This window comes from Oncorhynchus mykiss, chromosome 11 (genome assembly GCF_057628025.1).
Source record: "Oncorhynchus mykiss isolate SJ-2025 chromosome 11, ASM5762802v1, whole genome shotgun sequence".
Lineage (NCBI taxonomy): Eukaryota > Metazoa > Chordata > Actinopteri > Salmoniformes > Salmonidae > Oncorhynchus > Oncorhynchus mykiss.
The window spans coordinates 19,490,117-19,634,295 of NC_143032.1; the positions used below are offsets into that span (position 1 = coordinate 19,490,117).

Below are 144,179 nucleotides of genomic sequence, written 5' to 3' on the forward strand. Positions count from 1 at the left end.
ACAGAGATACAGGGCTGTAGCCACTATACACTGACAGGTTGGACAGAGATACAGGGCTGTAGCCACTATACACTGACAGATTGGACAGAGATACAGGGCTGTAGCCACTATACACTGACAGGTTGGACAGAGATACAGGTCTGTAGCCACTATACTGACAGGTTGGACAGAGATACAGGACTATAGCCACTATACTGACAGGTTGGACAGAGATACAGGGCTGTAGCCACTATACTGACAGGTTTGACAGAGATACAGGGCTGTAGCCACTATACTGACAGGTTGGACAGAGATACAGGGCTGTAGCTACTATACTGACAGGTTGGACAGAGACACAGGGCTGTAGCCACTGTACTGACAGGTTGGACAGAGATACAGGACTATAGCCACTATACTGACAGGTTGGTCAGAGATACAGGGCGGTAGCCACTATACACTGAGAGGTTGGACAGAGATACAGGTCTGTAGCCACTATACTGACAGGTTGGACAGAGATACAGGACTATAGCCACTATACTGACAGGTTGGACAGAGATACAGGGCTGTAGCCACTATACACTGACAGGTTGGACAGAGATACAGGGCTGTAGCCACTATACACTGACAGATTGGACAGAGATACAGGGCTGTAGCCACTATACTGACAGGTTGGTCAGAGATACAGGTCTGTAGCCACTATACACTGACAGGTTGGACAGAGATACAGGTCTGTAGCCACTATACTGACAGGTTGGACAGAGATACAGGACTATAGCCACTATACTGACAGGTTGGACAGAGATACAGGGCTGTAGCCACTATACACTGACAGGTTGGACAGAGATACAGGGCTGTAGCCACTATACACTGACAGATTGGACAGAGATACAGGGCTGTAGCCACTATACTGACAGGTTGGACAGAGATACAGGGCTGTAGCCACTACACTGACAGGTTGGACAGAGATATAGGGCTGTAGCCACTATACTGACAGGTTGGACAGAGATACAGGGCTGTAGCCACTATACACTGACAGGTTGGACAGAGATACAGGGCTGTAGCCACTATACTGACAGGTTGGACAGAGACACAGGGCTGTAGCCACTATACTGACAGTTTGGACAGAGATACAGGGCTGTAGCCACTATACTGACAGGTTGGACAGAGATACAGGGCTGTAGCCACTATACTGACAGGTTGGACAGAGATACAGGGCTGTAGCCACTATACACTGAGAGATTGGACAGAGATATAGGGCTGTAGCCACTATACTGACAGGTTAGACAGTGGCAGCACACACTAGGCCTAATTGGCCCAAACATCAGTGAGAATGGAATAGGATGGACCACAATGCAGAGGTCAACAACACAGCCTAAAGGCCATATACTGTCCAGTAAAGCAACTGAAATAATCATTGGCTATTCAATATGGCTGTGTCTGTCACGCCCTGACCTTAGAGAGACTTTTTTATTCTCTATTTGGTTAGGTCAGGGTGGGACCTGGGTGGGCAAATCTATGTTTCTATTTCTTTGTTGGCCTAGTGTGGTTCCCAATCAGAGGCAGTTGTTTATCGTTGTCTCTGATTGGGGATCATACTTAGGCAGCCCTTTTTCCCACCGTCAGTTGTGGGATCTTGATTTTGTTAGTTGCTGTATAGCCTGCAGAACTTTACTTTTGTTTATCTTTTGTTTTTTTTGGTGTTCATCAAAATAAAGAAAGATATTTGCTTACCACGCTGCACCTTGGTCTAATTCATATAACGACAGACAGTATCCATCTCGTTTTGAGGTCTTAATGCACATGGCTGAAAAAGGTGGATATGGATCTCAGTCCTGGCCTTTGGTCTCCCCTCAAATACACTCCCATCACCAGGATTGAATAGAAAGGAAATGGTAGATAAACCCGAGAGTGGGGAAAAAAATCATATTCTAACAGGTGTGTATCACAGATGCCACACACTGACACCTGCATACAAGGACAATCAAAACAGGTGCATTCAATATCGTTTCTCACACATGATTTCCCACTTGACCAGTCAAAGGGATAATACCATGGTACTGCTTCTCAGACATAAACACACACATACACACACACACACACAGCCACAGTCAATACATCTCTTCACTGCTAAAAACATGTCATTACGTTGCTATCCACTCAGGCATGTTTATGCATGTTGTGTCAGTTTATAAAAGAACAGGCGACTGTAACCAACCGCGCGCCAGTCGACTAGCTGTATGGGTGTGTATATTCTTTCTGCTGTGGTGCACACACAGATGATATTGTGTTTAGACGCCGGACACTTACAATACATCAATGTCATGTGTGTAGACTCTATACAACCATTGAATTATATGATGCTAGAGAGGGGAAAATGCAGACCATATCATGTAGTGCACAGGCAGAAAAATGAACCAGACAAAGCTAGAAATGTGTGTCCAACATGAGATAACAGCTATTGTCCCTACTCCCTACTCCCTCACCTCATACACACACTCACAGACTATCACACACATACACAAAAACACAATCTCACACATACACACTCTGATACACACACTCTGAAACGCACATCCCTTCCACCTCCTCACCCCTACGTGAGGGATAACTCTGGGATAGATTATTCACGACTGGGGAAATCATGATGATCGTTGCGCAACAGGCATGGCTTCACTTTGATGCTCAATTAGCCTTGGGAGACCTGGCTAGCCCAACCAATTACCAATTTACTGCGTCGGGGAGTGCGACAGGAAGGCACAAACAGTGTGCATGCGGTGCGGTCACCACAGACGTATCGCTATCACTGGGCCTTTGCTTGTATGCTAATGCTCCTTTCATTTGGTTAAAAAGACACCATTGGAATAATTGATGATAAATATAGCACTGTACATCATGTTGTGATTTCTCCCCCTTTCTCTCTTTCATTCTCTCACAATTTTACTTTGCCTTTCTGTGTCTCCCTCTCTCTCTCAAGCATCAACTCTATCACGGTCTCTCAGTTTTTCTCTTTGTCTCTCTCTGCCTCCCTCTACCCCTCTCCCTCTATCTCTCTTCCTCCAGAATGGAGGGATATGTGAGGGAGGAGGAAAAGACGGAGACCCATCGCAGAGTGGCTCATTAGGAGACAGAAAGAGGGACTACTGTCTAGCTGGCCACTGGCTACATCCCAAATATTTCTCAACAGCACCCTGCCCTGCTCTTTTCTTGTACCCACTCTTTGTTTCCTCTCCTTTTTTCCTTTCCCTGGTCCTTAGTCTCCTTTCTTAGGACCTTTCCAATTCTCTTGTCCTTGTTCTTGCTAAGGTTGTGTGTCATTAATAGTCTCCTTTCTTAGGACCTTTCCAATTCTCTTGTCCTTGTTCTTGCTAAGGTTGTGTGTCATTAATAAATGTATCCTCCTGGCATTCCCTTACAGGCTGCCTGCCTTCTATTGTTGTTTTGCATGAGACTATTCTCAACACAGCCCTGGTCTACAACACCATACCTCCTGGACCACCAGGTCTACAACACCACACCTCCTGGACCCACCAGGTCTACAACACCACACCTCCTGGACCACCAGGTCTACAACACTACACCTCCTGGACCACCAGGTCTACAACACCATACCTCCTGGACCACCAGGTCTACAACACCATACCTCCTGGACCACCAGGTCTACAACACCACAGCTCCTGGACCACCAGGTCTACAACACCACACCTCCTGGACCACCAGGTCTACAACACCATACCTCCTGGACCACCAGGTCTACAACACCATACCTCCTGGACCACCAGGTCTACAACACCACAGCTCCTGGACCACCAGGTCTACAACACCATACCTCCTGGACCACCAGATCTACAACACCACAGCTCCTGGACCACCAGGTCTACAACACCACACCTCCTGGACCACCAGATCTACAACACCATACCTCATGGATCATCAGAGTAAGCCTATAGACAAGCACAGGAGTATGACAGAGCTGATGTACAGCACCAGTCAAAAGTTTGGACACACATACTTATTAAAGTATTTTTCTTTATTTGTACTATTTTCTACATTGTAGAATAGTGAACACATCAGAACTACAAAAGAACACAAATGGAATCATGTAGTAACCAAAAAAGTGTCATCTGATGCAGCGCTCCATCACTCTCCTTCTTGGTCAAATAGCCCTTACACAGCCTGTAAGTGTGTTGGGTCATTATCCTGTTGAAAAACAAATGACAGTCCCACTAAGCACAAACCAGATGGGATGGTGTATCACTGCAGAATGCTGCGGTGGTTAAGTGTGCCTTGAATTATAAATAAATCACAGACGGTGTCACCAGCAAAGCATCACCACACCATCACACCTCCTCCTCCATGTTTCACGGTGGGAACCACACACGCAGAGATCATCCGTTCACCTACTCTGCATCTCACAAAGACACAGCGGTTGGACTCATCAGACCAAAAGACAGATTTCCAACGGTCTAAAGTCCATTGCTCGTGTTTCTTGGCCTAAGCAAGTCTCTTATTATTATTGGTGTCCTTCAGTAGTGGTTTATTTGCAGCAATTTGACCGTGAAGGCCTGATTCATGCAGTCTCCTCTGAACAGCTAATGTTGAGATGTGTCTGTTACTTGAAATCAGAGGTGCAGTTAACTCTAATGAACTTATCCTCTGCAGAAGAGGTAACTCTGGGTCGTCCTTTCCTGTGGTGGTCCTCATGAGAGCCAGTTTCATCATAGCGCTTGATGGTTTTTGCGACTGCACTTGAAGAAACTTTCAAAGTTCTTGACATTTTCCAGATTGACTGACCTTCATGTCTTAAAGTAATCATGGACTGTCGTTTCTCTTTGCTTATTTGAGCTGCTCTTGCCATAATATGGACTTGGTCTTTTACCAAATAGGGCTATCTTCTGTATACAACCCCTACCTTGTCACAACACAACTGATTGACTCAAACGCATTAAGAAGGAAAGAAATTACACAAATTAACTTATAAGGCACACCTGTTAATTGAATTCCTTTCCAGGTGACTATCTCATGAAGCTGGTTGAGATAATGTCAAGAGTGTGCAAAGCTGCCATAAAGGAAAAGGGTGGCTACTTTGAAAAATCTCAAATATATAATAAATGTTGATTTGTCTAACACTTCTTTGGTTACTACATGATTCCATTTGTGTTATTTCATAGTCTTGATGTCTTCACTACAATGTAGAAAATACTAAAAATAAAGAAAAACCCTTGAATGAGTAGGTGTATCCAAACGTTTGGCTGGGTACTGTATATATAATCTGTCCGTGTGTGATAAGCCCTTTCTTCTATGGAGGTCTATGAGAAAGTGTGGAATTATGTGAAGCTTATTTGATCGGATAGAACTGTTGTAATGTTAATGGCTGTTACAAATGTACTGATATAAGTGGATGTACATGGCATTCCAGTAACTTTGAGAAAAACTACTTAGTTGTGCCTGTTGTTCACACGTGTATCTGCCCTCTCATTGGCTATAATGATTCCACCTGATCTGGCCTCCTCCCGCCTGCCTTCCATCATTGAGGACACGTATTTCCATTGTTAGAGTGGTCATTCGACTATCTTGTCAATATAACAGATCATATTTGGTTTAATGGCGCATGGCATGTATCTTCCTTCTCTACATGGCCAGGGAAATGGAGATAATTGTATCGGCATTCAGCAGTAGCATGTTCATGCCTGTATGTCATTATCATTACGCAAGCTCATACTGTATATACATCCTATCATGAATACTAGAGCCGACTGAACTGATATAAATATGGAACAATCAACAAATGTCAAAGGTCATTCATAGATGTGTGGAATGACAGTCTTAAACCACACATAGAAAAGATCATTCAGCCTCTCTATCGCTTCATCATTTGACATGCACACACACACGTGCACACACATTCAAAGAGAACACTAACTCGCAGGCAAACGTTCTGGAACAGTGTCAGCATTCTGTCATGTGATGGGTTGCCAATGAACTGGGCCGGCAGATCAATAGACCAACCGACAGGTTCTTCAACACAAAACACCTTCACTCCCGTTGCAGAGAGATAGAAAGGATATATTCACCTCACTGTGCATTCATCTGCTCACATAATGAAGGACAAGGTGCCTCATGCCCACTGCACATAAAGAGGCTAATATTTAGGAAATAGCTAGAGGGAGAGAGAGAGACAGAGACAGAGAGATTCAGCACCATGGATAGTAGCCTCAACGCTTGCATTTGAAGAGATTGTGTGTGTGTGTGTGTGTGTGTGTGTGTGTGTGTGTGTGTGTGTGTGTGTGTGTGTGTGCATGCGCGTGTGTGTGTGTGCGCGTGTGTGTTTCTGTGCATGCATGCGTGTAAGATGACTCGACATTGAGTTGATGGATCCCCTTAAGGTTCCTTAAGGAGATTTGTCAATGGTGCCCAATTTGTTATTGATGTTGAGGCCCAAATAATCCACTTACAGAAACTCTATTTTATTTACATTGGTTAAGCAGAAGGGCCTTGATAATAGTGGTGATGATGCTCCTGGGTATGCACTCTGCTCCAACCCAGCTGATCTATGTATAGATGGAAATGCCCTGACAATCTGAAGGCATGCCAAACATCACCCCCACCCTACTTTCTTCTTCCCCCTTCCTCCACCTCTTCTCCATCCCCAAGTCAAAATACTGCGCTGTGCCAAACAGCCGATGCAAAACCCTCCCTCCCGCCACAGCTATCGATTAAACCAAGACAGTGGTGAGAAACGGAGACCTCTCATTTCTCCCTGCTTTTATCATTACCCCAAACACCATCCATCTCTTTCCTTCTGTTTCTCGCGCCTGTCTTTGCAGGTGCATCGTTCCGTTTTAGATTTACATTAATCTCCAATGGACGCTAGTCTATTTAAGCAGTATTCCATGTAGAACAATATCAAAAGAGTATACAGCTACTGTATGTATGAATTTCTTTTAGTTAACATTTCCATGCTCTCTCTCTCTCTGTTCTCTCTCTCTCTCTAAATCTCTCACGCGCTGCCGACGGTTAGCTAAATTTGGGTCAGTCGGTGTAGTGAACTCAAGCCAAATCCTCACGCGCAGAACCGCCTCGGGTGAGCGAGCTCAGCTCTGTCAGAATTGAACGGATTTCCCCATCACCACGGTTCCTTCCTAATCATATCTACATGAAGCCTACATAACGGGCTATAAACCTATTATCAAGTTAGCGTTTATGCATCTTTAAGCTACTTCACATAACCGCTTCAACTGCGAACACAATTCTGCAACCGCAAAACGACAAGCATCAACAACATCCCGGTTCACATTCGTCCTCTCCCGGGGTAGGCTAGAACACCTATTCTCCCAACCTTCACTATGACAAGGTGGAAGAGTAAGAACATGAGGAGGAGGAGGAAATTAAGCTTAGAATAAACACAGTAAAGCGGGATGACTTTGCACTTACCGGAAAAAAAAATCCTCGGTTACGTCAACAACGACACTTATTATCCACGTCTTCCCTTGGCAGCTTTCAATAGTATGCTGTGTGCTCAGAACGGAACCGCTCTCTCACTGTTCCCTGCAGGGGGTCTGGGGGTGGACCGAACATTCGCTGGATGCTTGCCGGGACAGGCATAGGCGGGGAGAGGAGAAAAAGAGGAGGCGGCGAAGCGGTGGTAGGCTACAAAGCAAAAGACTGGAGCGAAGTACTGCTGCGCACTGGAACAAGAGACAAGAACGCTGGAGAGGCAGGCTAGGCAGCTCCCCCGGTCTGTAGCTAACACACATACTACACGCACACACGCACCGCAGCACCCAGATTGAGGCTCACGTGTAGAAAGAGTGCCATCTTCAGGTTGTGAGAGAAGCATCTCTTCTAACTAGAATTAATGGGGAGTAATATATGCGTGATGGTGTGCGTGCGTGCGAGATTACTGGACATTGAGTTGATGGATCGTCTAAAGGTTCCTCAATGAGCTTCAGTGAAATTCGTTATTGATGTTGGTCCCCAAATAATACACTAACAAACACATTTTTTTTTTTACACTGGTTAAGCAGAAGGGCTTCCCCCCACCCTACTTTCTTCTTCCCCCTCCTCCACCTTCTTTCCCCTCCTCTCCATCCCCAAATCAAAGTACTGTGCTGTGCCAAATAGCCGATGCAAAACCCTCCCTAACCCTCGCCACAGCTATCGATTGAACCAAAACAGGGGAGAAAGGGAGACTTCTCATTTCTCCCTGCATCTTCGGGTTTGAGAGAAGCATCTCTTCTAACTGGAGTTAATGGTGAGAAATATTAAACATTATTATTGTGTAACATTCAGAAAGCCAAAGTGCATAATGTTTAAGGAGGAAAACATCAATAGTTGACTTGGGGCTTGGTTGAAACTACGGTTTTAGTGACTCATCATACTTTAAAACAAGTTGATAATTTGTTCATGGAGATTGGTGGAAGTCTCACATTGATAAACTTGCACAAGTACAAACACACACAAAGGACTCCCAACACCAGTGGTCAAATCAAATCAAATTTTATTGGTCACATACACATATTTAGCAGATGTTATTGTGGGTTTAGCGAAATGCTTGTGTTCCTTGCTCAAACAGTGCAGTAATATCTAACAATTCACAACAATACACACAAATCTAAAAGTAAAATAATGGAATTAAGAAATATATAAATATTAGGACAAGCAATGTCAGAGTGGCATTGACTAAAATACAGTAGAATAGAATACAGTAAAATAGTATATACACATGAAATTAGTAAAGCAGTATGCAAACATTATTAAAGTGACCAGTGTTCCATTATTAATGTGACCAGTGATTCCATGTCTATGTATATAGGGAAGCAGGATGAGTCACCGGGTGGCAATGGGATAAAGTACTTACACTACCGTTCAAAAGTTTGGGGTCACTTAGAAGTGTCCTTGTTTTTGAAAGAAAAGCACATTTTATGTCCATTAAATTGATCAGAAATACAGTGGAGATATTGTTAATTTTGTAAATGACTATTGTAGCTGGAAACAGCTGATTTTTTTATGGAATATCTACATAGGCGTACAGGGGCCCTTTATCAGCAACCATCACTCCTGTGTTCCAATGGCACGTTGTGTTAGCTAATCCAAGTTTATAATTTTAAAAGGCTAATTGATCATTAGAAAACCCTTTTGCAATGATGTTAGCACAGCTGAAAACTTGTGCTGATTAAAGAAGCAACAAAACTGCCAAGAAACTGAAGATCTCGTACAACGCTGTGTACTACTCCCTTCACAGAACAACGCAAACTGTCTCTAACCAGAATAGAAAGAGGAGTGGGAGGCCCCGGTGCACAACTGAGCAAGAGGACAAGAACATTAGTGTCTAATTTGAGAAACAGACGCCTCACAAGTCCTCAACTGGCAGCTTCATTAAATAGTACCTGCAAAACACCAGTCTCAATGTCAACAGTGAAGAGGCAGAGTTCCTCTACCAAATGTCTGTGTTCTTTTGGCCACCTTAACCTCTTGAAACTAGGGGGAAAACGACTACATTGCGTAAGTGTACGGCTGAGGGCTCTCAATTCTTGTGTAATAGACAGAGGTAGCTATTTTTCCTCCCGGTCTTACTGAAAAGACAGCTGTCCCGGTTGATATATTATCGAATAGATATTTGAAAAAAACCTTGAGGATTGATTATAAACAATGTTTGCCATGTTTCTGTCGATATTATGGAGCTAATTTGGAATATTTTTCGGCGTTGTCATGACAGCAATTTCTGGTCGAATTCTCAGCCAAACTTGAAGAACTAAAGGAGTTATTTCGGCTACAAAAATAATATATTTGGAAGAAAGGAACATTTGCTGTCTAACTGAGAGTCTCATGAGTGAAAACATTCAAAGCTCATCAAAGGTAAACGATTTAACCTCTTGAACCTCTGGGGGCAGTATTTCATTTTTGGATGAAAAACGTTCCCATTTTAATAAGTTATGGATGATGCGAATTTTCGCAGCTTTTTGTAAAAAATCGCGCAACATTTCAAAGTCCTGCTACTCATGCCAGGAATATAGTATATGCATATGATAAGTATGTGTGGATAGAAAACACTCTGAAGTGTCCAAAACTGGTTAAATTGGGTCTGTGGCTATAACAGAACGTGTTTAGGAGTAAAAATCCCTGGTAAAACTGTTCACCAAAAACAAAAACAAAATATTCATCCGCCATTCAATCAATTGTTTAAGGGAAAATATATGCAAACCCCCTGTAAACGCCTACAGCTTCCACACGATGTCACCATTGCTATCAATATCAGAATCATTTATCCCTGGTTGCAACACAAATAGACCCCTCCCTTCTTCTGACGCACCACAGGATGTTGTGAAACGGAAAAAATGGACGATGTTTTCCAGACTTGCTGCTATCGAATACAGATCGCCCCGTGATCAATTTGATACATCATTAACGTTTATTAATACCTAAAGTTGGTTTAGAAACGTCGTTTGAAGTGATTTGTAAAAGTTTATAGGCGACTTTTGTAATTTTAAAAAGTGACGTTGCGTCTTGTAAATTGACTTTTTGCAGCATCAGACTGGCCTTCAGCAAATGACATTTTGGGTATACAATGACGGATTTAATCGGGAAAAAGACCCAATTGTGATGTTTATGGGACATATAGGAGTGCCAACCAAGAAGCTTGTCCAAGGTAATGAATGTTTTATATTTTATTTCTGCGTTTTGGGTAGCGCCGGCTACCGCAAAATCTGTTGTTTACGTGTCGTGCTGGTATTTTGGGGGGTGCATGCTATCAGATAATAGCTTCTCATGCTTTCACCGAAAAGCATTTTACAAATCTGACTCGGTGGCTAGATTCACAACGAGTGTAGCTTTAATTCAGTACCTGGCATGTGTATTTTAATGAAAGTTTGAGATTTAACGAGTACTAAGTAAAGTACTATAGGTGGAAATTCCGCTGAGCGGTCCCTCTGCAGGGATCACCTCCATAAGAAGTTTTAAGCGCAATATTTTGTCACGAAAAGATGCTCGACTATGCATATAATTGACAGCTTTGGAAAGAAAACACTCTGACGTTTCCAAATCTGCAAAGATATTGTCTGTGAGTGCCCCAGAACTGATGCTACAGCCGAAACCAAGATGAAACTTCAAACAGGAAATGAGCAAAATTTCTGAGGCGCTGTTTTCCATTGTCTCCTTATATGGCTGTGAATGCGACAGGAATGAGCTTACACTTTCTGCCGTTTCCCCAAGGTGTCGGCAGCATTGTGACGTATTTGTAGGCATATCATTGGAAGATTGACCATAAGAGACTACATTGACCAGGTGTCCAGGCCTGGTGTCCTGCCAACTTCCACGAACGTTATATCATCAAAGAGATATGTGAAAAACACCTTGAGGATTGATTCTAAACAACGTTTGCCATGTTTCAGTCGATATTATGGAGTTAATTTGGAAAAAAGTTTGGCGTTTTGATGACTGAATTTTCGTTTTTTTTTGGTAGCCAAACGTGATGTACAAAACGGAGCGATTTCTAATACACAAATAATATTTTTGGGAAAACTGAACATTTGCTATCTAACTGAGTGTCCTCATTGAAAACATCCGAAGATCTTCAAAGGTAAATGATTTTATTTGAATGCTTTTCTTGTTTTTGTGAAAATGTTGCACGCTGAATGCTACGCTAAATGCTACGCTAAATGCTACGCTAGCTATCAATACTGTAACACAAATGCTTGTTTTGCTATGGTTGAAAAGCATATTTTGAAAATCTGAGATGACAGTGTTGTTAACAAAAGGCTAAGCTTGAGAGCTAGCATATTTATTTAATTTCATTTGCGATTTTCATGAATAGTTAACGTTGCGTTATGGTAATGAGCTTGAGGCTATAAATAGGATCCCGGATCCGGGTTTGCTCGTCGCAACTGGTTAATCTCTTTTTTGGGGGGGCCAGTCTGAGATATGGCTTTTCCTTTGCAACTCTGTCTAGAAGGCCAGCACTCCGGAATCGCCTCTTCACTGTTGATGTTGAGACTGGTGTTTTGCAGGTACTATTTAATGAAGCTGCCAGTTGAGGACTTGTGAGGCATTGCCATGCAGCCATGGGTGAACAGGGAGTACAGGAGGGGGCTGAGCCCGCACCCTTGTGGGGCCCCTGTGTTGAGGAACAGCAAACTGGAGGTGTTGTTTCTCACCTTCACCACCTGGGGGTGGCCCGTCAGGAAGTCCAGGACCCAGTTGCACAGGGCGTGGTTCAGACCCAAGGCTGAGCTATAGTCAATGAACAGCTTTCTTACATAGGTATTCCTCTTTTCCAGATGGGATAGGGCAGTGCCATGGTGATTGCATCATCCCTTGATCTGTTGGGGCTGTATGCAAATTGAAGTGGGTCTAGTGTGTCAGGTAAGGTAGAGGTGATATGATCCTTAACTAGCCTCTCAAAGCACTTCATGATGACAGAAGTGAGTGCTATGGGGCGATAGTCACTTAGTTCAGTTACCTTTGCTTTCTTGGGTACAGAAACAATGGTGGACATCTTCAAGCAAGTGGGAGCAGAAAACTGGGATAGGGAGAGTTTGAATATGTCCTTAAACACTACAGCCAGCTGGTCTGTGCATGTTCTGAAGATACGGCTAGTGTTGCCGTCTGGGCCGGCAGTCTTGCGAGGGTTAACACGCTAAATGTCTTACTCACTTGCCACGGAGAATGAGAGCCCACAGTCCTTGGGAGCGGGCCATGTCGGTGACACTGTGTTATCCTCAAAGTGGGCAAAGAACGTGTTTAGCTCGTCCGGGAGCAAGACGTCGGTGTCTGCAACATGGCTGTTTTTTCCTTTGTATTCTATGATTGTTTGTAGACCCTACCACATACGTCTCGTGCCTGAGCCGTTGAATTGCGACTCCACTTTGTCTCTGTACTGATGTTTTGCCTGTTTGATTGCCTTACAGAGGGAATAACTACACTGTTTGTATTCGACCACATTTCCAGTCACCTTGCTATGGATAAATGCAGTGGTTCTCGCTTTCAGTTTTGCGCAAATGCTGACGTTTATCCACGGTTTCTGGTTTAGGTAGGTTTTAATAGTTACAGTGGGTACAACGTCCCCTATACATTTCCTGATTAACTCAGTCACGTGTCCGAGTATACATCAATGTTATTCTCAGAGGCTACCCGGAACATATCCCAGTCCGCATGATGAAAACTATCTTGAACCATGGATTCCGATTGGTCAGACCAGCGTTGAATAGACCTTAGCACGGGTATTTCCTGTTTGAGTTTCTGCCTATAGGAAGGGAGGAGCAAAATGGAGCCGTGATCTGATTTGCCAAAGGGAGAGCGGGGGAGGACCTTGTAGGCATCCCGGAAGGGGGAGTAGCAGTGATTGAGTGTTTTAACAGTGCAAGTACTACAGTCAATGTGTTGATAGTACTTTGTTAGCGTTTTCCTCAAATTTGTTTTGTTAAAATCCCCAGCTACAATAAATCCGGCCTCAGGATATGTGGTTTCCAGTTTGCGCAAAATCCAGTGTAGTTCCTTGAGGGTTGTCGTGGTATCGGCTTGAGGGGGAATATACACGGCTGTGACTATAACCGAAGAGAATTCTCTTGGGAGGGAATACGGTCAGCATTTGATTGTGAGGTATTCTAGGTGGGGTGAACAAAATGACTTGAGTTTCTGTACGATATCACAATTACACCATGAGTAGTTAATCATGAAACATACACCACCACCTTTCTTCTTCCCAGAAAGTTTTTTATTACTCTCTGACCGATGTACTGAGAGCCCAGATGGCTGTATGGACAGGGACAGTATATCTTGAAAGAGCCTTGAGTCAGAGAAACAGAGTATATTACAGTCCCAGATGTCTCTCTGGTAGGAAATCCTTGCCCTGAGCTTGTCTACTTTATTGTCCAAGGACTGAACATTAGCAAGTAATGTACTCGGAAGCGGTGGATGGCGTGCACGCTTCCTGAGTCGGACTAGAAGTCCTCTCCGAATACCTCTTCTCTGCCGGCGGCAGATAAGTTGCCCTGGGGGGTACGAACAAAGGATCCAATTCGGGAAAGTCGTATTCCTGATCGTAATGCTGGTGAGTTACCGCCCCTCTGATATCTAAAAGTTATTTCCGGCTGTTTGTAATAACACAAAAAAAAAACGTTCTGGGCTATTAATGTAAGAAATAACACACACAAAAAACAATATACTGCAAAGTTGCTTAGGAGCTAGAAGCAGAGCTGCCATGTCTGCCATCTTGCTAGTATCTATATATTTGGTCCAAGGTCGTTCAGTGCTGCAGATAATGGAGTAGTATGCTAGCAGTAGTTCACATGGTGCTGAGCTGGTCATGGTCTCTCTCATGAGGTAGATTTTTGATGATAGTTCTATTTTTTCCCCCGTTTTTTCTCAGTCTGTCTTTCCAGCCTGGTAGCAACTGTTAAACGTCAGTCTGGTACGCTTTTTCTAAAAGATAGTGAGGCATAAGTCAATACATAGCATTTAAGGCAAAAAAGTTGATTGTGATAAATCTGCGAAGGGAAAATTTGTGAAAGACTCAGACATACATGTCTCGGTCTATCCCTCCTCTCTCTCTTTTATCTCTAACTCCTCTCTCCCTCCTCTCCCTCGCTCTCTCTTACCCTTCCTCTTCTGTCTTCCCTCCTTCACCCTCTCTCTCTCCTGTCTCTCCCTCACTCTCCCCTTCTCTTCCCCCCCCTTCCATTCTCTCTCCCTCCTCTCTCCCACCTCTACCTCTCTCCCACCTCCACAGACAGGATATTAATGCACAGATAGTCTGTATGTCTATTTGTTGACTCTCTCTCTCCCTCTCTCCTTTACCCTTCTCTCTGTCTCCCTCCTCCACCCTCCATTCTCTCTTCCTCTTTCTTGATCTCCCTTCCCTTCCTTTCATCTCTCTCCCATCTCTCTCTCTCTCTCCCCCTCCTCTCTCCCACCTCCACAGATGGCTGTCTGTCTGAGTCTTTCACCAATTTACCCTTTGCAGCTTTATCACCAATTTGTTTTGCCTTGAAAGCAATGTACACCTCATGTGTACTCCTCATGTATGCCTCATGATGAATATCTTTTTGCAAAAGCATACCAGACTGACACTTAACAATGATATCATGTTGGCAGGGCAGTGTGGAGACCTTTCAAGGGGCAGGTGCTCAAAATTAACATTTAAAAAAGTGTACGCACCCATTTAACGTTTTTAAGCATAGGCCTATTTATTTCTGCAACAACACACTCACTCATCACAAATGTTAAGTTACAGTGACTCCTAAAGACATGATTGGCATCGGGGAAAAGAGGTACATTGTTTCAGCCGATCATTGATATTGATGTTAATCTGCTAGTTAGCTAGCTCAATTATTTGTTTTGCTCATTATGATTTATCTTTAATGCTCTTAAATAATAACTTCATAATATAATATTCTGAATCTTTTAACTCATGATATATGGCAAGCTCGCTAGTGGCTTGTGTGACTATTGTAGTATATGGTGGTTAGCTAGAGTCTAGACTAGCTGTGTTGCTGCTGCCCTGACACACCCGTTGGGTTGGAGGGTTGTACAGCCACTCCTCTCTATGTCTTTTGGCCTCTCTCTGCTGCGCGTTGGCTATCAACCAACCAGACCGAATACTGATATTGATGTAAATCAAGTGTTATCAAGTGTTGATCAAATGTTATGCTGTTGTGGCAGTACTGTTGATTTTTAAACTAGGTAGCTATATTTAAAATAATATATACAGTACCAGTCAAAAGTTGACACACCTACTCATTCCAGGGTTTAGCTTTATTTTTACTATTTTCTACATTGTAGAATAATAGTGAAGATATCAAAACTATGAAATAACACATATGGAATCATGTAGTAACCAAAAAAGTGTTCAAAAAATATATTTTATATTTGAGATTGTTCAAAGTAGCTAACATTTGCCTTGATGACAGCTTTGCACACTCTTGGCATGGAGGCCTGATCAGCTAACCAACGCTTGAGAATCTGTAGAGCCAGCTGAGGCATGGAAGCCTGACGAGCTAGCTGAGGCATCCCCGGTAGCTGAGGCAATGGAAGCCTGACGAGCCAACCGAGGCTTGAGAACCTGTCGGGCCAGCTGAGGCATGGAAGCCTGATGAGCTAGCTGAGGCATCCCCGGTAGCTTCGGCAATGGAAGCCTGACGAGACAACCGAGGCTTGAGAACCTGTTGGGCCAGCTGAGGCATGGAAGCCTGACGAGACAACCAAGGCTTGTAAACCTATCGAGCCGGCTGAGGCATAGAAGCCTAACGAGCCAGCTGCCCTTGGACCCAATTTCACCAAAAATACTATTGCTTCCCTTTGGCAAGGCGTTAAACTGTAAAGTCTGAGGAAAGAACCAAAGGGAATGACAGATATAGGGGAGGTAATCAGGAAAGTGATGTAGTCCGGGTTAGTCTCATGAGGCACAGGTGCGCGTAACGATGGTGACAGGAGTGCATAATAATGAGTAAACTGGCAACAACGAGCGCCAGAAAGGGGGAGCGGGAGTAGACGTGACACCTTAAGACAATTGAGACATGGATTGTGTATGTGTGCCATTCAGAGGGTGAATGGGCAAGACAACAGATTTAAGTGCCTTTGAACTAGGTATGTTAGTAGGTGCCAGGTGCACCGGTTTGAGTGTGTCAAGAACTGAAAAGCTGCTGAGTTTTTCACGCTCAACAGTTTCCCGTGTGTATCAAGAATGATCCACCACCCAAAGGACATCCAGCCAACTTAACACAAATGTGTGAAGCTTTGGAGTCAACATGAGCCAGCATCCCTGTGGAATGCTTTTGACACTTTGTAGAGTCCATGCCCCGACGAATGGAGGCTGTTCTGAGGGCAAAAGGGGGTGCAACTCAATATTAGGATTGTGTTCCTAAAATGTTGTACACTCAGTGTATATAGTGTGTATCACAGGGGGTTAGTGGCACCTTAATTGGGGAGAACTGGCTTGGTTGGAAGGGAATAAGTAGAATGGTACCAAATACATCAAACATGGTTTCCAAGTGTTTGATACCATTCCATTTTCTCTGTTCATAATATGAGCTGTTCTCCCCTAAGCAGCCTCCACTGGTGTGTATATATAGTCTAGTGAGTGTGTGTAGGGTCAGTGCAAGATAAAGTCAGTGCAGATAGTTTGGGTAACCATTAATTGACTATTTAGCAGTCCTATGGCTTGGGGGTAGAAGCTGTCTCGGAATCAGAAAGTCAATGTTTCGGTAACGTTTGCCAGATGTTAGCAGAGTGAACAGTCTATGGCTTGGTTGGCTGGAGTCTTAGGCAATTTTTCGGGCTTTCCTCTGGCACTGCCTGATATAGAGGTCCCGGATGGCAGGGAGCTCGGCCCCAGTGATTTACTGGGCTGTCCGCACCACCCTCTGTAGTGCTTTGGGGTCCAGGGCGGTGTATTTGACATACCAACCGGTGATGCAGCTAGTCAATGCTCTCTATGGTACAGCTGTAGAACTTTTTAAGGATCCGAGGGCCCATGCCAAACATTTTCAGCCTCTTGCGAGGGAAGAGGTGCTACCGTACCCTCTTCACGACTGTGCGTGTGTGTGTGGACCATGATAAGTCCTTAGTGATGTGGACACCAAGGAACTTGAAGCTCTTGACCTTCTCCACTACAGCCCTATCAGGTGTGCTCTCCCCTCTTTCTCGTATAGTCCACAATCAGCTCCTTGGTCTTACTGAGGTTGAGGGAGAGGTTGTTGTCCTGCACGACACTGCTAAGTCTCTGGGCTCCTCCCTGTAGGCTGTCTCATCCCGCTGGTGATCAGGCCTACCCCATCATGCCGTCAGAAAACTTGATGATGGTGTTGGAGTCGTGCGTGGCCACGGAGTTGTGGGTGAACAGGGAGTACAGGAGGGGACTAAGCACACACCGCTGAGGGGCCCCGTGTTGAGAGTCAGCATGGCGGAGGTGTGTGTGTGTGTGTTTTCTATATTTCTGTGTGCCTTTGTGTCTATCTTATTTTTCCTTTGAGGGTAAATTCTAATATTGTATAATCAAATGAAATTGATTACCCTACTCATGGACTTGAACATGGTGGCTGAATATAACTTGTCTATTTGTTGTTTATCTGCCTGTTTCTGATATGGTTTAGAATCATTGATCATTGAGGCTACTGTATAACATTTATATTTACAACAAACAGGTAATAGACAATCAATGGTCAATTTGTTTTAGCATTTAACAATATTACAATTTACTCATTACTGACTCACTACAACTCAGTAGGAAACAGACATACAGATGGAAGTTACCTATAGCCTACATTTATTCAGAAATTCGGTCTCAAGTATTGTTTAGCTCAGTCTAACAAACATTTCATACTCACGGTACTTACTGGTTCTGATCAGCTGTGGTATTTGGTATTTGTATGTAGCTATGTAATTATCTTGAAAAGTTTATTCAGCTAAGATTTGTATGTAAGTCTATTTCCTTATTGGGATTTGTAGCCTACATGTAACATGTTGCTTTCGCCATCAATTCACTAAACATATGGACATCCAGCACTTGCACATGTAATTAAACCATTCTGCACTTGAAGACCTTTTTTTGCAAGCATGCCTTCCTGTCACCTCCTTTGTCCATAAGGGTAAATTATTTTACACCCACAATGACACAGTCTTGTACAGCTAACCTTGTGGGGACACACAATTCAGTCCCATTCAAAACCCTAAACCTAACCCTAACCCATACTCTTACTCTAACCCTAACCCTAGCTCCTAACCCTAAACCTAATTCTAACCCTAGCCCCCCTTTGAAATAGCATTTGACTTTGTGGGGACCAACAAAATGTCCTCAGTTGGTCAAATTACGTTTGTTTTCTCAGAAGAATAGTTAAACACGTCCACACACACGCACACACACACACACACAGGAATTCAGTCTTCACAGTTCAGTTTAACATATAATCAGTTTTTGTTGAAAGCAAAACATTGATTTAATCATTGTAAAATGATGACAGTGTGCATTGACACCAATCAACCCAGTAAAACCAACACCCAAATATCAAATAGCAGATTTATGTCGCTCTTGCTAAAAGTAATGAACTATATGGGGAATAGGGTGCAAATCAATGAGATGGCTGGAGACTCGACCAGTGAGATGAATAGATATGCTAGTTCCCTTAATGGCAATGAACTTGACTCTTGCTCTGAGGACATGATAAGGGAAAAGACACCTTTTAAGATGAGAAGCACATTTTTACTTCCCGAAATAAATCCCTCTCTTGAACCATACTACCTTCTAGTTGAGAAAGATGTATATCATTTCCTGGCTAAGAAACGAGAATACATGGTATTCCACAATATATCCAAAGCAGAAAATTGATCCCTTATGGCAGTGGTTCCCAACCTTTTCGGTTACTGTACCACCAACTGAATATTGCTCAGCCTGGAGTACCCCTGAAGTACCTCCTTATGTGCATTTTACCAGTAGACCTATGCTTCCATGAGTCTTCTCAAATACCTCCTGTGGATAGGCCAAGTACCCCCAGGGGTCCTACTACCCATGGTTGTGAACCACTGCCTATAAAACCTGCTGACAAAGGAGGTGCAAAAGTGATGCAAAATGCTGCAGACTATGAAAAGGAAATTCTGCGACAACTCAGTGATGATGAATTTTACAATACTCCCTAGGGATCCTTCTAATCATTTCATGCATACACTGTCTGCGTTTTTTAATGAAGGGGAAATTACAGAAACAGAATATGGGTGTATGAAAGTTGACTGCCCAACCACACCTGTCATATACACCCTTCCCAAAAATCCACAAGAGCATGACGTCACCTGTACCAGGCAGGACCATTGTGAGTGGTAACAGATCTCTGACAAAATAACCTTTTGTAGACCATTTTTGAACCGTGGGCAAGCTCTCTACCCACATAAATCAGAGATTCAATTGATTTTGATCAATCTCCTGAAATCTGTGGACCACATACCAGAACATTATATTCTGTGTACTTTTGTTACCAATCTACTGTATATACTAACATCCCCCACCAGGGCAGCTTAGAGGCCCTCAAGTTCTACCTTATTGAACGTCCCCCTAATGCTCTTCCCAGCACCAATTGTATTGTGTGCTTGGCTGAACTGGTACTAACCTCCAACTATTTTCTCTTCAGAGGAGACTTTTTCTGACAGAAAAAGAGGCGAGGTTATGAGATATCAGGTATCTGTGTCTGTAGCATCAGTGTGTCTGTATGTTTACTCAAGCTTCTTCTCATGGGAACACTGTAGCCTGATCTCTCTGGGGTCAACTTTCACCACAATATATTATAGGACAGAGACTGGCTGTGTGTGTGTGTGTGTGTGTGTGTGTGTGTGTGTGTGTGTGTGTGTGTGTGTGTGTGTGTGTGTGTGTGTGTGTGTGTGTGTGTGTGTGTGTGTGTGTGTTTGTGCGCGTGGAAATGGCCAATAGGTGGTGCAATTGAACCTGAAAACTCACTGCATCTGTCAAATACTTTCAAATCCTTGAGCTGCCCTTGACTTAAGTACAGTGGAACCAATGGAATAGTCCCAAAAGGGGAAGTATTTTACATATTTGACCCAGGTCTGGTATAAATATCTGATTGAATAGGACAAGTAGTACAAACTCTTATATCAATCGATATTCCATAGATGTTCAGGTTACAGTTCGCTTTATTTCACAGACCACTACATAACAGAAATTACACTTGATTTGGTCTTATGTAGCAAAATGTTAATTTGTGTTTTTTACATTGGATAAAAGTAGAGACTCAGAAATAGAAAATGGTGCATCATACATTGCAGTTGAGGAACAATGGGAAAGTAATTCTGCATTGAAAGTTGATAAACTTGTAATGCCACTTTTGAGAAAATGGCCCTTGAATATTTTGGTACACCTACTGGAGAGCTCTTCTTTGTCTACGCCTATTCAGAATTGTTCACAGCCTCTTAAGCCTTAGCCCCACCCATCTCTTTAAGGATTTACATTTGAGGCCATGTGCTAAACAGAGTAAGGTAGTGTAGTAAACAACCGTTTTCAAGACTAAAAGTGGTTTAAGTAGTAGCCCACAATAAGGAAACACTCTAGGTAAAAATGCATTTTATCTAGTCCTTGGCCTATATCCTAATCTGACTTTGAAAGTGTGTTCACCCTGGGCCGTGTATTCATTATTTTGTGAAGTGGAGTCTTTTGTTTAGACTTCCAGCAAGCTAGCTAGCTACCTAAACAATTAACCAAAATCCCAACCCATAGCTACAGTACAGATGGACTGTCATAGCTAGCCACCATACAGTGCTAGAGTATGAATCTGCAGGAAACTAAAGCTAACCAACAAGGTTCAATGTTAGCTAGCTAGCTAACATTATGCTTTAACTAGCCATGCAAATGGATTTCTGAGATATAAATAATATTACTACACAGATCATACACGTAATATTTGGTAGCTAGCCAGCAAGCTAACGTTCACTAGCTAGCAAACAGTACGCTTTAACTTGCAATGAAAACTACTTTATGACCAAATTAGAAATGTATAATATCTGAAAATGTATCTAGACTCTTACCCATATATGGATGAATGCTTCATGGCAGTGTGTCTTTACCGTTTGGTTTGTAGCTAGCTACAGCTTGTTTGGCCCATTGTTGTGTGAAGTCACTCTGGTTCACACTGACTGTGTGCAGAAAGTCACTTTTTCCCACTGATCTTTGTCGATTGCACCGGCTAAATGTTGCGGCTAAGTGGTGGCAGGTAGCCTAGTGGTTAGAGTGTTGGGACAGTAACTGAAAGGTTGCTAGATCAAATCCCCGAGCTGACAAGGTAAATATCTCTCCTTCTGCCCCTGAACAAGGCAGTTAACCCACTGTTCCTAAGCCGGCATTGTAAATAAGAATTTGTTCTTCACTAACTTGAATAGTTAAATAAAGTTTTTATAAAATAAAATTAAAAAATCAATTCTGGGCAGCAATGTTGTTGAGAGCAGTAGCAACACTTTTGCATTTTTCCATGGCTAACGTTTTATCTTTCAAAAAATCTGCGGTAGCAAGGATTTTCTACACATTTTTAAAATGTATTTTTTATTTTTTATTTCACCTTTATTTAACCAGGTAGGCCAGTTGAGAACAAGCTCTCATTTACAACTAAGATAAGATAAAGATAAAGCAAAGCAATGCGACACAAACAACAACACAGAGTTACACATGGAATAAACAAACTTACAATCAATAACACAATAGAAACGTCTATATACAGTGTGTGCAAATGAAGTAAGATTAGGGAGGTAAGGCAATAAATTGGCAAAATAGGATATAGGCCAAGAGGCAAAATAATTACAATTTAGCAAATTAACACTGGAGTGATAGATGTGCAGAAGAGGAATGTGCAAGTAGAGATACTGGGGTGCAAAGGAGCAAAATCAAATAAATAACAATATGGGGATGAGGTAGTTGGATGGGCTATTTACAGATGGGCTAAGTACAGGTGCAATGATCTGTAAGCTGCTCTGATAGCTGATGCCTAAAGCTAGTGAGGGAGGTATGAGTCTCCAGCTTCAGTGATTTTTGCAATTCGTTCCAGTCATTGGCAGCAGAGAACTGGAAGTTAAGGCGGCCAAATGAAGAGTTGGCTTTGGGGGTGACCAATGAAATACACCTGCTGAAGCACGTGCTACGGGTGGGTGCTGCAATGGCGACCAGTGAGCTGAGATAAGGTGGGACTTTACCAAGCAAAGACTTATAGATGACCTGGAGTCTGGGTTTGGCGATGAATATGAAACGAGGGCCAGCCAACGAGAGCTGGGTAGTGGGTAGTATATGGGGCTTTGGTGACGAAACGGATGGCACTGTGATAGACTGCATACAATTTGCTGAGTAGAGTGTTGGAGGCTATTTTGTCAATTTCATCGCCAAATCGAAGTCAACGATCGGTAGGATAGTCAGTTTTACGAGGGTATGTTTGGCAGCATGAGTGAAGGAGACTTTTTTGCGAAATAGGAAGCCGATTCTAGATTTAATTTTGGATTGGAGAGGATTAATATGAGTCTGGAAGGAGAGTTTACAGTCTAACCAGACACCTAGGTATTTGTAGTTGTCCACATATTCTAAGAACCGTCCAGAGTAGTGATGCTGGACGGGTGGGTAGGTGTGGGTGAGATTGAGGGCAACTAGCTTAGATTGTAGGATGGCCGGGGTGTTAAGCATATCCCAGTTTAGGTCACCTAACAGTACAAACTCTGAAGATAAATGGGGGGCAATTAATTCACATTTGGTGTCCAGGGCACAGCTGGGGGTTGAGGAGGGTCTATAACAAGCGGCAACAGTGAGAGACTTATTTGTGGTGGATTTTTAAAAGTAGAAGCTCGAACTGTTTGGGCACAGACCTGGATAGCATAACAGAACTCTGCAGGCTGTCTCTGCAGTGGATTGCAACTCCACGCCTTTTGGCAGTTCTATCTTGGCAGAAAATGTTGTAGTTGGAGGTAGAAATTTCAGAATTTCTGGTGGCCTTCCTAAGCCAGGATTCAGACACGGCTAGGACATCAGGGTTGGCTGAGTGTGCTAAAGCAGTGAAAAAAACAAACTTGGCCTCCCGGGTGGCGCAGTGGTTAAGGGCGCTGTATGGCAGCGCCAGCTGTGCCACCAGAGACTCTGGGTTTGCGCCCAGGCTCTGTCGTAACCGGCCGCGACCAGGAGGTCCGTGGGGCGACGCACAATTGGCCTAGCGTCGTCCGGGTTAGGGAGGATTTGGCCGGTAGGGAAATCCTTGTCTCATCGCGCACCAGCAACTCATGTGGCGGGCCGGGAGCAGTGCGCACTAACCAAGGTTGCCAGGTGCACGGTGTTTCCTCCGACACATTGGTGCGGCTGGCTTCCGGGTTGGATGCGCGCTATGTTAAGAAGCAGTGCGGCTTGGTTGGGTTGTGTATCGGAGGACGCATTACTTTCAACCTTCGTCTCTCCCGAGCCCGTATGGAAGGTGTAGCGATGAGACAAGATAGTAGCTACTAAACAATTGAATACCACAAAATTGGGGAGAAAACGGGGTAAAATTCAACAACAAAAAAAAAACTTAGGGAGGAGACTTCTGTTGTAAACATGCATGAAACCATGGCTTTTACGGATACAGAAGTCAACAAATAATAGCGCCTGGGGAAGGGTGGAACTGAGCAGCTCATGTTATAGTCAGAAGCGAGCTACATGGCAGACCAATAGAAACACATCTCTCGGCATGTCCAGCCCATCCATTATATCAGCCAATCACAGCTAGCGGGAAGGTACCTGTCTTTTTCTGTGAATAAACCAACTAAGTTGTAATTTAACAATTTTACTCGTTTTTACAGATGGCATACAAGTTTGTATTAAGGCACATGAAAGTTCATATGTTCCAGAAGGCATTTCGCCCCCCCCCCAAAAAAAGTTCAAATGACTAACTTCTTGAAATGGTTCACAAATGGTAGTTAGATCAAATTGCATCAAACTCAATACTGTGTTACAGTAAAGCAATGATGTGAGTTAGGATTAGGGCTTTTAACGGCACACTGGCAGTCACGAGTGATGGAGTCAAATTTCACGTGACCATTTAGTCACTACTCCAAGCTCTGCTGTTTCTGATGGTCATTAGTAGCCTACCAAACGTGCTAACTGCCTGACACTTAGCACTCTATTGTCCCTCTAACCACTCTGACATCAATGTAAATATAATCGAAAATCTAATCAAACACTTCATGAGAGCTCTTGACTGTGTCATGGGACCTGCACCTACGCTTGGCACACTCCATTGAAGCAGAATCAGCTCTCACAACTCCTCTCTGATTGCTTCCAATGTCACCAAAGTGCTGTCAAGCCACAATTTGTCCATCACATTTCATAGCAGTAGCTCGCTCTCTCATTGAACGTGGATACTACCATACTGGCTGCTGCGTCAATGTGGCTTTTGCCCACAAAGACAGTTTTGGGGCATCGCAACCATATTACAGAGTTTAGACATTAATTTGCATTCTGGGTTCCTCCGTGCAACATTCTTTTGAGGATGTTATCATTTGACATCCTATGATATACAGATACAAGTTTCTGTGCAACCTCTCTATTGTGACTGGGTGGATCTTCACTATTTTCTAAGGCTCGCTGGTACCAGCACCAATGCACACACCTATCCCGTTGTTGGAAGTGAATCCTCTCTTGTGCCAAGTGCCATCGAAGGATACATGAATGTCTATGATGACATCCTCATCCTCCTTCAGCATCTCTGCTATGCTCTTATCTTTGCAGCACTTTCCATTCACTGTAGCCCTCTGAATCTCTTCAACTAAAGTGGGGGGAAAATGTACTTATTATGTCTGTCGACATTACAGTCATAACTGCATATCAGCATGTATTTACTTTCTGTAAAGCTAATATCTCAGTAATCACAGTAGGCTACAGCCCTATGACACTGTAGGCCTATGTGACAAGTCTTATTGTACAGTTATGTTTTCCTGTTACTCTGTTTTATTCACTTTGAATACATTTGCTGGAGCAAGAAATTAAATATTATTTATACACAGCAAGTCACCTGAGAATAATGTGCTACTCTCCCTTTTAATTTACCTGTTACTTTCCTGTCATGTCTCTGATATGAGCTGAGAAGCACGGATATGAGCTGCATGACCAAGTCCAAGTTTGTGGGCTCAAAGAACCCTCCTCACATTTATATCAAATGCCACATCTCCCCTGGAGATGTCACGCCCTGACCATAGTTTGCTTTGTATGTTTCTATGTTTTCTTTGGTCAGGGTGTGATCTGAGTGGGCATTCTATGTTGGATGCCTAGTTTGTCTGTTTCTGTGTTTGGCCTGATATGGTTCTCAATCAGAGGCAGGTGTTAGTCGTTGTCTCTGATTGGGAACCATATTTAGGTAGCCTGTTTTGTCATTGTGGGTTGTGGGTGATTGTCTATGTTATGTTGCTTGTTAGCACAGTGTTTGATTAGCGTCACGGTTGTCACTTTGTTGTTTTGTAGTGTTCAGTTTTTCCCATTAAAATGACGAACACTTACCAAGCCGCATCTTGGTCCTCCTCTCTATCTCCAGACGACATCCGTGACAGAATCACCCACCAACCAAGGACTAAGCGGCGTGATAACGGGCAGCAGCAGCAGCAGTAGCAGCAGCAGGAGAATCAACGATACTTGGAGAGATGGACTTGGGAGGAGATTCTGGACGGCAAAGGACCCTGGACTCAGCCAGGGGAATATTGCCATCCCAAAGCAGAGCTGGAGGCGGCGAAACCAGAGAGGCGCCGGTATGAGGAGGCAGCACGGCGGCGCGTTTGGAAGCCCGAGAGTCAGCCCCAAAAATGTATTGGGGGGGCGCACGGGGAGTGTGGCTAAGCCAGGTAGGAGACCTGCGCCAACTTCCCGTGCTTACCGGAGAGCGAGAGTGACCGGGCAGGCACCGTGTTATGCTGTGGAGCGCACGGTGTCCCCGGTGCGGGTGCATAGCCCGGTGCGGTACATTCCAGCTCCTCGTATCGGCCGGGCTAGAGTGGGCATCGAGCCAGGTGCCAGGAAGCCGGTTCTACGCATCTGGTCTCCAGTGCGTCTCCTTGGGCCAGCGTACATGGCACCAGCCTTACGCATGGTGTCTCCGGTTTGCCAGCACAGCCCAGTGCGGGCTATTCCACCTCGCCGCACTGGCCTGGCTACCGGGAGCATGCAACCAGGTAAGGTTGGGCAGGCTCGGTGCTCAAGAGCTCCAGTGTGCCTGCACGGTCCGGTCTATCCAGTGCCACCTCCACGCACCAGCCCTCCGGTGGCAGCCCCCCGCACCAGGCTGTCTCTCCGTCTTCTGCCTACAGGTGCTTCCTCCTCTCCAGTGCTGCCTGAGTCTCCCGTCTGTCCTGAGCCGCCAGAGTCTCCCGTCTGTCCTGAGCCGCCAGTCTGTCCTGAGCCGCCAGCCAGCCAGGAGCCGCCAGAGCCACCAGCCAGCCAGGAGCCGCCAGAGCCACCAGCCAGCCAGGAGCGGCCAGAGCCGTCAGCCAGCCAGGAGCGGCCAGAACCGTCAGCCAGCCAGAAGCGGCCAGAGCCCTCAGCCAGCCAGGAGCTGCCAGAGCCGTCAGCCAGCCAGGAGCTGCCAGAGCCGTCAGCCAGCCAGAAGCTGCCAGAGCCGCCAGCCAGCCAGGAGCCTCCAGAGCCGTCAGTCAGTCCGGAGCTGCCCTTCAGTCCGGAGCTGCCCTTCAGTCCGGAGCTGCCCCTCAGTCCGGAGCTGCCCCTCAGTCCGGAGCTGCCCCTCAGTCCTGAGCTGCCCCTCAGTCCAGTGGGGCCCTTTGGCAGGGTTGCCAGTCCTAGGTCGGCGACGAGGGTTGCCGCTCAAAGGACGCAACTAAGGTGGACTAAGACTATGGTGGAGTGGGGGCCACGGCCAGCGCCAGAGCCGCCACCGCAGACTAATGCCCACCCAGACCCTCCCCTATAGGTTCAGGTTTTGCGGCCGGAGTCCGCATCTTGGGGGTGGGGGGTACTGTCACGCCCTAACCATAGTTTGCTTTGTATGTTTCTATGTTGTCTGGTCAGGGTGTGATCTGAGTGGGCATTCTATGTTGGATGTCTAGTTTGTCCGTTTCTGTGTTTGGCCTGATATGGTTCTCAATCAGAGGCAGGTGTTAGTCGTTGTCTCTGATTGGGAACCATATTTAGGGAGCCTGTTTTGTCAGTGTGGGTTGTGGGTGATTGTCTATGTGTAGCATGATTGTTCATTAGCTTCACGGTTGTCACGTTGTTGTTTTGTAATAAACATATCCAGGTGTTAGAATGGCCAAGTCAAAGTCCAGACCTGAATCCAATCGAGAATCTGTGGAAAGAACTGAAAACTGCTGTTCACAAATGCTCTCCATCCAACCTCACTGAGCTCGAGCTGTTTTGCAAGGAGGAATGGGAAAAAATGTAAGTCTCTCGATGTGCAAAACTGATAGAGACATACCCCAAGCGACTTACAGCTGTAATCGCAGCAAAAGGTGGCGCTACAAAGTATTAACTTAAGGGGGCTGAATAATTTTGCACGCCCAATTTTTCAGTTTTTGATTTGTTAAAAAAGTTTGAAATATCCAATAAATGTTGTTCAACTTCATGATTGTGTCCCACTTGTTGTTGATTCTTCACAAAAAAATACAGTTTTATATCTTTCTGTTTGAAGCCTGAAATGTGGCAAAAGGTCGCAATACTTTCGCAAGGCACTGTAAATGTGTTGGTTAATTAACGGTCAATTACCGTGAGACCGACAGTTATTTGCTTGACCGGCTGATGAAATTTTGTGACCTCCACAGGACGTGTTGGAATGATGACCCATGTGTGTTGGAATGTTTCACACAAAGGGGAGAGGAACTGTTTTTCTCTAGCTCTAGACTTCCTGGAACTGATGGGCCAATGAAGTATGAGGAAATCTCATCACACACACACAGTCAATCTTGTTTCAAAGACGCATAGAAATGGTCAGCGCTTTCTACGGCGATGATTAATTCAAAGCATTTAAGACACTATATGTAGAACACTATACACATATTAGAGCCTATGTATATGCATAGGCCTATATTTTATCTTTATGTAACTAGGAATGCCAGTTAAGAACAAATTCTTATTTACAATGACGTCTTAGGAACAGTGGATTAACTGCCTTGTTCAGGGGCAGAACAACAGATTTTTACCTTGTCAGCTCGGGGATTCGATCTTGCAACCTTTCGGGTTACTAGTCCAACGCTCTAACCACTAGGCTACCTGCCGCCCCAGTATGAGTATGAGCCCAAATAAAATTGAATTAAAATAGTCATAGCCTACTGAATATTACGCACAGCAGAAAAACAGCTGATTTAAGATGTCTTTGAAACATCATTGGTCTAGCCTACACTCCAAAATTAAACAAACTGTAATAATTGCCTTTGAGTGTGGACTGTATCATAATGCTTTTGAGTGGCGCTGCGGTCTAAGGCACTGCATCTCAGTGCTAGAGGTGTCACTACAGACAACTGTAGTGTTAACTACAGTTAACTGGCTTGCCTAGTTAAATAAAGATTAAATCAAAATAAAAAAACACAAATCAAATGCATCCTAGAAGGACTGGTTATCTTATGCTACGCTCCAAACTTTCTATCCTTTAGTCTGGGAACATATATGCCTAAGTGATGCTTTTGGTTCGTTGATTGTGCAGGGCAGCTTACAGAGTATAGTCGGCCAGCAAAAGTAGTGAATTTGTATTTGATTTTGAATAGCCTAGTAATAGGACTTTTTTCATAATTAATAGGATGACAAATTACCTTTTGCAACAGAATATCTCACCACTGTGAGTTTCCAACTCCGCCCCTCTCTCCTCCATTCCTTTCCCCTCCCCCTCTCATTATCAGGACAGAGAAACCAGAAACATGCTCATTGCTCACATAGAGCACTCCAAACAAAAGACAATGAAAACATTGACAAATCGAGTAAATTATGGTTATGAAACAGTGGTGGTCAGTGCGGTTTATGGTGAGGGAGGATAATGAAAAGAATATATGAGCCACAGGGAGAACAGACTGGTGGTAATGACTGGAGCAGAATAAGTGGAATGGTATCAAATACATCAAACACATGGTTTCCATATGTTTGATGCCATTCCATTTGTTCTGTTCTAGACATTATTATGAGTCGTCCTCCCCTCAGCAGCCTCCACTGGTATGAGCATGGCCTTATTCCTATTACAGCATATTGGATGACTGTCATTCATATTCCACTCACCCTGCTCAGTGTAACATTGATAGGTTTAGGCTACTACATGACTACTATACTCTAGATTTCCCTTTACCTATGCCCATCATGAGGTTGCTACAACCTAGCCTATGAATGAAACGTACGTGCAAATGTCCAGAGAATTTTGATTAATCAAGGTGACAGACAGTGACACATTCAATACCGCATTGCACACTCTTGCCAGCATCTAGCTCATCTAGGGTCCATTAGTCCAACAGTTGCAAATTAGAGTTTCTATTGGAGAAATTCAGGTATGTTTATCCCCGTTTCGTTCCTTTGCTTCCATTTATGAAACGTTTTTCAACAGAATCGGCAGAATGAATACACCCCTGATCACACTCAAACACAATTCACTTTCATAGCAGCCACAAAAAACAGCATGATCACTTTGCTCGTTGTATATATTATATGTATATATATAACAAATTACCCCAGCTTGGAGTCGGCTAGAGACACTGCTGACAGTGTGCTTGCAAGATGCTGGGAAAAAAAGGCTATTTAAAAGCGTCCCGTGACTCCTGCCGTGTCTACAGACATACCCCAAACAAAGAAAAAAAGATTATCTGAGAATGAGTGCATAACTGGTAGTCTCTTATATGTCAGTCAGGTGGCTAGCTGCTGGTAGAGACTTCTATTGCAGTAACGTTGAAGGGCTGTAGTATCTATTAGCCAGCTATAAGGATGAAGTAAGAAGCTAATGTTAAACGGAGCCTACCTCAGCAGGAGTAAAATATACACTACTAAGTTCTCATAACTTTGCTTTACGGAGAGCATGCTACTGAGACAGACAGTGATGTGGCCCTCAGTGGTGAGGCTGAGGCAGGCTGCAATACATGCAGGAGGAAGCAGACAAGACAGAGAGAGAGAGAAAGCAAGCAGAGAGAGTGGTTAGTAGAGTGGTTCCCAAACTTGGGGTCGGGCCCCATGTTGGTCCCCTGAGAAAGAATATATGTTTTAATATGACCATCTCCACATGGCCCATCTTCCCTATAGGCCTACATTAAAATGCTATCAACATGCAAACAATACAGTTTTAAAATGTCATACGTCTCCTTTAATATCTGCCGTTTCTCTTATCTCGATCGCTCAATGGAGTTTAGAATTTATCCATTGCCCACTTTTTTTTACCAATACATCACGGATATTAATACAGAATTGTAAGTAATATTTAATAAATCATGTGAATGTAATAATATGACCATCTGTGTGTGTCACGCCCTGACCATAGAGAGCTGTTTATTCTCTGTTGGTTGGGGCGTGATAGTGACTAGGGTGGGTCATCTAGGTGATTAATGGTTTATGTTTGCCTGGTTTGGTTCCCAATCAGAGACAGCTGTTTATCATTGTCTCTGATTGGGGATCATATTTAGGCAGCCATTTCCTCATTGTGCTTTGTGGGATCTTGTCTACGGATAGTTGCCTGTGTGCACACCAGTAGCGTCACAATTTGTTTGTGCTTGTTTGGTGAGTTTCGATTCATTAAAATATGTGGAACTCTACGCGTCTTGGTCCAATCATTATGACGAACGTGACAGTGTGCTCCATTGATGTCTGTTTGTTCAATGCTTGATTAGTAATGCCTAGGAATACGAATGTGAACACTGTCATTTGAGAAAATAGATATCTATGTCAAATCAAATCAAGGAGTATTGGTCATGTACACAGTTTAGCATATGTTATAGCGGTGCAGCGAAATGCTTCCGTTACTAGCTCCTAACGATGCAGTCAAATGTCAAAACAATTCAAATGTAAAGAAAAATCAAGAAATCAAAAATGTCAGAAATCCAATTAACCCAAATAGCACTTTAACAGTAATCCAAATGCAATCTATAAGTATCTACACCAGATAAATTTACACAAGAAACTAAGAATGATATGTACAGCAGTAGATATTAGTGAGCAAAGTCAAGAATCCAGTATATAAATATGTGGTGTCTAAAAACGGTGTGAAATACAACATGCAGTAGTATAAATATTAAAATGATCTATGTCAGTGAGTGTTCATCACCTGGTAGTTAAGACGTGAAGTGGTGGCTGTTCAACAGTCTGATGGCCTGGTAATAGAAGCTGTTCAACCGTCGTATGCCTTACATTGCGTTGCAGTGCGTTCTGAGTAGTCCAGACGCTGGCTTTATCCAACGTATCCGTCAAACTGTATGTGTAGAAGGCTTTACAGAAATGGCAGCAAAAGGTGAATGTTGAACTTTTGTTGCACACATCCAGATGATGCTGCGTCCCATTTTGCGCAATGACACTAGGTGTGATGGAGGCATTAGCCCTGTCCACTGCTGCCGCTCTGCAGTGAGGTATTCTTGGGGGCAAGGCCTGCAGGTAACTTGGACTTGGTTGCGCTCTCTTGCTCAGACGTTGCATGCATCAACCAATGGTTGTGTGCCAGGTCATGGACTCTGGCATCAACTGACATATTGTTATATATGTGGTTAGCTGATACTTAAAATACCTATTCAGGCGCTGTAATATCTGGCAGGTGTCAGAAACCCCTGGGCAGAGGAATGCACCCCTTATTTGACCGGAGAGGTGCCAGCGGGAGCACACTGTATGTCCCAATAATATCTAATTTACCCTGAAGTGTAGGCCTAACCTCGTTCACTAACCTACTTTCCACAAATCTAAAAGCATTGGAATGGTGGAGGCGTGGGCAAGTAGCAGTTTCCACCATATTTCCTATACCATACATTTCCTTTCAAATCAGTGAACAAGTGCACACATTGTGAGGAATGACATACTTCGGACATAGACCCTAGGTAGCGAGTCCATTAGGCTATTACAGCGCTTTCTGTAATAGACGGGACTGGAAAGTGAAAGCTATTGGAGTCAGTGACGGAAGTTAAGTATATTGTCATGCTGGCCAAGCAGGGAGATTGATAGATAAACAAGCCCGGCTAGTTATTATAGGCTTATTATAGCTAGAAAATAAAGGGATTTATTTCAGTAAGAAACACTACAACGCATGAACATTTTACTGCTGTATGGAAAACGCAACAACGCAGCCAGAGTGGTGGGAGTGGCACCTTTTTGTGAATATGAACCAAGAATGGTAGCCTACATACAAATGGTAGGTAACATAATAGGCTACTGTATAGTCTAGCCGAAGTTCAGTTGACTCACAGAATTATAAATACCATAACTCACTGGGAACTGACTTCAATTCAACGAAGTAAAACACATATTTCAGATATGGAAATATCTGAAAGTTAACCTACCACCATCAATTTGTTTTCAGTTTGGACATTGGTTTGATATTCGGAGTTTGCTTGTCAATGTCCTTGGATGGTTAGTGATTTGCCTCGAATCTGATGATAATAGAGTAAGGTACAGCCTTTGTTTTGTCCGTTCCGTTTTAAAAAGTGACTTTAGATTGGGCCATATTATGCACACGCAGCTAAGGGACCGTCTTAAAAGTTCAATTAGCAGAACCTGGTGTTAACAGAAAATACTTTTTTTGCCGCAGTTAAATAATATTGAGATCTCAAGCCACCTTTGTTTTTTCCACACAACAATTACATTTTTAAATTGTATGTTTATTTTTCATGAATTGCAAAAATGAGAGTTCCAAAAATATAAATAGAACTATGATCGTTCTCTCGAACGCAGCCTACGCAGCCTACTTGCATAACCTACAGAGCTAAAATCACTTGTAGCAAAATCCCTTTCATAAAAGAGGTAAAGGAATCACTGAATCTTTAAAAGTGGTTAACACCGCACGCCTGTAGATCTGTAGCTCAAATAGAAAGGAAGGTATTAAAAAAGTTTGAACTATCACAAGAAATATGCCTATAAAATCAGGGAAGAGGTGAACTGTAAATATCATTAATGTAACATGGATGAGGGGAGTCAGTCACTTCACATTGTGGTTTTCCATCTCCATTTCACCTGGATAGGATGCTTTTGAAAAGTATCCCTGTAAATGGGTCAAATATAGCACTAGAGTTAACTAATAAAAATGTTGGGCCCTTCAGCAACTGAGGGCCCAATGCAGTGTGTGCAGGGCCATTACCAGAGTTTGAGTTTTAGTGAGGTCAGGAAAGTTGAAGCTCATTTACTGCATTTCTATACAACAACAAAAAAACTGCTGTAGGTTCATTCCCCTTAGTGGAACTACAAACACACAGCCTATTAGCTATACAATTATAATGATATACACCTGAAAGGACGGAAATATAATACATTATTAACTCTGACATGTAGCATCAGCGACGAAACTAAGACGTATGACATTTTTAAACGGTATTGTTTGTATGTTGATAGCATGTTAATGTTGGCCTATAGGGAAGATAGGCCATGTGGGATGTTCATATTGAAACATATCTTATTTAAGTTCCTAACTATTGCAGAAACGTTAAAGGGGTCTGTCTAGTATTACTTAGCCAGCTAGAAAGATAAAGTAAGATGCCAGGAGAATGCTACCTGCCCAAATGCATAGTGTCAACTAAAGTTTGGTGAAGGAGGAATAATGGTCTGGGGCTGTGTTTCTGGGTTCAGGCTAGGCCCCTTAGTTTCAGTGAAGGGTAATCTTAACGCTACAGCATACAATGACATTGTAGACGATTCTGTGCTTTCAACTTTGTGGCAAGTTTGGGGAAGGTCCTTTCATCTTTCAGCATGATAATGCCCTGGTGCTCAAAGCGAGGTCCATACAGAAATGGTTTGTTGAGATCACTGTGGAAGAACTTGACTGGCCTGCACAGAGCCCTGACCTCAACCCCATTGAACACCTTTGGGATGAATTGGAACACCGACTGCGAGCCAGGCCTAATCGCCAAACATCAGTGCCTGACCTCACTAATGCTCTTGTGTCTGAATGGAAGCAAGTCCTCACAGCAATGTTCCAACATCTAGTGGAAAGTCTTCCCAGAAGAGAGGAGGCTGTTATAGCAGAAAAGGGGGGACCAACTCCTTATTAATGCCCATGATTTTGGAATGAGATGTTCGACGAGCAGGTGCCCACATACTTTTGGTCATTTGGTGTATGTGTGTAGGTGTAAGTGTGTGTGTGTGTGTGTGTGTGTGTGTGTGTGTGTGTGTGTGTGTGTGTGTGTGTGTGTGTGTGTGTGTGTGTTGCTGCTGCTAACTGAATTGTATGCTTTAGTCAGAGTTTAATTTTAGAAATTACGGGGGTGTAAATTGGAGCCATCAATCAAAGCAGACATTTATATGTACAGGACTTCTGAGCGCAATGTTGGCAAGCAAAATACACTTCTCAAAATCAAGACACCAGGCTGATTGGATATTGAAATGGACTCTGGAAATTACCGATTATTTCTTTCAAACTTAATCTAATTTTAATGACATCATGGTGTGACACACACACACATCTACAGAATGGAGTGGACTTGAGTCGGTCATGATCATGTGATGAGGTAGCCCCGCCTGCGAACTTCAAAACCAGTGTCTGCCTTCATCCTAAAAGGGAATTACCTATTGGTCTAACAGTCTAGGATGTTGGTTGCTCCTGTAGGAGATCTAGGTTCATATCCTGTGTTACACGTACAATGTATTCTGAAAATATTCAGACCCATTTACTTTTTCCACATTTTGTTACGTTAGTTTTATTCTAAAATTGACAAAATTGTTTTTTCCCCTCGTCAATCTACACACAATACCCCATGATGACAAAGCAAAAACAGGTTTGTAGACATTTTTGCAAATGTATGAAATAAACTGAAATATCACATTTACAGTACTCCCTTTACTCAGTACTTTTTTGAAGCACCTTTGGCAGTGATTACAGCCTCGAGTCTTCTTGGGTATGTCGCTACAAGCTTGACAGACCTGTATTTAGGGAGTTTCTGATATTCTTCTCTGCAGGTCTCTCTCTGTTCTTATCGGGTTCAAGTCCAGGCTCTGGCTGGGCCACTCAAGGACATTCAGAGACTTTTCCCGAAGCCACTCCTGCGTAGTCTTGGCTGTGTGCTTGGGGTTGTTGTCCTTTTGGAAGGTGAACCGTCACCCCAGTCTGGGGTCCTGAGCACTCTGGAGCAGGTTTTCATCAAGGATTTCTCTTCTTTGCCCCGTTCATCTTTCCCTCGATCCTGACTAGTCTCCCAGTCCCTGCAGCTGAAAAACATCCCCACAGCATGATGCTACCACCACCATGCTTCATCATAGGGATGGTGCCAGGTTTCCTCCAGACGTGACGCTTGGCATTCAAGCCAAAGAGTTCAATATTGGTTCCATCAGATCAAATAATCTTTTTTCTCATGTTCTGAGAGCCTTTAGGTGCCTTTTGGCAAACTCTAAGCAAGCTGTCATGTGCCTTTTACTGAGGAGTAAAAGGCCTGATTGGTGGAGTGCTGCAGAGATGGTTGTCATTCTGGAAGGTTCTCCCGTCTCCACAGAGGAACTCTAGAGCTTTGTCAGTGTGACCATTGGGTCACCTCCCTGACCAAGGCCCTTCTCCCCCGATTGCTCAGTTTGGCCGGGTGGCCAGCTCTAGGAAGAGTCTTGGTGGTTCCAAACTTCTTCCATTTAAGAATGATGGAGGCCACTGTGTTCTCGGGGACCTTCAATGCTGCAGAAATGTTTTGGTACTCTTCCCCTCTTCGACACAATCCTGTCTCGGAGCTCTACAGACAATTCCTTCAACCTCATGGTTTGGATTCTGCTCTGACATGCACTGTCAGCTGTGAGATTTGATATAGACAGGTGTGTCTTTCCAAATCATGTCCAATCATTTGAATTTACCACAGGTGTACTCCAATCAAGTTGTAGAAACATCTCAAGGATGATCAATGGAAACAGAATGAGCTCAATTTTGAGTCTCAGCAAAGGGTCTGAATACTGATGTAAATTAGTTTTTTCTGTTTGAAAGAATTAATACATCTTCTAAAATTTCAAAAAAACTTTTTTAACTTTGTCATTATGGAGTATTGTGTGTAGATTGATTGGAATATGTTTCCATTTAATCCATTTTAGAATAAGGCTGTAACATAACAAGATGTGGAAAAAGTCCAGGGGTATGAATACTTTCCGAATTCACTGTATATTCACATGTTTATAATATAAAACCTAATTCAATTGCTTCATGTAAATGACTTCAGTGATATTTTTACAAGCAAGGACTTGATAAGCTACTGAAACATTTTAGCAGTCTTTGAAACCATATTGGTTTAATGGCCATCAGAATGAGTAAGAAAATCGGATTTAATGAACAGAATCGCATGAATCAATTAATAATGTGCAATTTCACAGTTGAAGGACATAACTGCCTCTGAAGCCACGCTGGCAAATATATTAAGTCAATATAAGCAGCTGTGTGTGTTTGTGTGTGTGTGTGTGTGTGTGTGTGTGTGTGTGTGTGTGTTTGCACGTTTGGCTCTCATCTGTCTGTATGCCTCGCATGGTTCCAAACCAAAAATGTAATTATTAGAACGATGGCTCATGTAATCAGAAGAGTCAAATATTTCTGAATACCCACAGCTGGTGGAATCATTTTTATAAACATTTGTCTTTGAAATTTGATAGTGTAATACTCTCTTACGGACCAAATGAGCCAAGTGAAGGAGACAGAAAATGAAGCTTTAGCGAGTCTGTAGTCTTTCTTATGAAGTTTATTTATTTGCCATTCCTCCCCTCTCTCGGTGTCTGATCCTCTTGAATACACTAGCTGTGTGTTGACCATGGCTGTGTGCCAGGGCAGAATAGAATGTTCTCTCCATCCAGTCCTTGGTTACAATAGCTTCTCAGGAATAATTGCCTCTCGGAATCCATCACCTTCCCGTTAGAAAACAAAAGTTTGGAACTGTGGAGTTTTTTTTGCAACATTTCTGTTTTATCCTCATTTATCAATATGAAATGACATGATTTTGACCTTAAACTTCCATGAAAATGGTTTGCCATCCACTTTCCCCTCTCCATTCCCTAGGTGACTAGTGTCAGTTTCCCCCAGGTTGGAACATCTTATTGCAGGTCTGAAGTTTTTTTTTGCTGAGATCATCAGTGTGACAGGGGCACACTGTTTAAAATCAGCTGTGTGGGTGTCTGTGGGCTCTCTTCTCTGTCCAAGACCATTTTACCTTTTTGAGGGTGTGTTTGTGCATGCAGTGGCACACTGTCAGTGGTGGAAAAAGTACCCAATTGTCATACTTGAGTAAAAGTAAAGATGTCTCATTAGAAAATGACTCAAGGAGGTCTCTCGAGTGGTACAGGGTTTGATCCCAGGCTGTGTGATTACCGGCTGTGGCTGGGAGTCCCATAAGGCGGCGCACAATTGGCCCAGTGTCATCCGGGTTAGGGGAGGGTTGCAGGGGGGGGGCTTTACTTGGCTCATCATGCTCTAGCGACTCCTTGTGGCAGACCGGGCGCCTCCAGGCTGACTTCAGTCATCAGTTGAACGTGTAACCTCCGACACATTGGTGCAGCTAGCTTCCCGGTTAATCGAGCAGGTGTTAAGAAGCACCACTTGGCGGGTCATGTTTCGGAGGATGCATGACTCAACCTTCGCCTCTCCCGAGCCAGTTGGGGAGTTGCAGCGATGAGACAAGATTATAATCACGAAATTGGGGAGTAAGAAAAAAAAGAAATATATATATATATATATATATATATATATATATATATATATATACACAAAAAGTGGGTAAGAAATGATATATATATATATATATATATATATATATATACACAATACAAAAGTTTGGACACACATTTTTTCCCCTTCATTTGACCATTTTCTACATTGTAGAATAATAGTGAATACATCAACACTATGTAATAATACATATGGAATCATGTAGTAACCAAAAAAGTGTTAAACAAATCAAAATATATATTATATTTAAGATTCTTCAAAGTAGCCACTTGATGACAGCTTTGCACACTTGGCATTCTCTTGGCATTCTCTCCACCAGCTTCATGATGTAGTCACCTGGAATGCTTTTCCAACAGTCTTGAAGTTATTTATACATATGCTGAGCACTTGTCGGCTGCATTTCCTTCATTCTGTGGTCCAACTCATCCCAAACCATCTCAATTGGGTTGAGATCGGGTGATTGTGGAGGACAGGTCAACTGATGCAGCACTCCATCACTCTCTTTCTTGGTCAAATAGCCCTTACACAGCCTGGAGGTGTGTTTTGGGTCGTTGTATTGTTGAAAAACAAATAACAGTTCCACTAAGTGCAAACCAGATGGGGTGGTGTATTGCTGCAGAATGCTGTGGTAGCCATGCTGGTTAAGTGTGCCTAAATCACCAACAGTGTCACCAGCAAAGCAGCCCCACACATCACACCTCCTCCTCCATGCTTCACGGCGGGAACCACACATGCGGAGATCATCCATTCACCTACTCTGCGTCTCACAAAGACATGCCGGTTCGAACCAAAAATCTCAAATTTTCGGACCACAGTACAGATTTCCACTGATTTCTTGTGTTTCTTGGCCAAAGCAAGTCTCTTCTTATTATTGGATTCCTTTAGTAATGGTTTCTTTGCAGCAATTCGGCCATGAAGGCCTGATTCACGCAGTCTCCTCTGAACAGTTGATGTTGAGATGTATCTGTTACTTGAACTCTGTGAAGCATTTATTTGGGCTGTAAGCTGATGTGCAGTTAATTGCCAATGTCTGAGACTGGTAACTCTAAAGAACGTATCCTCTGCAGTAGAGGTAACCCTCGGTCTTCCATTCCTGTGACGGACCTCATGAGAGCCAGTTTCTTCATAGCGCTTGATGGTTTTTGTGACTGCACTTGAGGAAACTTTAAAAGTTCTTAAAATGTCTTAAAGTAATGATGGACTGTCGTTTCTCTTTGCTTATTTGAGCTGTTCTTGCCATAATATAGACTTGGTCTTTTACCAAATAGGGCTATCTTCTGTATACCAACCCTACCTTGTCACAACGCAACTGATTGGCTCAAATGGATTAAGAAGGAAAGAAATTCCATAAATTAACTTTTAACAAGGCACACCTGTTAATTGAAATGCATTCCAGGTGACCTCCTCATGAAGCTGGTTGAGAGAATGCCAAGAGTGTGCAAAGCTGTCATCAAGGCAAAAGGTGTGGTATGTGGTATTATTCCATATGTGTTATTTCATAGTTTTGATGTCTTCACTATTGTAGAATATTTGTGGAAAAAAGTACAAATAAACAAAAATCATGGAATGAGTAGGTGTGTCCAAACATTTGACTGGTACTGTATATAAAATGTTTTTTTTAGAAGGATTCAGGAGCCTGTGCTCAGTGAGTGTAGACTGCCTGCTGCCACTCTGCCAATCGTCAGATGGGCCCCCTACCTCCTCTCCTCCCCCATGGGGGTAACTGGGGGGCCCTGCTTTGTTTGGGTAACTGATTAATAATAAATTAAACTGCATAATAAATAAATGTAACTGGCCAATTGTGTGAGTCAGTGGCTGGGCTAAAACCCATAGGGGCCCAATAGTTTATTACTGTTTTTTTTTATCTAACCACAGGAGCCAACTCGCAATGTTCAAAATACACCAGAGAGAATAATATATATATATATTTAAAACTAAGCCCAAGGCCTATGATTTCTTAATCCGGTCCGGAACACGGTATAATCGGTCTGTATTTTCGCTGTTGACTACTGCCAGACCAGAGGTCCGAGATGTCTCGCAATGGCACTCACCTGGATCGGTAAAGTATGAGTAGATCAAGATAAATTAGCCATGTGTCTGTAACTACTGTGGATAATGCTAAGACTGTTGTATACTTACACCTCTCTCTTTCCCTCTCTCTGTCTGTCTTTCTCTCTCACACACACAGAATATTCTTGGCATCTCTGTTTTTTCTCTCATGCTGCTACCTCTGGTGTTGTCTTGTGACAGCAACAGGACTATGAGAGAGATCGCTGAGGACTACGAGACTGTCATCTACCCGCTTCTTCAGAACCTTGTAAGTACCATGACGGACAAGGGGTTTTCCTGTTGCCATGGAGATCTCAGAATTGACTTTAAAATGGAGCTCTCTGCTTTCACTCATAGGAGAACAACATCACGGAATCGTTAAAAGTGGTTAATAAAACCTGCACGGAGAAGGAAATCGCTGAATGTGAGAAGGATAAAGTGAGTATTTACAATATATTGAACAAACTTCTTTCCAGTGGTGTAAAGTACTTAAGTAAAAATACTTTAAAGCACTACTTAAGTAGTTTTCTGGAGTACCTGTACTTTACTATTTCTATTTTGGACTACTTCTACTTTACTATATTCTTTAAGAAAATATTGTAATTTTTACTCCATACATTTTCCTTGACACCCAAAAGTACTAGACACATTTTGAATGCTTAGCAGGACAGGAGAATTGTCCAATTCACACAATAATCAACAGAACATTCCTGGTCATCCCTACTGCCTCTGATCTGGTGGACTTACTAAATACACATGCATCCTTTGTAAATTATGTCTGAATGTTGGCATGTGCCCCTGGCTATCCATAAATTTAAAAAACAAGAATGTAATGATGTACACTGAGAGTCGGGAAGCAAGTTCAGGGAGTGCTTCAATAAATAAATTAAACAAACACGTAACACAAACAACAGACCCAGGAACAGAAACATTGACAACTGGGGAAGAAGTCAAAGGGAGTGACTTATAAAGGGCAGGTAATCAAGGAGGTTATGGAGTCCAGGTGAGTGTCATTATGCGCAGATGCGGGTAACGATGGTGACAGGTGTGAGATATAACAAGCAGCCTGGTGACCTAGAGGCCGGAGAGGGAGCACACATGACAAAGAAATTGGTGCGTCTGGTTTGCTTAATATAAGGAATTTTGAAATTATTTATACTTTTGGTGCTTAAGTATATTTTAGCAATTAAATTTACTTCTGATATTTAAGTATGTTTTAAACCAAATACTTGTAGACTTTTACTGGGTGAATTTCACTTTTACTGGAGTCATTTTCTATTAAAGTATCTTCATTTTTTCACCACTGCTTCCTTCCATCTTTTCATCCCTCGCTCCTTTTCTCATCTCTCACCTGTCCAAAGATCAACCCCAGGGCAATGGTCCTGCTATTTTAGATTAGGAACTGCATCACCAGAGTAGACAACCAACACAGAACGTTGACTTGAATGGGAATGTCCACTGTAGTCCATCTAATTCTCCAGATGACTCTGATCATTGTTTTGTAGGAGAGACAGTTCATCCACAACATGCTGTGTAGCCATACCAGACTCATCAGGCTCTATAAGCTAGAGAGGCTCAAGAGAGACATCCTGTGCTCACTGGGCCGCCACTGTCCTAGAAAACAGGTGAGATCCATTCATTAGTAGTTAGCCAACTACACTACATGTACAGTACGTCTTTCTTACAAATGTTGAGATACTCTTTTTATACCTTATCGCTGTATTATTACTGCCCATAGATATTGACTGACCATATTATTATTATTATTGAGTTGTCAATGTTCCCTTTTCTCAACATCCAGAGGAGTTCACAAGGACAGAGCGCACACCATCAGAATAGAAAGAAGTCAGGAGGAGAAAGGGAGGAGGAAAACAAGAAAACTGAGGAGAACAGAGGGACCACGGAGGAAGGAGGGGAGAGGGTGGACAGTGGGAAACAGCAGAGACCAGATAAATGGGAGGGAAGGAGGAGCACAGAGGCGATGGAGCGGAGGAGGAGACGGTGTGGACAGAAGGTGTTTGTGGACAGCTTGAACGGGTGCTACATGTCCCTGGCTGAAAGATATGGAGGCCTGACATGAGAGGAGAGACGTGGCCCAGAGCTAACCGCACAAAGAACCAATAAACTTACTGTAAAGTGTATAGTTACTGTAAAGAAAACAATGATACCATACGTCCTGTAAAGTAGTATCGTCTTGCCAGACACTTACTTAGAATAAAAGTGTCTGCTAAATATTAATCCTATTATAATAGACAAAGGCGAAAATCTCTGTGGTACCTAACAAAGTGTGAGGTGTTCTATGGCGATGATGAAACTAGTGTCGTAATGATAAGTCTGTGGCACAGTGCAATTATGCTAAAGCAAACAAACAAAGATGATTGATTGCTTGTGTACAAATGAAGTGCACTTTTGAGTAGAGAGACTTGTAGCTCATGATGTCCCTCTTTCTGCTGCAGTGAGTGGTATTGGGCAGTGAGCCTGGCCTCAGGTGTGTGACAGCGTTGCGTTATTATTATAGAATGGCAGTTTGAAAGCCTATTACGCCAAGGATGTTTGCTTTCAAGTCGGTGTCTTAACTGAAATCCACATAGGGCTACTAAAAACCTTCCCCAAAAGCTTCCTGTGAAATTCAACCAACGCCTTTCGCACAAGCCCTTATTTGATGAATGAAACTCATCTTGACCTGATTTCAATCTTTGTAGAGTAGTTTTCCAAGCATAAGGCACCATGATATCCTATGTTGTCTTATTGTAACTGTAGCATTGGTTTTAGTACTATTTATTTATATTCTGAAATCATATTGACTCAAGTGTTAACTGTACCCCTGTAATCATTTTATTGTGTAGCACTTAAATTATCCCCTTCATGTGTCAGTGCAAAATAAGAAGTTTTGATGTTGATGTGATCCTTAGGCCACTATAACTCTACATTAATAGAGTTTAAACTGCCATTGTGGTTTTGCCTGGGTGCCAGTCTGTTTCTGCTGTTGCCATATAACACTTTCAAAGCCTGGGGAAGAAGGAGAATATGTGCATTAATTACTCTGATCCTTATAATGTGACAAAGTGGTAGTTGTACATGCTAGCATGATTAATTATGCATTTATATTGTAACATTTTATTTTGTTTAGTGTTTTGTTGCTCAAGTATTTGATGAATAGTGTCTTATGTTGCATTCATAACCAAGTGGGAAGGTGGTAATTACCTGTTGTGAAGTCGTATTGAGTTGGATGCATTCACATGCTTTGAACTCGTTGAGAAAGCTGCGTCAAACCAGAAACTGAAAGTATAGCTATCATGCTTAAACAAATGATAGTCTTCAAAAACAATACGAATAGATTGCTTTTCATAAATAATGTTTCTTGTTGCATTTAACTGTTGAAAATGCCGTTAGCGGTCATTTCCTTAATAGGTGAATTCAGCATGTGGGAGAAGTGGTAGCTCAGGGATCATAGACGAGTTTCCCACTAGTAATTGCGAGTTGGAAGGGCATTCCAGGGGATTTTTCCCAGTCGTATAGTCCTATGTACGAATTTATGAGGTCTTATATAAAGAGCTTCAAAATAAAAAACAAAACAACCAATACATCATGAGTAGCTTAGCTAAAGTAAAGGTCAACTAATAGAGGTCAAGTCTTTGAGTGCATGTATCCTCCAAAGATGGAGAGGGGCTACTCTAGAGGGCTACTCTGGGAAACAGCCTAAGTCATGTAGCTACTGGACTTCTCCCTCACAATGTATGGCACCCACTTGGGTGAACCCCCAGCAGGTCTAGGCATCAGTCGTCCTCATTATGAGCCCTTTGCCTCAGCACTCCAATTCCTCTCAAGTGTGAGGTGACTCTTCAATTGATGTTTTCAAACTCCAAAGATCAGGAACCAGCAGCCAGGTGAAACAAAGAAGCTGGTACAATGTCTAGATGCATCATTCAAACAAAAACAATGTGCCAGCTAACTAGCTAGCCAAGCCAAAAAGAGTGGACCTGCCAGTCCATCTTCAAATCTGTGGGTTAAAACCCCCATGGATATGCAATAAAACTCAATGTTATAAAAAAAACAGCTGATAAAAAAATATATATTTAAAACACTTACAAATGATGAAATATGTTCATATTTACAGGATCTCTCTGCTTAGGTTGCTACTGGGGCGCTATGGAAACTATAGAACTAATAATAAGCCCATTTGGGCTGGTCACCAAATGGTGTATGACATGGAAAACAAAAAGAAAACAAACAGATATCAGGCTGATTGTGTTATCCATGTGCTGTATGCTATGTGTTATACTCTACCAAGGACTGTAAATATATTTTTATATTCAACTGCAAATATATTTTATATTCAACTGCAAATACCTTTTATGGTGTATTCCTTCTTTAAAGACCAACTAACCTGCAACTTAAGGGACACCTACAACCAGTCTGCTGTTTTTCCCTAGCTAAAGATGACAACACACACACGTTGAATGACTAATACACAGAAGATTCTTTAGAAATGTTTATTGTTAAATGTTCAGGACGGAAGTCCGACAGTCAATTTCCAGCATAGGAATGCCCTATCCAGTCAGGTAAGCATTGCATATCATCTAAATAATGCTTGCATCAGGGTGCATTTTCAGTCATTGCAAGTTCTTTAAAATGACACAAATGAAGATGTTTCGATACAGCTCAATATAAAGATGACTACAATAACATGAATGATATGTATGAAATTAGATGAGATGAGCTTATAGTGTAAAATTATTATTTACCCATATCATGAGTTGGGTAGATGTCTTTACAGTCTTACTGGTGGGCAGCAGTGTGTGCAGGCTTTTGTTCCTGCCCAACACTAACACACTGATTCAGCTAAATGAACCACCATGAGCCTCATCAAGAACAGTAGAAACAGGTGTGTTAGTGCCGGGCTGGGTCAAAAGCCTGCGCAGCCTGTGGGTTCCAGGACCATGTTTGAAGATCATTGATGTGGTCTGGGCAACTGGATGAATGTGACCTGCAGGGACAGTGTTTGTGAGGACTGGTCAATGTTGGTGAGGACTGGTCAGTGCATGTACCAGCCCGTACCATAAATCCCAGATTATCCCATTCAATAGTGATTCAAAATTAACACAGAGTACGTTTACATGCACAGTAAGAATTTGAAATTAAAACAGACTATAGCAGTTGGCAGACTATGCAGTAGTAATGCAAACACCTTACTCTGATGTTAAATCGGCGTACGGTCAAAATCTAAGTAAGCATACGGTTTTCTGAGTAATCTTTCAAATTAGGACATGTAAACACCTTAATCTGTGTTCCAGCCGTGTATTTGATCAGCACGTGTGTTGGGCACCAGCTAAGCGAGCCTCCCACTTTAATGTGAGTGAAGTGAGTTTGAGTGTCTTAGAAGTGGTTTTCACATACAAACGTTATATGTCTGAACTCAGAATCAAATATGCTTCCCAAAACTAACATGGTCACTGTGATAGAACATAGATATTTTAATTGGCGATTTTCTGCATTTATCAGAGTGCCGTCAGGTAATCTGACTATCCACAATAGTCGCATTACTGTGTGCACGTAATCGTACTCACTGAAGGAAACACAGAACACATGTAGGTAGATACAGAAAACATCTTTCACAAAACCATGAAAAAAATACATTTTGATTTCTTAGTTAAAACAAACACAGAGCGATGAAATAAATGAACCCATTTCCTTGTATACAGTATGTGGAAATAGCAGTATATGAATGATGGTCAATTTTAACACCTTGTATCGTATATACTGTGTATTGAAACTGCTGCCTTTAAAATCTTTTAAAAACCCTGACCTGTAGCACAACTATTTAAACAGCAATGGCCTCTTATGCTGCATGTTAGTGGAGGGTTTTTCTTCATAAATGTTGTTCTGGAGGCAGCTCTGCAGTCATACAATCTGATTTTAAACGTAACCCTTAACCTCACCATAACCACACCGCTAAACCTAATGCCTAACCCTAAATGAAGACCAAAAAACTCATTCTTGTTTTCATGAATTTTTACAATATAGACAATTTTGACATTGCAATCTGTCCTAAGGGGAAATCACTCGGGCCGTGTCTAGACTTGACAGTTCATGCAGCTTTAGTATTCTGATCAGGTCATGTGCCTACACTTAAATGTGTCTACCGTGTCCACAGTGTGTCCGGATTCCCTTTTTTTCACACCATATTCGAATGACAGTATGCATTCTACAAACGGTGGTATAGGCAAAATATGATAATAACTACTGTAGCTAACTAGCTAGCTAACCTCTGTAGCTAGCCAGCAAGATAGTGAACAACACTAAAGGGATTGCAAACGGGATAACGCTAGCCAAACAAAAATGTTTTTCTAAATATTAGCTAGTTGGCTACCATTTGAGGCCAGAAAACACGTTCCTCTCACACTAAGAACGTATTCCCTCCAACGTTATAATGAAAAGGTGCCTCTCTGTCCCAAAACACACGTTTTCTGGGGATTTGGTGGAGGAGTGCAGATGATGTTGCCCACTGTTTGCGCTTTCTGTAGCCTGATTGCGTCCAGACTGAGGAGAAATCCACACACAATGCATCCCTGACCACTTCAGATGTGAACACAATCAGACCACAAAGCGACTTTTGTGCGTCTACACCCGTCTTTTCAATGCGATCTTCGTATTCTGACAGCAGAAGTCGCATGAAATTGTCAAGTGTAGACACAACCTCAGTTCTGCCTCCAGGACAAGAGTCATAACAATAAAAGGCCAACCTGCTCTTACACTGGTCCCTGTAAAACCCATGTGTATTATTCTACTCATGACTCAATGAAAAGAATGAGTCCACTTTGCCACATCACACATTCCATTCATCTTCAAGAATGAAACTCCTTTTTTAAAATCAGTAGTCAATCATATTGCACTTCAATAGTAATATATTGAATATGTGAGTCAGGAGAGAAATGGGTGGGAGGGAGTAGATGGGATGAGTGTTTTTCTACCTAGGGTTATACTGGAGAGGGCTTGTAGATCGTGGTACATAGGCAGTGGTTGGGATAAGAATGGGTTAGGGTGGACACTTGGGGTAATTATGTGCTCGAGTCTTCTGTAGTAAAGCCTACATAACACTGTCATAATAGTGACATTAACAGTCATGAGAGCTGATATCAAACACGACACTCCTGCTTGCCGTGTACTATTTTAACTAGGTAAGTGTCATAACAGCATCATGGCCCAGGGTTCCAGTGAACTGCCCTTCTTTAATTTAAATTTCCTATTTCCCTCCTCTCCACTTATCTTTCCCCCTTTTCTCTATCCTCCTACTCCTTTCTCTCTCTCGCTTCTCCTCCTCCTCTATCCCTCACCTCTATCCCTCACTCTCCTCCTTTAAATACACATCCTACGGACCCCACACTCACAGCAGAACTTGGCCCAGTCTACAGGGTACTGTGTTCCACACTCGTGGCAGAACTTTGTCATCATTCCCCCATTATCCACGTTTTCACTTTTGCCATCGCTCCTGAAGTGGAGAAAGACAGGGAAGGGGGAAAAAGTAGAGAGTGAGATATAAAACACACACACACAAAGAAAGAGGGGGTGAGAGAGAGTGGGGAAAGAGCGAGGTAGGAAATTAATGCATTAGTAATGACATCATTACATCTGACGTCAGTGAGAGAGAGAAAGAGAGAGAGAGCAGAAGGATGTTTGAGTTGAGTCATCCGTAAAAGCGACTAGAAGACATATTGAGTATGATGTCACCATGTAAATATGGACAGCAGGACAACACTATAGGTAAATCTTAATTGCATACTCCTTCCGTCCTCTCTCCTTGCCTCCTTCTCAAAACCCACTGGAGGAGAAGGTCAGAGGGGAGGGTCCTTTGAGCGATACCAACACCAACCACAAGAGGGCGGTGTTTATTGTCTGGACTTCTATTTTGTCTAACACTTCAACTACAAGTAAAGCATCATACAATCTCCCAGTCACACTCATACAGGCCTTTTCCTACCTGGAGTTGTATTTGTCTGTGTTGTAGGCTTTCCTGTTGTTGAGTCCCCCTGCTGTCTGAGAGATTTTCACAGAGCCATAGGAACCTACTGCACGGGGCTTACCTCCAACACTGGGAGAAGGAGAGGAGGAAGAAGAAGAGGAGAAAGAAGGGAAGAGTTTTTACTGGTGGTCTTAAACGTACAGTGGGGCAAAAAAGTATTTAGTCAGCCACCAATTGTGCAAGTTCATGAGGCGCAAGCACTTCGTCCAGACAAAAACTCGAAAAGTTCCGTTACAGGTCGTAGAAACAAGTCAAACGATGTATGGAATCAATCTTTAGGATGTTTTTAACATAAATCATCAATACACTGTGTATTCGGTAGGCCAAGGTTTGAAAAACTACAAACCTCAGATCTCCCACTTCCTGGTTGGATTTTTCTCAGGTTTTTGCCTGCCATATGAGTTCTGTTATACTCACAGACATCATTCAAACTGTTTTAGAAATTGAGCATGGTGTGTATGTGTGTTAGTGTTGTCAGCATGGTGTGTGTGTGTACTAACCCTGAAGGTGGACTAGTGAGGCCAGAAGTGGCGCTGCGGTTAGGAGAGTAACCAGACGGAGCGCTCCTCACTGATCCTGCAGAGGGAACCTTACTGGATGAAATCCCTATAGGGACAAGAGGAGAGGAGAGGAGAGGAACACAGGGTGTAGACTTAAAAACATCTCAGTCCTATCTCTCCAACAAAATGGCTTAAATTCAGTGACATTGTATCTGAATGGCCGATGTGCCCAGCCAAAGAGGTTTTGTTGATTCAGCTTCAGTCAGTGTGGCCTAGCACAGAAGAGACAGGGTCTACTTGGAGTTGTCCTCTGTAAGACAGAGGGACAGTGTTCTTAAAGAGACTGAGCAGAAATAGAGACAAGCATGTGAAATAACCCCTGGGTTACACCAATATCTGCACCATCATCTGACTTGAGACACCGTGTGTGAATTACCGGAGGGCTGGCCCAGGACAGATCTCTGGGGTAAACGGGAGGAAGAGGGCACAGCGGACACAGCAGGAGAGTTAGCCTTCTTCACAGGAGCAGGAGGCTTGAACTGTGGAGCGCACACACACACACACACACACACACACACACACACACACACACACACAGACACACACACTTTTGTTTTATGCTATGCAACACTCACTGCGCACTTTACTGTCAGTGTATGGCTCACACACTTAAAGAAATGTTAAACAACCACACACACATCAGTGCTGTCCTACCTGTGTGCGTGCAGGTGTTTTCTTGGCGTCCACAACCCCGGGTACCTTGGCCTTATTCTGCATGCGAGCGTGCTGCTCCTTACAGAATTTCATGTGTCTGTCTGCTGCATTCTCACTGAACCGCCGCTCGCAGAATGGACACTGGATATAATCTGGAACAACACAATCACTGGATATAATCTGGAACAACACAATCACTGGATATAATCTGGAACACAATAACTGGATACAATCTGGAACAACACAACCACGGGATACAATCTGGAACAACACAATCACTGGATATAATCTGGAACAACACAATCACTGGATATAATCTGGAACAACACAATCACTGGATATAATCTGGAACAACACAATCATGGGATACAATCTGGAACAACACAATCACTGGATATAATCTGGAACAACACAATCACTGGATATAATCTGGAACACAATAACTGGATACAATCTGGAACAACACAACCACGGGATACAATCTGGAACAACACAATCACTGGATATAATCTGGAACAACACAATCACTGGATATAATCTGGAACAACACAATCACTGGATATAATCTGGAACAACACAATCACGGGATACAATCTGGAACAACACAATCACTGGATATAATCTGGAACAACACAATCACTGGATATAATCTGGAACACAGCCACGGGATACAATCTGGAACAAACAAAATAACACAACCACTGGATACAATCTGGAACAACACAACCACGGGATACAATCTGGAACAACACAACCACCGGATACAATCTGGAACAACACAATCACTAGATACAATCTGGAACAAACACAATAACGCAGTCACCGGATATAATCTGGAACAAACACAATAACACAGTCACCGGATATAATCTGGAACAAACACAATAACAGTCACCGGATATAATCTGGAACAAGCACAATAACACAGTCAACGGATATAATCTGGAACAAACACAATAACAGTCACCGGATATAATCTGGAACAAACACAATAACACAGTCACCGGATATAATCTGGAACAAACACAATAACACAGTCACCGGATATAATCTGGAACAAACACAATAACACAGTCACCGGATATAATCTGGAACCACATGAAGATATTATGTATTTGTGTCATGGTGTGAATAGTACGAATGTGTCACTACCAAAGTCTAATGGTTTTAAATGACTGTTTTGTATTGTCTGGAAACTCACTTGTAGAATTCGCTTGCAGTAGGTCTCTTAAAAAAGAGGAGTCATGCAAGGGTATTAAACAGAGGTGCCTAGTTATTTTTATTTTGTTGATATCAGGTAACGTGCAACCTAACCCTGGCCCTGATATGCAATGTCTCCAAACCCCCTCTGATTTTAAATCAAGATCTGGTTTTGGTATTTTCCATTTAAATGTACGCAGCCTGTTGTCAAAAATTGATGGGGTTAGGATTTGGGCTAAATCAACTGATGCTGATGTAATTGTGTTTTCTGAAACCTGGCTCAGCAAGTCTGTTTCTGATAAGGATATTTGTATAAGTGGTTACAATGTTTACCGCACTGATCAAGTTAAGAAAGGTGGGGGTGTGGCTATATATGTAAAAACTTTTTAAAAAATATATATTTCACGCACCTTATGTCTAAACTTCTTTACAGTGAAATGATCTTGATTGGTGACCTCAACTGGTGTTGGTTAAAGCCGGTGTCTGATGATTTAAAAATGTTTTGTAATTCTATGAATCTTACCCAGTTGATTAACTCACCCACACTCGCCCAAATCTTTAATGCCCAGATAAATCTACCCTGATTGGTTTGATATTGACAAATGTTCCACATAAATATTCTGAGGTTGGTGTTTTTTGTAATGATTTAAGTGACCATTGTGCTGTTAGAAATACTAAGGTTCCTAAGACAAACCCACGTTTTATTCGTAAGAGAAATTTGAAGTGTTTTAATGAGCAGGCTTTCTTTCATGATTTGTTTTATTTGACTGGAGCAGATTGAGCTTATTCCTGATGTGGAAACTGCCTGGAAATTCTTTCCTGATGGTTTTTCTCAAATAGTAAACAAAAATGCCCCATTCCGCAGGTTCGGGGTTAAAGGGCGGGATAATCCATGGTTTTCTTCTGAGCTGTCTTGTATTATTCACGACCGTAATCTAGCTTGGGCTAAAGCAAGGAAATCATGGTCTGATGCTGATTGGCTTATTTTTAGGCAGTTACGAAACAAGTGTTATTTTCTTCTCAGGAAGACCAAGTCTGAATATTTTATGTCTGTTACCTCTGATAACCTGAATGACCCTAGAAAGTTTTGGAAGGCTATTAAGTATATGTCTGGTAACAGTAATGTTAATCAATTACCATCATGTGTTTTGAAGGACTCTGTTGCTATATATGACAAAACTGAAATGCTGAATTGTTTCAATGAGCACTTTGTATCATCTGGTAGGCTGTTTGATTCAGTGTCCTCTGTCTCCGTACAACCCTGTGTGGATGAACCAGTGAGAGCTGGACAAACGTTGAGCTTTTTGCCATTCTCAGTGCAGGTGTTACATAAAGCCCTGAAATCCTTAGATCAGAGAAAGCCTGCAGGTCCTGATCTTTTGGATCCCTGCTTTTTAAATCTGGCAGCTAATTTCATAGCTGAACCACTTACATATCTGTTCAATCTAACCCTGGAAGGTAATGAAATTCCCAAAATCTGGAAATCAGCATTTGTCCTACCACTTTTAAAAGGGGGAGATCCAACTATTTTAAATAATTATAGGCCAATCTCAAAGCTGTCAGCCCTGGTGAAAATACTTGAAACCCTAGTGAGTGAACAGCTAAAAGAGTTTTTATTTACTAACTCTATTTTATCAATGTACCAATCGGACTTCAGGAAGAAGCATAGCACAATTACAGCAGCCATGAAGGTTTTAAATGATATCACTGAAGCCATTGACAAAAAACAGCACTGTGTCTCACTTTTTATTGATCTCTCGGCTTTTGATATAGTTGATCATGCTATACTAAGGCAGATATTGTCGAGTGTAGGTCTTTCAGAGCATGCAGTTGCATGGTTTGCTAACTATCTGTCTGATAGAACTCAGTGCACTCAATTTGATGGGCTTATGTCTGCTAAATTGTCTGTCTTTAATGGTGTGCCCCAAGGCTCTGTATTTGGTCCTCTCTTATTCACTATTTATATAAATGATTTAGACAAAAATGTCCAAAATGCGCAACTTCATTTTTATGCTGATGATACTGTTATTTACTGTTGTGCCTCGTCTCTTACAAAAGCTTTCCAGAACTTGCAAACTGCTTTTTATACTGTTCAACATACCTTGTGTCAATTGAAGCTTATCCTCAATACTGACTAAACTAATGGTGTTTTCTAAAGAAAGAAATAGACCTCTGAACCTTTCACCTATTACTATCCGTCAGGGCAAGGAGATTGAGGTTGTAACTTCAGAAATATCTTGGAATTTTAATTGATGATGGCCTCTCTTTTAAATTGCATATTCAACAACTTACAAAAAAATGTAAGCTTCAATTGGGATTTTATTTTAGGAATAAGGCCTGTTTTCCTTTTGAAGCCAGAAGGAGGCTTGTATGCCTTTACTAGACTATGGGGAGATTTTATTTTTCAATGCTTCCGCTCAGTGTTTGAGATCAATTGACACCCTTTACCATGGCACTTAGAGATTTATTTTAAACTGCAAAACCCTTGCGCACCACTGCACTTTGTATACCAGGGTTGGCTGGCCTTCTCTAGTCACTCGTAGGCTCTGGTACTGGTATACTTTTATTTACAAAGCCATTTTGGGTTTACTACCTTTTTATTTGGGCATTTTTATTTTTCAGAAATGCGGTGGGTACTCCCTTCGTTCGCTGGACTTTATCCTGCTAACTGTTCTAAATTTCAGAACTGAATTTGGTTAAAAAAAAGGGCTTTTATGTACTCTGCGTCATCGTCTTGGAACGCCTTACAAAATACTTTTAAACTGGAAGAACTTGTCCCGATTGGTGTTTTTAAATCACTGATGAATGATCTTGAGACTGATTCCCTGACCTGTCAATGTTTTTAATTTGCTGTTTTTGATTTTGTTATACTCTTGTGAATTCTATGGTTTTTACTAGATTACTTGTAGTTTTTCATGTTGTTTGTCTGTCATTTTTGTAATGACTTGATGCTGCCTATCTTGGCCAGGATGCTCTTGAAAAAGAGATTTTAAAACTCAATGAGCTGGTTCCTGGTTAAATAAAGGTAAAAAATATATGTTGTTCAGTGACCTCAATCTCCAATTTTATGTTTCAGACAGGTAATCTCTAAACAAAAAATGACCTGCGTAAAGTTGTTGTTACCTGGGTCGTACTGAGGGGGGAGTAAGGGTGTTTTGTTACCGGGGTAAGGGTGTTGTTACCTGGGTCGTACTGAGGGGGGAGTAAGGGTGTTTTGTTACCTGGGTAAGGGTGTTGTTACCTGGGTCGTACTGAGGGGGGAGTAAGGGTGTTTTGTTACCTGGGTAAGGGTGTTGTTACCTGGGTCATAGGAGGGGGCTAGAGGAGGGGGTAAGGATATTGTTACCTGGGTCGTACTGAGGGGGGAGTAAGGGTGTTTTGTTACCTGGGTAAGGGTGTTGTTACCAGGGTCATAGGAGGGGGCTAGAGGAGGGGGTAAGGATATTGTTACCTGGGTCGTAGGAGGGGGTAAAGATTGTGTTACCTGGGTCGTAGGACGGGGTAAGGATTTTGTTACCTGGGTTGTAAGAGGGGGGTGGAGGAGGGGGTAAGGGTGTTGTTACCTGGGTCGTAGGAGGGTGGTGGAGGAGGGGGTAAGGGTCCCCCATCCTTCATGACCTGAGTGATGCCCTTGGCAGCTCTGATGGTGGCAATGAAGTCCTCGTGTTTCCTGCGCCAGTTAGACTGCTTCTTAGGAGGCTCCGGCTGGAACAAACGAACACGCACACACACACACACACACACACACACACACACACACACACTTCAGTAACCCATCCGCCTGGAATGATGAAGGGAAACTGGATCCAAAGTGGTGCCTTTTAATGACTTTAGAATAGAGAAAGAAACCTCACAGCAACATCTCTCACTTGCTTCTAATACCTTATTCACACAGGATTTACGGTATGTTACCTGTTTGTTTTTTTACAATGCTTATATGCTACCCTTTCAAACAGTCCCATTCTTACCACATTATTGCTGGCATAAGCCTTTTATATCTCCTGTGCGCATGCCGGCACCTGTGACGAGTGGGAGTAGGGGTGTGGGAGTGTGGCTGGCCTATTTTAATAAGTCCATTGAATATAAACCATCACAAAGAAATGCATTATTCATTTGTTTAGGCAGGTCCTAAGAGACTAATATAATGGCATATTTTGAGTTGAATTATGTTACTGGTCTGTACTGTCCATAGGCTGCTACATGGCTGTGCCATGCAAATTAAATCAATAGTTCATGATTTTGTTCATTAAAACAGACAAAAAAAACACATACATTCCCTGCCCTGACCACAGTCAACACACATATATTTTATATACTGAACAAAACTATAAAAAACACAACATGTAAAGTGTTGGTCCCATGTTTCGAGCTGAAATAGAAGATCTCAGAAATGTTCCATACGCACAAAAAAGTGTAATACTTTCAAATTTTGTGCACAAATTTGTTTACATTCCTGTTAGGGGGATTTCTCTATTGCCAAGATAATCCATCCACCTGACAGGTGTGGTATATCAAGAAGCTGATTAAACAGCATGATCATTACACAGGTGCACCTTGTGCTGGAGACAATAAAAAGGCCACTGTAAAATGTGCAGTTTTGTTAAACAACACAATGCCACAGATGTCTCAAGTTTTGAGGGAGTGTGCAATTGGCATGCTGACTGCATGACTATCCACCAGAGCAGTTGCCCAAGAATGTTAATTTCTCTACCATAAACCACTTCCAACGTATTTTAGAGAATTTGGCAGTACATCCAACCGGCCTAACAACCGCAGACCACGTGTAACCACGCCAGCCCTCCACATCCGGCTTCTTCACCTGCGGGATCGTCTTGAGACCAGCCACTGGCACGCTGGAGAAGTGTGCTCTTCTCGGATGAATCCCGGTTTCAACTGTACCGGGCAGATGGCAGACAACGTATACAGTGTTGTGTGAGCAAACACAATTGCATTTTATCGATGGCAATTTGAATGCACAGAGATACTGTGATGAGATCCTGTGGACAATTGTCGTGCCATTCATCCGCCATCACCTCATGTTTCAGCATGATAACACAATTCTTGAAAGTTGAAAAAGTCCCAGTTCTTCCATGACCTGCATACTCACCAGACATGTCACCCATTGAGCATGTGTGGGACGCTCTGGATTGACATGTGTGACAGCATGTTCCAGTTCCCAACAATATCCAGCAACTTCACACAGCCATTGAAGAGGAGTGGGACAACATTCCACAGGCCACAATCAACTCTATACGAAGGAGATACGTCACGTTGCATGAGGGAAATGGTGGTCAAACTAGATACGGACTGGTTTTCTGAGCCACGCCAAGGTATCTGTGACCAACAATTGACTGATTTCCTTATATGAACTGTAACTCAGTAAAATCGTAGAAATTGTTGCACGTTGCGTTTATATTTTTGTTCGGTGTAGTAAGACTATAACTAATAATATAAATAACAATAACTTGTGTCACTGGAATATGTGGAACTGCTGTTATATAACAAACAAGGGATATGCCCCCATTTTATTTGAGTTTGTATGTGCTTTAGAAACCTTCGAATCTACTCTTTCAGCAAGAAATACAACATCTGACCTTGATGAACATTTTGTTCCATGTCTCCATGTTGTGACTCCAGGGGCCGGTTAAAAATAAATAAATTGGGGGATCAGAATGAGCCGGATTCTGTAATCCTCTTTTTTTCTATCCAGGATCAGATCGATCTGACTGTTTGTGCCAGTTTTTCGGAAAATTATCGGATATAAATCATTTGTATCACATACCACAATATCAAGAAAAAAATAATACAGATTTTCAGTGCATTGAACAGGCCTACACCTCGCCATCTACTGGACAGGTTGAGGTACTACTTATCCACTGTCATAGGGAAACATGAGTAAACTACATGAATAAAAGGTACCTTGAGTAAAAATTCTAGAGCCTGCATATCACTTATAAATAAGTAGATGCATTTATTTGACAGTTCTCAATATAACAACATACCTATACTGCAGTCAATTTAACATAATGAACTTTTGGTTTTCAGATGTAAGAAAACCATTTTTACTTTCTCACCTTTCTTGGTTGTAGAGCCTTTCACCTTTCTAAACACACCCTGAATCCACCCTTCCAGTGGGATAAAGCTAATCCAGATTTTGGGGATTTAAAAAAAACTATCGTAATCACTACCTTTGAGATTTGAAAAACACAAAAACTACACACAAAAGGTAAAATTGGATTACTAAATCGTTATCCCTATGAGGAAGATCAGAAACAAATGTTCCAGTTTTGAAAAACTTAATGCTAACATTTAATCCTATCCGATTTGCCAAAAACCAATAAGATACCTTTAAAAAAAACTGGCACATGATGAACTACATGACGATAGCCAAGACAAAATAGCTTGCATGTCACTTGTAAGCTAATTTATTTGCATAACTTTTAATATAACACTTTCAAAAAAGTTCCAATATTTTTCGACTAAATTTGCCATCTCACCAGAAGTCTTCATCATCTGAAAACGCAACCCCAGCATCTTTCAAGCGTGCTTGAAATAAGAAATGCACAGTTGTCTCTTTTTGTTGGAGCACTATCAACTTGATCTGTTCTTCAGCAAGAAAAGTCAGTTTTTCTGCCCTCTCCGTTTCCTGCTTTACAAGATTTCTATAGGCATCATCATTGGTGTCTTTCTCAAGATGCCTTCTGTCCTAATCACTACCCTTTAAGTGTAGAAAAACGCAAAAACAACATTTAATCCTGATTAAAAGGTGAGATTGGATTACCAAATCCTTATCCCTAGCCATAAGATCAGAATCTAATTTTTCCGTTATGAAAAACACAATTCTAACATGTAATCCTATCTAATTGGGGAAATCCTAGCAGATTACTTTTGAAAAACTGGGAGAAAACCCAGGAGAAAAGGAATAGAGGAGAGGCTTGTGTAATTGCGAAAGGGCTCATCTGGAAAAGAAAGGTTATGTGTAGCTGAAGAAGCTCATTCATATTAACCCATCATTCGTTGGCTAAATATTAGGCCTAATACTGCAGTAAATGTATCATCACCAGCCAATGTGATCACACCATCACATGCTTTCTCTCCTTTCAAACTCCCCACCTATTAGGCTATTTTGTCTGAAGACAGATTGCCTACTAGTGATCAGTAGTTAGTTATAAAGATACGCATATTTTTAACCCATAACTTATTAGCTAAATATAAGGGTGTTTAAAACATTTAACTGTCAAAGTCAAGTAAAAGGATGAAATGGCATATGCTGTGTGTTCCCCGGGCTGAATGTCAAAGCATGTGTGACAATAGACAAGTACAGCTCAGAGCAACATTATTTAAATGGGGAGAATTAATGCATTACAAGCACTTCTGTGAAGCTTTGTGATTGACATGCGTGCCAAAGCTGTTGAAATAACAGAATCGAAGCAGACCAAACTCTTTGGTCATTTAAAAAATGTGCTGTATGTAGAATATTGTTTGCTATAGCTTGGAAAATAAATAAACGTGACTTTGAATGACAACATAATGTTTAGGGCTGTTTTCCTACAGAAGTTAAATAAGCTTTGTGTTTTGTTTCCTTGCCACGATACTAACGAGTATCGTGATACTGGTATCATCCAGGCCCTAATGTAAAGCCCTCTATACCGGTGCTTTAGGTCTTCACGGGATCTGAGACTGACCACTAGTGACAGAAGTGGTTCAGCGTCATACCACTTCACGGTTGTCCACATGACAATCCCAGTGACCTCATATCAGCCCTATCTGGTTACAGCTTAGATCAGATGCTTGTTTCCCTCATCTGTGATTAAACTGTGTTTTATACAGAGTACACTGCAAGTGCACGTCCAATACGCGTAATCTCCATTTAAGTGCAGTGCAATTCACCAGTCCCAACTCAAAGGGATTATTTATCCTCCAGATATCTGCATGCTCTGGTTTAGTGCACTAATTTAGGACAGTCCCAAGCCATTGCATTTACCATGATGTTTAAGTGCCGAAAGAATACATATTTTCAAGCCCTGGAGAATAGTGCCATTAGTGTCTATTAGAATCCTAAATAGAAATGAATGTTATAAAGTACGTACCAAACTAACCACAGTATATACCTGGGATTTGGTTTATCCCATGGAAACGACACTACTGGAGAACACACCTAGGTTCCCTCCCAAAAGTAGTGCACTATATAGGAAATAGAGTACCATTTAGGACACACAATCGCCAATTATTATTCTGGTAGCCAGCAGGGAGGGAACAGCTGTTCAGGACATAATACAGTGTTGTTTTCCTTTTCCGTTCCCATTAAAATGCATGTCAGGCAGCGCGGCTAGCTGTCAGAAGCAGTAGAGTATAGGACGGAGCCTAAGCATCTAGCTACTCCTCTTAAATCAGACTACTGTTATCACCTAGATTTAGACTACACAACCAGCAATAATAGAGCTAGAGTTCAATAGAGTTGAGCTGAAGCACATACAGACAGATATGGGACCAGTCTAGGAGTGTATAGCTCTGGTTTGGATGGCCCAAGCACATACAGACAGATATGGGACCAGTCTAGGAGTGTATAGCTCTGGTTTGGATGGCCCAAGCACATACAGACAGATATGGGACCAGTCTAGGAGTGTATAGCTCTGGTTTGGATGGCCCAAGCACATACAGACAGATATGGGACCAGTCTAGGAGTGTATAGCTCTGGTTTGGATGGCCCAAGCACATACAGACAGATATGGGACCAGTCTAGGAGTGTATAGCTCTGGTTTGGATGGCCCAAGCACATACAGACAGATATGGGACCAGTCTAGGAGTGTATAGCTCTGGTTTGGATGGCCCAAGCACATACAGACAGATATGGGACCAGTCTAGGAGTGTATAGCTCTGGTTTGGATGGCCCAAGCACATACAGACAGATATGGGACCAGTCTAGGAGTGTATAGCTCTGGTTTGGATGGCCCAAGCACATACAGACAGATATGGGACCAGTCTAGGAGTGTATAGCTCTGGTTTGGATGGCCCAAGCACATACAGACAGATATGGGACCAGTCTAGGAGTGTATAGCTCTGGTTTGGATGGCCCAAGCACATACAGCTTAGTTCTGAATGCAGGGGAGCTTTTAGTATTTATTACCTTTCTAGTTTAGAAAATGAATTGTATGAAAACAAGATCATTTAAAAACTGTCTGTTAAAGAATAGGGAAAGAGTGGAAGGGGATTAGTGCATGCAGTTGTTAAATGACAGTATTGGATTGGTCGATATTCTGACCAGACTACTGACCAGCCTACTGTTTCAAATAGAGCTTCTGACAAAATAGAGCAAGTTACAGTGTAAAAGGATCAATACATTTTTGAATACCTTATACACACAGCAATGTTGTGTTACAACAACACACAAACGTAAAATAAAGACTATTCAACTTACTTTCACAGTCTTAGCAGTGGTGGTAGAAGTGTGTGACTGAAATACATAAGTGGTTTAAGGTGTATAACAAATGATCAGGAAACAGAAATGGTGATGGTCACAGCTAGCTAACAAATGTGGACTTGTTTCACAGTAGAGTGGATCCTTGTCTTAAACCCATCACTAGGTCCCTTCAACAGCCTCTTTCACTGTGGTCTGAGGCACGTTTTGGCATGTCTGTGGCCTAACAGTTATTGGAGCTGTGTGTGTGTGTGTGTGTGTGTGTGTGTGTGTGTGTGTGTGTGTGTGTGTGTGTTTGTGTGTTGTTATGTTGTCTCACCTTAGATTTGATAGGTTTGATAGTGGAGATCTCCGTTCCCTCAGCTCTCTGCCTGCCAGAGTCAAACACCTTCCTCTTCTTAGCTGCTGCTTTCTGACAGATTGGGGTATGTTTCTTCTACAGGGCGAGAAGGAAAGGGACAGGGAGGTTTAAACCTCAAAATACACGTACAGTGTGTGTGTGTGTGTGTGTGTGTCTTACCAGGACTTTAGTGAAGAAGCTCCTTCCACAGATTTTACAGGGGATCAGCTCTTCGTTGGAGGGCGGAGCCTCTTCCACATCTGTACAGAAGTTAATGGATGCAGAGAAGATGAAGAGCTGTCATAGCCTTGGCTAGGATACACCACCAGGGGCATAAGAGTACTTGACAGAAATATGCTTAGGCCTAATGGGTAACAGAATATATGGCAAGCAGGAATATAGCAACGCTATTTGTTTGTTTGTGTGAAATGTATTGTAATGAAACAGCAGGGTGCAGGTCTCGAACCCTCGACCTTCGAGCCTGAGGTCCGGCGCGCTATCGACTGTGCCGCAAAAGCATGCTCGTGCGATAGAGTCGATTTCCGCGTTTATAAACCCAGGGTCGTTACAGTATTTTACCAAATTCTGTTCTATTTTAAATGATCAGGTAGGCACCCAGGCAGCCTGAAACATAACAGCATTTGACATTAATATGAAGCGAGAGGTGCCAGGTTTAAGCAAAATGTATTCAAGTAACAAACACTATTATGCACTGGTTCAAAATAGCATCAATAATTGCATAAAATAGTAGCGTTAGACAATTAGTCAGAATGGCTAAGTAATATAAATGCTTCATTCTAGCAATGCATCAAGGCTGTTGGTGATGGTTTCAGTGGCTTTACTGTCTGAGAAGCATTTTAGATGTAGCTAGCTAGGTTGTGCCATGCCCGTTTTTAGGCTATTGTTTAGGCTATGAGATCAAATAAATATTGATCTAGGCTATTCTATCAATATTAGCTAGCCGGTTAGCATGAGGCTGCCAAGCCTGCCATTCCAAGCAAACAACATGTCCTTTCTTCAAGCGTTGTGGCCTATGAAAGGCTATCAAATAGCTTTAGAGCTATCAAATAGTAATCAGCTATTCAACTATTAAAAACAAGGTAAAAGCATGCATTACGAACAACCAGTGCTACCAATACTGGGATAACGCCCTAACCATAGCGTCATACTCCGCCCTGTTTTGGCCAGACACCGCAAAGAAAGAGGTCGGTAAACGACAATAGTGCAGTTCTGCGGCACTGAAAAATCCCCGAAAATCAACACACCAAAATAAGAAATCGCATTGAAAACCTAGGATTTATTCAACAGTAAAATAGATAACTGTTTATCTCCTTAATGTATTATTTACTTAACGTCTTACCTTCAAAGTCCTCCATCTCTCTTGTCTGTGTCGGTCGCTGATGCTGCTGTAGCAACTAACTTGTCTAGGAGACGGCACCACATCCCAACATCCGAGGATATCATTGGCCATTCCTTTGCTGTTAGCAAGACAGGAACGGGTGCATTGTTTATTTTGAACGGCAGGTGGGGCGTGGGAGGCGACCCTTTCCCTCTGTCTCTGTCTCTGTCTCTGTCTCTGTCTCTGTCTCTGTCTCTGTCTCTGTCTCTGTCTCTGTCTCTGTCTCTGTCTCTGTCTCTGTCTCTGTCTCTGTCTCTGTCTCTGTCTCTGTCTCTGTCTCTGTCTCTGTCTCTGTCTCTGTCTCTGTCTCTGTCTCTGTCTCTGTCTGTCTCTCTCAATTCAATTCAATTCAATTCAAGGGCTTTATTGGCATGGGAAACATGTGTTAACATTGCCAAAGCAAGTGAGGTAGATAATATATAAAGTGAATATATAAAGTGAAAAAAAAATAAATAAATAACAGTAAACATTACACATACAGAAGTTTCAAAAAAATAAAGACATTACAAATGTCATATTATATATATACAGTGTTTTAACAATGTACAAATGGTTAAAGGACACAAGATAAAATAAATAAGCATAAATATGGGTTGTATTTACAATGGTGTTTGTTCTTCACTGGTTGCCCTTTCTCGTGGCAACAGGTCACAAATCTTGCAGCTGTGATGGTACACTGTGAAATTTCACCCAGTCTGTCTCTGTCTCTCTCTCTCTAAGTTTCACGTTTTAATGTCACGTGCACAAGTACAATGAGTAAAATTCACCCAATGGGAAGAAAGCTCATTCCATAGGCCTACTTGGACAAGTTTTATTTTTCATTTGCTAACATCAGCACATATATTTTACTGTTTACTGTTTTAGCCTATAAGAACATAGCATAATGTAATATTTTGTCAGGGCAAAGATAGCATGGCCTATAATTTAAACAAATAAAACTAACAACAAGTCACCTGAGTGTTGGTAAAACTGCAGTATAATCATTTAGCCTTGAATTGGGCCTTTATGTCAATAAACTTGAGCAGCCAGACTTCTGTATTGGACACATAAGTTGAGTTTGAATGGGATCTTTCACACGCTGCCACAATAAACCACATTCTTAGGCCTCAATATGTTTTTCTTCTTGGCTGTGCGGGTCAGTATCTCACACACTGACTGCTCAGTACTCTCTCTCTCTCTCTCTCTAGCTCTCTCTCGCTTTCTCCCGCTCTCTCTCTCTCTCTCTCTCTCTACACTCTCAATTCAATTACATTTAAAGTGCTTTATTGGAATGGCAAACATATGTTTATATGTGAAATACATAATAAACAAAAGTTAAATAAACCATAAAAAGTGAACAGTAAACATTACACTCACAAAGGTTTCAAAGGAATAGAGGCGTTTCAAATGTCATATTATGGCTATGTACAGTGTTGTAACAATGTGAAAATAGTTCAAGTACAAAAGGGAAAATAAATAAACATAAATATGAGTGCTATTTACAATGGTGTTTGTTCTTCACTGGTTGCCTGATTTCTTGTGGCAACAGGTCACAAATGTTGCTGCTGTGATGGCACACTGTGGTGTTTCACCCAGTAGATACACTGAAATAAAAATATAAAACACAACAAGTGTTGGTCCCATGTTTCATGAGGTGAAAGAAAAGATCCCAGAAATGTTCCATATGCACAAAAGCCTATTTCTCTCCAATGTTGTGCACACATTCCTGTGTACATTCCTGTTAGTGAGCATTTCTCCTTGCCAAGATAATCCATCCACCTAACCGGTGTGGCATTTCAAGAATCTGATTAAACAGCCTGATCACTACACAGGTGCACCTTGTCCTGGGGACAATAAAAGGCCACTCTAAAATGTGCAGTTTTGTTACACAACACAATGCCACAGATGTCTCAAGTTTTGAAGGAGTGTGCAATTGTCATGCTGACAGCAGGAATGTCCACCAGAGCTGTTGCCAGAGAATTGAATGTTCATTTCTCTACGATAAGCCAACCTCCAACGTAATTTTAGAGAATTTGGCAGTACATCCAACTGGCCTCACAACCGCAGACCAGGTGTAAACACTGCAGCCCAGGCTTCTTCACCTTTGAGATCGCCTGAGAACAGCAACCCAGACAGCTGATGAAACTGAGCATTTCTGTGTGTAATAAAGCCCTTTTGTGGGGAAAACTCAGTCTGATTGGTTGGGCCTGGCTCCCCAGATGGTGGGCCTATGCCCTCCCAGGCCCACCCATGGCTGCGCCCCTGCCCAATCATGGAAATTCCTAGAATAGAGCCTAATTTATGTATTTCAATTTAGTGATTTCCTTAAACGAACAGAAACTCAGTAAAATCGCTGACATTTTTGCATGTTGTGTTTATATTTTTGTTCAGTATATATTGAATTATATTATTGAGTTAGTGTAATAATTAATTTTTGTTAGGCCTAAGAAATAATACGAATAGCGTTATACAATGTAAATAGGTCTACATCTTGCACTACAGTAGTCTAATTGCACAGACGAGCCAGTGCACGATCAGTGACCAACCACCGAACCATTGTGCCCAGCGCTCAAACGTCATGCCCTACGTGCGGCCACTGCGCCCGCCGTGCAGCAAGAAAGGTCCGGTTGCATCTGTAGACGCGAGTCGCGACGTAAATCACAGACGACAGTCGACTTCCTCATGTCGCTGTGTGATTGACCGTGCATAGCAGCTTCTGTTTGGAAGTCCTCAGCACACACAGGTAAGATTTTAATGAGATTTCAAGCTTCGATTTCGGTTTGTGTTACCTGTTTAAATGGTGCCGCTTTCGCTCTGCCTCACAGGTTGTCAAGCTACAGCTTTTAGAGAAGTCTTTGTCAATAGCTCAGCGATATTTTCTGCTGTTTTGATTTAGCCTGGTTGTGCAAATGCAACATCGCCACACAATTGATTACAGTGTTGCCAAACAGCCGGATGTTTGCTATTACAGGGTTGACACATTGTAACAACAAATTGCACGCACTGTCGCGCTCTTTAATGTACATTCGTTTGAAATGAATTAACATAGGCTAGATACATATCATAATGACCATGCAATGATTCCCCAAAGCCTTATAATTAATACTGAGAATGGATGGTTTTGTCAGAGATGACTGGACTATATGTAGGCCTATTGCATCTTGGAGCATCCTTCAGTCTGGAGTACCCAACTACAGGTCTGTCATCATATGTAAATGAAATGTGAGCGAGAGGGGAGGGGAGGTTTTTTTTTTTACAGAGGAGAGATTTCCAAGCCTTACATTTCTATTTAGCTAGATTTGGCCGTAAATACATTATTTAATGCCATGTATCCAATTTGTTCCTTCAGATTGCGTCAGACCTATGAAAAACCAGATTCAATGCTGCATGGTAAATAGCCTGTGTTCATCAGTAATGGTCATTAAGATATGAATACTGAAGGATGTGTGTGGCTGTCTGTACACATTTCACTTGTTGAATTATTCAGCTGAAGGCAGTTTGTCTGAAGGCTATTTTAGGAAGGCTGTTGCCCTTATTTCTACAGGGACATGCTCTGGCATCTTGCAAATGGCATGTTCCTTGGTAATGACTACACTTTTGTCAATCATTGAACAGGAAAACACACACACACCGAGCTCATAGTCTATGCTGATCTTAGCTCCTCGGGTGTATTGTTGTGTGTAAATTATGTAAAACATGAATATTTCAGAGTACAGATTGCCAGGTACATCCCAGTCCCACCACTAAAACCAGTCCTGTAGACTACACGCCACATTGAACTCTCACAGCAAAGGAATGTACAGTATGACTCTAAGATACTGTACTTCAAGCCTCAAATCTTAGCATAAAGTGTTTTCCACACCAGCGATGATGAGTATTGATAATGCCAGCTATCCCAGTTACAGTAATAGGTACTGTATATCAGTCGTCCTTCTCAGTCCCCCTCCAATTCCTGATCTTGTACTTCTGACACAAATATGCAAGACCAGGATCACAAGGACATTAAGACATATCAATAAGATGCTGTCTTTATACCTTAAACACTCAAATAAATACTTGACGCAAATACTCTGTTTTAGTATCAATTGTTTATTTCCCCTGCAAGTTAACCTTATTCTCAAATAAGTATTGTTGATATAACAACCAATCGAAAGGAACCCCAGTGTATGACCAGTGTGGGGTGACTGGGTTCCTCATTAGTAGTGAGTGACCCAGTGTTTACTAGTCCAACAGCTGTTCACCATCGCTGCCACGGTGACACCATTTTGAGCATCACAGCTGAGTGCCAAGCAGCTGAGAGGAGAATAGAGGCCTAAAATAGCACCCGGCGGTCACGGTTTGGCACTGCATTCTGGGTACAACCTCTCTCTAATAGGGTGTTATCATGTCAGCAGTGGGGCTTAACCTCAATCTCCCTGGCAATGGTTACTGTTATTGAAATCATGTTGTTTAAGGATTTGGATTTTGTCCAATGCATGCTAATACTAAACAATAGTGTTTCCTTCATTGGGCAAATAATTGTAGAATATTGAGAAATGAAGTTGCTTTTGAATTCAGAGGTGTTAAACTGTTCATAAGGGAAGGTCATGTCAGTGATGGCAATGCCACTGACTAAGTGTGTGTTTGTAGTGCAAGGGTGAAATTGGTGAAAATATTGACTTTATAAAACACATTTCCTGCAATTCTGTGTCGTTTGACATTACTTATTATGCCTCTATTGAGGGGTATTTTGAAAACACAATATAGAGGATGATGCCTCCTGAGGAGGATGAGATGGCCAAACAGCAGTCTACTTGCATGAATATTTTTTTAATGAACGGTATACGCCCACACCATTCTGTTGTTGGGGTATGCCCACACCATTCTGTTGTTGGGGTATGCCCACACCATTCTGCTGTTGGGGTATGCCCACACCATTCTGTTGTTGGGGTATGCCCACACCATTCTGTTGTTGGGGTATGCCCACACCATTCTGTTGTTGGGGTATGCCCACACCATTCTATTGTTGGGGTATGCCCACACCATTCTGTTGTTGGGGTATGCCCACACCCTTCTGTTGCTGGGGTATGCCCACACCCTTCTGTTGCTGGGGTATGCCCACACCATTCTGTTGTTGGGGTATGCCCACACCATTCTGTTGTTGGGGTATGCCCACACCATTCTGTTGCTGAGGTATGCCCACACCATTCTGTTGCTGGGGTATGCCCACACCATTCTGTTGCTGGGGTATGCCCACACCATTCTGTTGCTGGAGTATGCCCACAGCATTCTGTTGCTGGGGTATGCCCACACCATTCTGTTGCTGGGGTATGCCCACACCATTCTGTTGCTGGGGTATGCCCACACCATTCTGTTGCTGGGGTATGCCCACACCATTCTGTTGTTGGGGTATGCCCACACCATTCTGTTGTTGGGGTATGCCCACACCATTCTGTTGTTGGGGTATGCCCACACCATTCTGTTGTTGGGGTATGCCCACACCATTCTGTTGCTGGGGTATGCCCACACCATTCTGTTGTTGGGGTATGCCCACACCATTCTGTTGCTGGGGTATGCCCACACCATTCTGTTGCTGGGGTATGCCCACACCATTCTGTTGCTGGGGTATGCCCACACCATTCTGTTGCTGGGGTATGCCCACACCATTCTGTTGTTGGGGTATGCCCACACCATTCTGTTGTTGGGGTATGCCCACACCATTCTGTTGTTGGGGTATGCCCACACCATTCTGTTGTTGGGGTATGCCCACACCATTCTGTTGCTGGGGTATGCCCACACCATTCTGTTGCTGAGGTATGCCCACACCATTCTGTTGTTGGGGTATGCCCACACCATTATGTTGTTGGGGTATGCCCACACCTTTCCAACACAGAAAAGCTGCATTTTAACATAATAACAAAACTAAGTAATTATTTCACTTATTGTAATTCATTATAGGTCAAATTTATAGAAATCTGTAAATACTGGACAGCTACTTTAAAGCTAATTTCCTGCTATTTTTTTATTTATTATTTTAAATAAATTACATGTCCCCCTAACCCCCATGGCAATATCACTTATGTTGTAGGGACTGGGTGCACTGGGTGTTAACTAAAAAAAACACCAAGGCTTTCCCTCTGGCTCCGCTCAGCAGATGGCTGGTTTATGGCACAGGGTAATCCCTCCACCGCCCTGGGAGACTGCAAGTGTGTTTACATTGTGTGTGTGTGTGTGTGTGTTCCCCTGTCTCCCAGGCCCTGCTATGTTGAGGTGTATCAGCTATGACTGATGTGGAGGCGACATATGAAGACTTCATCGCTTCACAGCGGACCGGCCGACGGAACGCCGTACACGACATCCCACAATCCCCTGAGGCACAGGGACCCAGCGACCTATCACACGACCTGGCTCAGCTCAACATCAACAAATCCGGTGAGAGCGTTGGACAAACACTCTGTTTCAAAACTTGGCTAGCATAATTCACCTGTTGGTCAGGAAGCTAATGAAAGAGGCATTTGGTGTTTCAACTTGAGACAAAATCCAGACTTGCCAGGACCTGTGTTTTATAAATTGATCTATATTATCTCTTCATCTCTTTCTGTAGCGGGGCGATGTGTTGTTAATGCCAATTTGGCCAACGCAGGAAGTTGAAACCGACAGGTGGCCAGACGAGCCATGTTTTTCCCTTGATAACTCATAGGGAGAATCTCAATTGCATATTCCTCACCCCTCTCTCCTGACCTTCTTTTCAAAACCCATTGGATGAGAAAGCCAGAGGACCCTCCCCTCTGATCTTCTCCTCCAGTGGGTTTTGAGAAGGAGGCAAGGAGAGAGGATGGAAGGAGTATGCAATTAAGATTCACCAATAGTGTTGTCCATATTTACATGGTGACATCATAGTCAATGTGTCTTATAGTCAGTCGCTTTAGTGGATTACTCAACTCAAACACCCTTCTGCTCTCTTTCTCTCTCTCACTGACGTCAGATGTAATGATGTCATTTAGACTCATTATTAATGCATGAATTGCCTTCCCCTCTCTCTTTCTCTTAGGTGAAGGAGAGGATGCTGAAAAGAGCCAGGCCCCGTCAGATTCTTCATCCCAACGAGGGGAGGGGGGTAAAGAGTAGGAGGGCTAGCAGACGATCAGTGGTCATCAGTGGACAAACTGCTGCTCTTTTTCCAAACTTCTAATCTGTGAACTGATCTTTCACCCTACTATTGTCTAGTAGTCCCTCCCCAACTTCTCTCAAAACTCTGCCCTGAGCCAATAATATGAATTGTTGGGTTTACTTAGGCAGCCGCAGCACACTGAGCCCTCTGTGCTGGTCCGCATCCCAACAGTCTTAAAAAGCTCCCTTTCCTTACCTACTTTCCTTCTAAACCACTGAAGCTGAAATTAGACAAGACCCCAGTTCCGATTCTCCCCTCTCTCCTTGAAGTGTGTACACTTCAGGGAAAGAGGAAGAAACGGAATGAATGGGAAGGAACAGAATTGGAGTAATATGGTACGACAGATGAAAACAATGTGGTGGAATCTTACCCATTGACTTTTCGGTGGTCCTTCCTAAAGGAAAGGAAGCCATTTAATGTGTTTGGGACGTAGCAGAAGATGTTTTCAATAGAGGAAGTTGAACTTGCCTAACCCGCCTTGGGGATTCTCTATGGTTACCACTCTAAACACAGAACTAAACTGTAACATTGAACAGTGATTGGACACTGACTCCAGCTCTTTCCTCTCTGCCCTGATGCCATTGGCCCAGGCCCCCTGTCAATCATGTGGACATCCTTACAGTAACAACAACCTCCTTTCACTCTCTAAATGATTGAACCTTCATTTATCCAAGTGATCTCCTGAGCTTGAGAACCTCTTTTACCAGAGACTTGACAAGGCACTGGGGTTGGAAACTAAAATGTCATATACATTGTCATGACGTGATAATTGGACACACTGACACTAAAAGATGGCCGTTAATTTCGCTGCACTGTTTTGCTTGTCTCCAACAGGTTTGCTATGTAAGCGTACACTGCTAGCTGATGTCCCCTCCATAGCGTGTGGCTGATCAGTGTGTTTACTGGTCATGTCCTGTCTCACCCACTGTACCAGGAATTGAGCTGTGACTTACTCTTTTGTTTTGTTTTTTGTCTGTATTTCATAAAACAAGTTATTAATCCAAATTCATAGGCTACAATTTCCGTAATGGATTATTTAATCAGTTTGGATTAGTAACTCGTTACGAGAAGAACACTAGTTTTGAAGGTGAGACTGACATCTATGCTCGACGCCATTGTTGAGTTGTTTGTTTGGATGTACAAATAAAGATCATTCATCATTGATAGGAGACGAGTGAATTTATTGCCAGTGGCTCCCTCTTGTGGTCAACATTGTTTTTTTTGGCATTGCAGTTCAGACTTGGTGACAGCCATGTCTCTCAGCTCAGTCCAGATGTTAAGGGTCATCTGGATAGCTTCAAAGTCTTCAACACCAGTAGAGCTATACAGCCAGCCCCTGGTTACAACAGGTTTGATAAGACCTAGCAATGTGCTGTTAGCTCAACTTTTATCAGGATGTGTCTATGTCACCCCTATTATCATTAGGAATGGGAACATTGGCTCGCCCATACGTTTGATATATTAATGAAGGACCAGCCCACTATTATGAGGGCTCTCCTGGCTTGCCCCGGGTGATCAATGTGTAAATCAACCCCTGACAGTACGTAATATAATGACAGTATGGACAGATGATCGCAGTGCCAGACCACGTGTAACAACACCTGCACAGGATTGGTACATCTGAACATCACACCTGCGGGACAGGTACAGCATGGCAACAACAACTGGCCGAGTTACACCAGGAACGCACAATCCCTCCATCAGTGCTCAGACTGTCCGCAATAGGCTGAGAGAGGCCAGACTGAGGGCTTGTAGGCCTGTTGTAAGGCAGGTCATCACCAGACATCACCGGCAACAACGTCGCCTATGGGCACAAACCCACCGTCGCTGGACCAGACAGTCGCAGTTTGGTTTCACCAGGGGTGATGGTCGGAATCGCGTTTATTGTCAAAGAAATGAGCGTTACACCGAGGCCTGTACTCTGGATCGATTTGGAGGTGGAGGGTCCATCATGGTCTGGCGTAGTGTGTCACAGCATCATCGGACTGAGCTTGTTGTCATTGCAGGTAGTCTCAACGCTGTGTGTTACAGGGACGACATCCTCCTTCCTCATGTGGTACCCTTCCTGCAGGCTTATCCTGACCTGACCCTCTAGCATGATAATGCCAACAGCCATACTGCTTGTTCTGTGCGTGATTTCCTGCAAGACAGGAATGTCAGTGTTCTGCCATGGCCAGCAATCAATCCCAACTCAATCCCATTGAGCATGTCTGGGACCTGTTGGATCGGAGGGTGAGGGCTAGGGCCATTCCCCCCAGAAATGTCCGGGAACTTGCAGGTGCCTTGGTGGAAGAGTGGGGGTAACATCTCACAGCAAGGACTGGCAACTCTGGTGCAGTCCATGAGGAGGAGATGCACTGCAGTACTTAATGCAGCTGGTGGCCACACAGACTGTTACTTTTGATTTTGACCCCCCTTTTGTTCAGGGACACATTATTCCATGTTTGTGGAACTTGTTCAGTTTATGTCTCAGTTGTTGAATCTTGTTATGTTCATACAAATATTACACGTCTGGGAACTTTTTTGCTGAGTTTACAATTATTAACTTCCACAAATGTAATAACTGTAGTTGGATTGTAGGCTGTGCCGATGTTGTTGTAGACTAGGGTGGTTTCAGTAGGGACCCACATATCTTCCATTCATCAAAGCAGTATAAAAGGCCACCTTTGGTCTGTCTGTGAGCACAGGAGATCGAACACACTGCTGGATGACTGCAGCATTCAACATTTTGAATGATGAACATTCCAACCTGATATTTATTTCAAATACGTATAGGAAGATAAATTATTGACTGTTCATACACTGACTATTCCAGAAGACGACATTAAAGTAGTGTATCACTAGTAATGAATGCTTCTCTACTTTTAAATTGGAGTATTAAGCAGGACTGACGGGGCAGGGATCAATGTTTTCTGGATGGTTACTTTGCTAAACTTGAAAGTCTCATTAACACTATTATCCCAGAAACCCTAGACCCACTCCAATTTGCATACCGCCCAAACAGATCCACAGATGATGCAATCTCTATTGCACTCCACACTGCCCTTTCCCACCTGGACAAAATGAACACCTACATGAGAATGCTATTCATTGACTACAGCTCAGCGTTCAATACCACAGTGCCCTCAAAGCTCATCACTAATCTAAGCATCCTGGGATTAAACCTCTCCCTCTGCAACTGGATCCTGGACTTCCTGACGGGCCGCCCCCAGGTGGTGAGGGTAGGTAGCAACACATCTGCCACGTTGATCCTCAACACTGGAGCCCCTCAGGGGTACTTGCTCAGTCCCCTCCTGTACTCCCTGTTCACCCAAGATTACTTGGCAAGGCACGACTTCGACACTATCGTTAAGTTTGCAGACGACACAACAGTGGTAGGCCTGATCCCCAACAATGACGAGATAGCCTATAGGGAGGAGGTCAGAGACCTGGCCGGGTGGTGCCAGAATAACAACCTATACCTCAATGTAATCAAGACAAAGGAGATGATTGTGGACTACAGGAAAAGGACAACCGAGCACACCCACATTCTCATCAACAGGGCTGTAGTGTTGCAGGTTGAGAGCTTCAAGTTCCTTGGTGTCCATAAGACTCCTGAACAGGTAATCGAATGGCTATCCGGACTATTTGCATTGTGTCCCGCCAACCCCTCTTTTACGCTGCTGCTACTCTCTGTTTATCATCTATGCACAGTCACTTTAACTCTACATTCATGTACATATTACCTCAATTAGCCCGACTAACCGGTGCCCCCACATATTGGCTACCCGGACTATTTGCATTGTGTCCCAAAACTCCCCACCTGCCAACCCCCTCTTTTACTCTGCTGCTACTCTCTGTTTATCACCTATGCATAGTCACTTTAACTACATGTACATATTACCTGAATTAGTCCAACTAACCAGAGCCCCCTCATATTGACTCTGTACTGGTACCACCTGTATATAGCCTAGTTACTGTTATTTTCACTGTCATTTTACTGTTTTGTTTTTATTTCTTTACTTATCTATTGTTTACCTAATATTTACTGAAAAATTGCGCTGTTGGTTAGGGCTTGTTAGTAAGCATTTCACTGTACAGTCTACACCTGTTATATTTGGCGCACGTGACAAATAAACTTTGATTTGATTTGAGTCTTCTTGGGTATGACGCTACAAGCTTGGCAGACCTGTATTTGGGGAGTTTCTCCCGTTCTTCTCTGCAGATCCTCTCAAGCTCTGTCAGGTTGGATGGGGAGCGTCACTGCACAGCCATTTTCAGGTCTCTCCAGAGATGTGAGATCGGGTTCAAGTCCAGGCTCTGGCTGGGCCACTCAAGTACATTCAGAGACTTGTCTCAAAGCTACTTCTGCTTTGTCTTGGCTTTGTGCTTAGGGTCGTTGTCCTGTTGGAAGGTGAACCTTCACCCCAGTCTGAGGTCCTAAGCATTCTGCAGCAGGTTTTCATTAAGGATCTCTCTGTACTTTGATCCATTCATCTTTCCCTTTTACGTGCTTTTACAAAGGAGAAAATCATGTAGGCTATGAGGATTATACGTTTCTATTCATAGCTACAGCCATTGTAACATGAAATAGGTGACAATGGTCAACCCGTATTGTTTTTCAAACCACTTTGACTGATTGGTGGTGCAGTCTGTTAAAACAGTTGACTCATTGTTGAATGTTTGTGAGTTATAATCAATCAATCAAACACTTTTATAAAGGCCCTTTTTACATCAGCAGTTGTCACAACGTGCTTATAAGAAACCAAGCCTAAAACCCCAGAGAGCAAGCAATGCGATGTAGAAGCACAGTGGCTAGGAGAATCTCCCTAGAAAGGCTGGAACATTGGAAGAAACCTAGAGAGGAACCAGGCTCGGAGGGGTGGCCTGTCCTCTTCTGGCTAATGGAGCAGATTTTCTTCAATTCCTTTATTTTCAATATTCATCCTGTGTCCACACAATTCTAATTCTTAAAGTGAAATCATGCCTGTGAGAGGGGTCGCCCTGATAGTAGTTGTTGGTTTTTATACTGTACCCAAGCCCAATCCATGAGTTAATTTGACTATTGGAAAAATACATACTGCGTAACTACTTCAATGCGGGTTGGATTTAATTGAGCCACTAATCTTCATTTTCAATTAATGAGAATTTACATTTCTACGTTTTTTTTGCGCGCCATGGGCATTCGAACTTACACTGCAAGTGGCAATAGTTACTCGGCGCTTTACCAATATGAACAAACTGTACAGAACCATCTTTTTTTGCGAGTGCCAGTGGACTTCTGGTAAGTATGATTTAGTGAGAACGCGTTGAGATCAGGTACAACTACGTTTACCCAATGGTGTAAAGTACTTTTAAGCATGAATACTTTAAAGTACTACTTGAGTCGTTTTGGGGGGTATCTGTACTTTACTATTTATATTTTTGACAACATTTTTCCTGACACCCAAAAGTACTCGTTACATTTTGAATGCTTAGCGGGAGAGAAAATTGTTAAATTCACACACTTATCGAGAGAACATCCCTCGTCATCCCTACTGCGTCTGATCTGGTGGACTCAAATGCTTTGTTTGTAAGTGATGTCTGAGTGTTGGAGTGTGCCCCAGGCAATCCATACATTTAAAAAACGAGAAAATTGTGACATTTGGTTTGCTTAATACAAGGAATTTTGTATTATTTGTACTTTTACTTTTGATACTTAAGTATATTTTAGCAATTACATTTACTTTTGATACTTCTGTATATTTAAAACCCAAAACTTTTAGACTTTTACTCAAGAAGAATTTTACTGGATTACTTTCACTTTTACTTGAGTCATTTTCTATTAAGGTATCTTTACTTTTACTCAAGTATGACAACTAGGAACTTTTTCCACCATTGCGTTTACCTACCCCCAAAATGTATATTTATGACTGGTTATAAGAGGTCCCTACCAGATTTCAATTTTTTTCAATTTCAATTTTTTCAACTTAATTTAACTAGGCACGTCAGTAAAGAACACATTCTTATTTACAATGGAGGCCTAATGTATGGAGTAAAAAGTACATTATTTTCTTTAGGAATGTAGTGAAGTAAAAGTCAAAAATACAAATAGTCAAGTAAAGTACATACACCCCCAAAAAAGACTTAAGTAGTACTTGAAAGTATTTTTACCTAAGTACTTTACACCACTGGGTAATAGTTGCACCCGACCCCAACGCTTTTCTGGGCTGACCGTGCACGTTCATCCAACTGCAACATATTTCCAGCCTCCAAACAGTGGTGCATGGAAAGAGACATCTGTTACACAAAATAGCATAATGGCATTTCGCGATTGTCATTAGGCCCGAAATTATGAGACCAGTGCTGTCAGCGCTCGTCTGTGAAATCGGCCACACGTCTCTGCATTGGCAAAATGTCAGTGTTTTCGTGGAACCACATCGCATTTAGTATAGGTAGGCTATACCATCCGTATTCAAGTCCATTCGCTCCATTTTCATCCCTCTGACATGTGGAATATTTTTTTTTACAAGTGGTGTAATAGCCTAGTTTTCTTGACATTGTGTTATTGTGATAGGCTCATGCTTTACTGGTACAGTTCCCCCACTATTTATTTTGCCGTGATGCGTTACCAGACCGTACCGTTTACTTTCACCCGTTTATTAGCAATTTCCCCCACCCACAACTTCTCACCTGAATACATTTTTTTATATTTTATTTGAAGGGCTTAGGCAATTGCTAAAATTGGGATTTGAGTGTTACTATTTATTTAATAGAACACTTATTTGGCCACTTTATTGTTATTTCTGGCTAAAACTCATACTCTGAAACGGGGACTTTTCCTTCCCGCTTTAGTTTTTCTTCTGAGGCTGAAGATAATCATGTGAATCCTGGTCACCTGCTGACCGCAAGGAACGCCCTGTTCAAATAGCGTGAATTACATTCGTTCTTACCCAGTCTGAAGTTCATTCCCAAAAAATTGAACGATTTAAAAAGCGCTTTTTGAGTGTAGAAAATACAAACGTGTAATAATCATTCAAGTCGCATCAACCTGTTTCAGCTGGGACACTTCCGAACTGTATTCATTTACCGTCTCAAAAAGGCACTGCTGAGATTCGAACTCAGGATCTCCTGTTTACTAGACAGGCGCTTTAACCAACTAAGCCACAGCGCCAGTGATGTAATTGGTATGACATAAGTTACTCATACTTGACCTTTGGTAATGTGAGGATTTGTAAGGTTTACTGTGTGCAGTTACCACATTACATTCCGGTATGAACTGTAAAGACCAGAACGGTGTAAAGTGGTGGATCAGACATCAATCTAAAGGAAAATGGTATTCAGTCACATATTGGAATGATGCAGTAACAGCTAAATACCTCAGGGTGTCACTATCTACACGTGTCAGAAAACACAAGCCCCACGTAACATTACGTGACCAAATCCAAAAGCTGCCACCGCGGCCAGAAAGCGGCGCACACTGTCGCAAGGCATCAATGTTGTGACGGGTCAAAGAGATCTAGCTAGGTACCTAATCGTCGCCTTGATCGTGTTGAATTTACAAGTAAAAGGTAGCTAGCTATGCTTGCTATTGATCTCCGTTTGACAACCGCTACCGGTCGAACATACATCGGCTTGCAGTGAAAAGGAACCTCGATCGTGTTCTGACTGCGCGTGTCACGAAACAAGTCAAGACTGTGATTCTAGTGTCTATCAAAGTGGACACCATTTTATCAAGGATAGCTAGCTAGCTAGTCTATTCCAAATCCGCTAAAAACACTGGCCTTCGCGTTGTGAATGGGTTTGCGATAGCAAACTACTGCTACAGAGAGGGGAGCGCGTCATCCAGTAAAATGGAAACGGCAGATGAAGGTAAATGTCATTTTACAGTCAGTCTAACGTTACTTGTAACGTCAGCTGATTTACACTACTATTAGAGACCACATGTTTGAGACTGTGGGTAACGTTAGTTTACCTTGCCAACGTCAGCTGCAAACACATTTTTCTTCGGCAGACACCCAAACAGTGACATGAGCCTTCGATAATAAAATAAGGTGTTTCTCTGAACAAATGAACTAATATCTTCATCCTTTGTCTGTTTGTAGCAGATATATGTCGTGTGTGTCGTTCGGAGGGGACCCCAGACAAGCCCCTGTACCACCCCTGTGTATGCACCGGCAGTATCAAATTCATTCATCAGGAATGGTGAGTGGCTATTTGTCTGACTTGATCACACTGTGAGTATGCAGTCGTCAGGAGCAATTACAAAGAATGTCATTGAATTGGGACCTCAAGATTGTTTTACCTATCAGGAGTCCACTGTATGTAGCCCCCCCCCCCCCCCCCCCCCCCCCCCCACACACACACACACCAGCCCCAAGTATTAGCAATAGAGACATAATGGACATAGAATAACATTTGAGTCAGTAGGAGGGACTAACATTAATGTTGATATACAGCTATAGCATAGGTCCTAGCTTTCACCTAAGACTGTCCTGAGGTGATGGTTTTGGCCTGCGTCCAAGTGGCCACCCTACATTTGTCTGCTTTCCCAGCTGGTTTCTCTGCAGTGTGGGTCTAACAAAGGAAAAACAATTAGCTGGGTGTGCTGAAATAACGCAAAGGATAGCAGCCAGTAATTGAGACTATTTTAGACTGAGGTCTAAAATAACTATGTGTTTTTCCATTGAGTGAGAATGATAGGCTTAGCCTCCAGGCCTGCTAGTGTAACTCTACATTACACACACACACACACAGTGTGGCAACAGCTAGGACACAATCATTGACTTACATAACCCAGTAGTTCATTGTTCAGAGCTGGGTAGTTAATGCCATGCTGCTGGTACATTTATTGGGTAGTGTGTGCGTGCTGGTTCGGGATACAGAAGTAGAGGAATAACAATACTGTCACTATCTCACTTTCCAACCAAGGGTGGCATAACAGAGGAGCAAACTGAAGATTAGAAAAACATTCAGGCCTAGCTACACTTTTTGGATGACAATTAGTTGCTTCTAAAATAGCATACATTGTTATTCAAATTAGAACCTGGGGTACTGAGGAAAGTTGTTGATTTGTCATTTAGGATATTAGCTACAGATTATTGATGATAAGCAGTAGAGGTCGACCGATTAATCTGAATGGCCGATTTATTTAGGGCCAATTTCAGGTTTTCATAACAATCGGAAATCTGTATTTTTTTATTCCATTTGCCTTTTTTTTTATTTATTTTTTACACACCTTTTATTTAATCTTTATTTAACTTGGCAAGTCAGTTAAGAACACATTCTTATTTTCAATGACGGCCTAGGAACGGTGGGTTAACTGCCTCGTTCAGGGACAGAACGACAGATTTTCACATTGTCAGCTCGGGGGATCCAATCTTGCAACCTTACAGTTAACTAGTCCAACGCAATAACGACCTGCCTCGCTCTCGTTGTACTCCACAAGGAGACTGCCTGTTACGCAAATGCAGTAAGCCAAGTTAAGTTGCTAGCTAGCATTAAACTTATAAAAAAACAATCAATCATAATCACTAGTTAACTACACATGGTTAATGATATTACTAGATATTATCTAGCGTGTCCTGCGTTGCATATAATCTGACTGAGCATACAAGTATCTAAGTATTTGACTGAGCGGTGGTAGGCAGAAGCAGGCGCGTAAACATTCATTCAAACAGCACTTTCGTGCGTTTTGCCAGCAGCTCTTCGTTGTGCGTCAAGCATTGCGCTGTTTATGACTTCAAGCCTATCAACTCCCGAGATGAGGCTGGTGTAACCAAAGTGAAATGGCTGGCTAGTTAGCGCGCGCTACTCGCCCTGAGCCTTGGAGTGGTTGTTCCCTTGCTCTGCATGGGTAACGCTGCTTCGATGTGGTGGCTGTTGTCATTGTGTTGCTGGTTCGAGCCCAGGGAGGAGAGGGACGGAAGCTATACTGTTACACTGGCAATGCTAAAGTGACTATAAGAACATCCAATAGTCAACGGTTAATTAAATACAAATGGTATAGAGGGAAATAGTCCTATAATTCCTATAATAACTACAACCTAAAACTTCTTACCTGTGAATATTGAAGACTCATGTTAAAAGGAACCACCAGCTTTCATATGTTCTCATGTTCTGAGCAAGGAACTGAAACGTTAGCTTTCCTACATAGCACTTTTACTTTCTTCTCCAACATTTTGTTTTTGCATTATTTAAACCAAATTGAACATGTTTCATTATTTATTTGAGGCTAAATTGGTTTTACTGATGTTTTATATTAAGTTAAAATAAGTGTTCATTCAGTATTGTTGTAATTGTCATTATTACAAATACATTTTTTTTTTAAATTGAAAAAGCTGATAAGCAGCCTCCTGAACTACGGTTTACTGCTGCAGGCCCAGGTTTTGAAATGTGATGAGGTGATGTCACAAACACACTCTGCTTCTCTGGGTACAGAAGTACTGTGTCATTGACAATATGAGAATATTTTAACTTTATTTAACTATGCAAGTCAGCTAAGAACAAATTCCTATTTTCAATGACAATAGGTAGGTTAACTGCCAGGGGGCAGAATGACAGATTTTTACCTTGTCAGCTCGGGGATTCGATCTTGCAACCTTTCGGTTACAAGTCCAATGCTCTTACCACTAGGCTACCTGCCGCCACAATATCTCCTCTGTTATTATGTCACTGATCTCTAATAGCCCCTGTTGCGTCAGAATACTGGTCACTCACACACTATTCATTAAGCTGGACATATAGATACCATGTTACCTAGGCTTAGTTAGTTACACTTAGAATTCATGGTGTTATTAACATGTAGGCCTAACTGGGCACTAGCTGTTTGTGTGTGTCGTAATATTTTATTCACATTACAGTGCCAATTAGTTCCACAGAATCACAAATACCAGACAGCTCAGGGTTACAGTAGCAAGCGTTATACTCAGTCTTATAGAAGGCATTATAGGATGGTGGGCTTATGAATGAATGGACTGAGGTGTATGTATGAAAGTGTCTTGTGGACGGTTCAGTGTGGGCTGTTCTCTGTCTCACTCGCATTCACACGCACCACACCCCACATACCACCCACACATCGCCCCATGTGAGTTAAACTGAATTGCCCTGCTTGAGTGAGGAAGCCAGTATTCCATGCCTGCACTTGCACATGTTAGTTCCTCCCCTACAACACACCTCTTTTACTATTGTTGTTGTTTACAGTTTGGTCCAGTGGCTGAAGCACAGCAGAAAGGAGTACTGTGAATTATGCAAGCACAGATTTGCTTTCACACCAAGTAAGTACCCGTCCGTGGCATTGACCTGTCAGTTTAAAAACGTGCTCCGTTACAAGGGGATGACTTCAGACTGGGAAGCTCTGCCATTGAGTACAGTCTTAGAAACCTGTTTTCTAATTGGAGCCCAAAAGGGTTATTCAAAGGGTCATCCTATTGGGACAGACCCAAAAAACCTTTTAGGTTCTACACACTTTTTGTTATTTTTAAGTCATTTCTCAACCTTATTATTCTGTCTAAGTTTGTAACTTTGAACATGGAGTGTCTCATCCCTCTCTCTCTGTCCCTGCTGTCTGTGCTCCAGTTTACTCCCCAGACATGCCCCCCCGCCTGCCCATCCAGGACATCTGTGCTGGCCTGCTGACCAGTGTGGGCACGGCCATACGATACTGGTTTCACTACACACTGGTGGCCTTCGCATGGCTGGGGGTGGTCCCCCTCACTGCATGTGAGTAGACTGACATACGCGGACACATACACACACCAATGCGTCAACACTTTACTCTTAAGTACTGTATCACTCACATAAGAACCTGTACACACACACACACACACTAAGTAAAGTTTCAGTGTGTTATGGTTTTACAGGATCAGGAGAATTAGAAGTGGACCAGCGTTGTATTACAGTCTGTCATTTCCCAGTTCGGTAAATCCCACTGGTGTGTTTCATTATTTGTACTAGGCTTGTCACGATGCTAACATTTTACAAACGATACGATACCAGGCCAAGTATCACGATTCCGTGGAGAATAACGATACCACGGTGGTAAAAAAATCAGTGGCCTAGCATTCTGTTTGCTCCGTCCATAGGACGCTTGTTCAAGTTTTCTAAATGTTCTCCAAAAACCTGTAATTGAAATGCACACCTCTACTCAATAAAACACATTGAATTTAACTGACCACTGTTCATTATAAAATAGAACACTGAGGGTTATTCAAAGGGAATTTAAATGACCACTGTTCAGTATATAATAGAACACTGCATAGAATGACTGATTTGCTCATATTTGGTGCCGTGTGGTGCCAGTATAACAACCTTTCCCTCAACGTTATCAAGACAAAGGAGTTGATTGTGGACTACAGGAAAAGGAGGACGAAGCACGCCCCCATTCTCATCGACGGGGCTGTAGTGGAGCAGGTTGAGAGCTTCGAATTCCTTGTTGTCCACATCACCGACAAACTATCATGGTCCAAGCACACCAAAGGCAGTCGTGAAGAGGCCACGACAAAACCTATTACCCCCCAGGAGACTGAAAAGATTTGGCATGGGTCCTCAGATCCTCAAAGTTCTACAGCTGTACCGTGGAGAGCACTGGTTGCATCACTGCCTGGTACGGCAACTGCTTGGCCTCCGACCGCAAGGCACTACAGAGAGTAGTGCTTACAGCCCAGTACATCACTGGGGCAAAGCTGCCTGCCATCCAGGACCTCTATACCAGGTGGTGTCAGAGGAAGGCCCTAAAAATTGTCAAACACCACCCCAGTCATAGACTGTTCTCTCTGCTACCGCACAGCAAGCGGTAACGGAGTGCCAAGTCTAGGTCCAAGAGGCTTCTAAACAGCTTCTACCAAGCCATAAGACACCTGAACAGCTAATCAAATGGCTACCAAGACTATTTGCATTGCAACCCCCCCCCCCCCCCCCGTACCGGTACCCCCTGTATATATAGCCTCAATACTGTTCATTTACTGCTGCTCTTTAATTATTTTGTTACTTTTATTTGAATTTTTTTACTTATCACAATCAATCACATTTATTTATAAAGCCCTTCTTACATGAGCTGATGTCACAAAGTGCTGTACGGAAACCCAGCCTAAAACCCCAAACGGCAAGCAATGCAGGTGTAGAAGCACGGTGGTTAGGAAAAACTCCCTAGAAAGGCCGGAACCTAGGAAGAAACCTAGAGAGGAACCAGGCTTTGAGGGGTGGCAGTGCCGGGTGGAGATTATAACAGTACATGGCCACAGTGTTCATAGATGACCAGCATGATCAAATAATAATAATCACTGTGATTGTACAGGGTGCAACGGGTCAGCACCTCAGGAGTAAATGTCAGTTGGCTTTTAATAGCTGATCATTCAGAGTATCTCTACCGCTTCTGCTGTCTCTAGAGAGTTGAAACAGCAGGTCTGGGACAGGTAGCACGTCCAGTGAACAGGTCAGGGTTCCATAGTAGCAGGCAGAACAACCAGGTGGACTGGGGACAGTGAGGAGTCATCAGGTCAGGTAGTCCTGAGGGGTAGGGAAGGGGAGGGAGAGAGAGAGAACTTAAATCCACACTGGATAAGAGAGGAGAAATACTCCAGATATAACTGACTGACCCTAGCCCCCCGACACAAACTATTGCAGCATAAATACTGGAGGCTGAGACAGGAGGGGTCGGGAAACGGTGTGGCCCTGTCTGATAATACCCCCGGACAGGGCCAAATAGGCAGGATATAACCCCATCCACTTTGCCAAAGCACAGCTCCCACACCACTAGAGGGATATCTTCAATCACCAACTTAATATCCTGAGACGAGGCCGAGTATATCCCACGAAGATCTCCCCCACGGCACGCAACCAAGGGGGGGCGCCAACCCGGACAGGAAGATCACATTAGTGACTCAACTCACTCAAGTGACACACCCCTCCCAGGCACTGCATGGAAAAGCACCTGTGACTCAGCCCCTGTAATAGGTGTTGAGGCAGAGAATCCCAGTGGAGAGAGGGGAACCGGCCAGGCAGAGACAGCAAGGCCGGGTCGTTGCTCCAGTGCCTTTCCGTTCACCTTCACACTCCTGGGCCAGACTATCAAATTAATTTATATATCCCTTCTTACATCAGCTGATATCTCAAAGTGCTGTACAGCAACCCAGCCTAAAACCCCAAACAGCAAGCAATGCAGGTGTAGAAGCACGGTGGCTAGGAAAAACTCCCTAGAACGGCCAAAACCTAGGAAGAAACCTAGAGAGGAACCAGGCTATGAGGGGTGGCCAGTCCTCTTCTGGTTGTGCCGGGTGGAGATTATAACAGAACATGGCCAAGATGTTCAAATGTTCATAAATGACCAGCATGGTCAAATAATAGTAATCACAGTGAACAGGTCAGGGATCCATAGCCGCAGGCAGAACAGTTGAAACTGGAGCAGCAGCACGGCCAGGTGGACTGGGGACAACAAGGAGTCATCATGCCAGGTAGTCCTGAGGCATGGTCCTAGGTTTCAGGTCCTCCGAGAGAGAGAGAGAGAGAAGGAAGGAAAGAGAGAATTATAGAGAGCATACTTAAATTCACACAGGACACCGGATAAATACTATGGCCTCATCCGATGATACCCTCGGACAGGGCCAAACAGGCAGGATATAACCGCACCCACTTTGCCAAAGCACAGCCCCCACACCACTAGAGGGATATCTTCAACCACCAACCTACTATCCTGAGACAAGGCCGAGTATAGCCCACAAAGATCTCTGCCACGGCACAACCCAAGGGGGGGCGTCAACCCAGACAGGAAGACCACGTCAGTGACTGTATATTGTCTTCAGGAAGGCAGTGAGTTGCTGCGCAACAGCTTTTTCAATTTTTTTTGAGAGGAATGTGAGATTCGATATAGGCCGATAGTTTATATTTTCTGGGTCAAGGTTTGGCTTTTGTCAAGAGGCTTTATTACTGCCACTTTTAGTAAGTTTGGTACACATCCGGTGGTTAGAAAGCCGTTATTATGTTCAACATAGGAGGGCCACGCACAGGAAACAGCTCTTTCAGTAGTTTAGTTGGAATAGGGTCAAGTAAGCAGCTTGACGGTTTAGAGGCCATGATTATTTTCATCAATGTGTCGAGACATAATACTAAAAAACTTTAGTGTCTCCCTCGATCCTATGTCCTGGCAGTGTTTTGCAGACTCAGGACAACTGAGCTTTGGAGGAATACGCAGATTTAAAGAGGAGTCCGTAGTTTGCTTTCTAATGACCATGATCTTTTCGTCAAAGTTCATGAATTTATCACTGCTGAAGTGAAAGCCATCCTCTCTTGGGGAATGCTGCTTTTCAGTTAGCTTTGCAACAGTATCAAAAGTACATTTTAGATTTCTTATTTTCTTATTTTCCTCATTAAGGTGGAGAAATAGGATGATCGAGCAGCAGTGAGGGCTCTTCGATACTGCACAGTACTGTCTTTCCAAACTAGTCGGAAGACTTCAAGTTTGGTTTTGCGCCATTTCTGTTCCAATTTTCTGGAAGCTTGCTTCAGAGCTCGGGTATTTTCTGTATACCAGGGAGCTAGTTTCTTATGACAAATGTTTTTTGTTTTTAGGGGTGCGACTGCATCTAGGGTATTATGCAAGGTTAAGTTGAGTTCCTCAGTTAGGTGGTTAATTAACTGATCTTTGTACTCTGACATCCTTGGGTTGGTGGAGGGAGTCTGGAAGGGCATCTAGGAATCTTTGGGTTGTCTCAGAATTTATAGCACAGCTTTTGATGATCCTTGGTTGGGGTCTGAGCAGATTATTTGTTGCGATTGCAAACGTAACAAAATGGTGGTCCGATTGTCCAGGATTATGAAGAAAAACATTAAGATTCACAAAATGTATTCAACAGGACAAAACTAGGTCCAGAGTATGACTGTGTCAGTGAGTAGGTCCGGAGACATTTTGGACAAAACCCACTGAGTCGATGATGGCTCCGATAGCCTTTTGGAGTGGGTCTGTGGACTTTTCCATATGAATATAGGTCCGATAGGAACTCAGTGAGGAACACTGTGTCTGGCTCAGGAGGCCTGTAAACAGTAGCTATATAAAGTGATTGAGTGGGCTGCATAGATTTCATGACTATAAGCTCAAAAGACAAACTCAGTCGTTTCTTTTTTTGTAAATTGAAATTTGCTATCGTAAATGTTAGCAACACCTCCGGCCTTTGCGGGATATGCGGGGGATATGGTCACTAGTGTAACCAGGAAAATTCATCAGGTTTAAGCCATGTTTCAGTCAGGCCAATCACATCAAGATTATGATCAGTGATTAGTTTATTGACTATAACTGCCTTGGAAGTGAGGGATCTAACATTAAGTAGCCCTGTTTTGAGATGTGAGATATCACAATCTCTTGCAATAAGAACAGGAATGGAGGAGGTCTTTATTCTAGTGAGATTGCTAAGGCAAACACCGCCATGTTTAGTTTTGCCCAACCTAGATCGAGGCACAGACACGGTCTCAATGGGGATAGCTGAGCTGACTACACTGACTGTGCTAGTGGCAGACTCCACTAAGCTGGCTAACCGCCTGCTGCCTGGCCTGCACCCAATCTCATTGTGGAGCTAGGAGAGTAAGAGCCCTGTCTATGTCCGTAGATAAGATGAGAGCACCCCTCCAGCTAGGATGGAGTCCGTCACTCCTCAGCAGGCCAGGCTTGGTACTGTTTGTAGTTGACTCCCAGAAAGAGAGCCAATTATCTACAAATTCTATCTTTTGGGAGGGGTAGAAAACAGTTTGAGCTGTGAGACTCTGCTGTAGAGCTCATCACTCCCCCTAACTGGGAGGGGGCCAGAGACAGTTACTCGACAGTTACTCTTTCTAGCTGATTTACACGCTGAAGCTATGTTGCGCTTGGTGACCTCTGACTGTTTCATCCTAAAATCATTGGTGCCGATGTGGATAACAATATCCCTATACTCTACACTCGCCAGTTTTAGCCTTAGCCAGCACCATCTTCAGATTAGCCTTAACGTCCATAGCCCTGCCCCCTGGTAAACAGTGTATGGTTATTTTGAAGTGTAATACTACGGGTAATGGAGTCGCTAATGACCAGGGTGTTCAATTTGTCAGAGCTAATGGTGGGAGTCTTCTGCGTCTCAGACCCCATAACGGGAGGAGTTGAGACCAGAGAAGGCTCTGACTCCAACTCGCTGCTTAATGGGGAGAACCGATTGAACGTTTCTCAGCTGAATGAGCGACACCGGTTGAGCATTCCTACAGCATTTCCATCCAGAAGCCATGAGAAAATTGTCCGTCTGCGGGGACTGTGCGAGGGGATTTATACTATTATCTGTACAGCACAGATGCTGTTTCATCCTTTCTGACACTTAAATTACCCTTGCCTAACGATTGCGTCTGAAGCTGGGCTTGCAGCACAGCAACCTCGCCATAAGGCAATCATTCTCCTGTATATTGTGAGTACAGCAACTCCAATTAGAAGGCATAATGTTAATGTTACTACTTAGCTTCGGCTGTTGGAGGTCCTGATGAACCACGTCGAGATAAAGCGTCCAGGGTGAAAAAGTTGAGCGAGCAAAAATATAAAACGGTCATTAAAAAGTAAAAATGGTGAAGTTGGCAGGTAGCAAAGTAAGGTTAGCAACAAACCGCATGTTCTCATCAATCTACACACACCACCCCATAATGACAAAGCAAAAACGTTTTTTTTTTTTTTTTTTCATAGGTATTCAGACCCTTTACTCAGTACTTTGTTGAAGCACCTTTGGCAGCGATTACAGCCTTCTTGGGTATGACGCTACAAACTTGGCACACCTGTATTTGGGGAGTTCCTCCCATTCTTCTCTGCAGATCCTCTCAAGCTCTATCAGGTTGAATAGGGCGCGTCGCTGCATAGCTATTTTCAGGTCTCTCCGGAGATGTTAGATCGGGTTTAAGTCCTTGCTTAAGTCCTTGCAAGCCACGTTTGGGGGGAGGGCAGCACCATTTTTATTTTTTCAATCCGGTTGGATAAACACTCCAAACAGCCTACTCAACCACTGAGGCGTCTGCATGGTCATAAAGCACACCATTGTTAAAAAGATGGGCCGACAGACATGGCAGCTCTGCTTCTAGCTCCTAAGCTACTTTGCTGTATTTTTGTGTTATTTCTTGTTGTTGTGTGTTATTTCTTACATTATTAGCCCAGGATGTTTTTTGTGTTATTACATACAGCCAGAAATAACTTTTGGATATAAGAGCAGTAACTCTTATCGTAATGTTGGTAAATTGACGTCACTCTTATATCCAATAGTTCTTCCCGGCTGTATGTAATTAGACCTAAAACTTCCTGGGGTAACAATGTAAGAAATAATACATTAAAAAAGACGAAATACTGCGTAGTTTCCTAAGGAAGTGAGACGACCATATCTGTCGGCGCCATCTTACTGTAGTTTGTACACTATCCACTCTATTAGGACTGTGAGGAAAACATTCAGGATTACAATTGTTAAAGGAATTTAACAATTCCTATATGTGTTCATTAACCAATTCAATTTAAATCACTTTAAATCATTTATTCTCGAGAGCGCTGATCATGTACATCAGTTTATATATTACATATGATGTCATAGGTTTTAAAATGTCCCTCCTCCTTTCCGACCAGGACAAAGCAGCTTCAAAAGTTTATTCCAACTCACTAGCACACATACATGACACACAATATATCTGGATTATCTCCTGAAGTCTCACCACAGTTTAATACCACTTAGCAGACAGTCCCAGTCCCCCCCAGATACGGAAAACCTGGAGGGGCTCTCGCTGTCTTATTTTATATCCACAGAGTTCTTGCCGGGTCGGTTCAAACATAGGTTAAGGAACCTCTTTGTTTTCGTTAGGCACAAACATGCATTCCTCTCTTCCCCCCCTCCAACCTAGTTGGAGCTATGTTTATTATTTTTAATTACTCCTTGTTCATGCTACATAACCTCTAACCCCTAATGGTTAAGTTTCTGGGTAGAATTTATTTAATCATTTATCTTAAACCTTGATAAAATATCTTAACAACAAGGGTTTCTCATACAATTACTTAGGCTGCCCCCACCTAAACACATTTGGCTTCAGTTGTCAGTTAATGTTTTAGGTGTTCAATTGATTCTAAGAGGGAGCTGTGCTCCTAACCAAGACTGGATTGTGGTACTTTATATACATCTTTCTTCAGTGTTTCCTCCAATGGTGAGATGACGCCCATAGCTCCTCTCGGTCTCCCTCTTCTCTTCAGGTCGAATCTACAAGTGTCTGTTTACCGGCTCCGTGAGCTCGCTCCTGACACTGCCATTGGACATGCTTTCCACGTGAGTTCTGATGTCGTATCCTCCTCATTCGCCAATCAGACTCTGTAACTCCTCACCCCCTCCTCATATGAGATGTTTTCTCCATTTCCAGTACTGTAGGTAATCATAAAAAAGAGAAACCCTCGCACTGCTCTTGCTGGCATCACTTGTTTAAGCTCTCAGAGCTTTTTGATATTGTTGCATTATTCCTACCAACCTACAACAAGAACTCAGATGTGAATGCCTTTTTGAATCACAGTGTTGTAGAACATTCATCTGTCTTTCTCTCCTCCCCCTCCTGGTAGAGAGAACCTGCTGGCGGACTGTCTACAGGGCTGTTTCGTGGTGACGTGTTCGCTGTGTGCTTTCATCAGCCTGGTGTGGTTAAGAGAGCAGATTGTCCATGGTGGTCCCCCACTGTGGCTGGAGCACCACCAGCAGCCCCAGCCCAACGCAGCCGGACAACAGCCCAACGAGGTAACACACGCACACAAAGTAACACGTACATGCGCACACAAGATCTCACACACACTTACAGCCCCTCCATCCACATTCCTCCCACAGGCTGCAGGTGCAGGTCAGGGAGCAGCTGATGACCCCCCTGCAGCCCCCCCTGCCCCCGCCGCCCCTCCAGCTCACAACGAGGCAGAACCAGAGCCCCCAGACGGCCTCCCAGAACAGGGGGAGGAGCCAGAACTAGACAATGAGGAAGAGGGGGCGGCGGCTGAAGATGCGGACGCCAACAATGGAGCTCAAGGTAGGAGACTAGGGCCAGCCCTCAGCTGACGGGTAACATAGGACAACGGCAATACTAAGTTATATAATATGTCTTTCTCTCCATCTCTTTCTCGCTCTATCAATCTCTATCTTTATCTCTCTCACTTTCTCTCTTTCTACATCTCTCTGTTTCTGTCTCTCTGTCTATGTGTAGATGATATGAACTGGAATGCTCTAGAATGGGACAGAGCAGCAGAGGAGCTCACCTGGGAGAGGGTAAGACTGGTTTAGTTTCAGCAATCTTCAACACATCTGTCATGACTCAACTTCATGACACAACACTATCCATGACTACATCGATCACCTCGTAATGTCTCTCTCTACCTCTCAGATGCTTGGACTGGATGGCTCCTTGGTGTTCTTAGTAAGTATTTTACACACCTGGTATAGAGTAATATTTACACACCTGGTATAGAGTAATATTTACACACCTGGTATAGAGTAATATTTACACACCTGGTATAGAGTAATATTTACACACCTGGTATAGAGTAATATTTACACACCTGGTATAGAGTAATATTTACACACCAGGTATAGAGTAATATTTACACACCAGGTATAGAGTAATATTTACACACCTGGTATGGGGTATGATTAACACACCTGGTATGGGGTATGATTAACACACCTGGTATGGGGTATGATTAACACACCTGGTATAGAGTAATGATTAACACACCCGGTATGGGGTATGATTAACACACCCGGTATAGAGTCATATTTACACACCCGGAATAGAGTCATATTTACACACCCGGTATAGAGTCATATTTACACACCCGGTATAGTCATATTTACACACCCGGTATAGAGTCATATTTACACACCCGGTATAGAGTCATATTTACACACCCGGTATAGAGTCATATTTACACACCCGGTATAGAGTCATATTTACACACCTGGTATAGAGTCATATTTACACACCTGGTATAGAGTCATATTTACACACCTGGTATAGAGTCATATTTACACACCTGGTATAGAGTCATATTTACACACCTGGTATAGAGTCATATTTACACACCTGGTATAGAGTCATATTTACACACCTGGTATAGAGTATGATTAGCAGACTTAATATGGGATGTTATTGCAGTGAAGGAAGGGGTTGTCTTGTTTTCTAAGCAGTAGCACAAGAAAGTAGTGACGTGACATTTTGCGTTGTCTCGTCTTCCAGGAGCATGTGTTCTGGGTTGTGTCTCTGAACACTCTCTTCATCCTGGTGTTCGGTAAGTACTCGAACACAAACTCTCTCTAGCGTAATACCCTTCTTAAAACCAACTAGCCTGGTACGGTGGTAGGGCTCAGTATAAGCCTGGGAGCTTTGATATATCTTCTTGTTCTCTCTTCCAGCGTTCTGTCCATACCACATTGGTCACTTCTCTGTCGTGGGACTTGGCTTTGAGGAATATGTAAGGAGCCGTTTGTGTCATACCTCTCCTGCCTTTCTGAGCAAAACTTAGAGGTATAATGATATGGCATTTTTGTGGAAAATTTGATCCAAAGATTAAGACAGTGACTATTTTAATGATGTAATAGAACAATCTTTAATCAATCAGCTGCAGGGGAGATCTATCTCTGATTTCACAGGGAAGAACTCGAAGAGTAAATGGTTCCATGTCCCTTATTTAGTGGGAGGTAATAATACTATCATATTGTTTACACAACAGTTCTTTATACAAGCAACCATTCCCAGAGCGCAATGGCCTTGTGTTAGGTTGCAGACATACCAGGAGTCTATGAAAGGCATGACATCACAGTCCAACACAGAACATATCCCTGGAGAAGTTACAACAGCTCACCCCAAATTCTGCCACCACAGAATGATATTGAATATGTGTGTCTTCTCTAGGTTCAAGCTTCCCATTTCGAGGGCCTGATCACGACCATCGTGGGGTACATCCTGCTGGCCATGACGCTCATCCTCTGTCACGTATCCTTCCGCCTACTGATGGGGATCACTTCCTGTGACCATGCAGTGTTACCTTGGAGACCTGGGTGCGCAGTGTTCAAGAAATGAAAGAGAGAATTGTTAGCCATCTACTTTTCCGTGCCTGTCCAGATGACAAAGCCCTATTATAACGTTTTAAATAGTGATTTGAAGACTGAATAAGGTGTCATAATGTTGGGAGGAGGATCAAGGATGGGAAGAAAAAAACAATTCAAAACTATATTTCCTTCTATAACTGCTTATAACACAAAATAACTTCACTGAAAATAATTACTGTACTGCCCGTTCCTGTGGACTGTTGATCCTGTCCTGAACTTGACTCTAGAATTTCACTCTTGTTCTCGTGTCAACCTGTGTTTGTTCTTAACTGGTGTCTCTCAGGGGTTTGCGGCTCTGGTCAGGTTCCAGAGGTCCCGCCGTCTACTAGGGGTCTGCTATATTGTTGTCAAGGTAACATTTCAGTTTTAAATCTAGGCTTTAAATCTATTACTGTAAATCTATTACTGTAAATCTATTACTGTAAATCTTAATAAAATTAAACACTGAGCGTACAAAACATTAGGAACGCACTTTCTCTTTCCATGACACAGACTATGATTCCTTATTGATGTGACCTGTTAAATCCACTTCAATCAGTGTAGATGAAGGGGAGGAGACGGGTAAAAGAAGAATGTTTAAGCTTTGAGACATAGATTGTGCATGTTTACCATTCAGAGGGTGAAAAGAAAAGTGCCTTTTGAAAGGGGTGCCAGGCGCACCGCCTAGTGTCAAGAACAGCAACACTGCTGTTTTGTTTCCCATGTTTATCAAGATTTTATTTTTTTACCGTTATTTAACTAGCTCTACCGCTCAGTTAAGAACAAATTCTTATTTTAAATGACGGCTAACTGCGGGTTAACTTAAGGACAGTGGAACTATGGACCTTCAGGCCTAAAGGCCCTAACTCCCTATCCAGGAACAGGCCTCGACATCTGCTCTTTAGTACAGACATACCTCTGTGGGTTAACTGCCTTGTTCAGGGGCAGAACTACAGATTTGTACCTTGTCAGCTCGGGATTCGATCTTGCAACCTTTCGGTTACTAACTAGTCCAACGCTCTAACCACTAGGCTACGCTGCCGCCCCAAAGAATGGTCCACCAGCCAACTTGACACAACTGTGTCACAACATTGGAGTCAACTGGGCCAGCATCCCTGTGGAATGCTTTCAACACCTTGTAGAATTCATGTCCCAACAAATTCAGGCTGTTTTTGAGGGCAAAAAGGGGTGCAACTCAATATTAGGAAGGTGTTCTTAATGTTTTGTTCACTCTAAATCTTCCTATGACATCAATGAATGATTTATGAATTGTCTGTGTTTTCCTGCATAGTCCCTGTTGTCATGTGTGTGTTTAACATGGTGTGTGTGTGTTCCAGGTCTCTTTGCTGGTCGTCGTGGAGATAGGAGTTTTCCCCCTCATCTGTGGCTGGTGGCTCGACATCTGCTCTTTAGTACAGACATACCTCTTCTTCCTTCCTAATCCGTCTCTCTTCTTGCTCTCTCTACCTCTCTCCCCCCTGTCTCTCTCTACCTCTCTCCCCCCTGTCTCTCTACCGCTCTCCCCCCTGTCTCTCTCTACCTCTCTCCCCCCTGTCTCTCTCTACCGCTCTCCCCCCCTGTCTCGCTCTACCGCTCTCCCCCCTGTCTCTCTCTACCTCTCTCCCCCCTGTCTCTCTCTACCTCTCTCCCCCTGTCTCTCTCTACCTCTCTCCCCCTGTCTCTCTCTACCTCTCTCCCCCTGTCTCTCTCTACCTCTCTCCCCGTCTCTCTCTACCGCTCTCTCCCCCCTGTCTCTCTCTACCGCTCTCCCCCCCTGTCTCTCTCTACCGCTCTCCCCCCGTCTCTCTCTACCGCTCTCCCCCCCTGTCTCTCTCTACCGCTCTCCCCCCCTGTCTCTCTCTACCTCTCTCCCCCTGTCTCTCTCTACCTCTCTCCCCCTGTCTCTCTCTACCTCTCTCCCCCTGTCTCTCTCTACCGCTCTCTCCCCCCTGTCTCTCTCTACCGCTCTCTCCCCCCTGTCTCTCTCTACCGCTCTCCCCCCCTGTCTCTCTCTACCGCTCCCCCCCCTGTCTCTCTCTACCTCTCTCCCCCTCTGTCTCTCTCTACCTCTCTCCCCCTCTGTCTCTCTCTACCGCTCCCCCCCCCTGTCTCTCTCTACCTCTCTCCCCCTCTCTCTCTCTACCTCTCTCCCCCTCTGTCTCTCTCTACCTCTCTCCTCCTCTGTCTCTCTCTACCTCTCTCCCCCTCTGTCTCTCTCTACCTCTCTCCCCCTCTGTCTCTCTCTACCTCTCTCCCCCCCTGTCTCTCTCTACCTCTCTCCCCCCCTGTCTCTCTCTACCTCTCTCCCCCCCTGTCTCTCTCTACCTCTCTCCCCCCCTGTCTCTCTCTACCTCTCTCCCCCCCTGTCTCTCTCTACCTCTCTCCCCCCCTGTCTCTCTCTACCTCTCTCCCCCCCTGTCTCTCTCTACCTCTCGCCCCCCCTGTCTCTCTCTACCTCTCGCCCCCCCTGTCTCTCTCTACCTCTCTCCCCCCCTGTCTCTCTCTACCTCTCTCCCCCCCTGTCTCCCTCTACCTCTCTCCCCCCCTGTCTCTCTCTACCTCTATCCCCCCCTGTCTCTCTCTACCTCTCTTCCCCCCTGTCTCTCTCTACCTCTCTCTCCCCCCCATGTCTCTCTCTACCTCTTTCCCTTTTTATCATCAAACATTGCTCTATCTCTCCTCCCTGCTTTCTTAAATAAAAACACATTTCTCTTCCATCTGTTCTGCAGGAGATGTTTGATGCGTCTCTAAAGGACAGAGAGCTGAGTTTTAAATCTGCTCCAGGCACCACCATGTTCCTCCACTGGCTGGTGGGAATGGTCTACGTCTTCTACTTCGCATCCTTCATCCTCCTACTGAGAGAGGTAGGGGACAGGGCTCACACTTATGCTGAGACCCAAATGACACCCTTTCCCCTTTCATAGTGTGGTACTTTTGACCAGGGCCCATAGGGTTAGTTCTGTGGACCGTACAGCCTAGTGCTAACAGATTCAGGCATTGGTTGGAATCCGAGTCTTGCCCTTCTGACTCGCAAACTCTCCTAACTTTCCTGTCTCCTCGTCACTATCCTATCTTAATAAAATACATAAAACCCCTTAAAACATTTATTATTATAAAAATAAAGTAGTGCACTATATAGGGTGACATTGGAGACCTTCTCATTGACTGCATTGTTAGTGTGTTGATGAGCTGCTGTGTTGGGTCAGGTGCTGAGGCCTGGGGTCCTGTGGTTTCTGAGAAACCTGAACGATCCAGACTTCAACCCAGTCCAGGAGATGATCCACCTACCTATCTACAGACACATCCGCAGGTTCATCCTGTCTGTGGTACGTACATCTACAGACACATCCGCAGGTTCATCCTGTCTGTGGTACGTACATCTACAGACACATCCGCAGGTTCATCATGTCTGTGGTACGTACATCTACAGACACATCCGCAGGTTCATCCTGTCTGTGGTACGTACATCTACAGACACATCCGCAGGTTCATCATGTCTGTGGTACGTACATCTACAGACACATCCGCAGGTTCATCATGTCTGTGGTATGTACATCTACAGACACATCCGCAGGTTCATCATGTCTGTGGTATGTACATCTACAGACACATCCGCAGGTTCATCATGTCTGTGGTATGTACATCTACAGACACATCCGCAGGTTCATCGTGTCTGTGGTACGTACATCTACAGACACATCCGCAGGTTCATCGTGTCTGTGGTACGTACATCTACAGACACATCCGCAGGTTCATCCTGTCTGTGGTACGTACATCTACAGACACATCCGCAGGTTCATCATGTCTGTGGTACGTACATCTACAGACACATCCGCAGGTTCATCCTGTCTGTGGTACGTACATCTACAGACACATCCGCAGGTTCATCCTGTCTGTGGTACGTACATCTACAGACACATCCGCAGGTTCATCCTGTCTGTGGTACGTACATCTACAGACACATCCGCAGGTTCATCCTGTCTGTGGTACGTACATCTACAGACACATCCGCAGGTTCATCCTGTCTGTGGTACGTACATCTACAGACACATCCGCAGGTTCATCATGTCTGTGGTACGTACATCTACAGACACATCCGCAGGTTCATCCTGTCTGTGGTACGTACATCTACAGACACATCCGCAGGTTCATCATGTCTGTGGTATGTACATCTACAGACACATCCGCAGGTTCATCATGTCTGTGGTATGTACATCTACAGACACATCCGCAGGTTCATCCTGTCTGTGGTACGTACATCTACAGACACATCCGCAGGTTCATCATGTCTGTGGTACGTACATCTACAGACACATCCGCAGGTTCATCCTGTCTGTGGTACGTACATCTACAGACACATCCGCAGGTTCATCATGTCTGTGGTACGTACATCTACAGACACATCCGCAGGTTCATCCTGTCTGTGGTACGTACATCTACAGACACATCCGCAGGTTCATCATGTCTGTGGTACGTACATCTACAGACACATCCGCAGGTTCATCCTGTCTGTGGTACGTACATCTACAGACACATCCGCAGGTTCATCATGTCTGTGGTATGTACATCTACAGACACATCCGCAGGTTCATCCTGTCTGTGGTACGTACATCTACAGACACATCCGCAGGTTCATCCTGTCTGTGGTACGTACATCTACAGACACATCCGCAGGTTCATCATGTCTGTGGTACGTACATCTACAGACACATCCGCAGGTTCATCCTGTCTGTGGTACGTACATCTACAGACACATCCGCAGGTTCATCATGTCTGTGGTACGTACATCTACAGACACATCCGCAGGTTCATCATGTCTGTGGTACGTACATCTACAGACACATCCGCAGGTTCATCCTGTCTGTGGTACGTACATCTACAGACACATCCGCAGGTTCATCATGTCTGTGATACAATACATTGAGATCAGCACTTGGTGAACACTACATTTCAGACCTACATTGTTCCTAGCGAGTAGTTCCATGCCAGCTCTGGCTCTGCTTTGATTATGTGCCGATCATTAAAGGTGTGTTTAATCTCTCCTCTTGTCCCCCTAGGTGGTGTTTGGTTCTATCGTCCTCCTAATGCTGTGGCTGCCCATCAGGATGATAAAGGTCTTACTCCCTGCCTTCCTCCCCTACAACGTCCTCCTCTACAGGTACACTCCTTCCTCCCCTACAACGCCCTCCTCTACAGGTACACTCCTTCCTCCCCTACAACGCCCTCCTCTACAGGTACACTCCTTCCTCCCCTACAACGCCCTCCTCTACAGGTACACTCCTTCCTCCCCTACAACGTCCTCCTCTACAGGTACACTCCTTCCTCCCCTACAATGTCCTCCTCTACAGGTACACTCCTTCCTCCCCTACAACGTCCTCCTCTACAGGTACACTCCTCCCTCCCCTACAACGCCCTCCTCTACAGGTACACCTACGTGGCTCAACTGTGGCCAGTAGTGGTTGCCACCCCTGGACCTGGAGAGCTGCAGTGTGTATAAGTGTTGAATTTGGATGCAAGTGTTTCCTAACACCCTCCCGTCTCCTTCCTCTATCCTCCTCTCCTTTCTCTCCCCCCTCCTCTGTCCTCTCTCTCTCTCGCGCTCTCGCGCTCCAGTGATGCCCCAGTCAGTGAGCTCTCTCTCTCTCTCTCTCTCTCTCTCTCTCTCTCTCCAGTGATGCCCCAGTCAGTGAGCTCTTTCTCTCTCTCTCTCTCTCTCTCTCCAGTGATGCCCCAGTCAGTGAGCTCTTTCTCTCTCTCTCTCTCCAGTGATGCCCCAGTCAGTGAGCTCTTTCTCTCTCTCTCTCTCTCTCTCTCTCTCTCCAGTGATGCCCCAGTCAGTGAGCTCTTTCTCTCTCTCTCTCTCTCTCTCTCTCCAGTGATGCCCCAGTCAGTGAGCTCTTTCTCTCTCTCTCTCTCTCTCTCCAGTGATGCCCCAGTCAGTGAGCTCTTTCTCTCTCTCTCTCTCTCCAGTGATGCCCCAGTCAGTGAGCTCTCTCTCTCTCTCTCTCCAGTGATGCCCCAGTCAGTGAGCTCTCTCTCTCTCTCTCTCTCTCTCTCCAGTGATGCCCCAGTCAGTGAGCTCTCTCCAGTGATGCCCCAGTCAGTGAGCTCTCTCTCTCTCTCTCTCTCTCCAGTGATGCCCCAGTCAGTGAGCGCTCTCTCTCTCTCTCTCTCTCTCTCCAGTGATGCCCCAGTCAGTGAGCTCTCTCTCTCTCTCTCTCTCTCTCTCCAGTGATGCCCCAGTCAGTGAGCGCTCTCTCTCTCTCTCTCTCTCTCCAGTGATGCCCCAGTCAGTGAGCTCTCTCTCTCTCTCTCTCTCTCTCTCCAGTGATGCCCCAGTCAGTGAGCTCTCTCTCTCTCTCTCTCTCTCTCTCTCCAGTGATGCCCCAGTCAGTGAGCTCTCTCTCTCTCTCTCTCTCCAGTGATGCCCCAGTCAGTGAGCTCTCTCTCTCTCTCTCTCTCTCTCTCCAGTGATGCCCCAGTCAGTGAGCTCTCTCCAGTGATGCCCCAGTCAGTGAGCTCTCTCTCTCTCTCTCTCTCTCCAGTGATGCCCCAGTCAGTGAGCGCTCTCTCTCTCTCTCTCTCTCTCCAGTGATGCCCCAGTCAGTGAGCTCTCTCTAGAGCTGTTGCTGCTGCAGGTGGTTCTGCCAGCTCTCCTAGAACAGGGTCACACACGGCAGTGGCTCAAAGGTCTGGTCAGGACCTGGACTGTTAGTGCTGGATACCTACTGTAAGTCTATACACACTTAGACACTACTTCAGGCTACCTACTGTAAGTCTATACACACTTAGACACTACTTCAGGGTACCTACTGTAATTCTATACATACTTCTATAGACACTTAGACACTACTTCAGGGTACCTACTGTAATTCTATACATACTTCTATAGACACTTAGACACTACTTCAGGGTATCCCAACTGGCAGTGATTTTATATAATTGCAAAAATATATTGTTGGACATTGAAGAATGTAAAATACCAGGAAATTGGTTCCAAAGTATTCCCACACGTAATAGAGAGATATACTGTGCCTTCGGAAAGTATTCAGACCCCTTGACTTTTTCCACATTTGTTACGTTACAGCCTTATTCTGGATGACATTTTTTTAATCCTAAACAATCGAAACACAATACCTCATAATGACAAAGTGAAAACAGATTTTTCAAAATAAAAAATATATTATTCACTTAAGTATTCAGACTCTTTGCTATGAGACTCAATTGAGCTCAGGTGCATCCTGTTTCCATTGATCATCCTTGAGAGATGTTTCTACAACTTGATTGTATTCCACCTGTGGTAACATCAATTGATTGGACATGATTTGGAAAGGCACACACCTGTCTATATAAGGTCCCACAGTTGACAGTGCATGTCAGAGCAAAAACCAAACCATGAGGTCGAAGGAATTGTCCGTAGAGCTCCGGGACAGGATTGTGTCGAGGCACAGATCTGGGGAAGGGTACCAAAACATTTCTGCAGCATTGAAGGTCCCCAAGAACACAGTGGCCTCCCTCATTCTTAAGTGGAAGAAGTTTAGAACCACCAAGACTCTTCCTAGAGCTGACCGCCTCGGCCAAACTGAGCAATCTGGGGAGAAGGGCCTTGGTCAGGGAGGCGACCAAGAACCTGATGGTCACTCTGACAGAGCTCTAGAGTTCCTCTGTGGAGATGGGAGAACTTTCCAGAACCCAATTTTTACTAAGTACTTTAGTAAAAAATAAAGTACTACTTAAGTAGTTTTTTGGGATATCTGTACTTTACTTTACTATTAATATTTTGGACAACTTTTACTTTTACTCTACTACATTCCTAATGAAAATTATATACTTTTTACTCCATACATTTTCCCTGATACCCAAAAGTACTCGTTACATTTTTAATGCTCAGCAGGACAGGAAAATTGTCCAATTCACACACTTATCAAGAGAACATTCCTGGTCATCCCTACTGCCTCTGATCTGACACACTAAACACATGCTTTGTTTGTAAATTATGTCTGAGTGTTGGAGTGTGCCTCTGGCTATCTGTAAATAAAATAAAAGATTGTGCCTACTGGTTTGCTTAATATAAGGAATTTAAGAAATTATTCATACTTTTACTTTTGATACTTAATTATATTTAAAACCAAATACTTTTAGAATTTTACTCAAGTAGTATTTTACTGGGTGACTTTCTATTAAGGTATCTTTACTTTTACTCAAGTATGTCATAATTGTGTACTTTTTACACCACTGCCCGATGGTCACTCTGACAGATCTCTAGGGTTCCTCTGTGGAGATGGGAGAACCTTCAAGAAGGACAACCATCTCTGCAGCACTCCACCAATCAGACCTTTATGGTAGAGTGGCCAGACTGAAGCCACTCCTCAGTAACAGGCACATGACAGCCCGCTTGGAGTTTGCCAAAAGGAACCTAAAGACTCTCAGAACATGAGAAACAAGATTCTCTGGTCTGATAAAATCAAGATTGAACTTGTTGGCCTGCCGATGGTTTGTATGTATGAAAACAAATTTCTGCCAAAGGTGCTTCAATAAAGTACTGTGTAAAGGGTCTGAATACTTATGTTAAAGTGATATTTCTGTTTTTTTATTTGACTAATTAGCAAAAATGCCTAAACCGGTTTTGCTTTGTCATTATGGGGTATCGTGTGTAGATTGATGCGGACATTTAAAATAATAATAATACATTTTAGAATATGGCTGTAACAAAATGTGGAAAAAGTCAATGGGTCTGAATACTTTCCGAAGGCACCGTGACCATTTACAAATGTAAGGTTTGAAATAATGTTTTAGTAAAATATTTTGTCTGTTTGGGCGTCTTGTGGTCAATTTGCAGTATACATGTTCTGGCACCCTGACCATCCGCTCAAGAAAGAATCGGCCAGCGGCGGAATCTAGTTGATGATCCCTGCACTGCATAAATACACACACTCCCAAACAGTATAGTATATATTTATTAACTCTCTCTACCCCCCCCCCCCCACTCCTACCCCTCTCCTCATTTCCCTCTCTTGTCCTCCTCCCTCCCCCCTTCAAGAGACCTCCACTCTTACCTGCTGGGTGAACAGGAAGACAATGAGGCCAACCAGCCTGTCAACAACAACAACAACCCTGCTCCAGGTCACCATAACAACAACCCCGCCCATGTTGTAGGGGAGGGGCTTCATGCAGCCCATCAGGCCATATTACAGCAGGGTGGACCTATAGGCTTCCAACCCTACCAACGCCCTCTACGCTTCCCCTTTAGGGTGAGTTACACTACACATTACAGCAGGTGGACCTAGAGGCTTCCAGCCCTACCACTTCAGGAAAAGTCCTCCCCCCCCTATAATTTGTCTCTTTCCTCCTGTCTGTAGATCGTCTTGCTGATAGGCTTTATGTGTGTCACTCTGCTGGTGGCCAGCCTGGTGTGTCTGACGTTACCAGGTGAGACATGGTCATGAACACACTCCATTATTTATTGATTCATTTTTAGCAGAAGCTCTTATCCAAAGCGACTTACAGGAGCAATTAGGGATAAGTGCCTTGCTCAGGGGCACATAGACATATTATTCACCTAGTCAGCTCGGGGATTCGAACCAGCAACCTTTCGGTTACTGGCCCAACGCTCCTAACCACTAGGCTAGCTGCCACACTTGACATGTTTCTTAATTTAAATAAAATTAGTATAATTGATTAATCTCGAGCTAGGAAATGTATTGTATACCTTTTTTCTACCCTGAATGTCTAGAACATTTTGTTACATTACAGCCTTATTCTAAAATGTATTAAAACATTTTCCTCCCCATCAATCTACACACACTACCCCATAATGAGAAAGCAAAAACAGTTTTTTAGAAATGTTAGCGATTGTATTACAAATGGAAAAAAAGATACCTTATTTACATAAGTATTCAGACCCTTTGCTATGAGACTCGAAATTGAGCTTAGGTGCATCCTGTTTCCATGGATCATCCTTGAGATGTTTCTACAACTTGATTAGAGTCCACCTGTGGTAAATTTAAATTGATTGGACATGATTTGGAAAAGCACACACCTGTCTATAAGGTCCCACAGTTGACAGTGCATGTCAGAGCAAAAACCAAGCTATGAGGTCGAAGGAATTGTCCGTAGACCTCCAAGACAGGATTGTGTCGAGGCACAGATCTGGGGAAGCGTACCAAAACATTTCTGCAACATTGAAGAACACCAAGACTTTGTAGAGCTGGCTGCCCAGCCAAAGTGAACAATCGAGGGAGAAGGGCCTTGGTCAGGGAGGTGACCAAGAACCCGATGGTCACTCTGACAGAGCTCTAGAGTTCCTCTGTGGAGATGGTTGTCCTCCTGGAAAGTTCTCCCATCTCTGCAGCATGCTACCAATCAGGCATTTATGGTAGAGTGGCCAGACTGAAGCCACTCCTCAGTAAAAGGCACATGACAGCCCGCTTGGAGTTTTGCCAAAAACCACCTAAAGATTCTCAGACCATGAGAAACAAGATTCTCTGTTCTGATGAAACCAATATTGAACTCTTTGGCCTGAATGCCAAGCGTCACCTCTGGAGGAAACCTGACACCATCCCTACGGTGAAGCATGGTGGTGGCAGCATCGTGCTGTGGGGATGTTTTTCAGTGGCAGAGACTGGAAGACTAGTGAGGATCAAGACAAAGATGAACGGAGCAAAGTACAGAGAGATCCTTGATGAAAACCTCCTCCAGAGCACTCAGGACCTCAGACTGGGGCGAAGGTTCACCTTCCAACAGGACAACGACCCTAAGCACACAGCCAAGACAGCGCAGGAGTGTCTTCGGGACAAGTCTCTGAATGTCCTTGAGTGGCCTAGCCAGAGCCCAGACTTGAACCCAATTGAACATCTCTGGAGAGACCTGAAAATAGCTGTGCAGCGACGTTCCCCATCCAACCTGACAGAGCTTGAGAGGATCTGCAGAGAAGAATGGGAGAAACTCCTCATACAGCTGTACCAAGCTTGTAGCATCATACCCAAGAAGACTCGAGGCTGTAATCGCTGCCAAAGGTACTTCAACAAAGTACTGAGTATTGCGTGTAGATTGATGAGGGAAAAAAACACATTTATACCATTTTAGAATAAGGCTGTAACGTAACAAAATGTGAAAAGTCAAGGGGTCTGAATACTTTCCGAATGCACTGTATATCTGAAGCCTATCTGTGTACTGTAGTTTTTGCGGGCCGTTGGCTGATGTCGTTCTGGACGGGTATCTCTAAGATCCATGAGCTGTATACAGCAGCGTGTGGTCTGTACGTGTGCTGGCTGTCCATCCGCGGTGCCACCGTGCTGTTGGCCTGGATGCCCCAGGGACGCACCATCATCATGATCAAAGTCCAGGAGTGGACTCTCATGGTAAGACCTACTCTCTGCTGGAACTGTATGTGGACAAAGATATGGTAGGCTGTACTCATTATGAAGGTGGCTGGATGGATACCTTTATGTGGCTGTGTGTCCAAGGCCGAGATGTCCATGCCAAGATACTTTATGTAATATTTCAACATCCGATCATCTTGTGTGGGTTTGTGTAGATTCTGAAGACCCTGGTAGTAGCATTGCTGGTGGCAGGTGTTATTCCTCTACTGCTGGGCCTGCTGTTTGAGCTAGTCATCGTTGCTCCGCTACGCGTTCCTCTGGACCAGACACCCCTCTTCTACCCCTGGCAGGTACTGAGTGTGTTAAGAGAGCTAGAATGTAATAGTAGTGATCAGTGTATTTTAAACCGTAAAACTCATTGTACTTTGTGTGTGTGTGTGTGTAGGACTGGGCTCTGGGGGTGCTCCATGCCAAAATCATCGCTGCCATCACCCTCATGGGTCCCCAGTGGTGGCTGAAGTCTGTCATAGAACAGGTGTGTTACCTTACACCACGTCATTATTCCTTAACCCTGGCGTTCCTTCCAGCATTGGGGAACATCCCGTGCCACATCTATTTCTATGGGCACAAGCACTGTTCATGACTTAAAACTGTTCACACCGCTCTTGTTGGCAGAGAGAAAAAGCTTATTTTCTGCAATTCTAAACAGTTTGTCATGGGGTGCAGAGAACATTTTGCTGTTTTAAAGCTAATTTTCTTCCAGTTCTATACATCTTGACATGTCTAATGTCTATTCATATGATATTTGAGTGACTCAAACATTAGAACAAAATCTATGGGCTAAAAACCATTAGCTGACATGGTCTCGTTGATCTGGGCATTTCTGACAAGTTATAAATAGCTCTAAGGTAGACTGACATGACAAGGAAAACTGTTGATGCACAACCCAATTTAAAAATGACATTCTACCATTTACAATTTAAGAGTAATCTGAAAGCCAGACTGAGTTCCTAAAAAAGACAACACTGCCTTAACCTAATAGAATTAGAATTCTCAATCTCACACTGTTTACCCAGCTTACATTGTGACTGTAATTGAACCTGTGGAAACCAATGAGACATGTCCACTCCCTCTACATGATCAATATAGCTTTTAACCTTTTGATACTGTGTAAAGTGACCAGTGAGGGGTAACATTGCCACCTCTCCTCCTGTCAGGTGTATGCTAACGGCATCAGGAACATCGACCTCCATTTCATTATCCGTAAGCTGGCTGCCCCTGTCATCTCAGTGCTGCTGCTGTCCCTGTGTGTCCCCTACATCATAGCAGCTGGCGTTGTACCTACCGTAGGTCAGTCGTGTTTGCGTGTGTGTGTGTGTGTGTGCGTGCGTGCGTGTGTGCGTTCGTGCTTGCTAATAACACTGGACCCCTCCTGGTGTATCAGGTGTGACTCCAGAGATGCAGATTCTGATACAGAGGAGGATCTACCCGTTCCTCCTGATGGTGGTGTCCATCATTGGCATCCTCTCCTTCCAGATACGACAGTTCAAACGCCTTTACGAACACATCAAGAACGACAAGTAACCACCCACCCTTATCTCCATATCTGGCCTGTTCATTCAGTGATAGTACAACCCTGGTCCTGGGGAGCTTCAGCGTATGCAGGGTTTTGTTTCGGCCAAGCACTACCACACCTGATTTAACTATTCAAGGTCTTTATCAGCTGCTGACACACAAACTTTGAAGTGACATGACTCTTATCTCCCCTGTTCCCTCTCTGCCTTTCCTGCAGGTACCTGGTTGGCCAGCGGCTTGTCAACTATGAACGCAAGGCGAGGGGAGCCAGCTCTGTCCCGCCCCCTAACCCTATCCCAGAGTAGTCATGTTTGTGTGAGGTCAAGGCTTTTGGAAATGACCCTTCTCGTGTTCTCCCTCCCTCTCTCGTTCTCTCAGTGGTGTTCATGCCTTGCTTTGGTTAAGTGCAACCTGAGAACTGTACATGTGTAAATACTTTGGACGCACTCTGTTGTCTGAAATGTAAAAGACTTGAATTAATGCAGTGACCATTGTACATCTTAAAGTGTATTTATGAAATCAAACTGACAGTTTGTGTCCTGTTGATTGTCATGTTATAAAATTGTACATTAAAACGTTTTTACATAATGGAGGTGGTACGATAGCTTCTTCTTTTGGGATAAGTGGAGATTCCAGCAAATTTCCAAACTTCTCCTTTAGTATGTCAGGTATCTCATCTGTCAGCTCTCTGGTAGTTTTAGTTACGTTCCATCCTTCCTCTGAGGGGAACTGGGTGGTGATGAGTCTGGCCCATGTAGGTGAGCCTCCTGTTGGGCTTCAGGATGGAGCAGAGAGACTTACAGAAGATGGAGCTTGGGGAGCTCTGATGGTAGCCACATTTCTCTATGAAGTCTTCTGTGTCTTGTATCCAGAGTGACTTGTATAGCTCCGTCCAGAGCCCAGTTTCTCTTTTCATCTGGCCACTCCAGAATGGGCATCTCTCCCTCCTGTCTGATCCTGTATACTCTGGGGTTCTACCTTATCGCCATGCGATGGCGTTTCTCATCTCCTGCTAGGATGGTGACATCGAATCCCATTTCTGACAAGAGTCGTTATTTTCAAAGCAGAACCCTCGACGGCGGGGGTTAAAGATTTTATCACAGAGGTGTGGGAGTTCAAGTCGCACGCGCCCGCCGCTGTGGATGGGGAGGTTCTCGAATGGGACCGTCATCAGGTGACAGCTGTGTGCACGCTAGAGAGCAGACACATTCCCACACTCTAATCAAACTTTAGACCTATTTGTTACGTATAGTTGATACAACAGGTGTAAGTAAACCAAGGACCAATAAATAACCAATTTGCCTTTATTTTCAATTGGAAAATACTCTTTGTGGTCATGGATGAAATTACTGTGGCTGTCCCATCTGTGAATCTGAAAGTGAAAAAACAAGTAAGTAATTTCTATGCATCATTCCTTTAAGGTGGTTTATGCATTCAAACAAGAGCATGTGACCTGGGGGTCCATTCAATCACAACTGAATAGTAACTGGTGGCCATATAGCAGTGTTGGGGAAACTGCTCTGAAAATATAGTTGACCAATTACATCACTGGAAGTTAATATATGCTAAACGTTAAACAGTTTACTTAACTAAAGCTACTTATAAAAAAAGTGTTGACTCAACTTTTGTGGAAAATTATAATATAATCCCAAATGTCATAGAATACTAATTGCAAGAACAGATCACTCTGTAGTCAGAGGTTAACAGAATGTGTAATTTATCCTATTGAACACAAAACGATGTTTCAATTGAGAATTTGGCAGGTCGGATGCCTGAAAAAGAAAATAAGTTCTTGCCTACTTCACCCATATTTAAATTTAGCCAAAAAAGTTGTTTGTAGCTCCAGTAGTAAGCTACATGGCAAACAAGTAATGAACTACTGAAAACACTACACGTTTGAATTTAGTTCAACTATCACCAAGCTACTGCAAAATGTAGTTCACTTACGAGTTAAAATATATTTAGTTCACTACGTTCCCACAGTGCCATATAGCATTCATATTCAGCATTTTTTATCCCTTTTTCATGATAACCAATTGGTAGTTACAGTCTTGTCCTATCGCTGCTCCCGTATAGACCCGGGAGCAGCGAGCCTTAGGTGTCTCCAACTGTGAGTCTTGGACAACCATGGTTTGAACTGGGAAGTACGTACATACTGTATCAAAGCCTAGTGTGAAGACCCGGCCACTCAAATAAAATTGTATTAGTCACATGGGCCGAATACAACAGGTGTAGGTAGACCTTGCAGTGAAATGCTTACTTACAAGCCTCGAATAGTCTGGGTAGCCATTTGACTAGAGGTTCAGGAGTCTTATGGCTTGGGGGTAGAAGCTGTTAAGAAGCCTCTTGGACCTAGACTTGGCGCTCCGGCACCGCTTGCCGTGTAGTAGAAGGGAGAACAGTCCATGACTGGGGTGGCTGGAGTCTTTGACAATTTTCACTCAGAACGGCGGGGGTGATATTTACACCCTGGTGTGAAGTCACATGGGTGTGGTTTTCACATCCTAGTTTAAAGTTATGCCAGCAGCATACCACCCTGCATACCACTGCTGGCTTGCTTCTGAAGCTAAGCAGGGTTGGTTCTGGTCAGTCCCTGGATGGGAGACCAGATGCTGCTGGAAGTGGTGTTGGAGGGCCAGCAGGAGGCACGCTTTCCTCTGGTCTAAAAAAAAAATCCAATACCCCAGGGGACAATGCCCTGTGTAGGGTGCCGTCTTTCGGATGGGACGTTAAACGGGTGTCTTGACTTTGAGGTCATTAAAGATCCCATGGCACTTATCGTAGGAGTGTTAACCCCGGTGTCCTGGCTAAATTCCCAATCTGTCCCTCAAACCATCACGATCACCTAATAATCCCGAGTTTACAATTGGCTCATTCATCCCCCTCCTCTCCCCGTAACTATGCCCCAGGTCATTGCTGCAAATGAGAACGTGTTCTCAGTCAACTTACCTGGTAAAACAACAAATAAATAAAGTCCGCCCCCCTCATAAATCAACGAGGTGTGAAAGAACGTTTGACATAAGCAACACTACAATAACCACTAATGTGTGTGGGAGTGTTGTTATAGTGTGTGTGCGCAGGGTCAGTGTAGATAGTCTGGGTACCATTAATTGACTATTTAACTGTCTGGCTATTTAGCAGTCTTATGGCTTGGGGGTGGAGTCTGTTGGTCCGAGAGCCGATGCTCCGGTACCGTTTGCTAAATGGTAGAAGAGTGAACAGTCTATGGTTTGGGTGTCGGGAGTCTTTGGCAATTTCAGGCCTTCCTATGAAACCGCCTGATAAAGAGGTCCTGGATGGCAGGGAGCTCGGCCCCAGTAATGTACTGGGCTATCCGTACCACCCTTTGTAGTGCTTTGCAGTCAAGGGCGGTGAATTTGCCATACCAAGTGGTGGTGCAGACAGTCAAGATGCTCATGAAGTAGCAGCTTTAGAACTTTGAGGATCCGAGGGCCCAGGCCAAATCTTTTCTGCCTCCTGAGGGGGAAGAGGTACTGGCCTTCCTTTTTCACGACTGTGCGGGTGGGTGTGGACCATGTTAAGTGCTTTGTTGTGACATGACTCATTAATGTTATGACATGCTATTTATCAAATAATGAACTGTGTTTAATTATGTGACTAAATTAAATCACCTAACTACTAACTCATTAGTAACTTCAGGCACCACGGGAAAAGTTTGTTTAATGAGTTACCGTTTCCCGAATGAACTCAAAAATATATCAGAATCTCAATATCATAGCTGTCAATAATTTCCTCATATTAGTGTCATTCTGAACATCTCATAATCCTTTAAATCTGCACAAACCCGGGTCTCACTAATCATTCCGTACCACACAAATTGAGTTGATTTATTTACTTACAAGCTAAATGATAACATAAGATACACAGTCTAGGTTATTGATTAGAACTTAATACAATGACAACAGGTCCTTAGCGGACCAACACAATATGACACGTGTTACACAATGAGATTTAAATAAGGAGAGAGAAAGCAAGAGAGAAAAGCAACACTTGGATACATAGTACCTTGCCCCGAACTGCCGCTTTTATGGGTAAGAAGTGTAATGCATGTATTTACGTGAAGGTCTCTGTTGGATATCTTCGGATGGCCTGCTCTTTCGTCCTCAGGTGTAAGTCTCTGATTGTCCACAAGATGTCACAATGTCCTTTCTCTTAGTTGTCTGTTTCCTTGCACTCATTCTGTAAGTGGTCTTCTCAGGACAGCTAATCAGCCGTGTAGATGATTCCAGTGTGGGAATGAGAGCAGTGCAGACAAACGATGACTTGAAGAGAATAACCGGGTGGTCCTGCTTGAATTCACCTTCTTAGATACAGTACTTAAGACAGCTACTCAACCGTAACATTGATTGTTAACATAAATGTTCAATAATACTCCAACCGGAGAATTTCTTTGTCTTCAGAAAAGCAAAGGAACGGGAGCTACCTCTCATGTGAAATGCCCGTGACCAGTGCGTGACTACTGGCAGACCTCTGACTCATTCCCCTCTCATTCAGCCCCCCTTCATAGTAGAAGTGTCACGGCTGACTAGGTGTGTAGATAGGAATCAGGCGCAGAGAGGTCCAGGGGAAAGATGCACTTTAATGCGGCACCAAAAGTAAATGCCCAAACACGCAAACCACTGACCACTGACCAACCCAAAACAACGACACAAACGTGAAGATCAAAATAATCCCGCACAACAAAGGGGCGGGTTCCACACGCTAAATAGGGAAGCAAATCAAGCACACGCAAAATAGGAACAGGTGTAACTAATGAGACAAAACTAACCGAAAAGAAAAAGGGATCGGTGGCGGCTAGTAAGCCGGTGACGACGACCGCCCGAGCACCACCCGAACAGGCGGGGGAGCCAACTTCGGCGGGAGTCGTGACAAGAAGCGTCTACTGTATCTTCAATAGGGGCTGAGTTGAAAATGAACCAACCTCAGATTTCCCACTTCCTGGTTGGATTCTTTCTCAGGATTTTGCCTGCCATATGAGTTCTGTTATACTCACAGACATCGTTCAAACAGTTTTAGAAACTTCAGAGTGTTTTCTATCAAAATATACTAATAATATGCATATATTAGCAACTGGGACTGAGGAGCAGGCAGTTTACTCTGGGAACCTCTGGGCACCTTATTCATCCAAGCTACTCAATACTGCCCCCAGCCATTAGAAGTTTAAGAGTTTCCTTTGTCTTCTTCAACCTCGTGTTGCGTTTCGAGGTCGTGACTAATCGTAGACCTTGACTGCAGCGCCTGGTCTTCTACTCTAGTATGTTAATTCTTAACTCACATGCTTTATACCCTCAGGTAAAAAGGGGCATTTCCGTCTTTATGACAAGCTCTCTGGGTTCCCTGGGGTGTCTTATTGTCACAAAAACATTCTCTTTAATCTGGATATTTTCTACACAACGTAAAGTATCTCAATCAATCAATCAATCAAATTTATTTTATATAGCCCTTCGTACATCAGCTGATATCTCAAAGTGCTGTACAGAAACCCAGCCTAAAACCCCAAACAGCAAGCAATGCAGGTGAAGAAGCACGGTGGCTAGGAAAAACTCCCTAGAAAGGCCAAAACCTAGGAAGAAACCTAGAGAGGAACCAGGCTATGTGGGGTGGCCAGTCCTCTTCTGGCTGTGCCGGGTGGAGATTATAACAAAACATGGTCAAGATGTTCAAATGTTCATAAATGACCAGCATGGTCGAATAATAATAAGGCAGAATAGTTGAAACTGGAGCAGCAGCACAGTCAGGTGGACTGGGGACAGCAAGGAGTCATCATGTCAGGTATTCCTGGGGCATGGTCCTAGGGCTCAGGTCCTCCGAGAGAGAGAAAGAAAGAGAGAATTAGAGAGAGCATATGTGGGATGGCCAGTCCTCTTCTGGCTGTGCCGGGTGGAGATTATAACAGAACATGGCCAAGATGTTCAAATGTTCATAAATGATCAGCATGGTCGAATAATAATAAGGCAGAACAGTTGAAACTGGAGCAGCAGCACAGCCAGGTGGACTGGGGACAGCAAGGAGTCATCATGTCAGGTAGTCCTGGGGCATGGTCCTAGGGCTCAGGTCCTCCGAGAGAGAGAAAGAGAGAAGGAGAGAATTAGAGAACGCACACTTAGATTCACACAGGACACCGAATAGGACAGGAGAAGTACTCCAGATATAACAAACTGACCCTAGCCCCCCGACACATAAACTACTGCAGCATAAATACTGGAGGCTGAGACAGGAGGGGTCAGGAGACACTGTGGCCCACTCCGAGGACACCCCCGGACAGGGCCAAACAGGAAGGATATAACCCCACCCACTTTGCCAAAGCACAGCCCCCACACCACTAGAGGGATATCTTCAACCACCAACATACCATCCTGAGACAAGGCTGAGTATAGCCCACAAAGACCTCCGCCACGGCACAACTTAAGGGGGGGGGGGGGGGGGCGCCAACCCAGACAGGATGACCACATCAGTGACTCAACCCACTCAGGTGACGCACCCCCTCCAGGGACGGCATGAGAGAGCCCCAGTAAAGCCAGTGACTCAGCCCCTGTAATAGGGTTAGAGGCAGAGAATCCCAGTGGAAAGAGGGGAACCGGCCAGGCAGAGACAGCAAGGGTGGTTCGTTGCTCCAGAGCCTTTCCGTTCACCCTCCCACTCCTGGGCCAGACTACACTCAATCATATGACCCACTGAAGAGATGAGTCTTCAGTAGAGACTTAAAGGTTGAGACCGAGTTTGCGTCTCTGACATGGGTAGGCAGACCGTTCCATAAAAATGGAGCTCTATAGGAGAAAGCCCTGCCTCCAGCTGTTTGCTTAAAAATTCTAGGGACAATTAGGAGGCCTGCGTCTTGTGACCGTAGCGTACGTGTAGGTATGTACGGCAGGACCAAATCAGAGAGATAGATAGGAGCAAGCCCATGTAATGCTTTGTAGGTTAGCAGTAAAACCTTAAAATCAGCCCTTGCTTTGACAGGAAGCCAGTGTAGAGAGGCTAGCACTGGAGTAATATGATCAAATTTTTTGGTTCTAGTCAGGATTCTAGCAGCCGTATTTAGCACTAACTGAAGTTTATTTAGTGCTTTATCCGGGTAGCCGGAAAGTAGAGCATTGCAGTAGTCTAACCTGGAAGTGACAAAAGCATGGATTAATTTTTCTGCATCATTTTTGGACAGAAAGTTCCTGATTTTTGCAATGTTACGTAGATGGAAAAAAGCTGTCCTTGAAATGGTCTTGATATGTTCTTCAAAAGAGAGATCAGGGTCCAGAGTAACGCCGAGGTCCTTCACAGTTTTATTTGAGACGACTGTACAACCATTAAGATTAATTGTCAGATTCAACAGAAGATCTCTTTGTTTCTTGGGACCTAGAACAAGCATCTCTGTTTTGTCCGAGTTTAAAAGTAGAAAGTTTGCAGCCATCCACTTCCTTATGTCTGAAACACATTCTTCTAGCAAGGGCAATTTTGGGGCTTCACCATGTTTAATTGAAATGTACAGCTGTGTGTCATCCGCATAGCAGTGAAAGTTAACATTATGTTTTCGAATAACATCCCCAAGAGGTAAAATATATAGTGAAAACAATAGTGGTCCTAAAACGGAACCTTGAGGAACACCGAAATTTACAGTTGATTTGTCAGAGGACAGACCATTCACAGAGACAAACTGATATCTTTCCGACAGATAAGATCTAAACCAGGCCAGAACTTGTCCGTGTAGACCAATTTGGGTTTCCAATCTCTCCAAAAGAATGTGGTGATCGATGGTATCAAAAGCAGCACTAAGGTCTAGGAGCACGAGGACAGATGCAGAGCCTCGGTCCGATGCCATTAAAATGTCATTTACCACCTTCACAAGTGCCGTCTCAGTGCTATGATGGGGTCTAAAACCAGACTGAAGCATTTCGTATACATTGTTTGTCTTCAGGAAGGCAGTGAGTTGTTGCGCAACAGCCTTTTCTAAAATTTTTGAGAGGAATGGAAGATTCGATATAGGCCGATAGTTTTTTATATTTTCTGGGTCAAGGTTTGGCTTTTTCAAGAGAGGCTTTATTACTGCCACTTTTAGTGAGTTTGGTACACATCCGGTGGATAGAGAGCCGTTTATTATGTTCAACATAGGAGGGCCAAGCACAGGAAGCAGCTCTTTCAGTAGTTTAGTTGGAATAGGGTCCAGTATGCAGCTTGAAGGTTTAGAGGCCATGATTATTTTCATCATTGTGTCAAGAGATATAGTACTAAAACACTTGAGTGTCTCTCTTGATCCTAGGTCCTGGCAGAGTTGTGCAGACTCAGGACAACTGAGCTTTGAAGGAATACGCAGATTTAAGGAAGAGTCCGTAATTTGCTTTCTAATAATCATAATCTTTTCCTCAAAGAAGTTCATGAATTTATCACTGCTAAAGTGAAAGTCATCCTCTCTTGGGGAATGCTGCTTTTTAGTTAGCTTTGCGACAGTATCAAAAAGGAATTTTGGATTGTTCTTATTTTCCTCAATTAAGTTAGAAAAATAGGATGATCGAGCAGCAGTAAGGGCTCTTCGGTACTGCACAGTACTGTCTTTCCAAGCTAGTCGGAAGACTTCCAGTTTGGTGTGGCGCCATTTCCGTTCCAATTTTCTGGAAGCTTGCTTCAGAGCTCGGGTATTTTCTGTGTACCAGGGAGCTAGTTTCTTATGAGAAATGTTTTTAGTTTTTAGGGGTGCAACTGCATCTAGGGTATTGCGCAAGGTTAAGTTGAGTTCCTCAGTTAGGTGGTTAACTGATTTTTGTCCTCTGGCGTCCTTGGGTAGGCAGAAGGAGTCTGGAAGGACATCAAGGAATCTTTGTGTTGTCTGTGAATTTATAGCACGACTTTTGATGATCCTTGGTTGGGGTCTGAGCAGATTATTTGTTGCAATTGCAAACGTAATAAAATGGTGGTCCGATAGTCCAGGATTATGAGGAAAAACATTAAGATCCACAACATTTATTCCATGGGACAAAACTAGGTCCAGCGTATGACTGTGACAGTGAGTGGGTCCAGAGACATGTTGGACAAAACCCACTGAGTCGATGATGGCTCCGAAAGCCTTTTGGAGTGGGTCTGTGGACTTTTCCATGTGAATATTAAAGTCACCAAAGATTAGAATATTATCCGCTATGACTACAAGGTCCGATAGGAATTCAGGGAACTCAGTGAGGAACGCTGTATATGGCCCAGGAGGCCTGTAAACAGTAGCTATAAAAAGTGATTGAGTAGGCTGCATAGATTTCATGACTAGAAGCTCAAAAGACGAAAACGTCATTTTTTTTTTTGTAAATTGAAATTTGCTATCGTAAATGTTAGCAACACCTCCGCCTTTGCGGGATGCACGGGGGATATGGTCACTAGTGTAGCCAGGAGGTGAGGCCTCATTTAACACAGTAAATTCATCAGGCTTAAGCCATGTTTCAGTCAGGCCAATCACATCAATATTATGATCAGTGATTAGTTCATTGACTATAATTGCCTTTGAAGTAAGGGATCTAACATTAAGTAGCCCTATTTTGAGATGTGAGGTATCATGATCTCTTTCAATAATGACAGGAATGGAGGTGGTCTTTATCCTAGTGAGATTGCTAAGGCGAACACCGCCATGTTTAGTTTTGCCCAACCTAGGTCGAGGCACAGACACGGTCTCAATGGTGATAGCTGAGCTGACTACACTGACTGTGCTAGTGGCAGACTCCACTATGCTGGCAGGCTGGCTAACAGCCTGCTGCCTGGCCTGCACCCTATTTCATTGTGGAGCTAGAGGAGTTAGAGCCCTGTCTATGTTGGTAGATAAAATGAGAGCACCCCTCCAGCTAGGATGGAGTCCATCACTCCTCAGCAGGTCAGGCTTGGTCCTGTTTGTGGGTGAGTCCCAGAAAGAGGGCCAATTATCTACAAATTCTATCTTTTGGGAGGGGCAGAAAACAGTTTTCAACCAGCGATTGAGTTGTGAGACTCTGCTGTAGAGCTCATCACTCCCCCTAACTGGGAGGGGGCCAGAGACAATTACTCGATGCCGACACATCTTTCTAGCTGATTTACACGCAGAAGCTATGTTGCGCTTGGTGATCTCTGACTGTTTCATCCTAACATCGTTGGTGCCGACGTGGATAACAATATCTCTATACTCTCTACACTCGCCAGTTTTAGCTTTAGCCAGCACCATCTTCAGATTAGCCTTAACGTCGGTAGCCCTGCCCCCCGGTAAACAGTGTATGATCGCTGGATATCTAAACCTCATATACACATTATGAAAACTCTTCAAGTTACAATGTTTTCGTTATAAAGTCTTCATTTAACTTTTAATAACATTGTAAAATTAACATACATTTTCATATTCCATCCATCATTATTCCCACCCATTCAGATGATGAAATATATGTCCCAGAGTCCATTTATTTGATGTTTTACTTCAGGGTTGTAAACTCTTCAAAGACATTCCAGACATTCCAGACAAAGACATTCCAGACACCCAAACTAGGCACCATAAAAACGCCACCGTCAACTCTCTCCCCCTCTGCAGGAGAGATATCTCTGTAGAGCGGATCCACTGTAACCTGATCCTCATAGGCCAGCCATGACACCTAAGTGATGTGGATTCCAAGGAACTTGAAGCTCTCGACCCGCTCAACTACAGCCCTGTCGATGTGGATGGGGGCGTGCTCTCCCCACTTTCTCCTATAGCTCACGATCAGCTCCTTGGTCTTACTGATGTTGAGGGAGAGGTTGTTGTACTGGCACCCCATTGCTAAGTCTCTGATCACTTCCATATAGGCTGTCTCATTGCCGTCTGTAAACAGGCCTACCATCATTGTGTCGTCAGCAAACTTGATGATGGTGATGGAGTTGTGCATGGCCATGCAGTCGTGGGTGAACAGGGAGTACAGGAGGGGGCTAAGCACACACCCCTGAGGGGCCCGTGTGTTGAGGTTCAGCGAGCCAGAGGTGTTGTTGCCTACCCTTACCACCTGGGACTGGCCCATTAGGAAGTCCAGGATCCAGTTGTAGAAGGAGAGGTTCAGTCCCATGGTGACATCCTGGAGCATCAGCAGGCGTGGAGTGGGTTGAAGCCCAGTTTGAGACAAAGTTGAAAGTAGCTTGGGCTTTGCTTGTAATCCCGTAGATCTGCTCAGTTCAGCCTTCATTGAGTAGACAACCTCCCCATGAAGGCCTTTATAGGATGATGGCATGTCTCTGAAGACGAATGTGAAAAGTGCATTTCAGGACATTATGTACAGTTGAAGTCGGAAGTTTACATACACTTAGGTTGTAGTCATTAAAACTCATTTTCAACCACTCCACAAATGTATTGTTAACAAACTATAGTTTTGGCAAGTCGGTTAGGACATCTACTTTGTGCATGACACAAGTAATTTTTCCAACAATTGTTACCAGACAGTTTTTTTCACTGTATCACAATTCTAGTGGGTCAGAAGTTTACATACACTAAGTTGACTGCCTTTAAACAGCTTGGAAAATTCCAGAAAATTATGTTATGGCTTTATAAGCTTCTGATATGCTAATTTACATAATTTGAGTCAATTGGAGGTGTACCTGTAGATATATTTCAAGGCCTACCTTCAAACTCAGTGCCTCTTTGCTTGACATCATGGAAAAATCAAAAGAAATCAGCCAAGTCCTCAGAAAAATAATTGTAGACCTCCACAGGTCTGGTTCATCCTTGGGAGCAATTTCCAAATGCCTGAAGGTACCACGTTCATCTGTACAAACAATAGTACGCAAGTATAACAGCAAAGGACCTTGTGAAGATGCGGGAGGAAACAGGCTCAAAAGTATATATATCCACAGTAAAACAAGTCCTATATCGACATAACCCACTCAGCAAAGAAGAAGCCACTGCTCCAAAACCACCATAAAGAAGCCAGACTACGGTTTGCAACTGCACATGGGGACAAAGATCGTACTTTTGGAGAAATGTCCTCTTGTCTGATGAAACAAAAATAGAACGTTTTGGCCACCATCCCAACCGTGAAGCACGGGGGTGGCAGCATCATATTGTGGGGGTGCTTTGCTGCAGGAGGGACTGGTGCACTTCATAAACTTGATGGTTTCATGAGGGAGGAAAATTATGTAGATATATTGAAGCAACATCTCAAGACATCAGTCAGGAGGTTAAAGCTTGGTCGCAAATGGGTCTTCCAAATGGACAATGACCTCAAGCATACTTCCAAAGTTGTGGCAAAATGGCTTAAGGACAACAAAGTCAAGGTATTGGAGTGGCCATCACAAAGACCTGACCTCAATCCTATAGAAAATTTGTGGGCAGAACTGAAAAAGCGTGTGCGAGCAAGGAGACCTACAAACCTGACTCAGTTACGCCAGCTCTGTCAGGAGGAATGGGCCAAAATTCACCCAAGTTATTGTGGGAAGCTTGTGGAAGGCTACCCAAAACGTTTGACCCAAGTTAAACAATTTAAAGGCAATGCTACCAAATACTAATTGAGTGTAAACTTCTGACCCACTGGGAATGTGATGAAATAAATAAAACTGAAATAAATCATTATCTCTACTATTATTCTGACATTTCACATTCTTAAAATAAAGTGGTGATCCTAACTGACCTAAAACAGGGAATTTTACTAGGATTAAATGTCAGGAATTGTGAAAAACTGAGTTTAATTCCATGAATTTGGCTAAGGTGTACGTAAACGTCCGACTTCAACTGTAGGTAGGCTACATGGAGAAAGTGTTTACTTTTTGCAATAAAAAATCCAAAGTGTATTACAGTGAGTGAATCTGAAAAGAAAAGGTGGTACTCATGGCAGGTTCAGTAATGTTCTTGCCTGTAAAACACACATACAGGCACACACACACTTCTGCAGTCACTTAAATATAGATACAACTACCATAAGAAGCAATTTAATCGAATGATATAGCCTACAATAAAATAAACATTTGTCGCTCTGTTGAAATCAAATCAATTGTTATTTGTCACATGCGCCGAATACAACAGGTGTAGTAGACCTTACAGTGAAATGCTTACTTACAAGCCCTTAACCAACAATGCAGTTTTAAGAAAAATAAGTGTTGAGTAAAAAATAAAAGTAACAAATAATTAAAGAGCAGCAGTAAAATAACAATAGCGAGGCTATATACAGGGGGTACCGGTACAGAGTAAATGTGTGGGGGCACCGGTTAGTCAAGGTAATTGAGGTAATATGTACTTGTAGGTAGAGTTAAAGTGACTATGCATAAATAGTAAACAGAGAGTAGCAGCATCGTAAAAGAGTGTGAGGGGGAGGGTGGACAATACAAATAGTCTGGGGTAGCAATTTGATTAGTGTGTTCAGGATTCTTATCGCTTGGGGTAGAAGCTGTTAAGAAGCGTTTTGGACCTAGACTTGGCGCTCCGGTATCGCTTGCCGTGCGGTAGCAGAGAGAACAGTCTATGACTGGGGTGGCTTGAGTCCTTGACCATTTTTAGGGCCTTCCTCTGACACCGCCTGGTATAGAGGTCCTGGATGGCAGGAAATTTAGCCCCAGAGAGGAACTGGGCCATACGCACTACCCTCTGTAGTGCCTTGAGGTCGGAGGCCGAGCAGTTGCCATACCAGGCAGTGATGCAACAAGTCAGGATGCTCTCGATGGTGCAGCTGTATAACTTTTTGAGGGTCTGAGGACCTATGCCAAATCTTTTCAGTCTCCTGAGGGGGAATAGGCTTTGACGTGCCCTCTTTATGACTGTCTTAGTGTGTTTGGACCACGATAGCTTGTTTTTGATGTGAACACCAAGGAACTTGAAGCTCTCAACCTGCTCCACTACAGCCCCACTTTAGGGGCAGGAAAACAACTAGTTGGCTGTCCAGGCCAGCTTTGCTGTTTGGACTGCACTTGCAAGTGTGGGACACTTGCGCACTCTACCGGGAGACGAAGGGAATTGCACATGGGAGTTTGGTACGTGACGTCACGCAAACACTCCCTTCGGTTTGGTGGAAGAGTAAAGATGGCGCCCACCCACGTATTGAGATGCTGTCAACGGGGCTTAGCTTGGATACCTGTGATTTTTATCGCCCTAGTCGTATGTTGGTCTTACTATGCGTACGTCGTAGAACTCTGCATTTGTAAGTATAAAAAAAATGCTTTTCACTGCGAGTGTCGTTGTGTTATGGTTGATATTTGTGCTAGCTAGCTAACGTTAGCTGGCCACAGGAAGTGAATGGAGCGACTGCTGCTAGATAACAAAGGCTTGGCTAGTTAGCTAGTTTGATCTTGCCAATGTAGCGCTATAACTAGCCAAATAATCTGTTTATGTAGCTACCCGTTAGCTAGCTAGCGAATTAAACTGTTCAATTTTAGCACTTCATTAAAAGCTATCATACATTGGTACAACGATAGCCTACCAACCTCCGTTATCTGTTATTCTGTCGACATCTTGCCAGATGTAGAGAATTGTTCACATTATTTTCTACCTGCAACAATGTACCTAAGTAAAAGACGAAGAAGCAAAGATAAAGAATGCTTATTATTTGTTTCAAGTGGGCGTGGCTTCCCTCTCCTTCCTCTGCATTGATGTCCAAGAACTGGACAGGTGAAAGCGTGCCAGGAATGCCAGAAAAATAATGTTGAAGGGCTCAATGTCCACAGGAATGTGTCTTGTTGTTGCTAGCTGCATACAGTATGTCTGACACCCACAACATACACCAGATGCAAACGTAACATTATTTTATCTCCTTCCCCCCTGCAGTCACCATCCCCAGCATAGCAGAAAAGAGTAAGTAGTGGCTATTGGATGGGATGGATTTCTACTGGTTGATTGGCTTTTACTGACATGGGCCCATTTGCTGCTCATTGGGATTGTTGCTCAAGGGCCATGGCTGAAGTTAGTTTTATTTACTCTGGCTGGACTGGGCTCAATTTGGACACACGTAAACACACATACACACTGTAGACACTACTAAATTGCGCCCTTACACTTGACCTATGCATGTGCAGATAGTCAAAATATGAATATCTGCTATGTTAAAGCCAGGTGTGAATGTGTCTCTGACTCTGTCTGTGTGTCTCTTACAGTCATCTACATGGTGTTCTTCCATCTGTCCTTCGTCATGTTTGTGTGGTCCTACTGGAAGACCATCTTCACCAGACCAGCCAACCCCTCCAAAGAGGTACCCTGCCTTTTTAGATACCTGCCCTGAAACATCTACAAGGCTGTAGCTCACAGCTTCACTGGATAGATGTCTATGAGTAGATTTATTCCAATGACACAGGTGGATGGACAATGTTGCTAAGGGACTAACCATAATTGAAGTTTTTTTCCTGTGTCTGTTTTGTTTATCTCTCCTCTCTCTCTGCCATCTTTCTCTCCTGTTAGTTCTGCCTGCCTAAGGCAGAGAAGGAGCAGTATGTGAAGGAGGAGAGACCAGAGTCGCAGCAGGAGATCCTGTGGAGGGCTGCCGCTAACCTGCCCCTCTACACACGCACCGGGGCTGGAGGTCTGTCTCTATCTGTCTTGTCTATCTATGTTTGTGTGTGTGTGTGTCTGTCTGTCTCTCTCCCAGTTGATTGATCCAGCCCTGGCCCGTTGAGTGTGTAGCTTATCAGTTGGTTTAATGTGTTGTGTACAGCGATCCGCTACTGTGACCGGTGTCAGGTGATTAAACCAGACCGCTGCCACCACTGTTCTGCCTGCGACATGTGAGTCTGCTATTTCCTGTCTCCTCTCCTCTCTCTTCCAGTCTTGCTTTTCCTGTTGAAAGGCCTGATTCTGATTTTTTTTTTTTCATTCTTCTTCATTCACTCCTCTTCTCTCTTCTTCCATGTATTAGGTGTGTGCTGAAGATGGACCATCACTGCCCCTGGTATGTTGTCTGTTTCCTCACGTCCACAGTAGATCAAAGTATTCTAATGTTCTGAGGAAGTATGATCATAACTCAACTTACTTTTTGTCTCCTCTCTCTCTTTCTCTCTCTCCTTTCTCTCTCAGGGTGAACAACTGTGTGGGATTCTCCAACTACAAATTCTTTATTCTGTTCCTGTGCTACTCTCTGGTGTACTGTTTGTTCATTGCAGCCACCGTACTGCAGTATTTCATCAAGTTCTGGACAGTGAGTAATGGTCTCACATTCACTGCAGCCTGCATCTGTTCTGGCATCCACTGCTTTAGTCTTGTTATTCCCCACCCACCCATACATTCAATGCTGCAGATGTGGGTGTGTGTGCGTGCTTTTTCCCACATATAAGATACTGTATCATTTCCTACACTGTGTGTGTGTGTGTGTGTGTTAAATGCTACTATTTGTGTTTGTTGTAACCGCTTGGATTGTCCCACATCCTGCTGCTTAACACTGTGGCCCTCCCTCTTTCTCTTTCTTTCTTTTGTCCCCCCCCCCGCCCGCCCGCCTTCCGCTCCTTGTTCTCTTAGTTCTTGGCCTCCCTCCCAGCTTTTCGCATTTTGCTCTCCCTCTGACCCCCCTCTTTTCCTCACACACATTATTATTGTTCTGTCTACCCCACTCTCTCTCTGTTCATTTCTACCATGTCCTCCTGTCCATGCCATCTCACCAGCCCTGACTCTGCCTGCTCCTCTGTCCTCTTTTAATACACTTTCTCTTTCTTCCACCTCGTTTTATTTCACTCCAGGTGACTCCTATATGATCCCTGAACCATTTTCCAACACTTCACCACCTCCCCCTCAATCTCTACCTTTCTCTCCCTCCGTCTGACCTCTCCTGGTGTCTAACAGTCTTGTCTCTGTTTGTACTAAAGCTTTGCCGGAGGAAATCGGCAGAGAACTGCCCCAAGGTAACCCAGCCTCCAGAGCCTTAGTGTAGCTGTTGCAGGGCATGAAGTGCACCTGTGGATGTTGTGTGATGGCGTTGTGTGTTTGCTGTGTTTTGTTGTGTTGACGTGGTTATCAAGGCGCCCCGCCTCTCTCCCGCTCTCTCACCCCCACCCCTCCCTCCATGTGGTTTTTGACATTGACTCTCCCTCTCTCTCTTTTTCTCTTCTCCTCTCCTCCCCAGAATGAGCTGCCAGACACTCACGCCAAATTCCATGTCTTGTTTCTCTTTTTTGTGGCGGCCATGTTCTGCATCAGCATTCTCTCCCTCTTCAGCTACCACCTGTGGCTCGTAGGGAAGAACCGGTCCACCATAGGTAACACACACAGTCCCACACGCACTCTTTTTTTAAGGGCTCCCAAGTGGCGCAGCGGTCTAAGGCACTGCATCTCAATGCTAGAGGTGTCACTACAGACCCTGGTTCGATTCCAGTATCACGTGATTGGAAGTCCCATAGGGCGGCACACAATTGGTCTAGCGTCGTCCCTGTTTGGCTGGGGTAGGCCGTCGTAAATAATCATTTGTTCTTAACTTTACTTGCTTAGTTAAGTAAATGTTAAAATATAAATAACTCACACAGTCCCTCAACACACACTCATTTGCTCCTCAGACACTCACCCCCTCACCCTCTACCCCCTCTCTCTTTCTCTCACTCCCCATCTATCCCCCTCTACCTCTCTCTACACCCCCCCCCCCCCTCTCTCCCTCAGAGGCATTCAGGGCTCCAGTGTTCAGAACAGGTTCTGATAAGAACGGTTTCTCTCTGGGCTTTGGGAAGAACATCGCCCAGGTGTTTGGAGACAAGAGGAAGTTCTGGCTGCTACCCATCTTCACCAGGTTAGTGTGAGGGATGTCTCTAACCCAGAGTTCCAGTCTCTAACCCTTCCAGTTCCAGTCTCTAATCATATGGTGTGATGTGATACGGTGTGATGTGATACTGAGTCATGTGTTGTAATACTGTGTGATGTGTTGTGATACTGTGTGGTGTGGTGTGATACGGTGTGGTGTGTTGTTATACTGTGTGGTGTGGTGTGATACGGTGTGGTGTGATACGGTGTGGTGTGATACTGTGTGATGTGATACGGTGTGGTGTGATACGGTGTGATGTGATACGGTGTGATGTGATACTGTGTGGTGTGGTGTGATACGGTGTGATGTGATACGGTGTGATGTGATACGGTGTGGTGTGATACGGTGTGATGTGATACTGAGTCGTGTGTTGTGATACTGAGTCGTGTGTTGTGATACTGAGTCGTGTGTTGTGATACTGAGTCGTGTGTTGTGATACTGAGTCGTGTGTTGTGATACTGAGTCGTGTGTTGTGATACTGAGTCGTGTGGTGTGATACTGAGTCGTGTGGTGTGATACTGAGTCGTGTGGTGTGATACTGAGTCGTGTGGTGTGATACTGAGTCGTGTGGTGTGATGTGATACTGGGTGATGTGATACTGAGTCATGTGATGTGATACAGTCAGGGTGATGGACTGACGTTCCCATCACGGCTTGTCAACATTGACCCAGAACAGCCCACAGTCAGCTTGCAACCAGAGGCCAATAAAAGGTAATAAAATATGATCAATAGTTCCATCAATGCCAACAAACGGCTGTCAGATTTAAGATTAAGCTGAAACCTGAGAACTTCTATTTGACATATCATCAAATATGATCTAAACATGTTCAGTAATGCATTATCAATCAGATGTTTTTAAATAGATTATTTTCTTCCCAGTATTGAAGACGTCCCGGCCAGTCCTCTCAGCGAGTCTCAGAACCATCTCCTTGGCAACGAGCAGCATGCCAACAACGTCACAGAACACCTGGAGAATGACAGTAGGTATCTGCTCACAATTGATCGGTAGGTTCTGCTCTGAATGGTATTGATGGTAGCTAATGGATAGTTTTGGTCATAAAGACATCTGACCTCTGTGTTACAGCTGGGAGTGAGTCCATCACAATCATCATGGAGAGGGAGTCATAACAAGGTGAGCCAGCACAAGTTCTGCCCCTGACTACATCTGTCTTCTATGAGGCTAGATTTAATCAACTAAATGTATCTCTGTCTCTTCCCAGGAGAAGAAACCAGCCATCTAATATGATGCCTTAAGTATACCACCATTTTTTTCTTTTTTTTGGCACCATGGAAACAGTCTCCCAACGCGTCCCTGTAGTTCCGAAAATGTCACACTCAGCATAACCATGGAAACGGACTCCTTTCACGCATCACCATAGATATAGCCTTGTCTTTTAATCATCAGAAAGTTACACACACAACTATTTATGCAGTTGCACAGAAGAACCACGCACAGCCTACTGTAAGCATATTTTTATTTTAGTTGACTGTGGCCCGATTGTCCACCCAGGACTGTTAATGGATCTCAGCATCATTTGATGATGGCAGGAATAGTAATCAGTCTTCACACTTCAGAGTGGAGGAGAATGCCTGTGCCAAAAGCTGACAGACTGGGTGTTAAATGGACCAGGGCTGAGGAAGGACCTGGACTGGGAGAAGATGAAATCTGAGCTGGGAGGTACTGGGACATAATAATTTTGTACAGATTTTTCACCCAACGTTTATAAAATGGATGTTATGAAGCTGGAAGATATCACCAAGAAACCTAATTTTGTTTACAAATAATTTAGGGGTGTTTGTTTGTACTATCGATAGACGTTACAAAGGGTGCCTAAAAGACAACCTGGACTATACAAAGAAGACCCATTGGAGGGGATGCTGGACTGAACCAATTTTAAAGTGAAATGGGGGGGTCTCCAACCGGGTTTTGATCATGTCATCACACAACATGGCGCATTTGCACTCTCAAGATTACATTTTATTATCCATCATGTTCTGCATTCTTCATGTCCAAAAACAGATTAAGAAAGGTGTGTCCTTGAGTGGGTGTGTGTGTAGTCAGATTTGTGAAGAGAGGGAAAGAGGGAGTGTCTGCATGAGTGTGTATGTAGGCAGATTTGTTAGGACAGAGAGAGAGAGTGTGTGTGTGTGTGTGTGTGCGTGCATGCAGGTGCTTGCTGTAGCTAACAACCTAGAAGGATCAGCTTCAGATGTTAGTTGATGGATGGATTGATAGTTTGGTTTACATTCATTCCCAAGCTGCTGAAGGGTGTCTTATGTGAGAGTATACAGTATAGCCTCAAGCTCCTCAACCAGTTCTAGCTCATGGTCAAGTTATTACACGTTGATCAATGATTATTTTTAACGCATCAGAGACTACAACCTTGAACATCACTTTTTACGAAGGCTGTGTCTGAAATTACACCCTATTTCTCCATATAGTGTACTTTTGACCAGAGCTGTGTAGGGTTTGTGGTTAAACTTGTTTGTTAAATGGGGAATAGGCTGTGATTTGAGATCAGCCCGAGGTCACCATTCATTGCCAAATAAAGGGCTGACCAATCAGCTGCTCTGACCTCTGAACTGGGAGTGTTTACAACACCAGATGCCATAGAATTAGAATCATAGACCATTGAATGGGAATGTCCATTTTAGTATTCTAGTCATTCTAGTTCTATGCTTGATACATCTCTGCTCTCACGTCATTGGCCTGTGTCATGGAAACCAAATTTAACTGCTTATCGTTGTGACTTGATGTTTTTAAGGTTTACCCATATGTGCCCAGTGCCTAACTGTTGAGGCTTGGCCACCCTGCGGTACTGATGCTGGCCAGCAGGTGGTGACACCTCTCAGCTGTCTAGCGACCTTCTGTTGTACAGTACTTGTTGTTCCTCCAAAACGAGGTGCCTCACAGTTTAGGTCTAAAGTGGACCAGTATGTATTATATGCAGTAAGATTCCCTGTGATGTGAAAGTGTTCGGGGCTCAGTTTGCGTGAACTGTGAGGTGGTGGTGTAGTGTGTCCATGTGTCAAAACAGCTGTGATTGGAAGGTGTCAGTGACAGGGGTGGACAGAATCTGTCAGTGACAGGGGTGGACAGAATCTGTCAGTGACAGGGGTGGACAGAATCTGTCAGTGACAGGGGTGGACAGAATCTGTCAGTGACAGGGGTGGACAGAATCTGTCAGTGACAGGGGTGGACAGAACCTGTCAGTGACAGGGGTGGACAGAACCTGTCAGTGACAGGGGTGGACAGAACCTGTCAGTGACAGGGGTGGACAGAATCTGTCAGTGACGGGGGTGGACAGAATCTGTCAGTGACGGGGGTGGACAGAATCTGTCAGTGACGGGGGTGGACAGAATCTGTCAGTGACGGGGGTGGACAGAATCTGTCAGTGACGGGGGTGGACAGAATCTGTGGGGGGGGGGGGGCATATTTTCCTCAACTGGTTTTAGATAAATGGAAAAGCGTTTCAAAACTTTACAGTTTTATCCTCAGTTGAAGTCACAGGTGAAGACAACCGTTATAAAGGTAGTGATATAGGACATTTCCCGTAGATTACTCCTGGCCATAGCAATGTACAAGTTTACAGACCAGAGGTGTGGGTTAAGATAGTTGTAGGCATAGGGGTGTGTGTCATTGCATATTGTGGTTTAAGTTCTGAATGTAATAAGGAGGGATAATGATGATATTTTCTACAGTTATGGAACTCCTACCTCTAGGTTCTTGTGTAATTCTGGAACGATTGGAAAGGTATAAGCAATATGGTGAAAAGCTACCACTATATTGCTTATACCTATCCAGTCCTTTGCATCTCGACAAGTGCTCTTGGTTGAGTGGCAAGGGATCCAATTTGGAATGAGGCCTTTTGAACCTCCTCTAGTTGTTCTTTCATTCTAGTTTGAACTCCTGACCCCAGTGATGGTCATTGTTTGTTTAGCTCCTCCCTCATAAACCAATGAACCCGAGACAGGATTATTTCACTCAGAATGGTGACCTTGGTTATACTGAGGTAAAGTTGCTACCGGACAAGGTTTATAAATTCACTCTGCTGGAACTCTGAATAGTTATCCCTGTGTTCTACACTTTGTGTTCTAGAACCCATAATTAAAATGCTGTTTCTTTTCATATGGTCACTATTTTTTCTACCTAATAGATTTACTTACAGCTACACTCTGAACTACTTGACCCAGAGACTAAGAACTCGTTGTTTGACATTAATTGGAGTGCTCTGTTTTAATTCTGGGAGAATACACTTCATTAAACATACGTGGCCTTTACATTAGATTTTGATCAAAGTCTGTGTAAATAACATGCGGCTCATCAGCATGGAGCTCAGCTGGAAATGTGTTTATGGGGATAGATGGGAGGTTGTGGTGTTAAAACAGCCATATTATTTATACAACTAGATCCATTTAGTTTGACCCTACAAGACTCCATCAACTGTTCCCACCATTATACCTGAATCCACAATAATGACTCCTGTCAAAACGGAAGAAGATTCGGATCATTCTTGTCATATTTTAGGGGGGTTGATTTGACTAACCCACACCCATGTGTCTTCTGCATGTACAGTGCAGATGTATTTGTACTCTGCTTATTGCAAGCTTTGACCTATCATTTTTTTCAATGTCATGTTTTACAAAGTGTACTGTGTGTAATATATATATATATATTGATAATGTAAAAAAAAAAAAAAAAGGTGTCAGCCTATCTATTTTTCTTGTCTGATTTTAATTTTTCCTGTTCCTATTTTGTGAATGAAGTACATGCCTCTATAAACTATTAACGTGAAAAAAATAACAATAAATGTTTTTTAAAACCTGCAGGCTGTGCCTCCATTATCTTTTGGAAAGTCACAATTTACAGTGCATTTGGAAAGTATTCAGACCCTTTTCTACATTCTGTTACTTCACAGCCTTATTCTAAAATGAATTTACCATTTTTTTCCCCCTCATCAATTTACACTCAATACACAGTAATGTCAACGTGAAAACAAGTTTGTAGAAATTTTTGCACATACCTATAAAAGAAATACCTTATTTACATAAGGAATCAGACCCTTTGCTGTGAGACTTAACATTGAGCTCCATGGATCATCCTTGAGATGTTTCTACAACTTGATTTTAGTCCACCTGTGGTAAATTCAATTGATTGGACATGATTTGGAAAGGCACACACCTGTCTATATAAGCTCCCACAGTTGAAGGTGCATGTCAGAGCAAAAACCAAACCATGAGGTTGAAAGAATTGGCCGTAGAGCGCTGAGACAGGATTGTGTCCAGGCACAGATCTGGGGAAGGGTACCAAAAAATATCTGCAGCAATTGAAGGCCTCCAATCATTCTTAAATGGAAAAATGGACCCATGGAGCAGCCAGCTGCGACAGAGGCTGGGCTCGAACCCAGAATCTCTGGTGGCACAGCTAGCACTGCGATGCAGTGCCATAGACCACTGCGCCACCCGGGAAGCCCTGTGGCGGAATTATCATGCTTTGTGGATGTTTTTCAGAATCAAAGACTGGGAGACGAGTCAGGATCGAGGCAAAGATGTACAGAGCAAAGTACAGAGAGATCCTTGATGAAAACCTGCTTCAGAGCGCTCAGGACCTCAGACTATGGCAAATGGTCACCTTTCAACAGGACAACGACCCTAAGCACACAACCAACCAAGTAATAATTTTATTTTACAGCACGTAATTCACATACTACTAGAAAATTGCACATTGTTTTCTGGTGCTCTTAAGGGTTTTGACACTGCTGTAAAGAGATTGGAATTCTCTGGTACTTTTATATACTTTTTAGCCAGTAGTTCTGAAAGCAACACTCACGAGCCAAGAGTGGTCCCCAAAAATTGCCTAAATTACATATGTGCACCACTTCATTGCTCTTTCTCTCGCTCTGTTGTGTGTGCATCATGTGCATCATGTGCATCTTGCTAGCTGTCACTCATATGGCGAGGGGCCGAAGTTCATTGGTTGACCTCAAATTGCTAGGGGGCTGGCCCATGTGGGGGGGAAATGGCACAGCACAGCTTCCAAAAAAGTTGCTTTCAAACTAGGGATTTAATGGCTAATTGAGGTATTTCTTTCCATAGACTATGCATATATGAACTACACATTGACATATCTAGTCCAAAGCGGGAGGATTCAAAAATACTTAGTTGCCAAAGTTCCGGAGCACATCTTTAAGAGTGAAAGGTAGACAGGAGTCAGTCTTGGTATTGCAACATTGCTTAGTCACTCACACACACACACATAATCATTCTAATTTCATCATAATCTGCAAGAACACACACACACTTCCGATGGGACCCATCCCAGGTTAGTCAGAGCAGTGCCACTGATCATCTTTATCATGATCCTCATCATCCTCTCTCCAGACCTCTAACACTGTTGTACTGGATTGCTACCGTGTTACTTGCCTGATTATGTTAAATGCCCAGTGCAGTCAAAAACTAGATTATCCTGTGTTTATTTCCACACTGTGAGGTTGGAATAATATTTTGAAAATGATTATAATGCCCTTTTAGCGTAAGAGCTGTTTGAAAGAGCTTTGGCCTGCCTGGTGCCATGAGTTAATACACCAATAAGAAAGAGTTCCAAACCTCTCTGCTAATAACAGCTGGTTGTAATTTTCCCCCTCCTTAGACCACTCCCAAGCAATCCTAGCACAATTCTTGCTTGAGAAATTGCTCTTAACTAAGAAGCTATTCATATAGGTTCAGAACTTTTGTGAAATAGCACAGTTAAAAATATGTGGCAAAATGAAATCAAACTGGATGAACATCAGAACTAGTTGGTGGAGGTGGAGGTTAGAGGTGGAGGCCAGGACTTAAAGCAAACAAAATAGAACTATTGTAAAATACATTGTGTCTGTAAATTGTATATAGCAGTGGTTCCCAAACTTTTTATAGTCCCGTACCCCTTCAAACATTCAACCTCCAGCTACATACCCCCTCTAGCACCAGGGTCAGCACACTCTCAAATGTTGTTTTTTTGCCATCATTGTAAGCCTGTCACACACACATTATATGTTACATTTATTAAACATAAGAATGAGTGTGAGTCTTTGTCACAACCTGTCTCGTGGGAAGTGACAAAGAGCTCTTATAAGACCAGGGCACAAATAATAATATAATAATAATCAATAATTTTGCTCTTAATTTAGCCATCTGACATATACAACTTTTTCTTAATCGGAAATGGTGAATAACTCACCACAGGTTAATGAGAAGGGTGTGCTTGAAAGGATGCACATAACTGCAATGTTGGGTTGCATTGGAGAGAGTCCCAGTCTTAAATCATGTTCCACACATGGTCTGTGCCTGTATTTAGTTTTCATGGTAGTGAGGGCTGAGAATCCACTCTCACATAGGTACTGTGGTTGCAAAGGGCATCAGTGTCTTAACAGCACGATTTGCCAAGGCAGGATACTCTGAGCGCAGCCCGATCCAGAAATCTGGATTTGATTCAATTCAATTTTCAAAGAACCGCTTGTTGCAATTTCGATGAGTTCAGATATCGGTAAGTGGACTGGAGGCAGGGCATGAAAGGGATAACGAATCCAATTGTTTGTGTCATCCATTTCGGGAAAGTACCTGTGTAATTGCGCACCCAACTCACTCAAGTGTTTTGCTAGATCACATTTGACATTGTCTGTAAGCTTGAGTTCATTTGCACACAAAAAAAATCATACAATGATGGAAAGACCTGTGTGTTGTCCTTGTTAATGCAGACAGAGAACAGCTCCAACTTCTTAATGATAGCCTCAATTTTGTCCCGCACATTGAATATAGTTGCGAAGAGTCGCTGTAATCCTAGATTCAGATCATTCAGGCGAGAAAAAACATTGGCCAGTCGTGTGAGAAACTCATCATCATGCAAGCGGTCAAACAAGTGAGAATGATGGTCAGTGAAAACTTTAAGCTCGTCTCTCAAGAAATAAAAAATGTGTCAGTACTTTTCCCCTTGATAACCAGCACACTTCTGAATGTTGTTAAAGCATTACATGGTCGCTGCCCATATCATTGCAGAGTGCAGAAAATGCACGAGAGTTCAGTGGTCTTGCTATAACAAAGTTAACCATTTTCCCTGTAGTGTCCAAAACGTCTTTCAAGCTGTCAGGCATTCCCTTGGCAGAAAGAGCCTCTTGGTGGATGCTGCAGGATACACAAGTGGCGTCGGGAGAAACTGCTTGCACGCGCGTTACCACTCCACTATGTCTCCCTGGCTTTTGCGCCATCAGTACAGTATATAGTATATATTATATATATATTTACCTCGAAAATATATGGGGGATTGGAAATGATATAGACAATTACATTGATGGAAGCTACAGTCTATCTGCAAAATTAAAGCTGATCTATCCACTAAAAATGTTTTTTTTTTAAATAAAAAGACAACTTGTTTTATTTTTGACAATTTTAATTGAAAACAATCAATTAGTAACACCTGCTATTTCTAACTCTGAATGCTCGGCTATTCATAGCCGAGCATTCAGAGTTAGAAATAGCAGGTGTTATGGAACAGCCACTACGTTCTAAATTATGGCACCATTTTCAACACATATTCAGGTACGAGTGTAAAGGGTTTCAGGTCCAATGCAGCCGTTTTTATCACAATATCAAATCATTTCTGGGTACAACGTAAATACCTTATTGTGATTGTTTTCAATTAAAATTGTCAAAAATAAAACAAGTTATCTTTGGCAGGTTTGTTGTGGTGCCATATTCCGGTACCCTGTGGGATGTTCAAAGTCTCTGATTATTTTTATAACCAACCCTGATCTTGGTTGCACCTGATCTTATTTAGTGGCTTCATAACAAAGGGGGTGAATACAGTGCCTTGCGAAAGTATTCGGCCCCCTTGAACTTTGCGACCTTTTGCCACATTTCAGGCTTCAAACATAAAGATATAAAACTGTATTTTTTTGTGAAGAATCAACAACAAGTGGGACACAATCATGAAGTGGAACGACATTTATTGGATATTTCAAACTTTTTTAACAAATCAAAAACTGAAAAATTGGGCGTGCAAAATTATTCAGCCCCCTTAAGTTAATACTTTGTAGCGCCACCTTTTGCTGCGATTACAGCTGTAAGTCGCTTGGGGTATGTCTCTATCAGTTTTGCACATCGAGAGACTGACATTTTTTCCCATTCCTCCTTGCAAAACAGCTCGAGCTCAGTGAGGTTGGATGGAGAGCATTTGTGAACAGCAGTTTTCAGTTCTTTCCACAGATTCTCGATTGGATTCAGGTCTGGACTTTGACTTGGCCATTCTAACACCTGGATATGTTTATTTTTGAACCATTCCATTGTAGATTTTGCTTTATGTTTTGGATCATTGTCTTGTTGGAAGACAAATCTCCGTCCCAGTCTCAGGTCTTTTGCAGACTCCATCAGGTTTTCTTCCAGAATGGTCCTGTATTTGGCTCCATCCATCTTCCCATCAATTTTAACCATCTTCCCTGTCCCTGCTGAAGAAAAGCAGGCCCAAACCATGATGCTGCCACCACCATGTTTGACAGTGGGGATGGTGTGTTCAGCTGCGTTGCTTTTATGCCAAACATAACGTTTTGCATTGTTGCCAAAAAGTTCAATTTTGGTTTCATCTGACCAGAGCACCTTCTTCCACATGTTTGGTGTGTCTCCCAGGTGGCTTGTGGCAAACTTTAAACAACACTTTTTATGGATATCTTTAAGAAATGGCTTTCTTCTTGCCACTCTTCCATAAAGGCCAGATTTGTGCAATATACGACTGATTGTTGTCCTACGGACAGAGTCTCCCACCTCAGCTGTAGATCTCTACAGTTCATCCAGAGTGATCATGGGCCTCTTGGCTGCATCTCTGATCAGTCTTCTCCTTGTATGAGCTGAAAGTTTAGAGGGACGGCCAGGTCTTGGTAGATTTGCAGTGGTCTGATACTCCTTCCATTTCAATATTATCGCTTGCACAGTGCTCCTTGGGATGTTTAAAGCTTGGGAAATCTTTTTGTATCCAAATCCGGCTTTAAACTTCTTCACAACAGTATCTCGGACATGCCTGGTGTGTTCCTTGTTCTTCATGATGCTCTCTGCGCTTTTAACGGACCTCTGAGACTATCACAGTGCAGGTGCATTTATACGCAGACTTCATTACACACAGGTGGATTGTATTTATCATCATTAGTCATTTAGGTCAACATTGGATCATTCAGAGATCCTCACTGAACTTCTGGAGAGAGTTTGCTGCACTGAAAGTAAAGGGGCTGAATAATTTTGCACGCCCAATTTTTCAGTTTTTGATTTGTTAAAAAAGTTTGAAATATCCAATAAATGTCGTTCCACTTCATGATTGTGTCCCACTTGTTGTTGATTCTTCACAAAAAAATACAGTTTTATATCTTTATGTTTGAAGCCTGAAATGTGGCAAAAGGTCGCAAAGTTCAAGGGGGCCAAATACTTTCGCAAGGCACTGTACATATGCACACACCACTTTTCCATTTTTTTGAATTTTTTGAAACAAGTTCTTTTTTTCATTTCACTTCACCAATTTGGACTATTTTGTGTATGTCTATTACATAAAATCCAAATTTTAAATCCAATTAAATTACAGGTTGTAATGCAACAAAATAGGAAAAACGCCAAGGGGGGTGAATACTTTTGCAAGGCACTGTAAAATCAACAGTGTAATGTTTGGATTCAGTCTTGTGTCAGGTGTTGTGTATTCACCTTTGGTCTAATAATTTGGTCTAATCATTTTCCCTTTAAATGCACATAAAATCAACAGTGTAATGTTTGTACATAATGTTCCTGCCACAGTCTCTGATGACCTAAAGGAGCTTCTAGATATCAGGACAGCTATTACTCATTTCGTACTGGAAGGATTTACTAGAGACACCTGACAAGGCCCAAATCCCCGTGATTCGCATGACAAAGAGACAGAGATATCGGGGACGTACGTCGGGGTGCCTTGTAAGGATCCGACGGCGAGTGGGTAATCTGCATCTACCATCAGTCCTACTAGCCAACGTACAATCATTGGATAACAAAATAGATGAGCTACGATCAAGAATATCCTACCAACAAGACATTAAAAACAGTAATATTGTATGTTTCAAATAGTTGTGGCTAAACGATGACATGAATAACAGACAACTGGTGGGGTATAAGCTGCTTCGGCAAAAATAGAAAAGGCGCCTCCGGTAAGACAAGGGGTGGCGGTCTGTGTATATTTTTAAACAACAGCTGGTGCACGAAATCTAATATTAAGGAAGTCTCAAGGTTTTGCTCGCCTGAGGTAGAGTATCTCATGATAAGCTGTAGACCACACTATTTATCAAGAGAGTTTTCATCCATAATTTTTTGTGGCTGTCTATTTACCTCCACAACCCGATGCTGTCACTAAGATCGCACTCAATGAGCTTTATAAGGCCATAAGAAAACAGGACAATTCTCATCCAGAGGCGGCGCTCCTAATGGCCGGGGACTTTAATGCAGGGAAACTTAAATCAGTTTTACCTCATTTCTACCAGCATGTTAAATGTGCAACCAGAGGGAAACTCTAGACCACCTTTACTCCACACACAGAGATGCGTACAAAGCTCTCCCTCGCCCTCCATTTGGTAAATCTGGCCATAGTTCTATCCTCCTGATTCCAGCTTACAAACAAAAACTAAAGCAGGAAGCACCAGTGACTCGGTCAATAAAGAATTGGTCAGATGACACAGATGCTAAGCTACAGGACTGTTTTGCTAGCACAGACTGGATTATGTTCCGGGATTCTTCCAATGGCATTGATGAGTACACCACATCCGTCACTAGCTTCATCAATAAGTGCATCGCTGACATCGTCCCCACAGTATGTATATACCCCAACCAGAAGCCATGGATTACAGGCAACATCCGCACTGAGCTAAAGGGTAGAGCTGCCGCTTTCAAGGAGCGGGACTCTAACCCAGACGCTTATAAAAAATACCACTATGCCCTCTGACGAACCATCAAACAGGCAAAGCATCAATAGAGGACTAAGATTGAATCGTACTACACCTGCTCCGACACTCGTCGGATGTGGCAGGGCTTGCAAACTATTACAGACTACAAAGGGAAGCACAGCAGTGAGCTGCCCAGTGACACGAGCCTACCAGACGAGCTAAATCACTTCTATGCTCACTTCGAGGCAAGCAACACTGATGCATGCATGAGAGTATCAGCTGTTCCAGACGACTGTGTGATCGCGCGCTCTGTAGCCGATGTGAGTAAGACCTTTAAACAGGTCCACAGTCACCAGGCCACATGGCCAGACGGATTACCAGGAAGTGTACTCCAAGAATGCACTGACCAACTAGCAAGTGTCTTCACTAACATTTTCAACATGTCCCTGAGTCTGTAATACCAACATGTTTCAAGCAGACCACCATTGTCGCTGTGCCCAAGAACACTAAGGTAACCTGCCTAATTGACACCGACCCATAGCACGCACGTCTGTAGCCATGAAGTGTTTTGAAAGGCTGGTCTTGGCTCAAATCACACCATTATCCCAGAAACCCTAGACCCACTCCAATTTGCATACTGCCCCAACAGATCCACAGATGATACAATCTCTATTGCACTCCACACTGCCTTTTCCCACCTGGACAAAAGGAACACATACGTGAGAATGCTATTCATTGACGACAGCTCAGCGTTCAACACCATAGTGCCCTCAAAGCTCCTCACTAAGCTTAGCTAACACCTCCCTCTGCAACTGGATCCTGGACTTCCTGACGGGCCACCCCCAGGTGGTAAGGGTGGGTAGCAACACATCTGCCACGCTGATCCTCAACACAGGGGCCCCTCAGAGGTGCATGCTCAGTCCCCTCCTGTACTCCCTGTTCACTCATGACTGCATGGCCAGGCACGACTCCAACACCATCATTAAGGTTTCCGACGACACAACAGTGGTAGGCCTGATCACCGACAACGATGAGACAGCCTATCTAGGAGGTCAGAGACCTGGCCATGTGGTGCCAGGATAACAACCTCTCCCTCAACATGATCAAGACAAAGGAGATGATGTTGGACTACAGGAAAAGGAGGACCAAGCACGCCCCCATTCTCATCAACAGGGCTGTATTGGAGCAGGTTGAGAGCTTCAAATATCTTGATGTCCACATCACCAACAAACTATCATGGTCCAAACACACCAAGACAGTCGTGAAGGGCACGACAAAGCCTATTCCCCCTCAGGAGACTGAAAAGATTTGGCATGGGTCCTTAGATCCTCAAAAAGTCGAGAGCATCGTTGAGAGCATCCTGACAGGTTGCATCACGGCCTGGAATGGCAACTGCTCGGCCTCCGACCGCAAGGCACTACAGAGGGTACTGCGTATGGCCCAGTACATCACTGGGGCCAAGCTTCATGCCATCCAGGACCTCTGTACCAGGCGGTGTCAGAGGAAGGCCCTAAATATTGTCAAAGACTCCAGCCACCCAAATCATATACTGTTCTCTCTGCTGCCGCACAGCAAGCGGTACCGGATTGCCAAGTCTAGGTCCAAAAGGCTTCTTAACAGCTTCTACCCCAAGCGATAAGAATCCTGAACACACTAATCAAATGGCTTCCCAGACTATTTGCATTGTCCACCCTCCCCCTCACACTCTTTTACGATGCTGCTACCCTCTGTTTATTATCTATGCATAGTCACTTTAACTCTACCTACACATACATATTACCTCAATTACCTTGACTAACCGGTGCCCCCGCACATTGACTCTGTACCGGTACCCCCTGTATATAGCCTCCACATTGACTCTGTACCGGTACACCCTGTATATAGCCTCCACATTGACTCTGTACCGGTACCCCCTGTATATAGCCTCCACATTGACTCTGTACCGGTACCCCCTGTATATAGCCTGGCTACCGTTATTTTACTGCTGCCCTTTAATTATTTGTTATTTTTATATTTTACTTATTAACACTTATTTTTCTTAAAACTTCCTTGTTGGTTAAGGACTTGTAAGTAAGCATTTCACTGTAAGGTCTACTCCTGTTATATTGTATTTGGCGCATGTGACAAATACAGTACAATTTGATTTGATTTGATATGGGTATGGGCACGTGTAAAGACATGAGTATTATGTGTGTGATTGTGCATGTCTGCGTTTGAATGTACTCTCGGGTGAATAACCTCTGTGCTGTTGATCTGACACACGGAGCTTCTGAAGACAGCAAACACCATTCAGTTCAACACCAGACCCACTGGCAACCCCACAAGGCCACTGTAACCACCCTGTACTGTTGCATCACACACAGACACACGCACGCTGAAACAATGCTACCTGGGGCAGCAGGTAGCCTAGTTAGAGTGTTGGGCCAGTAACCGAAAGGTTGCTAGATCAAATCCCCGAGCTGACAAGGTAAAAATCTGTCGTTCTGCCCCTGAACAAGTCAGTTAACCCACTGTTCCTAGGATGTCATTGTAAATAAGAATTTGTTCTTAACTGACTTGCCTGCTTTAAAAAAAATGTATTAATAAAAAAATGCACAAGGCCAGGAGAGGAAGCCATTCCAGACTATTGAAAGGCATTCTGAGTTCCCCCTCATTATGTCTTGGCTCAGTATTGCCCTGCCGTCTCTGGCCAAGTGGGTCTGGGCCAGATAAGGTGTTCCACGGGTGTGTGTGATCACCAGTCACGGACTCACATCTGTCTAGTAGGGGGATTCCGGTGTCATTCATTGGGCCTAAATTGGGCCTGACCAGACCAGCGTGGGCTAGGGCATGCATGCTTGCATCTAAATCTTTAAGTATTTGCACTTGCAGCTCAGAGATCCCAGATTTAGTAAAGAAAGCAAGAAAGACAGAGTGTGGAAGAGAATGAGATATCGAGAGAAAGAGAGATTTTAGTTTAATCCTCAAGTGGCGCAAGAAGCTCCAGGGACGTTTCTCAGATTGTGTCTTGTCTTGTGTGTGTCTTCTTCTATGATTCATGTAATTTAATCAGTTATACCAGCTAATGTGAGATCTTTACATTACATAACAGGACACATATATTTCCTGTGCCGCGAGATGACAGAGTTAGATGTTTGAGAGAGTGGTGAATGTGCTGCTAAAATGGCAAATCCAGGGTTTAGGCAAACATGACCAACAGACATTAATTAATTAATTAATTCATTCATTAATCCACTCATTTGCAAAGAGGCATGTGCCATTAGAACTCAGTCAGATCAAGAATATAAGCGTTCTGAGCTTTGATCAATGCTTGGAGCAATATTTACAGTGCATTATTTACAGTATTCAGACACCTTGGCTTTTTCCACATTTTGTTACATTACAGCGTTATTCTAAAATGATTTGAATTTTTTATTTTTTTTTGCTGATCAATCTACACACAATACCCCATAATGACAAAGGAAAAACAGTTAATATTGTATTTTATGCAACAACAAAAAAAACGGAAATATCACATTTACATAAGTATTCAGACCCTTTACTCAGTACTTTGTTGAAGCGCCTTTGGCATCGATTACAGCATCAACTCTTCTTGGGTATGACGCTACAAGCTTGGCACACCTGTATTTGGGGAGTTTCTCCCATTCTTCTCTGCAGATCCTCTCAAGCTCTGTTATGTTGGAGGGGAGCGTAGCTGCACAGCTATTTTCAGGTCTCTCCAGAGATGTTTGATCGGTTTCAAGTCCGGGCTCTGGCTCGGCCACTCAAGGACATTTAGAGACTTGTCCCAAAACCACTCCTGCATTGTCTTGGCTGTGTTCTTAGGGTCGTTGTCCTGTTGGAAGGTGAACATTCGCCCCAGTCTGAGGTCCTGAGCACTCTGCAGCAGGTTTTCATCAAGGATCAAAGAGTTCAATCTTGGTTTCATCAGACCAGAGAATCTTTTTTCTCATTGTCTGACAGTCTTTTAGGAGCCTTTAGGCAAACTCCAAGCGGGCTGTCATTTACCTTTTACTGAGAAGTAGCTTCCGTCTGGCCACTCTACCATAAAGGTCTGATTTGTGGAGTGCTGCAGAGATGGTTGCCCTTCAGATTCTCCCCTCTCCACAGAGTAACTCTGTAGATCTTTCAGTTTGGCCGGGCGGCCAACTCTAGGAAGAGTCTTAGTGGTTCCAAACGTATTCCATTTAAGAATGATGAATTGACGTCTGTGTTCAGTGGGCAGTATCTAGTCTGGTGTACTGTGTGATCTTAGGCATGCTCTCTCTCTCTAATTGCCCTCTTTCTCGCCTCCCCTCCCAGGGCACCCGAGCCCTAGGACCATGTTTCAGGGCTACCTGGCCTGACGATTCCTGGCTGTCCCAATCCCCAGTCCATTCGTTTGTGCTGCTGATCCAGTTCTACTGGGGTGTTGAACTGTTGCACCCTCTATAGCCATAGCGGTTATTACTAGACCATGCTGGTAATCTATGAACGTTTGAATGTCTTGTCCACATATACTCTTTAAATCTCCATCCAGTACATCCAGAAGAGGACTGGCCATCTCTTGGAGCCTGGTTCCTCTATAAGTTTCTTCCCAGGTTCCTGCCTTCTGGGGAGTTTTTCTTAGCCACTTTGCTTCTGCATCTGCATCTTGCTCTTTGGGGTTTTTGGCTGGCTTTATGTTAAAGGGAAACTCCACCATTTTTAACATTTGGGTTGTTATTATGAAGTGTTTAGTGATGTCCTACACAGTTTTCATTTCTATTGACTGTTTAGTGATGAGCAAATCTGGAAATTGCTTCCCTTGTGACGTTTTCAAGTAGGATCCCTGAGATCCTACTTGAAAACTTGAGATCCCTATTTTCACCTGTCTGTAGTTTTCAGATCATATTGGAACTACCTGCTATATGTTGCTCTGGCTGTCCTCGTCTAATAATATCTGTAAATATTTTACATAGACACTCAAAAACCTATAGAATGATATTTATAGTCAGTTTACTCCAATCATTTAGTGTTGTTCAAGGCTCAAGCTCCCATGAGATTCCATTTGGCAAAACCCCCACCATCACTGATGAAGTTGCTGTCCATTCTAAATTGCCTATATTTTCTTAGTGGATTACTTGTATATGTCATACTTTATTTGAATTGTATATACAGTACCAGTCAAAAGTTTGGACACACCTACTCATTCAAGGGTTTTTCTTTATTTTTGCTATTTTCTACATTGTAAAATAATACTGAAGACATCAAAACTATGAAATAACACATGTGGAATCATGTAGCAACCAAAAAAGTGTTAAACAAATCAAAATAGATTTGAGACTCTTCAAAGAGGCCACCCTTTTCCTTGATGACAGCTTTGCACACTTTTGGCATTCTCTCTCCCAAGTGGCGCAGCGGTCTAAGTCACTGCATCTCAGTGCTAGAGGCGCCACTGCAGACCCTTTTTCGATCCCAGGCTGTATCACAACCGGCCGTGATCAGGAGTCCCATAGGGTTAGGGGAGGGTTTGGCCGGGATAGGCCATCATTGTAAAATAAGAAATTGTTCTTAACTGGCGTACCTAGTTAAATAAAAGGTTAAATAAATAAAATAAAAAGCTTCATGAGGTAGTCACCTAGAATGCATTTCAATTAACAGGTATGCCTTGTCAATAGTTCATTTGTGGAATTTCTTTCCTTCTTAATGCGTTTGAGCCAATCAGTTGTGTTGTGACAAGGTAGGAGTGGTATACAGAAGATATCCCTATTTGGTAAAAGACCAAGTCCATATTATGGCAAGAACAGCTCAAATAAGCAAAGAGAAACGACAGTCCATCATTACTTTAAGACATGAACTTTGAAAGTTTCTTGAAGTGCAGTCGCAAAAATCATCAAGCGCTATGATGAAACTGGCTCTCATGAGGACCGCCACAGAAAAGGAAGACCCAGAGTCCCCCAAGACCCAAGTTCATTAGAGTTACCAGCCTCACAAATTGCAGCCCAAATAAATGCTTCACAGAGTTCAAGTAACAGATACATCTCAACATCAACTGTTCAGAGGAGACTGCGTGAATCAGGCCTTCATGGCTGAATTGCTGCAAAGAAACCACTACTAAAGGACACCAATAAGAAGAAGAGACTTGCTTGGGTCAAGAAACACGAGCAATGGACATTAGACTGGTGAAAATATGTCCTTTGGTCTGATAAGTCCAACTGCTGTGTCTTTGTGAGACGCAGAGTAAGTGAACGGATGTTCTCCGCATGTGTGGTTCCCACCGTGAAGCATGGAGAAGGAGGTGTGGGGGTGCTTTGCTGGTGACACTGTCTTTGATTTATTAAGAATTCAAGGCACCAGCATGGCTACCACATTATTCTGCAGCGATACACCATCCCATCTGGTTTGCACTTAGCTCATGTCACGTCTACTCCCGCTCCTCCTCTCTGGCGCTCGTTGTCACAAGTTTACTCATCATTACGCACACCTGCCACGATCGTTACGCACACATGCACTTTATGAGACTCACCTGGACTCCATCACCTTCCTGATTTCCTTCCCTATATCTGTCACTCCCCTTGGTTCTTTCTTCAGGTGTTATTGACTCTGTTTCATGTCTATGCTTTTCGTGTTAATTGTTTTGTTCTATGTTCTATTTATTTAATTTGCTTTCTCTGTACTTGCTTCCCGACTCCCAGCATACACGTTATAGAATAACGCCTCACCAAGGGGAAGCAACAGGTATTTTACATTTTTACTGGTGATGTCGGGTACAAGTGCCGCTGCCGAAGCAACTGGTGGTGCCCCAGCTGGCTCGTCAGGCTTCCATGTCTCAGCCGGCTTGTCAGGCTCCCATACCTCCAAGAAGGAGAGTTATTGAGTGCTGCATCAGAATACCTGGCCTCCACAATCACCCAACCTCAACCCAATTGAGATGGTTTGGGATGAGTTGGACCGGAGAGTGAAGGAAAAGCAGCCAACAAGTGCTCAGCGTATGCGGGAACTCCTTCAAGACTGTTGGAAAAGCATTCCAGGTGAAACTGGTTGAGAGAATGCCTAAAGTGTGTAAAGCTTTCATCAAGGCAGAGTGTGGCTACTTTGAAGAATCAAACATATATATAATGTATTTTGATTTGTTTAACACTTTTTTTTTTGGTTACTACATGATTCCATATGTGTTATGTAATAGTTCTGATGTCTTCACTATTATTCTACAATTGTAAAAAATAAAGAAAAATCCCTGAATGCGTAGGTGTGTCCAAACTTTTGACTGGGACTATATATATATACAGTGCCTTGCGAAAGTATTTGGCCCCCTTGAACTTTGCGACCTTTTGCCACATTTCAGGCTTCAAACATAAAGATATAAAACTGTATTTTTTTGTGAAGAATCAACAACAAGTGGGACACAATCATGAAGTGGAACGACATTCATTGGATATTTCAAACTTTTTTAACAAATCAAAAACTGAAAAATTGGGCGTGCAAAATTATTCAGCCCCTTTACTTTCAGTGCAGCAAACTCTCTCCAGAAGTTCAGTGAAGATCTCTGAATGATCCAATGTTGACCTAAATGACTAATGATGATAAATACAATCCACCTGTGTGTAATCAAGTCTCCGTATAAATGCACTGTGCACTGTAATACAGTTTTATATCTTTATGTTTGAAGCCTGAAATGTGGCAAAAGGTCGCAAAGTTCAAGGGGGCCGAATACTTTCGCAAGACACTGTATATATATCCTTTTTCAATCTTGTCTCATCGCTGCAACTCCCCAACGGGCTCGGGAGGCAAAGGTCGAGTCATGTGTCCTTTGAAACATGACCCATCAAACCACGCTTCTTAACACCCGCCCGCTTAACTCTGAAGCCAGCCACACCAAAGTGTCAGAAGAAACAACTGACAATCAAGGTCAGCCTGCAGTCGCCCGGCCCACCACAAGGAGTCGCTAGAGCACAATGAGTCAAGTAAAGCCCCGACCAAACACTCCCCTAACCCAGGCGATGCTGGGCCAATTGTGAGTCACCTCATGGGTCTCCCGGTCGCTACAGCCTGGGATCAAACCCGGGTCTGTAGTAATGCCTCAAGCACTGGGATGCAGTGTCTTAGACCGCTGCACCACTCGGGAGGCCCATGTCTAGCCTACTTTTATTGTAATATTGTTTTACTATTTTAATTTGTGTAATTTTAGAAAACGTGTTGTGCTTTTATCTTTCTGCCCTTTTATTATTTTATTTGTTAAGCGCTTTGAAATACATCCCCTGTAAGAAATGTGCTCTATAAATATAGTTTGATTGAACCACAAGAACTCAACAATAAGCCTCCTACAACAGCATGAACATAGCAGGGTAGGATCAGAGAAACAGAACGCTTGATAAAGCCACAATATACTACTGTACTACTGTACAGTTGATATTGTGTTCAAGTAAACGGAGGACTTTGATTTTATTTTGTAAAAACATTCTACGAGCTGGGTGTGATTTCACAATTGACCCTGTGGAGGTGTCCCTACGGTTAGAGACAACTCTGTTCACAGAAAATGACGTGCGCTGCAGCCGGGCAGAGGGCGGGTCCAAGTTTTTAGAAACTGGTGATTTCTCTGAGTTTGCCCGCAGTTGCAGTCCAGAGGTGAACTGCAGCCCATGTTCCTTGCAGCATTCAAACATAATTTATTTTGAGATTTTCTATCAATATTGACATTGCTGCCAACTGAGTGCATGTGGGTGGTAGAGGGACAGAGCACGGATAGATAGTTTTTTGTTTTCGTCAACGGCGCCCTCTCTCTACTCAGACCGGCTGAGGATGGACGGGAACAGAACCATCGACCCGAGCTGCAGGGACAGACCTCCCGTGGCCATCGACATCATTTCCCGTGAGTTGAACCGCTCGAATAGGCCTATGTTTTCTATAGGCGTCTTCTTTATACTAGCCTATCGATAACTTTTCAACTGTTCTGGGACAAGTGCCGTTATTTTCTTCAATCTGCCAGTGCTTAGGCCTACTCATAACGTAAACACGCATTGCCAACCATGTCACTGGGCTATTAAACACACATTTAGGTAAGGTAGAATTTTAGGCGACATTGATACAGATTGAGCTGTTTATTAATTCAATCACCATTGAGACTGTTGGAGTTTGGAGAGATTAGCCTAACCTTTTTCAAATCGAATAATCCCATTAATCCAATGAAATAATTTAAATCTGACAGGCAGGGACTTGTTTATGATTTTTTTTGAACCACTGTAAACTCTCCTGTGCCTGCTGATTTCAAACTGCTGTTATAATGTATAATTAACATACCAGTAGGGTTTTTAGGATGAGGGTCAACAGTTCTATATTGTACCCCATCACCTGAGCTCTGAATCTGGTCTTGAGGTGTGTGTGTGTGTGTGTGTGTGTTGGAAAGGAGGGTGTGTTTGCCTCCTTAATGGTTAAGTTGTGGTAAACTAAGCTGAAGTGAAGAAGCAATGATTTCACAACACTGCATCAAAACATCTGTTACTGGCGTCTGTAACATTGCAGGGGCAGGGGGATAGTTAACGTCCTACATTTTGCCATGGGGCAAAGAGAAACGTGCATTTTTTTAAAGCTAATCTCATGGTAGTCTACACATTTTGCCATGAGGCTGAGAGGAAAATGTGCAGTTCTATAGCTATTTTAAAGCTAAAATATACATGTGTTGACTGATGAACACAGTACAAATGAAGTAGGCAGTGGCATGGTGCTTTTAGCCAGTGAACCTCAGTGACATGCCTCAATGTGGTCATATTGGTGGTGTGGCTTTCAGTTAGTTATTTTTGGCCACCCATCCCATGAGATTGAAAGTCATTCCAGTGCACTTCTTGCTATGAATTCTATCTGATAGTGTTTACATGTTTAGGTATGTCGATTTTTGATTATGGGGATATTATCTATATGCATGCAGCACTAGATGCTGTTTTCAATTGTGCCCTTAGGTTTCTGACTGGTGATGATTATAGAACTCACCATTGTGTTTTGTATCTATTTGTATGTAAGGAGAGAGCAGCATTCCCTTGTTTATCTACATAGCACACTCATGTAGAAACTTCCTATGCATCTAGCATCATGAATTCAATTTAGGTAAAAAGACAAGTGTCCCATTTGGAACACTGACAAGTAGAGAGCATTTTTTTCTTTTTTCTTCTCAATCATTTTGGGATGAGGGCCTACGCGGCTGCCCTCATCTCACTCCCCCATTCTTCTCTAATCATGTCCTTATGTGTCTGTCTATGCCTGTTACACAAATCAAGTTGCTCTTCCCAGAAATCAGAGCAAGGACTTTCTTTCCCCACATCCATAACGCATGGCTTTGTCTGCTGACACATGTGTTGTGTTGAAGTGTATTTGTGTATGTGTTAGTGCAGTCTTAGTTTGTGTTTGCATGTGTGAGTTAGTTACTCTGTCTTTGGCAGAAGGGCTTTGTGCTGTTTTCTAACTTTTTTTTCTTCTTTACTACTTGTTTTGATTTCACATAAACACCCTTGTTTTCCAGAAAACAACTATTTCTCTTTTGCTGAGATTGACACAGCTCTTCAATTATATGCTTTTTTTGGAACTGGGAGGTCAGAAATGAGTTCCAGAGAAAATGGTAAAGTGAATCACCAAGCCCCTAGATGACGCCTGTGTATTGTCCCTAAAGCTGGACAGGTCCTTTAGCTTTGTGGGCTCCATCCTATTGCTTTCATCAATCTG

The 144,179-nt window shown here is 43.4% G+C and overlaps 8 protein-coding genes, 1 non-coding gene and 1 pseudogene across 13 annotated transcripts in view; 6 read left to right on the top strand and 4 right to left on the bottom strand.

The window, feature by feature from the left end:
* LOC110535425 (catenin delta-2) overlaps nucleotides 1-7,782 on the bottom strand; it is a 395,208-nt gene extending 387,426 nt beyond the window's left edge. The window contains exon 1 of the mRNA XM_036935119.2: nucleotides 7,411-7,782. The gene's annotated coding sequence lies outside the window, so the exon portion shown is untranslated. The remainder of the gene's footprint in view (nucleotides 1-7,410) is intronic.
* A 2,524-nt stretch (nucleotides 7,783-10,306) lies between these two features.
* On the top strand, nucleotides 10,307-28,025 carry LOC149979521 (uncharacterized). The gene is made up of 2 exons (XM_090189682.1): nucleotides 10,307-10,624; nucleotides 25,992-28,025. The coding sequence occupies exon 2, from the start codon at nucleotides 26,205-26,207 to the stop codon at nucleotides 27,372-27,374; it is 1,170 nt and encodes a 389-aa protein (XP_090045808.1). The 5' UTR covers nucleotides 10,307-10,624; nucleotides 25,992-26,204; the 3' UTR covers nucleotides 27,375-28,025.
* Nucleotides 28,026-32,407: 4,382 nt separating this feature from the next.
* Nucleotides 32,408-44,621, top strand: LOC110535436 (uncharacterized). Of its 2 annotated transcripts, none has more exons than XM_021620425.3 (5): nucleotides 32,408-32,750; nucleotides 40,414-40,542; nucleotides 40,632-40,712; nucleotides 41,780-41,899; nucleotides 42,076-44,621. In XM_021620425.3, exons 1-5 carry the CDS (start codon nucleotides 32,646-32,648, stop codon nucleotides 42,352-42,354), a joined length of 714 nt encoding a protein of 237 aa, XP_021476100.3. In that variant the 5' UTR covers nucleotides 32,408-32,645; the 3' UTR covers nucleotides 42,355-44,621. The 2 variants fall into 2 exon arrangements, with proteins under 2 accessions (XP_021476100.3, XP_090045812.1); XM_090189686.1 differs by having other exon boundaries at nucleotides 32,483-32,750; nucleotides 39,622-40,542.
* Nucleotides 44,622-44,753: 132 nt separating this feature from the next.
* Nucleotides 44,754-62,134, bottom strand: zc2hc1a (zinc finger, C2HC-type containing 1A). 3 transcript variants are annotated; one of them, XM_090189683.1, is made up of 11 exons: nucleotides 61,827-62,134; nucleotides 60,647-60,726; nucleotides 60,446-60,562; nucleotides 60,127-60,162; nucleotides 54,272-54,413; nucleotides 49,509-49,660; nucleotides 49,231-49,333; nucleotides 48,795-48,900; nucleotides 48,253-48,363; nucleotides 47,663-47,763; nucleotides 44,754-45,261 (listed from the first exon to the last, which is right to left on the bottom strand). In XM_090189683.1, the coding sequence occupies exons 1-11, from the start codon at nucleotides 61,840-61,842 to the stop codon at nucleotides 45,113-45,115; spliced, it is 1,113 nt and encodes a 370-aa protein (XP_090045809.1). In that variant the 5' UTR covers nucleotides 61,843-62,134; the 3' UTR covers nucleotides 44,754-45,112. The 3 variants fall into 3 exon arrangements, with proteins under 3 accessions (XP_090045809.1, XP_090045811.1, XP_090045810.1); XM_090189685.1 differs by having other exon boundaries at nucleotides 44,754-47,763; XM_090189684.1 differs by lacking the exon at nucleotides 60,127-60,162 and having other exon boundaries at nucleotides 61,827-61,950.
* A 2,222-nt stretch (nucleotides 62,135-64,356) lies between these two features.
* On the top strand, nucleotides 64,357-70,156 carry LOC110535438 (cAMP-dependent protein kinase inhibitor alpha-like). Its single transcript, XM_090189101.1, has 3 exons — nucleotides 64,357-64,587; nucleotides 68,078-68,255; nucleotides 68,875-70,156. Exons 2-3 carry the CDS (start codon nucleotides 68,105-68,107, stop codon nucleotides 68,949-68,951), a joined length of 228 nt encoding a protein of 75 aa, XP_090045227.1. The 5' UTR covers nucleotides 64,357-64,587; nucleotides 68,078-68,104; the 3' UTR covers nucleotides 68,952-70,156.
* Nucleotides 70,157-76,052: 5,896 nt separating this feature from the next.
* Nucleotides 76,053-76,126, bottom strand: trnat-agu (transfer RNA threonine (anticodon AGU)). The gene has a single exon. It is a non-coding gene; the product is annotated as a tRNA-Thr (tRNA).
* A 366-nt stretch (nucleotides 76,127-76,492) lies between these two features.
* ssm4 (SSM4 protein) lies at nucleotides 76,493-81,118 on the top strand. Its single transcript, NM_001160571.1, is given in 5 exon segments — nucleotides 76,493-76,824; nucleotides 77,058-77,157; nucleotides 80,155-80,228; nucleotides 80,530-80,673; nucleotides 80,796-81,118. Coding segments are annotated over 5 exon segments (417 nt in total). The 5' UTR covers nucleotides 76,493-76,805; the 3' UTR covers nucleotides 80,876-81,118.
* A 23,358-nt stretch (nucleotides 81,119-104,476) lies between these two features.
* On the bottom strand, nucleotides 104,477-114,972 carry LOC110536577 (arylamine N-acetyltransferase 2-like; annotated as a pseudogene).
* A 2,913-nt stretch (nucleotides 114,973-117,885) lies between these two features.
* Nucleotides 117,886-126,420, top strand: zdhhc20b (zDHHC palmitoyltransferase 20b). 2 transcript variants are annotated; one of them, XM_036935124.2, is made up of 14 exons: nucleotides 117,889-118,026; nucleotides 118,650-118,676; nucleotides 118,976-119,070; nucleotides 119,277-119,397; nucleotides 119,530-119,599; nucleotides 119,731-119,763; nucleotides 119,889-120,009; nucleotides 120,671-120,706; nucleotides 120,928-121,060; nucleotides 121,455-121,581; nucleotides 122,215-122,304; nucleotides 122,473-122,573; nucleotides 122,678-122,725; nucleotides 122,814-126,420. In XM_036935124.2, exons 1-13 carry the CDS (start codon nucleotides 117,909-117,911, stop codon nucleotides 122,719-122,721), a joined length of 1,116 nt encoding a protein of 371 aa, XP_036791019.2. In that variant the 5' UTR covers nucleotides 117,889-117,908; the 3' UTR covers nucleotides 122,722-122,725; nucleotides 122,814-126,420. The 2 variants fall into 2 exon arrangements, with proteins under 2 accessions (XP_036791021.2, XP_036791019.2); XM_036935126.2 differs by lacking the exon at nucleotides 120,671-120,706 and having other exon boundaries at nucleotides 117,886-118,026.
* A 15,357-nt stretch (nucleotides 126,421-141,777) lies between these two features.
* Nucleotides 141,778-144,179, top strand: part of LOC110535440 (organic solute transporter subunit alpha) — an 8,702-nt gene continuing 6,300 nt past the window's right edge. Inside the window, exon 1 of the mRNA XM_021620431.3 lies at nucleotides 141,778-142,338. Within this exon, the coding sequence (XP_021476106.3) occupies nucleotides 142,269-142,338 (70 nt within the window). The 5' untranslated portion in view covers nucleotides 141,778-142,268. The remainder of the gene's footprint in view (nucleotides 142,339-144,179) is intronic.

Excerpts from the sequence above, each read along its gene's own strand:
- LOC149979521 (XM_090189682.1), top strand. The coding sequence starts at position 26,205 with ATGAGGAGGCAGCACGGCGGCGCGTTTGGAAGCCCGAGAGTCAGCCCC.
- LOC110535436 (XM_021620425.3), top strand. The coding sequence starts at position 32,646 with ATGAACATTTTACTGCTGTATGGAAAACGCAACAACGCAGCCAGAGTG. Across the intron at positions 32,751-40,413 it reads TGGTAGCCTACATACAAATG|AATATTCTTGGCATCTCTGT; the intron begins GTAGGTAACATA and ends TCACACACACAG. Across the intron at positions 40,713-41,779 it reads CTGAATGTGAGAAGGATAAA|GAGAGACAGTTCATCCACAA; the intron begins GTGAGTATTTAC and ends ATTGTTTTGTAG.
- zc2hc1a (XM_090189683.1), bottom strand. Across the intron at positions 48,901-49,230 it reads TGTCCTGGGCCAGCCCTCCG|GGATTTCATCCAGTAAGGTT; the intron begins GTAATTCACACA and ends TTGTCCCTATAG. Across the intron at positions 48,364-48,794 it reads CTCACTAGTCCACCTTCAGG|TGTTGGAGGTAAGCCCCGTG; the intron begins GTTAGTACACAC and ends TCCTTCTCCCAG.
- LOC110535438 (XM_090189101.1), top strand. The coding sequence starts at position 68,105 with ATGACTGATGTGGAGGCGACATATGAAGACTTCATCGCTTCACAGCGG. Across the intron at positions 68,256-68,874 it reads GCTCAACATCAACAAATCCG|GTGAAGGAGAGGATGCTGAA; the intron begins GTGAGAGCGTTG and ends TCTTTCTCTTAG.
- zdhhc20b (XM_036935124.2), top strand. The coding sequence starts at position 117,909 with ATGGCGCCCACCCACGTATTGAGATGCTGTCAACGGGGCTTAGCTTGG. Across the intron at positions 119,764-119,888 it reads ATGGACCATCACTGCCCCTG|GGTGAACAACTGTGTGGGAT; the intron begins GTATGTTGTCTG and ends TTTCTCTCTCAG. Across the intron at positions 120,707-120,927 it reads CGGCAGAGAACTGCCCCAAG|AATGAGCTGCCAGACACTCA; the intron begins GTAACCCAGCCT and ends TCTCCTCCCCAG.